This window comes from Microtus oregoni, unplaced genomic scaffold (assembly GCF_018167655.1).
Source record: "Microtus oregoni isolate MIOR12 unplaced genomic scaffold, Mior012 000037F_ref0000500, whole genome shotgun sequence".
Taxonomy (NCBI): Eukaryota; Metazoa; Chordata; class Mammalia; order Rodentia; family Cricetidae; genus Microtus; species Microtus oregoni.
In genome coordinates, this window is record NW_024543096.1 from 6,891,350 (window position 1) to 7,035,528 (window position 144,179).

The 144,179-nt window shown below is 44.7% G+C and overlaps 1 protein-coding gene across 4 annotated transcripts; it reads left to right on the forward strand.

Moving 5' to 3' along the window:
* The first annotated feature begins 1,265 nt into the window (after positions 1-1,265).
* On the forward strand, positions 1,266-118,177 carry Lypd6 (LY6/PLAUR domain containing 6). 4 transcript variants are annotated; one of them, XM_041631372.1, is made up of 5 exons: positions 1,266-1,644; positions 88,503-88,691; positions 96,792-96,890; positions 113,439-113,569; positions 115,340-118,177. In XM_041631372.1, exons 2-5 carry the CDS (start codon positions 88,574-88,576, stop codon positions 115,505-115,507), a joined length of 516 nt encoding a protein of 171 aa, XP_041487306.1. In that variant the 5' UTR covers positions 1,266-1,644; positions 88,503-88,573; the 3' UTR covers positions 115,508-118,177. The 4 variants fall into 4 exon arrangements, with proteins under 4 accessions (XP_041487306.1, XP_041487309.1, XP_041487307.1 ...); XM_041631375.1 differs by lacking the exon at positions 1,266-1,644 and adding an exon at positions 2,235-2,299; XM_041631373.1 differs by lacking the exon at positions 1,266-1,644 and adding an exon at positions 57,532-57,618.
* The last annotated feature ends 26,002 nt before the right edge of the window (positions 118,178-144,179 follow it).

Here is a 144,179-nt window from a genome sequence, read left to right on the forward strand (position 1 = left end):
AAGGGTCCTTTTATTAATTAAAATCCCAGCCTTGATTTTTTTTTCAATCAGGTGAACTAGGCTTATAGAAGTAAACTCCCCAAATCGGAAGTTTTTGCCCTAGCAGGTGTCAACACCCTGACACGCTCTCATTAATAACATATTCTACTCTGCAGGTGTAACCTGTCCATATACTAAGGGCAAAGGGCAGAACCAAAGTAATATTTTATCAATCTGGAACTGATAAAATTCAAATTCCAAATGCTGAGCTGTGGGAAGCCAAAGACAGCAGCATCTCCTTTTGTCAAGAGGTTACATAGGACACTCATTGGCGTGGACTGAATTCTGAGCCTGTGTAAGTTTGTGCAAGCTTGTGCACAAACATAAACAGAAAAAATGCTGAGGGCCTGAAGTTGTTAATCAAAATATCTTGAAAGTGAGAACAGGAGACACTGAGGGAAAAGTACGTTTTTATGTTGAAGGACAGTATGTTATGGGGAAGGACAAGAGGCAGGGGGATTCAGAGGGGGCCTAAAATAATTTCAGAAACAGAGCCCAAGAAGACTCAAGACCCAAGATGGACCAAAGCTGTCAGTGGGGAAGACTGCTTTCCTGAGAGCAGCACTACAGGCCTACAAACAAGCTAGGCAGAGGCGGGAGGCTGGTCCTCAGCTTCCAGCCTAAAGTCCTTGTCCTTCCTTTTGGTCATCCCATCTCCCCATCATCTCTTGGAACGTCTGGGTGAGTATGAGTGGCGATGGGTCCCAGGCAGAGAAATCAAGGAGTATTAAACAAGATTCTTAAGGAAGAGTAAGAGAGTGTCAGAGACAAGGAGAGAATTGGGCATCGGCGTGTGTGTGTGTGTGTGTGTGTGTGTGTGTGTGTGTGTGTGTGTGTGTGGTGTTACTTAGAGAAAGGGTTTGACATGGTAGAATTTTGCTCTGGATTTTCCTCAATCCTCACATCGTAATTCCCTCGTCCAATGCAAATCCTGCCTGCCTGCCTCCCATCTTCCAGCCCAGTCTTGAGTTTTCCATGGCAAAAGTCAAATGACTTTGGGTTTGGGGCTCCAGCTCTTAGGCCTAGAGGAGTTTCACCACAGGGGACGGTTGAGAGTCAGATTTTGCTTGGGCGTTGTCGCTCAGCAGTGCCTGTGAGAACCCGTAGCTGCTGGCCACGGTGAAAAGCACGGTTTGCGGTAGACGGGGTCGCGCGCGCAGGAAGGGACCTGCAACCTGAGCAAACAGATAGCTGTGGATCCTCCGTGGGAACCCGCTGCCTGGACAGGTCCCGAGTTCCCCCTTTTTCCGCCACCTGTGAGCGGCGGTCTTCTGCCCGAGTTTGCAGACTTGGCGGCGGGGCCGGATCCCCCGCTAGTTGAGCGGTGCGCGCCAGGCCAATGAACGAGTCCCGCGGAGGGCTCGGCTCCTCCTGCACGCGCTGATTGGCCTCGCGACCCTCGAGGCCGGGCGCGAGTGGGAGTGGCGCGCGCCCCCCGCCCCCTGGCGCGTCCCTCCAGCCGCGCTCGCGCCCTCCTTCTCCTGCTGCGCTCCCGGCTCTGGCCGCGCGCGGGCGGCGCTCCGCATTGCACACGCGGGGGGCGCCGCAGTGTTCGTGGGATGGGGCAGCGGGCTGCCTCTGGCGGCAGGGACGCGTGCAACCCGGGTGAGTAGAGGGGGGACGAAGCGGGAAGGAAGAAGCACAAAAGGGGGTTCTGGGAGTAGGCGATCTGGCGTGCCACCCGGGCCGGGACTGTCCTGCGGGGTTGGAGTCGCGGCCACTGAGCTCCGTGGCGAGCGGATTGCTGAGCGCAGCCCGCAGGTCAGGAGTGCGCCCCGCGCGCAACGGGGAGGGATGCAAACGTCAGGAGCTGCCAAGTTCAAGGCTGGGGGAGCTTCCCGAGCTGCGGGCGGCCTCGCGAGCGTGCACGCCGTACTCCCGCCGGAGTGAGTTCCCGGGCAGCGGACTGGCCGCGCCCCACGTGTTGCTGCCCGGCTTTGCCCACCCGGGGTGACTGTGGTAGGCGCGGTGTGTTAGGGCACCGCCTTGCTGCTGGGCCCCGAGACCACCCAGTCGGGCGACCCCAAGTGGGAACTGCCTGCAGAGAGAGGGAGAGGGGGCTTCGCATAGACTTGATTTTTGTCCCTTTCTCAGGTTACAGTAATTAAGGCGATTCCTATTTGACTAAGCATTTATTTTCAACAGAAAGCAATTTATTTGTTGGTTTATGATTCATTTTGATCCTTCCACAGACTCCTGTTTCTGTCATTCGTTTCAAAAACTTGATGCCTGGGCAAAGTTCTATCCAGGATGGTCACAGGTATCTTTAGGATGACAACCAACATGATCCCTGGGAACAACAAAGACTTGTTTTAACTTGAGGGTACTGGGGAAGGCGCAGCCATTTGTGTTAGCGATTTGGTGAACAACACTGACCCCCACCATAGCACATAAAAAGAATAGTATGTTTGTCGCTTGCTTTGGTAAAATACCCAAGGTGTGACTTCCAAAATTCAGTTTTGTTTGTGGGAGGAGAGGGACTTCAGATTCTCCAGGGGAAAGCTGATTTCTTGTTAAGTTAACTTATGTTTTTATGGATTCTTCTCTGGACAACCATCATAGACGCCAGGGCAACTTACTTAAAGCCATTATGTTTTCTCCTGAGTGACAGGAGCTCTTAAGTGGCTGTTTAAAAATCTGAATCTGTTCGTTCCTGATTTCTGTAGACAACATGGTTCTGCGTGCTCACGTATACCCCAGTTTGCAAAAGGTATTTGTGCAATCGTCCATGAAACTGTTTAATGTACATTGATGTTAAGCCCCTTTAAATGTAAACCATCTGTCCCTTTTTGGTTTTAGTTTGTACCTCGTCCAAGCGTGGCTGACTGAGGGAGGACTTAAAAGAGGCTTCCTTGTTTAAACAGTGGTTTACAGCGCTCCGGTCTTGAGAACGCATGCACGGTAGCTTTCCAAACTTGTAGGCACACAAAGCTCACTATGAATTGTGTGTTGGTTCCTTGGGTGAAAAATACCAGAAATGTTTTCTGACCCACCCAAAAGGTTAGACATTGTTCATGGGGCTCTAGTTTGAAGCTGTTGATAAGATTTGTATGGTGAGTGTTTTTAGCGTGACATGCATAAATGGGGCTGATTCTAGCTGTGTATGAGAGATAAAAAAAATGATAGCATACATTGTATTATACGGTATATAGCCTATGTGATACATTGTAATATCTGTGAAGAAGTAATCCTATATCACTCCCATTCTCCAGATGGAACAATGGAGGCTTTCAGAGTAATTTTTTTTCCAAGGTGAATGGTAGAGCTCAAATTAGGGTAGTTTTTGAATTCTTCCTTTGCATCATCTCTATGTCCTTTTAAGAGTCCCACCTTCGTGACTTACGTTCTGCTGTTTGCTGATTTTGGATCCTTGTACCTCTTTGGATTTTCCAACCCATGACTTCAGGACATTGTGAACCATTGCTGAACGGTTCTGCTGTCACTTACTGAAGTGTGACTGCTGAAGGCCCGAGGAGATTGCTAACAATGGCTTTTAGGAACCTCTGTTTTCACCATAACTGGTGGCTAAAGATACAAACAGTCAAACCCTAAAGAATGACATGCTGGCTGCAGTCTCAGGAAAATCAGGTGGCCAGCTAGTGCCAGGGGTGTCTGAGAAGCATTCACATTCTCTTCCTGGTGAGCAGAAACGCCTCGCAGGTTCTGCGGACAGTTGACAATGAAATCACAAGCGATTGTTTCGGTTCTGTGATTCATATGTCTCAAATCAGCCTAGAATTACTATGGGAAAAAAAACTGTCCAGCAGCAAAACATGCTGGACAGATGCAGCGGAAGATAGTGAGGGGTGAGGACTCGTTTCTTTTTGCTTGTATAGAGTTGACAGATTTCTGCCTAGCTGGTTATTTATTAAAAACCCCGCATTTGTAGATCTTGTCTTAGAAAACCATGGCTCAGAATATTTACTTGGGTTTTGCCACAATATTTATCGAGATTTCTGAGGTTCATTTTATTTGCATTAATGTAGGTGTTTATTGACTTTACAAGTACTAAGTCTTAGGTAATTGAGAGGGGTTTGGGTTCAAGACTTGGCCTCGTGTTCTGTGAGATTCAGAAACAGATCACACATCGCTGTATTTCAGTTCCCTCGCAGTGCTGAAAAACAAACCTGTTTCATGCAGTTTTTCGATTTGCTCATGAAGTATTTATCGATGTCCTAGTTGTAGCGGCTCTGCTCTGGGGGCCGCTGACAGGTACAGTCTCGCACCTGACTCTGATGTAATGCACGTGAAGTCTCCAGCATGGGTTGTGGTACCTAGGAATGCTCTGTGGCTGGTAGCTGTCGGTACCATCCCCTCCATTCAGGAGCTGTTCACTCAGTGACTACCATACCAAACAGATTGTAGGATGTAGCACAGAGTGGTTTTAGTTCAGCATGGGACAGCGTGTGCCAAAGAGACCGGTCAAATACAGAGTCATTCTGTAAAAGGGAGTTCAGTGCTGACATGGTGGGGAAAACGAGGGAAATGCTTGAAGATCAAATGAAACATAAGAAATTGAAGAATATGTAAATTACCTTTCAGGTACCCAAATGTAGTAAGAAAAATAAAGCTCTCAGACTCAAGCGCTTTAAAACACTGACTACGTAGGGGGAAAGTAAAGAAGAACGTGCCTATGTATGTGTAATGACGGGGACTATTTGAAGGGCTGGCTTATTAAGTTATTATTATAATCACCTTGGAAGGTGATATATTCTATGTGCAATAGACCTGAGATAACCAGAAACGAATCTGAAAGGGGTCATTGGGATAGATGTTCGAGACAGTTTTGAAGCACACACGTCATGCAGTGAGGGACTGATGGACTTTTATAGACCAAACAAGTATGCCGAGGCCAAGGGAGATAAAGCTGAGTGTAAATGACTTGCTTCTGTTTCTGCTGAGTAAGATTCCTGCACTCCGACTCCCCTAAGCAGTTCCCTGGGGGTAATAGATCAAGAAGTGCCCTGTGCTCAGAAGGCTCCAGGCCTGATCAACAGGCTAGATACAGATAAATCACCACCGTCATCCAAGTGCGCGCAAGAAATTTGGTTCATAAGTCAGCTCTTTGGAGCACTAGTGGGGTGTTAGCTGGTGTCCCGCTTGACTTCTCTTAGGAAGCCAGCTTCAGGAAGGGCCCTTGGGCCATCACATCAGATGGGGGACGGTGTCCTTGTGTGTGACAGGGGCTTCAGTATTAAGAGCAAACAGCAAATAACAAGTTGTTTTGGAAAAGGGGGATTAGGATTAGAGATTGAGGAGGAAAATGAGTTTGTCCCTAAAATGTAATAGAAACATAATTTTTTAAATCTTTCTGAGAACCCTGTTAATTGACATGTCCCAGTTTCTTCCCTATTCACAGCCTTTTGTTAGGAATGGGAAATGGGCCAAGAAACAAGCAAGCAGGATCCATAGGCACTGCTGAGTGGACAAATAGGCTCTTCCGAGAAGTGGTCTGGATGTATGTTGTCATGTTTAACACTTGCAGATGTGTACAGATGATAGGTCGTGCTTATGGTAAGGGCACGCTGCTCACGTGACTCTGTGGACCAACTTGAAGGACGGCCCGAGTGGAAAGAAATAGAGTAAGATTAAAGTCAGAATGAAGATTGAAAGTAAGATTGGAAAAGCAGTTCCTAGTGTGTTTATGGGGCATGGCTTTAAAGTCTGTCTCCAGCAGCTGATAGCATAACTGGGTGGCACCTCTCAGCTCTCCTTTATAATAGAAATATTCAAGTCAGTGCGAAGAAAAGAGAAGCCTGTGGAACTGCATTGGCGTGGTGCTGTTTTTAAAAGTATGTAACTGAGTGAGTTTATCTAATTTTCTCATATCTGTTCACCTGTCAATGCAGAGAAAAACTTTCAAAGTATCGGCAATGTCTGCATTGTTTTCAAGTGATTTTTCTTGTCTTTTTTAAAACTTTAGTATTAGTGTGTGTGTGTGTGTGTGTGTGTGTGAGAGAGAGAGAGAGAGAGAGAGAGAGAGAGAGAGAGAGAAATAACATTTGAGTGTACAGGTGTGTTTGTGTGTGTGTGTGTGTGTGTGTGTGTTTGAGAGAGAGATAACATTTGAGTGTACAGGTGTGTGTTTGGCTATGTAGTGTGTGTAAGAGAGAGATAACATTTGAGTATACAGGTGTGTGTGTGTGAGAGAGAGATAACATTTGAGTGTATAGGTGTGTGTGTGTGTGTGTGCACACGCGTGCACACACGCATCCTGTGCAGAGCACAAAGCTCCTTCTACCCCTTGCCTTACTGCTTTGAGATAGAGTCTCTCACGATGCTTGCTCTTTCAGCTGGGCAGGGTTGGCCTACTCACAAGTTCTGGGTTGACGGGCATGCGCTGCTATGCCTGACCTTTCACATGAGTGACAGCAAACCAAACTCAGGCCACATGCTTGAAAAACAGATATTCTTATCCCCTGAGCCATGTTCTCAATCCTTAATCAAACATTTATCTCTACAGTACTTGTGATACTTTGCTCTTAGAAAGAACCTTATTGTGGAAAAGTATCTACTGTATTAACTGTTGATTTTACAGTATCTTTCTATACAGGCAGACTTACTTGAGTTGGGATCATTTTTCCTGCCTCTGAACATCCATGGGTATTAGTTTGACTACCAACCTGCTCTGGGTTCTTTCTTTCTAAAGAGCAGCATGTTGAAATGAGTGTGTTTGTGGGTTTTGTTCAGCAATAGGGCTGCTGTAGATTGTCACAGCTGGCCAAAACCTAACTGGATTCTGCTCACTGTGACTCTCTCTTAGGATACAAAGAACCAAGAATGTAACCTAAATGAAAACAGGGGCCAATCTCCTTCTTACCTCCTAGAGGAACTAATACTTGCCTTGGTACAGGACATAGAGACATCTCCCAGGAATAAATACTGCTGAGTGTTCTGGATTGAATGAAGGGGCTGAAGGCCTTAGGGATCCACAGCAATATGAATAAGGAGTTCAGAGCTATCTATCCTCTGGAGTAACATGACTCACTGGTCTTGATTTAGTTTTGTGTCTGATTATTTTCCTGGCTCTTCTTATATCATGAAAGTGGTCGGTGTTTGTCATTGTATACTCTCTATCGTGATTTTGACTTCTGATATATTTTTTGCCATTTGTAACCCTCTCTTAAGTGTCTACAATTGGAGATTGTTACTTTCTTTGCTCTGAATTTTGTGGGTCCCTGAGTCCTTGGTTTGGATTCACCTCATTGCCACACTGTGGTTCCCTGTATATACCTGCCCAGTTAGCCTTGAGACTTTTGGTAAACTCAAGTTTTTGCAAGGAAGCATCCACACTATTGACTATTAATCATTGATTTTTGATGGCCTGAATATTGGTACCCTTCCCAATTCGTGTGTTAGAATCTATAAACAAATGTGCCTGTGCCAAGAAGCCGGGGCCTTTAGTGCTCAGTGCCCATCTATTGGTGCCTCCACAGAAGAAATCAAAGAGAGCTTCTTACAGTCAGCCATGTAAAGATAAAGAAACAGGGTGCGGTCTGAGAGGCAGCGCATGAACCCTTCCCAGGCAGCTCATCTACTGGTTCCTTCAGCTTGGATTTCCCAGCCTCTAAATCGCTAAGCAATCTGTTCGACTTGTTTGTAAAGTAACTGTCGAAGGCATTTTGTTATGGCAGCGTGAATGGATTAAGACAGATATTAATACTCAATTCCTACAAGGGATTCAGGAGTCCTTGCATATTGTTTCCTAACATCAGCTTCATCAAGAGATTGTGGTCAAAAATAATAGTCCAGATATTATCGGACAGACTCTTCGCAGAAGGAATGAAGATTTTCATCTTGCTCTGGTATAAAATGTGCTGTGTATGATATGCCACTCTTCCTGTCATTTCAGAAAACTGGATGGCAGGGAGTCAGATAAGGGCACACAAATGTTGAGTTGGTGCCCAGGATTGTGAGTGAGGGTTTGGACTAAGTAGTTATTAACTGATAATAGAATGTTAAGAACGCTGGCTAGGAGAGATAATGGCTTCAGGGACGGGATCCTGCTCCCAATTATAGCTCCAACTAATTTGCCTTCAAGACCGCTGTTGGCCAGCCCAGACACTATATAAAGCAGAAAGTTCTAGAATAAGTATTCCTTTTTGAGAATCCTTGAAATGGTCCACACAGTGCAGCTTGGGGGTGAGATTATGACAACCCTGTTGGATTGGCTCAGGGGAAGATCATTCGACTTAGCAGCTTCATCCTCCTAGATACCAAGGTCTCTACAACAGCTCCACAGATAAGTCTTCCAGCCTTCTACTCACAATGGGCATGCCCAGCTTAGAGACTCATGGCTATTGGAGAATGCCTCAGTGTGAGGTACCTTTGACATTTTTACCCTGGGTTGCTATAATAGAAGATCTAGACAGATACCTGAAGTCCAGTTCTAATGTAATATACGTAGTTATTACAAGTATAATGAATTGGGGTTGTTTCTCATGAAAAATAAAAAAGAAATATAGCAAGCACAGCCATTGTTATTTGCAAACCAGGGATTTAGATAGAAAGTATGAGCTTAAATATGATGCGATTCCATGTCTCCTCCCCTGCATTCCCATCTGCTTATTCTTGTTCTCCTTTGATAAGAGGATACAGAGAAAATTTTATGTTAAAAACTTTTTAATGTATTTATGAATAGTTATCACAAAATGAATATTGGGTATAAAATCTTGATATTTTATAGGGCTTTTGTAAACCTTAGACATAAAAATTCTTAAGTCCAGGATTGTACTCTTACCTGTGCTGATTTTTGATTTCCTTTACCCCTCTGTGTTATACTCTCATTTCTGCTCTCTTTAAAACAGTTGCTTCCTCTGGGCAGTGGCTCTTTAATCCCAGCTCATAGGAGGCAGAGACAGTCAGATCTCTGAGAGTTTGAGGCTAGCCTTGTATTGCAGAGTTAGCTCACTTCAGTTTCCCCGACATTTTAATGTTTTAAGAAGCAGAATAAAAAAAACATTACATAATTTTTTTCCTTTTCCATTCCAAGTATATAATATTAGCAATTGTGCATGGTATTTAAGTTTTCTTTCAAGACATCCAGAAATTCCTGTTCCTGTGTGACAATACAGAGATTCAGATAATGTACACTTCTTTTCACCTTGAGTTCTTACCTTTTCTTTCTGTCTCTGAAACTCTCCGTCTACAGCATTGAGCCTGCTTGTGAGCGCTGGTGTTCATTTTCCACGGCAGCTGGGCTGTGTGCGTGTTTGGGGGTCGAGGCTTGCTTGTGCTCCTATTCTGCCTCTACCGGCTGCCTGCCTGCGTTGCCTGCAGCAAATTCTTTTCCTCCAGTTTTCCTGGCTGGCTGACATTTAGTGAGTTGGTCACCCACTGTCTGGACTTCATTGCCTCAAACAGAAAGTCAAGGGGCTCTGCAATTAAACTTTAAAGTCCCACGCGAGCGGGAAACAACATAATACCTTTTGACATTTAAAACTTCCTATTTCTGCTGATCTAATGAAAGAGTTCTGATGGACGGGAAGTGAAGCATGCATTGGGGGTACAGTCCAAATGCAGTTCAGTGTACAGGAGTTCCGGGTTTCCAAGAGCATAGATCTATAATAAATAATTGAAGGGCTTGTAAATCTTCCTGAATTATTTTTTTTTCCCCTTGTAAGAATCTCGCCACTCTTTGACTTGACAATCCATATGGACTGCATTGAATTTCTTAGAATGTTTCTATCTTGGAGAGAAAAAAAGAATTTACTTTCAATTATTCTCAAATACTGCCATTTAAAATACTGACTTGCATAGAAGTAATATTTGGCATTTATGTGGTGACTTTCTGTAGATCAAAGGACCGTATTAGAAATGCATGCTTTTTCTTTTATGTAGAACTTCATAGAAACACTTTCTTTTTATCAAATTCCTTTCATGCAGAATCACAGTCACCCAACTCAGGGAATTCACAGCCACGCTGCAGCAGTTCTGATTTGTTCTGTCACTGCTTGGTCACGCGTGGCCTTCCATCGTTTCCTAGTTGACAAACCCTTTTTCCTTCAAGCTCCAGTCCCGTGCATCTCCCCACAGAAGCCTGGCATCCTGGTGTCCCGATTCCCCCATCAGTATCAGTTTAAACCCTTCTGCATATCCCTGTGTTTGACATTACTGGGATCTCTCTCTTTCTTTTGCCTTCAACCTAATTACCTATATAGTGGCCTGATTCTCTTGGATGCCAGCCTGAGCACCTCGTCTAGCACAGACAGAGCCTCAGTGGAGACACCGCCTGGCATGATAACTTTCACAGAGAATGCCCATAGAGGTCCAGGAGGCATCAGCGAGGATGGAAGGGTAGTTTCTGTGTATGATGGCATCCGCTGCCTAATTTTGGCTTCTGGGTGCCCAGGAGAACAAAAGATCGCCCAAGTTGTGGATGTCCTTCCCAGAACCTTCCAGCCTTTGTGTCCTGGAATAACTTCCAGGTGTACAGATGTCGGGAAACAGACTCAAAGCTGTGGAAAGTTACAGCTGACATCTTCACAGATAAAAATAAAACCAGGCTGCATTGTACTTGATACCAAACCCTCCTAAGCTGTGTAAGGAGTTTCTATTAAAAGTTCAAAGAAGACAATTATGACCCCTTTTCCCGTTCAGACAGTTATTCGCTTGTAAATTTTTTGCTAAATCTTCATTTTACCCGTATCTTTAGTTCGCTTTTGAGGTTTTTTTTTTGTTTTTAATTTATTTATTTATTAAAGATTTCTGTCTCTTCCCCACCACCGCCTCCCATTTCCCTCCCCCTCTCCCAATTAAGTCCCCCCCCCACTCAGCCCGAAAAGCAATCAGGGTTCCCTGTCCTGTGGGAAGTCCAAGGAACCCCCACCTCCATCCAGGTCTAGTAAGTTGAGCATCCAAACTGCCTAGGCTCCCACAGAGTCAGTGTGTGCAGTAGGATCAGAAACCCATTGCCATTGTTCTTGAGTTCTCAGTAGTCCTCATTGTCCGCTATGTTCAGAGAGTCCGGTTTTATCCCAGGCTTTTCCAGACCCAGGCCAGCTGGTCTTGGTGAGTTCCCAGTAGAACATCCCCATTGTCTAAGTGTGTGGGTGCACCCCTCGCGGTCCTGAGTTCCTTGCTCGTGCTCTCTCTCCTTCTGCTCCTGATTTGGACCTTGAGCTTTTGAGTTTCAAATGCAGACCCTGTCGGGTGTTTCATCCTAGATACATAGAGGGCGCTATAGCAAGGTTGTTCTATGTGGGCCAGGTAGCCATTGTTCTTCCTGTGCCCTTGAACATCTCTTCCGAGAACCACCTCTCGTGAAGCTCCTCCCCTGTCCGCTGGAATAATGCAAGTGGCCAAGGTGCTTTTTACAAACAGAGGCCTAGACAAGAGCAGACCTATTTAATACCCATGGCCAGCATTGCTCATGTTCACTGTCACAGATCGGAACCGTGGCCAACTGAAATGTTTAGAGGAACATCTGGGGATGTGTGGCTTCCCAGTTCTGAGGAACGATGCAGGATTCAATCCTCCCCTTGCTGGTGCTGCTATTTTTAAATGCTGGTAGGTGAGACAAATGAAAACATCATGACGTGGAAGACATCTTCTCCCCAAGGCCAGTCAGATCAAATCTTCCAGATGAAGGGCGACCCATCCCATAAGGAATAGCATTTTCCAAGGCTGTCTGCAGTGGTACCTCTTTCTTGGTTGGGGAGCTGTGCTGGGGAGACCTTGGCTAGAGGGGACAGGTACAGCAGGCAAACTGGCTTTCTCTAGCTTCTGGGTGGCTCTGACCTTGAGTGTGGGTTTTGAATCCCTCCTGGAGTGGCAGAGAACTAGATCTGATCGAACACACAATGGGACGGAGATAACATGGAGAAGGCACCGATGGACAAGTGACAGTGACAAGTGTCACCTACTTTCTCGTCAACTTAATGAAGCTTTCTGATCCGATGCTATCAAGGGAAGTCCTAGAAACAAAATCCATTGATCTTGGTATACCATCCCACATTCAAACCACTTTCTAGAAAAACCACTGTCTCAACTCCCAAGTCTGGATTGGCATGCTCAACAGTGGAAAACAGGAATCTAGCAGGAAGTAAAGGTCCATAGATGGTCCAAGCAAGAGAAACGAGACAGACCCAGACCCAGGAGCCACTCCTTTCTGGTGAGAGACCATGGAAAGGAAGGACAATGGATTGTCACTCATTTCTCATTCCTGTCTAAACTCTGATGCGGATTGGTCACTACTGACCAGTTGAAGGATTTTGGCGAAGCCCACTAACGTCTTTGAATTTCAGTTTCCTATTTGTAAAATCGACCTCAGCATTCCCAGAGCAGGATCTGCGGACAGCTCCAGCTTCTGTGCAGAGTGGTAGGAAGTCGAAAACTATGTAATGATGGGTCTAGTCTCTTAGCATGACCAACAGTGTGAAGTAAGTGGAAGGTCATGACCTAACAGTGGTCAAAGACAAGTATACCTGGAAAAGATTAAGTTGAAACGTGTTTTCTGTTTGTTTGTTTTTAAGTTGCAGGACTTTTAGTAACTACAGATATTAAATATCTTCAAGAGGGCACACTGTGACAGAGAATTCCTGGATTACTTTACAGCGCTACTCATATTGTGTGATTGTTCTTGTGGTCAGTGAAGTGTGCAACACAAAATACCAGACCCTCTGATGTCTCAGATCTCTCTGGTTTTAAGGTTCTGTGAATCTACAGCAAGGCAATCCATTTCTTTTCCTGTTTCTTTTGTGGCTAGTCTCTTTGCCTAGAAGAGTGTGTTATCTGTGAGCCTTTTGATTAGAAATTCACTCTGTTAGAAAAATCTGCTTCTACCTTAACAGAATCCCAGGTTGAGAGAGCAAACCTGCAAGCTATGCATTTCCCCTTATTTTTATACCGTAGACTGCATTAAGTCACAGACAATTGAAATACAAACAATAAATTCTTCAAGTACATTCTCTCTCTCTCTCTCTCTCTCTCTCTCTCTCTCTCTCACACACACACACACACACACACACACACACACAAACCCTTCACAAAACATTGAAACATTTATATTAATAGAGAGGATGACACTTTGGAAAAGAAAATGTGTAGAAGACTCAGGTTTTATTCTGACAGCATTTCTGAGCAAAGCTGCACAATTAATCATTCGCTGTACCATGGAGATGGAAAGATGAATGCTAAACATGTCCAGCGTGTGCACCATTCTTCCCTGTGGCGTTATGATTATGGAATGTATTTAGCACCCCCTTCACGCCCTTGGGTTTTGTACTGGCTTCTGTCGGATATGTCGCTTTTAAGCAAAGAATATTTTTAATGTACTCCTTGATAATTTCATAATGCGTGCAATGCATCTAGGTCATAGTCAATACAACCCCCCCTCCTATTACCCACCAGATGCCCACAATCCTATTATCTCCCACCTTCGTGGCTTGCTTTGCCCTAACCCACTGTGTCCAGCATGCACACGACTTTGGGGCCGCCCTCTGGAGCATTTATCTCCATGTGCACCCTGACAACAAATGACCATCCCTCCCTCAGCAGCCGTCACTCACCAATAACAACTCATCTAGTAGTAAAACCTCCCCCAGCCAGTATAAGATGCTGCCTGGCTTGCTTTTGGGCTGGTAGCCATTGTATCTGAGTACATTAGCCACGCCATGTACAGTAGATGGGATTTCACATCTTCGTTTGCCGTCTCGTACATTTCTTCTGCCCTTGCAGCTGCAGGGCTCTCTGAGCTTTGCGTGTATGTGTCGGGTATTGATATAAATGTCTGATTTATGCTTTATCATTCCTAGTCTCTTTTTCTCAGCATCTTGACCAGTAAGGAGTCTTTTCTGCCTAGTACAAAATAAAACAAGGTAAGATGAGATAACGTCTTTGACAAAGATTGAGAGCAAGACTATGGATATAAACAAAAGTATTTAGAAGACAGTTAACATGTTCATTTAGCAAAACTACAGTGGCAGGTTCTCCACTAGAAGGTAAAACCTCTGTAGCTATGGGCTTTGACCAGTGTTACCCTATCAGGCATGAGTTCTATCCTGTGGAGCAGATCTTAAGCCTTATGGGGAAGCAGCTGGTTACTCCCAAAAGTGTCATTGCCACTGTCACAAGGGCATGTCTTACCTGGCAGACCTATTTTAGTATGCCTGATCTGCTGGGTAAACCTAGTTATGACCATCCTTTCTGCAGGAATCTGCATAGCATCTTCCAACACGGTGAAACTAGGTATCAGGATGGTCATTGCTAAGTCAGTTCCAGCTTGGTTTCCTTATCAGACTCTCCTTGATGTGGTAAAGTGCTGAGAGCTCATAGGACGTAGGTGGAGAGTGGAGGTGAGTAAGATGCCAGGGAAGAGCATGGCAGGATCCGCCCTGACCTCTGCCTGTTGAACTGGTACTTCTTGTAAGGATTGTTGGGTGTGGGGGTCATATGTGGTCTTTGAGTCAAGAAGGGAAAGATCCATACTGCCCATTTATCATAATTTGTCACTATACTGTGTGAATTTTCTGGAATTAGAAAATGTAACTCTTTGCAGTAACTTTTAGGTAATCTACAGCAGGTATCTAAAGTTGGGCTATCATTTACTTTTCAATTTATAATTTTAAGAACTAGTTTATTAGATAGTGTTAGGAAAAACATCAAAACCTGATGACAGTTTCCTTTTCCTGGTTAAGTTTACATGTTACACTATTTCAAATATTTGGTTGGTTATCCTCGCCTTAATTTTAAATTTTAAATAGTTGTATGCAGTTCTGTGTTGTTTGAATACAAAGTTACACGTGATGAAATGTTAGCATTCCTTTTAGGTTTCCTGGTCTTGTTTACACAAACTAAGACTATGTCATGTGACCTAGCTATCCCACTTCTAGGCATATAGCCAAGGGAAATGAAATCAATATGCCAGAGATATATACACATATCCATGTATATTGTGGCTCTGTTCACACTCACATAGGAAACCAGCCGAGTGTCGGTCCAAAGAATACAGAAAGAAGTGGAAGACATTGTTTTAAGTGAAACAAACTAGACACATAATAAATATTGAGCTTTTCTATGCATGGTAAGGTATTTGACTTGAAAGTAGAATAGTAAATTATAGAGATTGGGAAAGGGGTGGGAGGGTGGAGAAAGGGAAGTCTGATTTGATCAGTGCACACGGTACAGATGTATGGAAACCTTGCGCTGAAGCCCATTCGTGCGCACAGTTAATATGTATTAATAAAAATAAAACCCCACAAATCAAAACTGAATCAAATGTTTTTAAAGATTCTGAAAATAGAATTAGTTATATCCATCCACTTACGTATGCTTTCAAATTCCAAATTATGTATAAAATTTCATCAATACTTGATCACTTTGTTTTTCCAGGTTATAAAAGATACTTTAGGGCTGGTGAGATGATTGCACTCCTCTGTAAGTCTTGACAGCCTGAGTTTGATCCCCAGGACCCAGAGTAGAAGGAGAGAACTGACTCTCAAGAGCTGTGTGTGTGTCATGGCATCCCTGTGCCAACATTTACACACACACAAACACACACTCACGCACACACACACACGCACTAACCTTTATAACATGGGCTTACGTTTGGGTCCTCTGCACCCTTGACCCGTCTGACTTGTCTTGCAAGAAGTCTCCCGCCCGCGTATCAGTTTTTCCGTTTGTTCCTCCAGCTGTAGAAGCAGCCTTTCCTATCTTTGTAAACACTGGTGATTCCTTATCACTCATTGCTGCACTCAGGCGGGCAGATGCTAGGTAGTTATCTGATGAGACACTCTCCCTGGGTGTTTGCTGAGTAAATGAACAGATTACTTAATGAGCGGCGCTTATTATAATTGTCCCCACTTTCATGCCAGTAATGCGGCTGCTACCTGGCACCCCACACTATTTTACTTAACAATTAAAAGTACATTTTTTATAACTCACGAGCTTGATACTAATTAGTGTTTTATGTTTACTTTCATGTTTTCTAAGATGCACAGATAAAGTTAAGAGAAGTCTAGGTAGAAACTTTGGCGGAGGTTACTCAGCGTTGAACCTTGTGTCCCTGTGATCAGCACTGAGCCGCAGCCGCTCTTGAGTGTCGGAAGAGAACTGAGTCTCCTCACGTAGGGCTGAGATACTCCCCCGGGGTCTGACAGACGTGTCATAAGGCCACTGGGTAGGGTGTGTTTTGGCGTGTTTCAGCGCCTGCCCTCTGGAATTCTCAGCTGTTTTATGGATGACAGATTTCCATAAAGTCTTCTGTAGATTTTCGAATTCCCTTCTATGAAAAGGAATCATGCCTGAACTACAGGCACAATTTTGGGAAGTTTTCCGGTCGGTCTCTGTAAAAGCCATGAAGAACCATAGATAAATCCCAAGAGCAGGAAGAGCAGTTCTTTCTGTCAGAAACATGGTAGGGGTAGTGAAGTTGTATGGCTGCTTCTTAGGAACAGAGAGACGTAGGGGTTGGTAGACACAAAGAAATGGAAGACCTCTGTGGAAAGTGTGCGTGTTAAACTGGTTCTTGCAGATAGCTACAATCTGGAGGGCTACACATGAGGGGAAGGCGATCTGTATTTAATGCCAGAGTTAAGTACACTGCCACCCCTTAGTGGCAAGGTAGGCAGGAAAGCATGCCTAGGTCACAGCGTGTGTTATGGAGTCCCTGCTCAGCCAGCATCCTGATCACAGTAGGTAAGTGGTAGGAAGACTGAAGGCTCTCTTCCTTCTTCAGCATCTCCCCACCCAACTCCCTGGTAACAGCTTCCCTTCTTATCCGTGCAGCTGGCGTGCCCTGCCTTGTAGTCACTGGAGACCGACGCACAGGGAATTTTAAGCACATAGGTTATCAGAACAGCTGTTTCCCAGGTTTTTATAGACTGTTTATCGGGAGGTCATCTTATCTTGCAGAAAGTGGCCTGGAATTTGAATTTAGTTTCTCTCATCATTTCGCATTCTTCAAAGTAACAGGGAAAAAAATTTTAATTTGTTGGCAACTTTCTCTTTTGTTCTTAGGTTTTAGAGACATGACAATTTATACCTTAAAAAAATTCTAGGGGCTTTTGCTTGCCTGGTGATGAACCTAAAGCTCACCAGCATTTTAGCATTTTCTCTGGGACTTTGAAGTCCTATTTCTTTTTAAAGATACATATATTCTGCATTCCTTTTTTTTTATGCAGCATGATAAGTAAAGCTAAAATGAACTTCATAAAACATTACAAAAGACTCCAGCCTCAGAACAAATGGTTAGAGAAATTTGCCTTCTGTCCCGCATCTCTTCAACTCTTTGTTAAAAGAAATTGGGCATGGCACTCAAGTCTTGTTGCGTTGGGCGTTTACAGTCGCTCCTGAGCTGATGATGAAGGAGCCAACTAAGGGTTTCTTCACTCACTTTCCCGCAAGCTTCAAAAACAAAACAGAACCAAAGTAAAACAATGAACTGGACGCCCCAGTGTGGTTGACACTGTTTTGAACGACCAGGGTGTCACTCTGCATCAGGTCGTGCCCTCTGGGAAGGTGCAGTGTAGAACACCAGCAGGACCCGTTGATCCCTGTCTGTGTCTGTTGAGCTCCGTAAGGGGCCGACTGCAGACCCTGAGGATGGATAGATCCCGTGGATTCCCCAGAAAAGCTTTCCTTTCTGTTCTACATAACAAAAATGTTCTGCATATATACCAGCCCGTATGGTAGGTGCTAACTATGTGTGACCACTGAGCACATGAAATATGGCTACTGAAGAGCGGACTTAGAATTGATTCCACTTTAATTGATTTAACGTAGGTCGTCACACACGGCTGGTGTTGGCTGTCCAGCAGTGACGGTGTGGTCTAACTTGACAGCTCAGCTTGGGCTAGTGGGTGGACGCCCGCACTACATCTACCCTGCTGAGTACCCAGAGCAAAGCTATTAGTGAGTGTTTATCACACACGAGGTTCTGCCTGTCTGAACGACACCTGCTCTCATTGGTAGCTACTGAGCCTCAGAGGTGTGGGCTGGACTGTACCAACCAGTGAATATCAGGGGATGGAAGAAGCAGGAGGACAGGCATGAAAGGAGATGAGATGGTTGTTACAGTCGTAAAGGCCCCTTTCTGCCGTGGATGTTAGAAGGCAGCCTACTCTGCTTAGTGTTTTATTACTGATTGAGTAGGAGAATAATCCCAGGGAGTAGATCTTAGAATAATCGGAGATATTATTTAACTAGTTTTTGAAAACAAGACTTCTGTGGAAGACCTAATTCCGTGTTATGAGGAGGTTTTCAGGTTCGTAAACGCCCTCTTTAGATGCTTATTAGTTTTTAAAATAATAAAGTGGATTATTGAAGCCCTTAATGTATGCCTTTGCGGAAATACAGAAGGTATATGCATTGCTGTGAGATAGGGTTATTGAAGAGAGTGAGAGAAAGCACAGGGTATTAAAACAGTTAGGATGGGGTCCCAGCAATCCAAGCAAGAGTCAAGTAGGTGACTAAAGTACACAGGGCCTAACCTCAGAATTCCTGATTCGAACATTGATGTCGTTAGCGTAGTAATACCAACTGGATGGCCAAGGATAGAAGAGGCTGGGCTGTGGTCAGTTTTGATGTTGGAAGAGGCAGTCTTGCTGCTGCTCCTCTGCCCTGTCAGAAGCATTAGAATAGAACTTTCTGGAGAAAGTGTTTGAAGGTTTATTGATCGCTATTTCTGTGGTCTTTCTCCTACTCCAACGCATAAAACTAAATGGAGCCAGTGTGCCAGGAACTATGTATGTTCATGTGCCTCGCTTGCTACAGTATGGGTCAGCCACATCCCATCTGCCTGCTGCCATGTGTAAATAAAGTTTTATTAGAATGTGGTCATGACCATTTGTTTAAAAGGCATCGATGGCAGCTTTTGCCCTGCCATAGTTGAAGTGAGTGGCCGTGACAGACATTGCATTACAAAGCCTAAAATATTTATTGTTTGGCATTTATAGAAAAAAAATCCCATAAAGGGTTGGGACCCATAGTATATGGAATCCTCTCAACTTGGTTTGAAAGGAATCCAGAGATAAAAGAGAACTGTACCTGTGTGGAAATGTCAAAAGAAGGCTTATTGTGAAGACGGGGTCTATTGCCATTGGGTTTTGAAGGTACCACGCGCAGGTTCTAACGGAGGAGGCCATTCTACAAGGGTGCTTGCGCGTCCTGCTTTTCAGAAGGATTAAGCTACTGTGCTTGATTGCAGTCCCCCTTCCAACCCTCATGCATGCATGCATTCATTGCGCCTCCCGCATGTTTCTAACTAGGGCATGCAGTCATCTAAACCATTTCTTTGCCGGCTCTTGGTAAAGTAAGCCCAGATTCTGCCACGAGCTGTCGGCATTTTGGTACTAACTTTGTCGTATGGAAATGCTCATTGAGTGGAATGTTTATAATTGGCTTTTATGGAGTTTATTTTAAGTATAATCATCGTACCTAGGCACAACTTGAAATTTATTCGCGTGTTCAGCCTAATTGTGGGATAGAAGAAATGATTGTTCCCGGATGGAAACCTCGCTGTATTTCAGGAGCCGTCACTTGCAGTCGGAAGGCTAGGGCGTGCGTTACCATTCGTACCTTTTTAATTGATTAGCCTTTAAGGCTTCTAAAAGCCTTTAAAAGTTGTTTTGTCAACATTAGACCAGCTGCTGTGTAATTATGGGCGTTCTTCTTGCAGTTAAATTCTTTTAATAACACGTTCAATCTGCCGGTGCCAAAGTGCTCTGAACCTGTGATATATACTAGAGAGAGCTGTTGCTCTTACTTACAGATGGTTGATGCCATGTTCTGGGCAACTCTGTAGACTTTTCACGGAAATTTTAAAGATGAATTACTTCACAGTGAGAGGCAAATGAATCTGAACATCAGGTTTCTCCTCCCCCTGCAAAACTTGTTCCTATGTGACTTGAATTTTGAACCTGATTCGCCCAATGTAAGTATACTCATTTTAAAATTACCCACCTTTTGACATCGTCTAGAGGGGCCTTGCTTTGACTCCTCTTCAGTGTGTTAATCTAAAGCTCTGGCACTCCACAGATGGTGGTCCCTGTGGTGGGGCTTGGGATTAGCATCATTGCTATGATGAAGAGCCCTGTGGCTCTACCTTCCATGCGGAGGGCTAACACTTTCCTTAGATGAGCTCATTTGAATTTTGTGCTACCTTTTGTTTTCTTTTTAACAAAGTATTCTAATTTTATTTTATTTTCTCTTATTTTATTTTATGTGTATGCATGTTTGGTCCGCATCGCATGTGTGCTGTATGTGTTCTTGGTGCCCGTGGAGGTCAAGAAGGAGGCATCAGATCTCTCAGGAACTGAAGTTACAGATGGTTATGAACCACTATGTGGGTGATGGGAACCGAGCCCAGTTCTGCGAGAGCAACAAGTGCTCCTTCCCTCAAAGCCATTTCTCCAGCGCTTTTGTTCTCATTTAAGTGAGTTCTATTCTAAAATCAGACTTAGAAAAGTCTAATTAAAGGGAAAGGACTCAGTATGAAGGATACAAAAAAGAGCCTGGGTATTTCTGATCCAGATGCCCCTACACGGCCAGTGTTTACTTCATGAATCTTGCCCTAGTGACTGAAGCAGGCAAAACGTGGTCTATAATGATGGTGACGGTAGGGGTTCCTCCTAATAGTTCAGACCATGTCCGTGACTTCTTGGTAGCATTTTAAGAGGCAAACCATTTGACGTTGAGGTCCAGAGTGTCCACGGTGGTGGAAGAGACTAGGTAAGACTAGAGTGGCCTCCTCTGGCACAGTGACATAGCTTGCTGGAAGGAGAGCATCTGTGTTGATGGAAACACGACAAGGTCAGTATGGTCCCCTCCACTACCCATGCTCACCTTTTCCTTCCTCGCGGTGTTAGGGCTTTGGCAATGCCGCTGACCTTTTGCTTTTGGAAGTGCCATTCTACTTCAGGCTTGAAGTTCAAGAATATTAATGGCCTGCAGACCTGGAGACGCTAACCTTGGAAGTATTGCTTATATAGTGATAGGGCAAGCTGAAAATTGATCTTCCTGTGCCCACTCACAATGCACAGGTGTGTTTGCCTTGGCTGCCCCTGAGCCCTGAAAATTGGGGCGTACAGTGGGTTTGAGGAACCACACACTGGAAAGTCCAGAGTACTTAAGTGTTCTGAAGTACCTCCGGAGACATTGTTAGCAAGAACACTAGAATTTACTTAATTAAAACTTCCCTGTAACCTAAATTTTCTCCATATGGAACAAAACTTGCTGCTGGTAAATGGCTTTAAAGATACATTGAATGCTAATCCAGAGTGTTGTAAATAGTCTAGGCCAGTCAGCTAAGATGGGGCCAGGAAAGCCTCTGTGAATATTTAGGTGGTTAGTATTGTGATATATATTTTTGGTAACATTGTCTTTTGCTAAGTTTACATGGGTGTGGCAGGAATTAAATGTCTTCCAGTGTTAATTCCAATTGACTGCATAAGACATAGACTTCTAATTATCATACAGATCTTAATGCAAGCGTTTTATATGTTTTTTTTAAGTCTTACACATATATAGTTGTAGACAATGACAGACTAGCTTTTGGTGGTGGTGTTAGTTTCACTCCTGTTAGTGTGACAAAGCAGTTTGCCTGGAGTAACTTAGTGGAAAAAGAGTTCATTGTAGCTCACAGCGCAGGTCACAGTGTATCAGTGTGAGGAGGTCACAGATGCAGGAGCCCGAGACAGGTGGTTACATTGTAGCCACAGTCAAGATGAGGGAGAGCGTGAGTGAGTGTGTGTGTGCTTGCTTGCTTGCTTGGGTTCAGCTTGACTTCTCCACTCTTTCATAGTTCAGGACTCCCTGCCTAGGGAATGTTGCCACCCAGAGTGGGCGGGTCCTCCCATATCAGTTAACTTAGTACAACCTCCCACAGAAATACAGAGTAGAATTCTTGAAGAGAGAAACAGATAGTGAAAATGCTGTTAAGATGGGGCTATCTCTGGATCTTACCAGCAGGTACCCGTATGTATTCTGCCCGTTTCATCTTTCTTCTTGCTAGTTTCATGCATTTTATTTCAGACCATGCATACAATGTGGGAACGATGTGATCGAACACTCTCTGTGATGCGAAACTTCCGTGGTGTACTCCACTTTGAAAGACTAGCTTGTGACTCTTACCAGCCCCGGATCCAGCCATCTTGGGGCATGGAAGCCAGGGCCACAGTTGGCATCAGGCACCAATACACACCAGTCAGTGTGGCCAGTAGTGGGACCTTGATGACCTGGCATTGGTGGTCCCTTTATTGTGTAATACAGAAGAATCACTATAGGTGGAGGAAGTGTGATACCCATGATTTTCCTTCTCATATATGAACACCCCCAACCCCCTTGCCTCCACACCATGACTACCCGGCCTTTTCTGGTCATCTTTCTTCCTGTTACTTCTGTCCTGGATGCTGTTCTCCCTGCCATGGTTTGGTGTGCTGCGTTCTGTGTACAAGAAGAGGTGCTGGGTTGGTGAGTTAGAGCTGCTCTTCTCGATCTTTTCCTCTGCTCCCCACTGGCCTCATTGTCCTTTTTGTTTTTTTTTTAAATATTTATTTATTATGTATACAATATTCTGTTTGTGTGTATGTCTCCAGGCCAGAAGAGGGCACCAGACCTCATTACAGATGGTTGTGAGCCACCATGTGGTTGCTGGGAATTGAACTCAGGACCTTTGGAAGAGCAGGCGATGCTCTTAACCACTGAGCCATCTCTCCAGCCCCTCATTGTCCTTTTTGTAAAGCGGAGGAAGGTGGCGGCTGAGAAGAAGGCAGGAGAAAAGGTCAAATGGTGATGTTCACCATCTGCTTCTGGTTCAGGAGATGGTGCCCTTTTTTAAAGGCTAAGTATTTTCTTAAGACGAATGGCCCAATCCTGAGCCCCCATTTCATGCCTTCCTTTAGAGAATTTTTTTTCTTTGACATAGGTGTGGCGGGGACTAGTTGCACTTGGGAGTTTTGGTTCCTGATTTCTTTATCCAGGTTCATTTGCATATGCTTGAGCCTGAGAAGGTCTTAAATTTTCAACACTTAAAAAATCTAGGCAGATTCTGTGTAATTCCGCTTAAGTAGGAGACACTCGCTTCTCTCCCTCCATCCAAGGTAAAGGTCTGAGCCTATTTGTGTTCTGCCTCTGATGGCCATTGAGTGGTGGGTGCACTCCCCAAGGATTTGAAGGTGGTGTTCTGAGCTCAGGCCTGGTTACCGCACTTCCCCACTGACTTTGAGCTTCCTGCTACAGAGAGCTTTAGGAGCTTTAACCTCAAGTGCCCATGCCTCCTGCTCATTTGTTTGCTTTGCACTTTTGCAGACAAGGCCCATGGCTCTTTAGGTTCGAGAGAGCGTGGGATGCTTGCTTCTCTGATAGTCTTTCCCAGGTTTCCACTTAATAGACAGACATGTCAGCGATGACCTCACTGGCACGCTAACATGCATACTTTATTCTTGTCATTCGTGGCGAGCATATTGCCTGGGAGCTGCTTCTCTGGGCTTGATGACTGATATGACCATTAAATAGCCCCAAAGGGTAAACTACACCGGCTTCAGCACAGATGGAAAAAAAAGAAATAGCCTGCCATTTTAGTGTTCCGTGTAGAAATCCCAGAGCTGCATGAAACTTAAGGTAGGGATAATTCAGTTCCAACTGCCTTCCCCCCTCCCCCTAGTCTTTGCTTTGACACAATAGTAGAATAAATAAATCAATCAAATTTCAAAATATTTTTATTGTATGTGTGTGTGCCTGTGTTGTGTACCACCTGTGTGCCAAAACTAATCAGTTTTTACTGACATATTGTATCTCTGATTTTTTCTTTATGTAACGTATTATATTTAAAGAAAAATTACCTCCTTGTTGATAGGAAATAGAAAAATTGGCTTTTTTTGGAATTGTAAATGGGTTTCCAGTCTATTCTCCCAGAAGTGAGACCAAATACTACACTTGCTATTTCATTTAGTATAACATTCATTTCTTGAAACAAGCATCAAATATTATTTCTCAGTATGGGGATATAAAAGTGTAATAAATCTACAATAAAAAGTTATGGAAGTCATGCCAGATGCAAACACAAAATTAGGAGCAAGCTAATCAGGTCAGGCACAGTTTTCACAAAGATGATTCTTGGAGTAGGTTGTCTATGTGAAATTAGTGTACCCAGCAATGGCAAAAAGGAAGAACGTGAACGAAGTTGCAGAGTAGAAATCAGGGTGGTGACCTGGGGGAACATAGATATGACTGTGGTTAGGTTGTGGGGTAAAGAGAATGCTTACCTGTTGGTGTAAGGACAGATATTTAGATTGAGAGCCAGAGCAAGCAAGCAAAGAGAGAGCTTTCTATTCCCGTGCCCTTTATTTAAACTTCTGGCAAAGGTGTGTGGCCCAGATTAGAGGTCTTCCTACCTCAAAAGACCTGGGTTGATGGCATGTCTTCCCACCTCGAAGATCTGGATTAGATGTGGGTCTTTCCATTTCCAGTGGTTTAAGCAGATAGAACTCCCTCACAGCTGTGCCCAGTTGTTTGTTTGTTTGGGGTGGAGGGTTAGCTGAATAGCCACCACAGGCAGTTATCCTGTGGAGCTCAGTGCCTTCCCATGCTAATTGGAAGAGTAGCCACAAGGAAAGCAGCCGGAGGAGGGAACTAAAGGAGCCCAGGGTGGAGTCACTGGCTTCCAAGACAGCAAAAGGAGCCAGGAGCCCAGAAGCTAGAAAATGCGGCCAGCAGCCTGTTAGAAACTCCAGAAGGAAGGTGGAGCTGCCAACGCTTGATTTCAGCCCAGGAGGCCCTTTTCGACTTGGAATCTCCAGAACAGCAAGATAATGTTTGTGCAATTTTTCAGCCGCTAAATTGTGGCAATCGGTTGCAGCAGCAGTAGAAAATTCTTATAGCATATAGCATAGGGAAAGAAAACTCTTTTTCTGCCCACCTTAGTCCAGGTGCTGAGGTGCTCACGGCAAAAGACAGACTATCAAGAGAAAACACCAGATTTATGTAATAATTTTTGTATAAACTGACAACTTTCATGAAGAAATGAAGACTCAGAGCAACACCTGAAACGGTTCTTATGCTAAGCTTGGTGAAGAGTGGAAGGTCACAGAGAGACATCATTAGGGAAATGGAGACGATTTAATGGTGTTATTGGAGGAGGCTGAGGAAAGCCTGGTTAGCCACATTGGTCTTTGACCTATGTCCTCACGAGAATGACCTTCTTCTTAAAGCATAGTGAAGGCAGGGCCCATAATGAGGGTCTTCTGACCCCTGGGAATGTCAGAAAAGTCCTTCTGAGGCATTAGCAGTTTGGAGCAGATATGGAAGGAGAAAGGAAAAAGCAAAAGAGTGGTGTTCTCAGAGTATTAAAGATGCCATTCGGGGACAGGATGCTCCGAGCATCCCCAACATGCACATGGCACATAGCTAGGACCAGTTTTATTTGCTTCTCATCTGGAGAAATCAAAGACTTTCTTGCTCCTCAGTCTGTCCCTCGTGGTGATTATAGTTCATATCTTTGAATGCCTCACTGTGATAGGCTCTGTGGCCAGTGCCTTGCCTTGGAATGCGGCTTGGTTCCATCATTATCCCTGCTTGAAATCCCAAGTGAAGAAAGCATTGCGCATCGTAATTTAGTCATCTCTAGCTCACCTTCCCCAAGAAGAGATGCTACTGCTTAGAAGCGAGGGGGTTGGCTTTGGCCTATGGCTACAAACGCGGTTAATTGTGTTCTCAAATCACCTTCATAGAATGTGTGTGCAGTTATCCCAGTATGTTGTGAGGTGTGAAGAAACTGGGAGAGGCAGGTTCAAATGTTGGGATTTTAAGTAACTTGGGGTTGACTTTGTAAGTGCGCAAGTCAGCCGAAGTCTGTCTCTGTGGCTGCCTTTGTCAACACTTCCTTTTTCTGCTTGCCTGTGAGGATGATAGGGGATCAAATGCTTAGTCACATGAGAATACACGTTGAGACATCAGCCTCTGTGTGTATGCTGGGTAGTGTTACTTATTTGGTTACTTATTTGTATTACCACAAATCCTACCATGCTGGACGATAACTATGATGGCTGACTTACTTGGTGAGCATGGACTTGCTAGTACTTGATACATATATTTGACAAGGTTTTTTTTTTTTTTTTTCCTTTCTGGTTATCATTCTTTTGTTTTAAGTCAATGATCGCTAGCAACAAAACTAGCTCAAAGTTTTGTCTCCTGCATAGAGACTTATTCCTCTCTCCTTTAATATTTTTTAATTTTCCCTTTGACCTTGTTGCTGTTTTTAAACCATCTTTTTTCTTCATTTTATATACCAATCCCAGTTTCCACTCCCTCCCCTCTTCCCACTACTCCCACCTTTCCCTCTCACCTCACTGCCCCACCCACTCCACAGAGAGGGGGAGGGCTCCCATGGGGCCTCAACAAGGTCTGACACATTGCTTTGAGGCAGGACCAAGCCCTCCCCACTATATCTAGGCTGAGCAAGTCATTCCTCCTTAGAGAATGGGTTCCAAAAAGCCAGTTCATGCACTAAGGATAAATCCTGATCCCACTGCCAGTGTCCCCACTGACTGTCCAAGCCACACTACTCTCACCCACAATCAGAGGGCCTAGTTTGGTCCTATGCAGGTTCCCCCACTGTCAGTCTGGAGTCAGTGAGTTCCCACTAGCTCGGGTCAACTGTTTTTGGGGGTTTTCCCATCATGATCTTGACCCCTTTGCTCATATTATCGCTCCTCCCTCTCTTCTACTGGACTCTTGAGAGCTCGGCCCAGTGCTTAGCTGTGGATCTCTGCATCTGCTTCCATCAGTTGCTGGATGTAGGTTCTATGGTGACAATTAAGGTCGTCATCAATCTGATTCCAGAGGAACACCAGTTTAGGCACCCTCTACACTGTTGCTTAGGATTTGAGCTGGATTTGGATTTCCTGGATGTTTTGTGTTAAGAATTTGTTGGATTGAACATTTCTTCTGTATACTGCTTGCATCTGTAGTTCCTGTACATCACCCAGGTTTTCCATATCCAGAATTCTCTCGGTGCGTGTTTTCTTTGTTGCCTCCGTTTCAACTTTCAAGTCTTGAACTGTTTGAACTGTTTCATTCACCTGTTTGATTGTTTTTTTTTTCTTGGATTTTTTTTTTTTACTTTCTTTAAGGAAAAAAACTTTATTGATGTCTTTTTCTCCATTTTTTAAAGGGAATTTTTCATTTCTTTTTTTAAGAACCTCTATAATCTTCGTTATTTTTAAAGTCATTTCCTTCTGCTTTATCTGTGTTGGGCTGTTCAAGTCTTCCTGATGTCGGATAACTAATTTCTGGTGGTACCAGATTGCTCTTGGTGTTGTTGAATGTAAGTGTATTCTTACATTGGGTCTTCCCATCTCTTTCTGCAGTCCATGCAGGTAGAGCCAGAGCCCCTGGGGATCCCTCTTCTTCTAATAGGTACAGGTAGGGCCTGTAGTTCAGGAGGTCACTCTTCCTCCAGGTGCACTTGGAACCTGCGGCTCAGGTGGTCACTGGTGCTGTCTCTCCAGTGGGGCTGGTGGTCGCTGCCCCTTCAGGTGCAGTTGGGGTCCGTGGGGCTGGTGGTCACTGGTGCGACAGCTGCCGGTGTTTGGTAGGAGAGGGTGCTGCTGCCTGGTCGCTGGAGGTGCCGTGGGTGGGGGAGGGTCTGGGGCTAGGGCCTAGAGTGCAGGGCTCTCTAGCCTAGTTCTCAGACACTCGTCAGTCCAGGTGCAGTAGAAGCCAGTGTGGCTGGTGGTCACTGATGTGGAGGCAGGGGATTTTTGACAGGAAGTGATGCTGCTGCCTGTTCTCTGGGGTGCATGCCATAGGTGGGGGAAGGGCAGGGGCTGGGACCAAAACAAACACATTCTGTTGCATTCTTGAAAATGTTTCTCTTGCCTCTCACCCCAAGGCAGGCCTTCCGTGATTTCGGCTGCTCTTCAGTGGAGGTCTTAAGAGAACAATTAATCTCTTGAGGATTCTCATCCTTCAGGGTGGAAAAATCTTAGGCCAATGATGAACTGCAAATCCTTGGTGCTCTGAGGAGGAGATAGAGAGCTTACAGGAAGGTGACTGGAGTTCACCTTCTCCCGCTTTTGGCCTCTGCTGCAGTCTGTAAACCTCGAGCTACTTGGGGTGCCTTCCTTGTTAGCTGCCTGCTGCTTGATTCTGAGGTTGGCTGTGATCACTGATATAATGGAAGGAGGAGACCCACCTGCCTGGTTCTGAACCCTGGGGCAAGTTCTCAGGGTTTTTTTGTTTTTTGTTTTTTGTTTTGTTTTGTTTTTGAAAATGAATGAGTTTCGGTTGAGAACCCTCCTGACTTTTTGTAGCATCTAGTTTTGATTTATTGTTTCTTTTGTTTATGGGTCAGATGGTCCACGTAGAGCACAGGTGTGTCGAGTCCACGTGCTGATGTGAACGGCGACATCAGGCGAGATTGGTCGGGCATCCCTCTGTAAACTGGTTTGAGCCTTTCATTGGCTGTTTCCCCTGGGATGGAGTCTTAGGCGTGGACTCGCTCAACGAAAACCATGACCTCAGAAAAAAAATAAATAAACTGGAGGAAATAAAAATTTGTATTCATATTCACAGACGGCTCCCCCTAAAGACGGTACCACTTCATGCTCTGCCCCCAGAATGTGAGGTTGCATAGTTCAAAGCAGGGAGTTGTATGTTTTGTAAACGTTTATGGGGCGTGCCAGGGAGTGTGTACTCTGTAAACATTTATGGGGTTTGCACAATCTTCTGTGTTTCGGTCCCAGCTGACTCTGGGTGTCGGCTTAACTGATATGAGAATGTTACACAGGAGGAAAAATGTCCCCACTGTGTCTGAGCATCCCCCTAAAGCAGAGCCACCTCACTGGACCCTCCCTCTTTTATTCTATGCAGGGCGTGCTATTTCTTATAGCAGTCTCTTTGACGTATACTGACCCGGAGACTGGAGACCCGGCTCTTAACCTCATCTTAAATCAGATTCTCAGTAGCGTCAATTCCAGATTATAGAGCTCTCAGTATTTGCAGGGTGACGTGCCTTCGCTTGGGCAGTGGTGTGGGCAGCCCCCTCCTCCTCTCCTCTCTCTCCTCCTTCTTCCCTACTCTTTCCCATCATCCTCCCCTTTGTGCTTCTTCCTCTTTCTCCTTCCGTTTGAGGCAGATGAATTCTTCATCCTCCTGCCTCTGCCTGGGATTACAGTGCTGGGATTACATCTGCGCCCCACCACCTCCGGTCATCTAGACAATGTCTTCTTGTTGGCAGAGCTCCTCACTAATAATACAACTCATTAAGTATTATTGTGGCCTTGTGGTCACCTTTTCGTTCTTCTTTTACAGTGCTCAAAGAGTGAGGAGCTATTCCCCAAGGCTGCACAGCTACTGGCTGTGCTAAGAGATGACTCGCCAGGCTCTTGACAGTGTTCAGAGTTCCCAGTGCCGTGGCATAGCTGGCCTTTGGGATTCCTGCTTCCCCTCCTGTTTGAACATGAATGGATCAGCCGTTGGACATACGAAACCGAATTATTTTTAGTTGAAGGCTGGTTCCAAGCTCCAGAGTAGCTACTTTCAGAGAAAGCATACTCTACCAGGAACTGTGACTTGAGCTGCACGCTGGGTGACTAACTCATACATACTATCTCATTCTTTTCCTAGATTCCATAGGTTTGCAATGATGGCCACTGTCCCTATGCCTCCTACCCTCTTTGTTGAGCTTGGTGGCCTCTGGTGTACTCACCGTCAAAGCTCTTGGTTGAAGTCTCAGATTTCACTTTGAATTTTTCACGTTTGTGGCAGGTACATCTATTTCCATGTGCAGTGTCAGGGAAATGTGAGCTGGCTTGTTCCGAGGCAGGAAAACACCGCGCAGGTAGATAAGGGCACACCGTGCTGAGCTTGACCGGCTGCCGCTGACTCCGGCAGCCCTGACCCTTGGCGGGAGGAATGTAAATGAGCGGACATGAAGAGCCCCAGGGCAGCTTCTGTTTGCTTTCACAAGGGAGCCAGATCTGAGCTCCATTAGAGGATGCCAGATCTAATAAGCTCAGCCGAAGCAGAGGAACCAGGGGTGTAGGAAGGGTGCAGGGACTGGGAGGACCCTGTGTGCAGAGTAGAGGCTTGCCTCTGGGACAGCCTTCCATTTGTTTCTGTGGGTAGAATTTTAGGATTAACATGCTCATTTCTTTATTGGAGGCAAGCAGGATTTTAAGTCATTTATCAGGACTCACAGGGTGCCTGCGCATAGAAGTCAGAATAAAAGTAAATGAACCATGAATGCTAACATGCAGCCAGCAAATTCAACAAGATTTAAAAGTTAAATAAAGCCGCGGCGCCTGCACACTTTCTCCAGGGCCTCCCTAAAGGCCCAACTTACTTTCTTTCCTTTTTCTTTCTTCTTTTAATGCCATGTCTTGCGTGCATTTTTTTTTTTTTACCCTTAGTTTTAGTACAAGACACCTCTGTTGAAAAAGTAGTTGAGGGTGAAGGTCTTTCAATCAGCTGAAACAGAGATTTTTCTTTTCTTTCTCTTCAGTTGTTAGACTTCCAAGGGGTTTAAAGGGAATGGTATTAGTTGCAAAACAATTCCCTGCAAATGAAATAAGTGCTGCCTTTCTAGAGCTTTCTGTCAGACTCACTGTGGCTGGCCCTTCTGCTTTGGAAGTCCTGTGTGCGAGGCTGCTTTCCGTTGTTGCTAAGGCTTGGTGGTCTTCTCTACAGCTCAGTCAGGGAAAACTCTGCGTCCAAGATCACACACAGTTGCTGCCTTGTTTCCTGTCTCATTGGCCTTGGGCCCGAGAGCTTCAGTTCCTGGCTGCTTAGGAGTCCACCCTCAGAGCACTGCTACATGGGTCCTGGCAACACTGCAGCTGCCTTAGTCAAAGCTCGACACCGTCAGCTGACAAAACACCCCTTCACCTGTACTGTATGCTGCTGGTTGGAACACCAGAACTCCTTTCAGGAGAGCAGATTACATAAGAATGCTAGTGTCTAGATGGGGATTGCCTGAGAATTCCTTGCAAGGGCGATAGGACTCCTTGCCCTCAAACCTTAACACCCTGGGTTCTGTGAGGTCCTGACATCTTAGGTTTTTCTGAGTCAAGATCCTGATGGAGGCTTGGCTCGGTGGTGGCCAGCAGCTTCCCTAGAGTTTGAAGCCCTGCATCAGCGCTGTGTCAGGCAAGTGTGTTCTGTAAAGAGAGACTCCCAGAGAAGAAGCCTCCTTGAGGGGTCTCATGCAACCGACGGCAGAAGACATCCCCGCCTCTCATTTTCAGTGTGGTAGCAGAAGAGAAGGACATTTGGTTTGGGAGATTTCTCAGTTTTCTTTCACTAATTCCCCGTAGATGGTTCAGTATGATATAGCTAAAAAAAAAAGCCTTTTTATTTTTTAATGGCAGGCATTGTGAATATAAATATAGTCACACACCATAGAGTGACATTTCAGTCAATGACAAGCAGCATCTATAGCAGTGGTCCCATAAAATTTTCTTGCCGAGTAGCATCCTAGCTGCCTTAGTTTGTCTAGATGCGCCTGTGGTGCTCTCCCACAAGGCCACCCTGTGATGCATTTCGCAGACCATGTGACTGTGTTAGAAAGATCCCACTTTTTTCCCGAAAGCCTACGTCATGCAGAAGAGACACAGAAGTGGACAATGACCAGATGCTATCGCAGGCCCATAGAAGGGTCTTGCCAAAGGTATATGGGTGCACAGAAGCCTTAAGCCTAACAGTGGGTAGCTGTGGATGACACCTAGGAATGTCACTCCTGGAGAACAGGAAGCTGAGGTGAGTTACTTGGAGTTAGCCTCTGAAGGTGTGTGGGTCGGCTTGTAGGGAGGGGTGGTTGTGGGAGGTGAAACCGGGGCACGTTTGGTACCTCAGGAAAACCGAAAGTTGTTCAGTCTGGACCCATCTCAGGGCTTACTTGGGAGATGATAAAAGATGCCACTGAAAAATTAAGTAGGGATGAAATCAAGAGATGATGATTCTTAGAAGCTTGAGCTGCATCCAGGCAGATCGGGTTGAACTTCAGGAAGAGAGGATTGAGGTGTTAGGAGGCGTATGATGCTGATGAAATGATGCGGAGTCCGATGGAGTGGAGAGGGTGCGTTCAGGGGGCACAGAGGATGCTGTGCCGTGGAGACACAGGTTGTCCTGGCTGCAGTGGGAGGCGGATGGAGAACTGAAACTGGATACAGATCGTGGTTGTCGGGGTGGATGGTTTGACTCTACAAAAATGAAGCCTTACCTTGTCAGAGTTCCTCACTGCGGAATTCAGCGGACATATGGGTGAAGGTGTGCGTATGCGGGGTTGGGGGCTGAGATCGCACAGAGGAGGTCCCCCCCGTTGACTTAGGTATGCCGTGGTGTGCCCGGAGTTGTAGTTAAAACACAGAGACCACCCCGAAAGAAGTCACCTGAAGAGAATAGGAGTTCAAGTCTGAGATTCCGCTAGATAAGAAATGCAGAAGTGTATATGTCTCTGTGGTGGGAGAAAGTGAAATACTGTAAACTGGAGCTGTAGAAAATGCAATGGAAGGAGGTGTAACGGACGGGTGAGATTCCCGAGGAAGGAAGGTCAGCAAGTGGGAAGATGCCATGGCTCTCACTAAGGTGTGTGTGCTGGGGAAGGCACCGAGGTCTCTGATTTTGGTGGCGAGGGAAGGAGTGGCATCTAAGTCCAGATTCTGGGATGAATAAGTATTTACTTTTTATAAAACCCAAGGTTCTTTTCCAAGTCCTTAAATACACCAAACAAATGTTGAGAATCACACATTGTACAACTTTATTAAGATATTAGATATTCCACACGCCATGGACCAGTGTGGGGAGCTTCAGGCAGGCCCCCAAAGGAGGGCTTACCCTGGTGTCTGGAGGATTTCCCATCAGAATGCAGGAATTCTCTAAAATTCCCCTTTGTGTTCCCGTATGTGTGTGTGTGTCTTGGTGATTTTTGACTCTGAGATGGTTGGTGTCCAGCTGCATGGATTTGGTCCTGGAGCTTTTGGAGGTGGGTGGGGACAGTGAGACCCACTGTTTGATGCTCACTCATACGCAGAAAGTGTGGTCCTGTGTCTGTCCATGTGATGAGACAAAACATAGAACATATGTTTTCTTAGACCTAGGTCCCAGTGCTGTGTGCGAAGCCAGACTTAGAGATCATCTTTCCACGTAGCACGAGACTTCTGTCACGTGCTCCCTGCAGACTTTCACTGCCTCCTCTCTCACTGATTCCCTGTAGGCTACATCTGCACTGACTTCAAGACACCTGGGATTCCTTTTGGAGCAGTAGGAAGGGACCATGTAGCTATTATTATTGCTATTTCTTGTTATTTTATTCTTATTCTTATTGTTGCAGAGAGTCAGGGAAACCAGTTTGAGAGGGAGTGTGCAGGGCTGAAGGGAAACCAGAGGACTGAGGGGCGAGTTCTACAGGATATGAGTAAGGAGAACCGTGCTGTAAACACACGGAACTGGGCATTGGCATCCAGAAAGTGCTACCACTGCAAAGTCCCGGCAGCAGCGTTTTCTCAGTTCAGAAGCCAAATGTTATGTTAGCCTCAGAAGAGGCGGCTGAACCAGAGATAGTGCACCTGAGCAAACGCGGCCGGCAACGGAACTGCAAAAACACAAAAGGGCCCCGTGCGCTGGCATGGAAACCACCAGGGAGTGGAGAAACAGAAGCTAGGTTGGGAAACCTGGGGCTGGGATGTGTGGTTTCGCCTGGGGCTGGATTTGGAGGCCTTGCTTGGGAAAATAGCCCTATCTATCCATTCTCCAGATTTGCAGCCAAACCAGCACAGAGAAAGCACAGCCCCCTAACTTGGCAATACAGAGGCGCTTTCCCGCTGGTGGCTCACACTGTATATCTTCTGCACACCGTGCAGTTTCTTTTAAATACTGCGAAAAGAAGCCGAGGCCATGACCCCTCGTCCATGCAACATGCACTTTCCCCTCTGGCCTACTGACCTTCTGGCCAAGTGAGTCCTTCCTTGTCTGGAGAAACCACATTGGTTGGATGTTCTAGGGCAGGGACAATAAAGACATGAGTCAGGTAAACCTGAACCTTTACCTGTAAGATGTTACTAATAATAGTCCCTTTACAGGGTTATTACAGTGACTGAATGAAATAATTGTCTTATTGCAGCATAAAATGTTTTTATTATTAGGTAACACACCTGCATGAGTGATCTAATGCTATATTATTGGGAGCTCACCACACCCTAACGCTGCTGGCCTTGCAGGCAGTATCTCATTGAGACAAGTCACTTATTTTAAGGCCCCCAAAGCTCATGAGCAGAGTGGAGATTTGAACTTGGAACTGACAGCGGAGCCCATGTGTAACCCTTGCTACTGTCCTAGGTTGTGCTTCCTGGCATCAGATAGTAGTAGCGATGCCTAAATTCATTAAATACAGAGAAGACTCAAAGCCTGTGTGATCTTCTATCTTGATTTTGCAAAATGTCCACAATGCATTCCCCAATCACCATCTGTTCCCTTCTCCTCTTTTATACCAGCGGTAGGAGATGACGTTAAATCAAACGTCTATTGTGCATGGTTGTGCAAGATGAGCGTCTTCTGTGCATGGCTGTGCACAGATGAGCGTCCTCACCACAGGACTCCGGCTTGACAGGGTTTTAGGCTGTTGCTGCTGAGAAAATTGACGGCCCCCGACTTAGTACTTAGTATAACAAGAAAAATACAGGATCCGCTCTGTTTTGAAGCAGACCAGTGGTTTTTCTGTGGTTAAATAGGTCCTTTTCCCTTTCTTCTCTTTTTATGAAAATGTGCTGAATAATGTATTTTCTGCGGCCTGTTGGCCGGTTTGGGTGCAGGGGCTGATACAGGAACCTGCCTGCTTTGCTTAATGACTTGAGAAAACCACAGTTGCTGATCAGGTCTTGTGTTGAAGTGGGCACAGGAGATGCTTCTCAGCCCTGAAAAGATGCTGCAGGTGACGAAGTGCTCCCAAGTGTGGCTTTAGTGGGAAGGTGCATGTGGCTCTCATAGAGCAAAAGCAAAGGAAGCTGTGTCAGGCCTTCTGCTCCTCCGGTCCGGGCATCATCTTTGACAGCTGGCTTGGCCATTGCTCCTGTTCTCTTTCCCTCTTTCTCTCACAAACACAGAGTGTCTCCCAGGCCCAGGGCTAGCTCCTGGACATTCTACAGTGGGCACGATTCTCAGCCATGTCCTGTGCTTCTTATGTACTCCCTGAGGCTGGAGATGTCCAGATTTGCCCATCTTGCAAATAATGATCAGAGTTATATCCAGGTCGTGTGAAGAACCAGGAGGCCCACGTGATCACCTTTAACAGCAGCACCCATCCCGCCGTTTCATTTTAATGCCCTTGTTTTTAAGTGGTAAATTTAGCAGCAGTGTTTTGCCTTATTTGAACAGCCCTTAATTTACTATCAAGTATTTGTATGCTTGTTATCCACACGGGATGATGTATATCTTGGCTCTATCTATCTATCGATCTATCGATCTATCGATCTATCGATCTGTCTGTCTTGTGTGTGAGTATGTGTGTATGTGAGTGTGAGAATATAAGTGCATGTGTGTGTGTATCTGTATCTGTCTTGTCTGTCTGTACACAAAGAAAGGTCAGAGGAAAACTTGCAAGAGTTGGTTGATTCTTTCTTTGCACCGTGTGCACCCTGGGTTGAACTCAGGATATCTGGCTTGGTGGCAAACACTCTTACCAGCTGAGCCATCCCACTGGCCCCGTTGTAGTATTTGAATATGCACCTCCCTCTTTATTTCCCTTCCTCCTCTATTACCCCCTTCTACTTTCCACTCCATCTTTATTCTTCCTAGATGTCACATATGAGAAAACAGGCAATACTTGTCTTCCCGAATCTGGTTGATTCCACTTCCATGATATTTCCACTTTCATCCATTTTCCCAGAAATAACATGATGTCATTCTATTTCTGCCTATGTAATCCTGCACTATGTATGTGTATCATAATTTCATTATCCATTCATTGCAGGGCACGGAGGCTGATTCTGTGACTTGTTATTGAGAATAGTACTGTAATATATCCATTCTATGCTGACTGCTTTCTTTCTTTATAATAGAAGAGGAATATAGCTGGATCATGTGCTAGATCGTTATTGTTTGAGAATGCTATACCGAGTTCCATAATGGTGTCACTAATGCGTATTCCCACCAGCGATGGATACAGGTTCCTTTTCCCCCATATCCTTGCCAGCATTTATTCTTGATGACAGCAATCCTGGATAGGAGGGGAGGCGAGTCCCTGGTGGATGAAGATTGTCCTAGTTGGCTTTCTGTTGCTGTGATAAGGCACAGATCAAAACTTGGGGGTGGAAAGGGTTTATTTGGCTCACCAGTTCCAGTGCATCACAGAAGGAAGCCAAGACAGGCTCTCAAGGCAAGAAACGGAAGGCAGGAACTAAAGCAGAGACCCCAGAGGAAGGCTGCTTCCTGGCTTACTCCTCTAGCTTGCACAGGTAGGTGCATCTGACTAAGGATGGTGCCACTCTATCAGGCTGGGCATGCCTCACGGACACAGTCTGATGGAGCCAGTTTTTGAATTGAGGGCTTGTCTTCACAGGTGCCCTTCATTGTACTATGTTAGCAGCTGAAGTTAATAGGACAATGATATAAATGATTTATTCTTTTAGTGAAAGATGTTAGTCTTCTCTAACTTCTTCTGTGCTGGGTTTTTTAAACCTAGAGCTTCAACCATGCTAGGCAGGCATTCCGTCACTGAGCTGCGTCTCCAGTTCAATGTTACCCTTTTCGGATCTCTATAGATCCGGGATACTAGTCTCTGCCCATGGATACCTGGCAAAGATCTCCTTCTGTCCTGTAAGCTCTCTCTTCACTCTGCTGCTTGTTCCCTTTGCCATGCAGAAGCTTTTCAGTTGAGTATAGTCCCAGGGCATCGGACAGTCTGATGAGCAGCAGTGTATTGAGTCTGCAGGACTCAGGCGTGGGAGTGGAGGGAGGTGGGAATGATGCAGAGACCACCCGAGGGTAGAGGTAGGAGCTGCAGCCCTTTGTATGTAAAAGCAGTAAATCACTGTTCCATGTTCAAAATTTGAAGCTTTAGAAAAAGTTCAACAAGGGATACCTAAGTCTGGGATATAATGGACCTTCATTTTGAAAATTATTTGAAAACAAACACATCTTTTATTAACTTGCATTCAACCCAGATCAACAGCTGGACAATTTAGACTCGTGATCACATCCAAACTTACTCCAGAGGGTCTCTGTGTGTGTTTCACAGGATACCATAGGTCTGAAGGAGACCTCATTGAGCTCAGCCCTGTCCTGTGTCCCTGTACCAGTTTTAGGCAGAAGTTTCTGTCCCACTCAGTGTGGCAGCCATTCAGTCCCAAAGAAACACACAGAGGTTTATATTAATTATAAACTGTTTGGCCTGTTAGTTCAGGCTTATTATTAACTAGCTCTTACAACTTAAATTAACCCATTGTTCTTATCTATGTTTAGCCATGTGGCTTGGTATCTTTTCTCAGTGAGGCATTCTCATCTTGCTTCCTCTGTGTCTGGCTGGTGAGTGTGTCTCTGCCTTTCCTCTTCCCAGAATTCTTCTAGTATGGTTTGCCTGGCTACTGGCAAATCAGCATTTTATTAATTACTAATTTATTAGTCCATATGCGTGACAGTCTTTACAGTGTTTAAGAGCATTCTTCCACAGCATACTCAGTTGTACATTAGCCTTTGGCTTCTGCTGCTTATTTCAGAAGACAGAAAAAGGAAAACAGTACCAACTGTACAGTGTTCTTACCTAGCTCAGAGTAGGGTGTCTAAGCAACTAGATCACTATAGATAGTCAGCAGCTCTAATCCCAGGATTTTGCTCGTTTATTCAGCAACCTTTTCTTCGACATACTATGCAAAGTGCTGGATTTTGTTGCTGGGTTTAAGAGGAGTGAACAGGGTCTCACGGCTGGTAAGAAAGTTTGCATCTATATTGAGAGGGGTGGGAGTGAGGGGAGGGACGTAGATGAGGAGCACAATACTCTGAAGAGATGGTAGAGCGTATCAGAAGGTGCTCTGTGGAGAGAGATGCTGTGAAGAAACCTAGAGATAGGGCAGTGTGAGGAGGTGGCAAGGGACTCCCAATATGAAATGAGGTCAAGGGAAGGGTCACCAGAAAAGTGACCGTGGACCAAGACTGGAAGAACCCTGGGCAGAGAACATTCCTGGTAGGGGGGGAAAAACCCAATGCAAATACCTGCAAGCTTTTAGGCTAAGTAGAAACAGCTAGCAGCAAGAGGGGTCCAAAACTGGGGTGAGCAGAGTTCTCGGGGCTAGATTATGTAGTGTGTTGGAAGACTTCCCCATGTGTCTGATCGTTACAGGGAGTGGGAAAGAGCTGCAGAAAGTTCCGTGTGAGGGAAGGACAGTTACAGGTAGATTGCTTTTAAAGGACTGCTCTGCCTGAGATGTTGAGACGCCACCGTGGAGGGGCCAAGGACAGGCTCGGCAGCCAGGTGAGAGGCAAGCGCAGCCTCCCAGAGAAGGATTTCTGGAGGCAGGGAAACTGGAAAGAGATCAGATTCTGGTCGCTTTTGCAAATGTGGATGCGGAGGAGAGGTGAGTCTGACAGAGTGTGGAGTCAGGCATCATCCTTTGGTCTGAGTAATTCGATTTGTTACTTTGCTGCTATGACAACATATCTAACAGAAACATCTTAAGGAAAAGAGGCTTTGTTTTGGCTTTTTGCTTGAGAACGTCATCCATGACGGCAGCGAGTGTGGTTGCAGCTGTGGTGGCTGCAGGGTGAAGCATCTGGTCGCCTTAAGTTCACAGTGGTGCTCATCTTGCCTTCTCTGTTCCATTTTTATTCAGCCCCAGAGCCCATTAAATGGTGCTGCCCACACCCAGAGTGGGTCCTCATACCTCTTACCCCTCTCTGGAAACACTCTCTTTCAGAAGTGTCTCCTAGGAGATTCTGAATTCAGCCAAGTTGAGAAGATGAACCATCACACACTTGAAAGCCAGAGTCGTCACTAACGCATGCAGGAGGCCATGGGAGTAGAGCAGCTGTCTGGGGACAGTCACCAACGACTCTCCTTTGGAAGGCATTTCAAGTTCTCCGTGTGCATTAGGCTCTCCCCTCCAGCCCCAAGAGGAAATGTTTGTCAGTTACAGAAATATGAAACTCAATGCAGAGAGAGATCTGGAAGGAAAGTATGTACTGTATTCGAGAGTCATGAGAATCATATAGCTGTTCTTTAGAGCCATCGTCCTGGAATGAATGAGAAAAACGTTGTGTATTAATCCATTTTCCATTGCCAGAACATAACCCCCAAGGCTAGGTGATTTATGAAGAAAGAGCTTTATTTCACTCACAGTTTGGAAGGCTGCAAGTCCCAATTGCGTGATGGTGTGAGCTCTGCTTACAGCCTTGCTGGTGGGTCTGCTTACAGCCTTGCTGGTGGGTTAATTATATATTGTACCAAGGGAGCGGTCACCTGGTGAGACAGGAACCTGGAGAGTGGACAGGACCAGTTTTGTTCTCTTATAGCAGCCCACTCTGGTGAGAACTAACCCACGGTTCCTTCATATCTTGTGAGGACAGCATCTCTCGTGGCCTACCTCTTTAAAAGCCCACTCACATTGGCACACTAGGGACCAAGCTTCTAACACATGAGCCACAGGAAAACATATCCAAGCCCTTTCCAAACCATAGCAGAACTCACAGAAAAAAAGGAGGCCTCAAAGCCGACTCTTTGAGCACTCAGGGTTCAAGATCTGGATAGGAGATAGAAAATGCAAAAGGAAGTGATAAAAAAAATGACCGTTGGCAAAGAAGAAGATCCAGGACACAGAGGCATCGCAGAAGCCGAGTGGTGGGCACAAAGAAGGCAGTATCAGCTGCGCATAGTTCAAGCAAGCTGTCAGCAGAGGGGAGGCCTTTGAGCTCAGCATCCTGGAGTTGTGAGTGGCCGAGAGCTTTCTGGGTGGAGTGCTGGGCAAATGCTTTGGCGAGGAAGCTAGAGAAGAGTGGAAGGACAGGGATTGGATGAGTATGAAGACTTGGAGAGTTTTGCTGCAGAAGGAAGAACAGAAATGGCCCCAGGGCTTACATGTTAGTCAGGAGGACAGCTCCACTGTCCCTTTGCTTGGTGTGGCTTTGCTGCAGGAACTGGTGTGGTAGAGAGGAGATGGTGATGGAGAAGGAGAAGTGTGGGCAGGAATGGGGTCTGCTGGAGAGGTCCCCGTGTACCTTCCAAATGGGTCATCTTCCAAAGTGGAGGTGGAGTATGGACTAGAGTGGGACTGCAGGGCAGCATGGCGGGGAGAAGGGCGGGCGGTGGGTCCTGTTGTCCAGCACTGCAGGCTCTTTTGTGGTGGCAGTCATTTTACCAACCCGCACATCTTGGGACTTTTCAGTTTTCCAAGTACTCCCTATTTGCTGGTGACTTCCAGGTATGAAAGCACTCCCAGGACCTTTGTTTCCTTCTGTGTTTTATCCCTCTGAGTGGTCATGGAGGGGGAATAAAAGAGATCAGATTTAATTTTCTCTGTTATGATTAAATGTTCAATCCCATCATTTTCGAGTGTAGTCCAAGCTTAATGGTGAGAAAATCCACCCAGAGTTTAAAAAATGAAATCTGTTTAATAGGAAAAACACAGCCCTGTTAATGGAGGGCCTGGTGGCTTTCCAGACCATAAATACATTTTAGCACGAGAAGTTATAATTTCCTTAAGTGCAGAGTCTTATTATAAATAGGGCCGAGGTGTACAGAATCACTCTGCTCGCTTTGCAGCCGTGTCTCACGCTAATTGTGCCACCTGCATCTGTAAGATTGGGGGAAAACGGCTCTCATTTTCCTTTCGGTGTGATTAGAATTTCCATTCTGGGATTGATTATCTCCCTTTTGTATTAAAAGTAGCTTAATCAACTCCAGTTTCTTCTCGAAATGCTAATTTTTCTACTTATCCCCCACCCCCTCTGCTCCTTTCTTGTTTCTGTGCCCTCTCTCTTAGACCCTGGGCTGTGGCTTTAAATTACGCTGTGACATCAGTCACCATCTCCGGGTGGTATTACTGGCAAACCATAAATCATGGGAGTTTCTAAATATGTCAACAGCGGGACTTGGTTAGATTTAGTGTCTGGTGAACTTAACTATGTGAAAATTGTGTTCACAAAGTACTGTCGGCATTAGAATGATTTCGGAATGTCTTTAGACGTAGTGGACATTTGGAGTGAGAGTGTAAGATTCCCCAGTGGCTATGGAAACCCTGCAGACTGCCCTCAAGGCTCCTTTAGGGTAGACTGGTTTTCTTACAGTGTCTCTATTTTATACATGATCTTGTCTGGATGTAAAGTAAGAGGTGCTAACCGGAGTATTTCCCTCTGAAATAGTCTCGGAGAAGAATGGTAACAACTTTCAGTGCCAATGCCTGTTTTACAAAGAAAATATCCCAACAAGGTAGTTTTATGATAAAAATATGTAACTCAAAAACCTACCTTTAACCCTTTCACTTACAAGTACCCTCTACTTCCAAAACGTCCTGTTACCTTAAGGACAGCAAGTGCTTCTTATGATGTGAAAGTATAAAATGTTTTCTACGCCAGCTGACTCACCTTCAATATTGCTTTGTGTGTTAGTAGATCAGTAAATGGACTCAGGCTAAAAGCTATCCGTCACGAGGATTTATTTTGCCGTATGTTCATTTCTTCCTAGTCTGCGTGTACCCACACTGATGGGCATGGGTTACTGGTAAAGTTTGGGTTTTCAGGTGAGGAGACTGCCTTGATGAACCCTCTCTCAATCCTTTCATCAAAGTACCACAAAATTGAACTCGCCATCTGTTCGTCTCAGATCAAAGAGAGCTGGCGATCACGCATGCTCCTGTATGATGCCCAGTCCAGAGATTAAAGGCAGTTCAGTTGAAAGAGACCCCCAAATAACAGAGACTAAAGGGAACATGACGGCCTGAATGAGAATGAAAGAGACTTTTATCTTGCTAAGCCATTAGGGGTCTAAGCCTTCCCTGAGCTGCGTAAGAACAGTAGAGAGGAACCAGTTTGCAAAATCCAAATGAACCGAGGCTAATGGGAGCACAGGTACAACTTTCCAATGTAAAGCATTTGCTTGTAAAAGACCATGGTGATGGTTGCCTAGTAATTGGGTGCATAGACACATGTATGTTACCACATCATATATGTCATCCAACGATACATTAGGGTTTTCCTGAGTGTGTTCTAACCGATATCCCCTTTTCTGCCGTTCCTAAGGAATCTGAATTGTGTTGCTTCTTTGTGAAGCCTTTGTCACCTCACACAGACATTTCATCATCTTTTGTGGTTCAATAATGCACTATTAAAAAAGCCCCATATGAAAATTTCATTTCTTGCTGGGCAGTGGTGGTGCACGCCTTTAATCCCAGCACTTGGGAGGCAGAGGCAGGCAGATCTTTGTGAGTTCGTGGCCAGCCTGGTCTACAAGAGCTAGTTCCAGGAGAGGCTTCAAAACTACAGAGAAACCCTGTCTTGCAAAAGCAAAAAAAAAAAAAAAAAAAAAAAAAAAAGAAAGAAAATTTCATTTCTTCCTACACTAGAAGCTTCTTAAGGGCAAGAGCTATGTCTTATTTCTGGGTACATTCCCAACATAGTTTCCTAGCACACAGTGGAAACCCACAGATACTTGTTGACTGACGGACTGAATGGGTGGATGAATGCGTTTATCCAATCTAAGCACCCATCTTGAGTTTTCTCAATCTTTGACAGTTTTTCAATCCCAAGGTGTTCATATTTTATTTATTAAGGCAATCAACAAAAACACTCAGAGCATAATTTTATGTTAAATAGAAGGTGCATCCTCCTTTGATATTGCCTGAACGGATCATGTGCGCAGGAACGTTTTCCAATGACCTTAGTAAACTCAAGGTTGTTCTAGAAGACACTCCCGGATGTCTGTGTGGTTCATCCCGAGCACTCAGAGGACATTACCAGGGAACATGTCTGCTCCGGTTCTTCTATGCCAGCTTATGGAATCATCACTGTCCACGTTTTTTTTTCCATGTACAGTTCCTTGGTGGTCCTAAGAATGGGCATTGTCAAAAGGGCAACATTTCACTCCATGTGACATTTGCCACTGGGTGATGGCATTGGCGCTTTGGCTGGTATTGCAGAGAAAAGAGCATCCCGTTCATGTGTGTCACCATACACCTGTGACCCACCAGAGGGTCCTCCTCCACAGGCTCTGATCCTGTGTTTGCCTAGCCCTCTACCCCCAAATGGCTTCGTGAGATCCCTTTTGACCGTTTCCGTCTTTCCAACCTTTGTTTCCATTTGATACCGCCTTCTCCATCAAGGAAGGCTTATGAAGTTCTTTGTGGCAGATTGGAGTTGAGGAGGATATATTCAGAAGTGTCCTTTTATGTACCGTGTACATGTCTAGCTTTTCTATCTACAGATCCTCTTTACTGCAGTTAGCTTGCAACAGCTGGAGCTTTCTGTGTGACATACATTCCTTCCATCATGCTATCACAAGTACACGCTAGATCTCTCTCTCTCTCTCTCTCTCTCTCTCTTTCTCTCTCTCTTTCTCAGATGGAGGATAATTGCAGTGTGCTACAGGAAAGGGTAGTTTGGAAAACTCAAAGCCCCGAGTCCTAATATTAGTCCTCCACCAGGTTACTGATGGAGGAAGGTCATTGGCTAATAAAGGCACGGCCCTGGCCCATTTTATTGGTTAGAGGATAGGTGGGAGGAGTAAACAGAACAAAATGCTGGGAGGAAGAGGAAGTGAGCTCAGAGACTTCACAGCTCTCCTCTAGGGAGCAGACGCCTGAGAGAGATGCCATGCCCCGCTCCCGGCATGAAGCTCCGACCCAGGATGGACTAGGCTAGAATCTTCCCGGTAAGACCGGTTCTCACAGATTATTAGAGATGGGTTGATCGGGATGTGAGAATTAGCCTGTAAGTGCTAGAGCTAAAGGGCCAAGCAGTGCTTAAAAGAATACAGTGTCTGTGTAATTATTTTGGGGCATAAGCTAGCCGAGCGGGTGGCTGGGGTGCTGGGGAAGCGGCCCCGCCACCCTTATTACTTCATATGGCGCCCACGTGGACAACTGCTTCCACATAAAGCCTGAGACAGCTTGGGAAGTAATTCTAGAACAAAAGGAAAGCATTGTGCCTGGTTTCTTGGTAGCAGCAATTTCTCAGTTCTACTCTGCTTGCTAGAGGCAAGCAAGCGCCTCATCTAAGAGAGGCTTCCTGACTCAGCTTTAGCTGCAAAGCCTGCAGCTCATTAAGAGGTCCTGCCACGAAACACTTAAACAGTGTTGACGAAAAGCTGAATGCATGCTTTTCGGTTTTCAGCCATAGCAGGAAAAAAGCTGCGCCATTTAAAAATGCCGGCTTTCTGGGCTGTCCTGCCAGGGCAAACTCTGACTGTTTGAGGCAGGAGGGCCGGCTACCGAGAGGACTTGAGTGTTGTCTGTTGTAGCTCACTTGCTGGCAGGGACCTTGAAATGCCATACAGTTGTGGCAGTAAACATGGCTACAGCCTGTATATCCGCCATGAGGCTGGAAAGCTATGGAATGGACTGGATCTAGCTGGCAAAGCCACGCCTTTAGTCCTACTGAGATTGCTTGGTAAATTAAAGATTCATGTGGTCAGAAAAAGAGAGATATACAGTAAAGAGAGATTCAAAGACAAAGAAAATTTTTAAATGGTTTACAGTGTGTTAAAAATATATGCAGACTAAAAGTTGAAGTTCTTAAAGTAAAAAACAAAAAAAAAGGAAGAGAGTTGTTATGTGTGGTAGCACACGCCTTTAATCCCAGTGCCTAGAAGGCAGAGACAAAGAGATCTCTGTGAGTTCAAGGTGTAGTAGTGTACACCTTTAATCCTGAATGCCTGGGAGGCAGAGACAGGTGGATCTCTGAGAGTTCAAAGACAGCCTGGTCTACAGAGTTACTTCAGGTCAAAGATACAGAGAACCTGTCTCAAAAAGCAAAGAGTTAAAAGTAAAAATAAACAAAATAGAGGTTAAAACACAGCTGCACAAAGATGGAAAATACACAGAGAATTTTGATACTGTATGCTATTATGCTCTCTTTGAATTGTTTGAATGCTGAGGAAGGACAAACAACTGCTAAAAGATATTTGTTTATAAATGCTGCTGAACTAATCCAACATAGATACTTTGAAAATGCCTTAAATTTGAAATTTGGATCTAAGGACATGATGCTTTGGAAAGGAGTTTCTTATTTTGTTTTCACAGAGGATGAGACGCTGTTCATTTCTTCTATTCCGATTTGGTATGATGGACCACGCCCTCCTGAAGGGTTGGTGTGAACGCCTTCAAAAAATTGCTTCGCTCAACTGCCAACTGAGATGAAACTAGCACACAGGTTATACCATGAAAGACCTAATTAACGACGCCCCCATTCAGCAGGAAGCAGTTTGGAGAGAAAAAACTGCACCCATGTTCCCAAATATGGTTTCTAAATGTTCTTTTACATTTAAAGGGGGATATGATATAGGTATGAATAATTTGCATTAGTATAGACTTTGCTTTATTAATAGAAATTTAGGGTCAATTTTGTTATATGTATATGTATTTCTGATTTTGATTAAGGTATTGTGATTGTGTAGTTCATTTAAATATGTAATGTATAATTAAGAAATATAGGTTGTTAATGGATAATCATTGTAGTCATGTTAGTTAGATTTTCTAGATATATAGAGATATATTTTAGATAGACATTCTTCATGTCTTTCAAAGATTACAGAATAGGACATTTAATGTTTTAATAACTGAGGACTTTTCATGACAATGAGACACTCTGCTCCTGGCAGCACCAATCTACTTCAAGAGGAAGATGGGCATCGAAGAGGCTCGTTATGGAGTTTTGATAGCCATTTGGGCAAGAAACTGCTCTTGCCTGGACTATTGCATAAACTGGACACAGAGAACCCACAGAGAGAGGACTACTGAACTTGTCTAAGGTGAGATGATCTTTCGGGGTTCCTGATTCATGAAAGAGTCCGCGAGACATTTTGCAGGGCACAACAGATAGTGACTGAACTGACTTTGAATTTTCCTGCTTTATGGAAATGTCTGCTGGATACCATGGGCCTGAAGGCTGAAGATGGATGCCCCAACGATACAGAGGAACTTTGGGTGACTGTCCAGGCAGCGAGATGTCTCTGTCATTTCTAGAGTTTTAAAAGTTGCTTTTTTCTTGTTTGCTTAGGTAGTAGTGTATCTTTCTGGAGTCTTTGATGGAGTTAAGAATAGTTAGTTTTAGTTAAAGTTTTCCTTAGTTATGATAAAGATTATTGTAACTTTTATTTGATAACTGTTTTGTTATATGTAATTTTGCTATGTTAAAGCCTTTTTTTTTTTTGTTTAAACCGAAAAAGGGGAAATGATGGAGGAAGGTCATTGGCTAATAAAGGCACGGCCCTGGCCCATTTTATTGGTTAGAGGATAGGTGGGAGGAGTAAACAGAACAAAATGCTGGGAGGAAGAGGAAGTGAGCTCAGAGACTTCACAGCTCTCCTCTAGGGAGCAGACGCCTGAGAGAGATGCCATGCCCCGCTCCCGGCATGAAGCTCCGACCCAGGATGGACTAGGCTAGAATCTTCCCGGTAAGACCGGTTCTCACAGATTATTAGAGATGGGTTGATCGGGATGTGAGAATTAGCCTGTAAGTGCTAGAGCTAAAGGGCCAAGCAGTGCTTAAAAGAATACAGTGTCTGTGTAATTATTTTGGGGCATAAGCTAGCCGAGCGGGTGGCTGGGGTGCTGGGGAAGCGGCCCCGCCACCCTTATTACTTCAGGTTACCTTTTTGATTTTTGTTACGAATTCAAGCACATAGCTGGCCTTCTGGGCCGAGTGATTGGGAGGGTGGTATTTATTTCCTTAGAGTGAAATGACCCGTGATTTCACTGAAAGCAATTAGACTGGCTTTTTCCGGGTACCGAATTTTCCTTTCCTGTCATCCAGAACAGAACCGCTCTGGCACTGGGAAAATCAGGCACGTGGAGGGAGGAAAAGAAAGAGGGAGAGAAAAAGAGAGAGCTTCCGGGATAGCTTCATGCCAGCTTGATACAAGCTAGAGTCCTTTAAGAAGAGGAAGCCCCAATTGAAAAAATGTCCCCCACAACGAAAAGGGCCTGTGGGCCAGCCTTGGGTGCATTGTCTTGATTGATGATTGATGCAGGAGGGTCTATTTTACCAAGGTGGCGCTACCCCTAAACTTGTGGTCCTGGATGCTATAAGAAAGCACGCTGAGAAAACTAATGAGCAGCCGTCCATGATGTCCCTGCCCTTGATGCTCAAGCTGTAAGACGAAATTCAAACCCTTTCATCCCCAACTTGCTTTTGGCCCATGGTGTTTTCTCACAAGAACCTAATTGAGAGGGAGAGGGAGAGAGAGAACACGAGGGCACAGAGAGAACTGAAGGACAGCAAGCACTCACCCTGCCCCCGGGCCTTTCTTCCTAGAAACTGGCAAGGTTGGGATCACCAGGGTCTGCCCTGCTCTCCATGTATGATAAATGGATCTGTCTTGGGGAACGAGCAGGATTTCCCCTCAAACCTGTAGCCGCCAGTATAAGTGCCTGTGTTTTTTCGAAATGAAAATGCCCTTATAACTTAAGCCATGTACATTAACCTTTGAATAATCTGCCAAAAGACAGCTAGTCGCGGGGGGGGGGGGGCACCGCTGGAAGAAGGAAGCTAACCTAAAGCTGGTTCTAATAACAAGGGAAGAAGAACACTCCGAGAGCAATGGCTTTGCTTCTGGTAGCTCTTAGCTGAGAATCTTCGCGTTTCCATGGCAGCTGCCTGAGTGTTTCCTCTTCACAAGATGACTTCAGCCTCTTCCTCCTCCAGCACACGCTTCACATTTTAACGCTGTTATTGACATGGAAGGTCCTGATTGTCTCCTCCGGAGACTCACATCCTCTTACCTCCAGCTGCTGGGAGCCGAAGGCTGAAAGGAGGCTGATTGCAGCCACAGCTCACAGCAGTGAGGGCAGAAATGGGTCCTTGATTGTCAGACTCAGAAGGGGACCCATTACCTGCTTCCCAGATGGGAAGCTGCAAGAGTCTGGCTTATGGTTGTATCATCAGCTGCTGCAAGTAAGGGAGTGAGTGCGGGGTGATGCTGGCTGTGCGGGGCTAGGGTTTCTTCAGCAGGGCAGCTCAGAGATGGGCGTTTTGGAACAAACTTTGAAGGCTGATGGAATTTCTAAAGAGGAAGAGATCGAATAAGGTGTGCTATGGAGAACACCCACTAGGAGATTCTGGTCAGCCACTGCCACTGTTCCCTTTCCATGTGCCGGCCTGTAGGCAGGCAGTGGATATCTGCAGTGGGGCCTCATGCCCACGGTCTTTTGAGTAGAAACAGTAAATCAGATTAAGAACATGGAAGGAGTGGTTTCATCACGACGTGGAATGTCCCTTCCAAACACCTTTGCATCTTGTGAACAAGTCAGAGGTGCAGCCCCAAGCATCCCGCTTTCCAGCGATGAAGACTCCTGGAACCCTGCCTCATCCCATCGTATCTTTGGGCTTAGTGTTTTTCAGTTGTTAGAGTCTACAGTGGTAGCATATAAACAGCAGGTGGCAAAGGATACAGTACACTCAGGGTGTCACGGTCCCTCCATCAGCACTGAGGTATGTGTTTCTAGAAGAATGGGTCCTTCCTGCGTTGAGGGGCTCAATTTCTTTATGGCCTCTTAGTTGCCTTATGAGCAGCGAAAGAAAAGATTTCACCGGTTTATTCTCGGACTTAGTACGGATGAGTGCATTCATATCACTGCGTTAGTGGTACTGTTGAGATGCACAGATGGACAGGACAGATGCAGGTTGAAGCAGCTCCTGGTCTGGTGGAAGACAGGAGCTGGGCAGTGTTCAGATGCTGTATGTACTCTGAGAGTGGTGTTTAAAGAATGTGGCTACTCCGTAGGAAAGGACTGGGGAAGAGCTCAAGTGGAGGTGGAAGAGAGGGTGTTGATTGACAGTGTGCATGGGATGCTTCCAGCAAGGTTTCAGGTCAGACAATCGTGAGCAAGAGAGAGAAAGTGTAGAAGCCAGAGCTCGGAACAGTGGGCCAAACTGAGCAAGTAGCGTCTGCCCTTTTTCTTTACACAGGGTATCTTCAACTAAGGCTCCTCCAGCACTTGCCTTGACCCATGGGAAGTGAGCTCTAGGTTGCACATAATCCTACATAGAAGTTTCCATTCCTTCTAAAATTTTGAAGGGATTGAAAAAGCATTGAAGGATTTGATTTTAGATATCACTTGCCTGTATTTTCATTTTGGGAATGCACTGTGATTATTAAAAATGAACATAAATTATTGTTTGTAAAGGGTATTTTTTAGCCACATAGCAAGAAAGTTGAAGGGTGTTCTTGTTTCAGATAGAGTGGAATCCAGGGCTTAACTGGGGTCATGGAATTTGTTTTCTTCCTTTTCATGTCTTTCTTTCTCCATATATGTGTATCTTTCTTTCTATCTCAATTTTTGTGGTTATTGTGTTATTCCCTTCTGTCTTTGTCTTAGCAATCTCTTTCTATGAAATGGCTTAATTCTAAGAAGGACATCTTCAGCCATTAAAGAGAGACATTGACTTCTTCAGACCTGTATCTCAGATGGCAGCCATATAGGGGAAAATGACCTTTCTCACCTGTTGTACAAATTCTAATTGTTCTTAACAATCGAAACCCAGAGTCAAATATTAGGGGGTGAAAGCTGAGAGGTCAGAGCAGTGCAGCCAACCTCTAGAGAGACCTATTACCTCTATCGAATGACTCCTCAGACCAAAAGGGCCATCCTGTCCTCTGACTGCCTCCTCTGACGGCAGTGAGCGCTTGTCTCCTCCCGCCTATATTTCTCTCTCGATCCAGCCAGATCACGCCTCTCTCCATCTCCCTAGTGCTGGGATTAAAGGCATGGGATCTCAAGTCCTGGGATCACCTTTGTGTGAACTCTGTTTCTTTTATAGTCTGGATCAATTTCACGTTGCCCAGGGTGGCCTTGAACTAACAGATACCGTCTGCCTCTGTCTCCCGAGTCCTGGGATTAAACATTTGTGCCACCACTCCCTGGCCTCTGGTGGTTTAGCTCTGCACTCTAGTCTTCAGGCAAGTTTTATTTGTTAAAACACAAACAAAATACCGGTACACTTACCTGCTCTGCGGTACAGGAGCAAGCAGAGCTCTCTGCATGAATGGCTTTGCAAACCTGTTTCTGACAGATCTCATAGTTGAGGAGGTAGGCACTCCTTCCAGGGCCAGGCAAAACATCAGTCATTTTACTGGTTTGGGATATTAACCGCCATAATCACTTGGGATAAAACTCACTAGCACGGGGTTCTAGAAGCTGCAGAGACAATTGGAAAAACAAAGATTCTCTCTACTGTGGCCCACTGTGGTACAGAGAATGAGATCAAGGAGAAGCAAGATGGGAGGGAAAAGTTGAAATACTTTTTGCTTTTAACATTCTCAAATATTTAAATTTTATTTAATAGTTAGATATGTCTTGCAACTTTTCCTTCACTCCCCCAGCCCTGCTTTTCTTTTAACATCAGTTTTCAATTATGGGGAATTAAGCCTTGAGGGAATTCCTCCAGGTATCGAAGCTGGTGTAAAATGATGTTCTCCAGAGGCCCCTGGTCTACCAGGGACCAGACACTAAACTGTGCTGAGGAATTCAGAAACATGTAAATTTTATATGAAATTATATTAGCTGTTATGTGAAGCAAAATACTATCTATGCTTGTTTTTAAAAAAATGTTTTTGTCCTGACTCTTTTATTCCTCTTGGGTAGGAATGTACCCTTTTCTACAGTTGGGGGTAGTTGAGGGGAGACTGGGAAACAGTAGAACCCATAATCAAGCAAAGCCACATGCCAAAACCCTTCTGAAAACCTGATTAGTCAGGAGGACCTCTCTGGGAATTAATTAATGCCCACAGAACTTTCGCAGCTCAGTGGGGATGAGGGCTTGGGGAACCGGGTGTGGTGGGTGAAAGGGAGAGTCATGCGATTCTATTGCAGTGCTTGGCTTCTTTTTACAAGATGTAAAAAAACCTGTTCCTTGCATATTCTTGCCTTCACTGAAGTTGGAATGCCTTTTCCCCCTGGCTGGGTTGCTATTTTGTGAGCCAGTCAATAAAACCTGTTTCCAGTAACATTCAAACTAATGATAATGTGACTTATTTTAAAAGAAAGATTAAAATTGTCAACAGCTTGGTGAATGTCACCCTTTCTGATATTGGCATATTATTTCACTTCTTCCCTGGAAGGCTAAGGAAAGTTCCAGAAAGTTCCTTGTACAACAGAATGCTAGTACTGTACTTTCCACTTCGTTAAATTTTACCGTGGGCTTTATCAGATCACAGAGTACAGGATTTAAAGGCCAATCATGCCACGGTCTCCGGAAAGAAGAGTAATGGAGAGGTTTAAAGAAAAAATTACCCTAAACCTTATATTTTAAAGATTTATGAAATTATAGTCCCTTTGTGACTTTCTGTGGAGCACTTTTCTCAATTTCCACTCAAATAACAGTCAGTCTAACCTTTCATAAGCGAGCTCGTTTGCACAGAAATGCTGTTCCATTCTTGCCTGCTAGGGTCAGGGCCAGTCACAGAGGGAGACAGAGTCAAAGGTTGAACACCCCACTTCCTTTAGGCTGATACGCTGATGCTTTTGTTAGTTTATATAAGTCAAGACACCTGAAGAAATTAAAATTTTGACCCAAAATGTTACACTCGTATCCTGCGTGGGACTGTCCTCAGGGAGAATGACCTATGACCCTCATTTAGAGGATGACAACCAAATTAGAGAAATATGAGAATTAGGAACAGAGAGGCCAGAATGGCCTTGTTTATTAATGAACGCCCTGGGGGGACGTGTGTGGGTCTGTTTCTTGGCTTGCAACTGAACCCAGGGACATTTCCATTATGATGTTTGCATTTGAAGACGCAAATGTTCAGGATTAGGGGTTTTGACCTGTCACTCGAATGGCTTAGTGTGTGTGTCTTTATTTCTTTTCTCTAAGGCCTATTGTTCATGACACAGTGGAGCTCCTGAGCCAGGCCTGGAGTGGGCTGAAACGACTTCGTGTTTCTGATGAGCCAGCTGCTTTCTAGGCTGCCCGCAGCAGCTGTCCTGTTTCAGCAGCATGCCCCTCTCCCCTTGGAGCCTTAGTACAAGCCCTTCGTTGCGACTGATGATTATTTTGCATTTTATTCTTTGCCAGCCGATAGTCCATCCAGGTGTTTCACCTGTAGTTTAAGGCCTGAGTAGATTTTTAAGGTGCTTATATTGATCTTAGAAGTTGCTTTAGCAGGCATTAAAACTATTTTAGCTCCAAGTGGCTAATCCCTCACAACACACACACACACACACACACACACACTTTTGGTTGTGCTCTCTTGCCTCTTACCCTTGGTATCTTCATGCTGTATTGCCTACCTTTCTTAGGAAAGTGTATGTGTGTGTTTGGGGGGACCCTGATTTCCCAGGGAACCATATACATGCTGCGTTCTTGGATTCAGGTGCCTGCATGGCTCTCCCTGGCTTGAGAATTTAAATTCTGACTGGCCACGATCTGTCTCCCATTTACCCAGTGTTTTGTCGTCATTCCATGTCATTGCAGAATTGCATATGGCACCTCCTATTCTTGTTTAGCGGCCCACCTTGGAGATAGCTGTCTGGGAAATTCCTGGAACATTATTGCTTAGAATTACAGCAGTGTCCACCCCTCTATCCAGCAGGCCCTGTCCCTATTGATTGTCCCATTCGTCAGGGTGTGTACTTGGCTTTAAATCTTAGAACCTGGAAACAAGGTGTGGATTTTTCTTAATATCGTTGTTTATTGCTATCCAGCACAAAATACACATTTTTAATACACATTGTAGAATAGTGTAGACAGATAAATTGCATGGAAATATTTCTAGATATAGTTTATAGATGGCTAGTAGATTATGGCTTATTTGGCTTATGCAGCCTTTTCTTCAGAGAGATTTGTAAACAATAAACAAGCCGGGTATGGTGGTATATGTCTTTAACCCCCAACACCCAGAAGACAGAGGCAGGGGCGTATCTCTGGAGATTCAGGGCCAGCTTCATCTACATAATGAATTTCCGGGCAGCCAGAGCTGCACAGAATTTTAAAAGAAATAAAAGAAAGAAAAAAAAAGAAAGAGAAATATGGGGCTGGTGTGTATGTAGCTCACTGATAAAATGGTCTTCTAGCATGCGCCAGATCCTGCTTTTGATCCCCAGTGTGGCAGGCAGCCTGTATTGTGTATGATATACGTGTATGATATACTGGCTGATGCGCTAAGAGCAGTGTACCTATCTCATCCGTGTTTACGGCCAAGCTGCATGGTGATGGCTGGTATCCCTACCTTACAGAGGAAGGAACTCAGACACTTCAGAGGCAGCATCACCGTCATGATGGGATGTGAAGTCAAAGTTCTGACTTCAAAGCGAGGCTTGGCAGCTGCGAATTCTCAAAGGAGAGCTTGGGGGGTTATAATTAGTAACCTGCTGTCTGTGGGAGAAGCCCTTCCCAAGCGCTCCCTGGGATGTGCATCTACTTCTTTACTGATTCTTGCTCTGGGCCAGGTGCAAGGCATCTGCAGTTTTAAAAGTGAGACTCGGCCCTTACATCTAGTATCTTAGGCATGGCGGCCACTTGCTCAGTTGCACTGGCTAGTGTAAAAAAAAAAAAAAAAAAAAAAAACCTTTAAAATGTTTTTTGGGATTCCTCTTATTCTATCATTGCTTCTTTTTTTTTTTTCCTGACTATTGAGAAAGCATCTTGCCCCGATGTAGACCATAAACAGTAACGCCAGCTGTCTCCAAGTACAGAAGGAGCCGTATGTAATTTTGCAATGGCATTGACTGGATGGATGGGTGACGGGACCATGGCAGTCAGACCTTAAATTCCCAAGCCAGGGAGACCTAGCAAGCACCTGAGTCCAGCGCCGTAGCATACGTGTGAGTCTTCCTGAGGAAGTAAGGTCCCTCCCACTTTCCAGAAACTGGATAGGCAATGAAATAACGCGTGAAGAATGATATGGACGACCATGGGTGTTGTCATATGTGTAGGTTGTGTTGTTATCATTAATAATTATTATTATCTTCATTATTATTATGACTGTGTTCCTGGAGCTGTGTTCTTTTTGCACTGAGGTGAGATTTCAAAAACGGGGCTAGGACAGTGTAACTCTGTTTGACATGGCCCTTTGCAACTTGCCAAGTGTTTCCCAATACACGTTATTCAATATATTAAAGATATAGTAAACCTGGTTTCAGAGCAATGACTCTCATAGGCCGTTCGAAGAGGTGTGATGAGCTAGACATGACCCTAGGTGCCCACTCGCTGTGGCATGCCGCCCTTTTGTTTGTGCGGAGATAACATTTGCTGGGAGAGCGGAGCCTTCTGAAAGACGTGGATCAGCTAGAAGGAAATGTGTTTTGGTATCCCAGTGTAGAACAGGGAAGCGCCCTCAGTCGGATGGGTGGTTTGGTTGCTTAGTGCCAGGAAATGGAGCTGTGGGGATCCGTGGAAGGCAGATGTCTTAGTAAGCTCAGGCTGCCATGACAAATGCCACGGACTTGGCGGCTCTGAACTCCAGGCATTTATTGTATTACAGTTTTGGAGACTTGAGCAAAAAATGTGCCTGTCAATCTGGTCTCTGAAGCCTTGCCCCTAGCTTAGAGACTATACTCACATGACAGTAGGGAGTCTCTCGTGTTCTGGTCTCTGCCTATCAGGAGGGTCTTATACTCTTGAACCCACCTATGCCTGTTATCTCTGAGTCCCATCTCCAAATGCTGTCACCCTGGACCTGGGGGTTCACCCTGTGAACTGGAGAGAGACAACACAGTTCAATCTCTAGCTCAGATGATGGGACCCAAAGCAGAATGGTTGGGTACCATGTGGGCATACAAATGGAGGTGCAGAAACACCATTAAGATGCTCATAGAAAGCAATCCCTTAGTGCCTGTTCTTAGAATTTGGAGTCAGGAGGGAAGAATTTTTTTGAACACTCGACACAGCTTTTCCCTCAACTCCATGAAATTCAGAGTACTCTTGAAGTCCCCTGAGGAACAGTGAAGCTATGATCACACTGTGGGGCTTACTGACATTTCCAGAAGCAGGGTGCTGCAATACACAGGTGCCGTGTTATTTGATGCTATTTACTTATTGGGGGGCTTTACAAAGGTACTGAATATGTGTTCTTTTGGGGTTCTTTAGGTTCCAGTTTGACACTAGGCTATTTCTGTGTCAGTCACCAGGGTATTGCTTCCCACAGGACCCTAGTACAAACAAAAGGCCTTGCTCTTTGGCCCAGGTGTGGGATGGAAAATGCATGTCTGGTCTTGGGTGTTTTTTTCGCTGTAGCCACTTGGCAGTGGAGTGGAGCTTCACGTACGTCTTTCTTCCCTCACTCCCAAAGTTGAAATGATTCCGTGATAGCTACGAGCCCTTTCTCGCGGTAATTATAATCAGTCATCTGAATACATTTATGCATCCAGAGCTTTTCCGTTTCACACAGAAATAGCTGCCATCAGAGGGGCTTTTGCGGGCTGATTGGGCTGGAAAAGATGCCATTTAAAATGCATTCTGTGTTTCTAGCCTCTCCGGCGGGATGACAGGGGAAGTCAGACTGGTCAAAACTAGTGATGAGCTTGTGAATTCAAAGCTCTTAGCTGTGAAGAGGTAACGGTGTTATTTTTAACACAGCACTACAGAAGCCTACATTTTGAAAAGATAAAGAAGCCTCACAGTTGCTTTTTGAAGATGTCAGAAGATACTAAACAGCCAGTTCATCAAGCCTTAAGGCTAATGGAGTTCATGCATGGGGAGTGGGGGAGGAGGCAGGGCAGCCTCATCGGGCAGGCAAAGGTTCCTGGTGGTCACCTGCTGGATGCAGGGATCAGGCCGCAGAGGCCTGGCTGAGCTCAGGAGCTGCCTGAGCTCAGCTACATGATAGCCCTTGAGCATCAGAGGGTCTTATGCATGGGCCTGAAGAACAAGAGAGCTGAGCAGCTCTGTGCTTTGAGAGAAGAGGAGACTAGCTTTCTCCAGCCAACAGGGATAGGTTTTAAAAGGTGTTTGAACAGAGTTTCTAAGTTTTGGCATCAATTTAACTCCTGGGGCTTGAACATAGAGAATGTATTTTGTAACAGGTCTGGCTGAGTCAGTATTATGGTGACTTGTTCTCTCTTTTGGTGAGCTTTTTAAAAATAATAATATTAGAATTTAAAAATGAAATGATAATAGTTTATATTATTTCGTATGTATGAGTGTTTTACCTGCATGCCTGTAAGTATACCATGCGCATGCCTGATGCCGGCTGAGGCCAAGAGTGTCAGATGTCCTGTAACTGGATGTACAGATGGTCGTGAGTCACTATGTGGGTGCTGGGAATTGAACCCAGGTCTTCTCCACGAGAAAGAAGTGCTCTTGACCACTGAGCCAAATCTCCAAGGCCTCCGGGACAGGCTTTTGATTTGCACCGAATGCAATGGGAAGGTCTGCTCAGAGCAGACGGAGGAGGAAGGAGGGCGATACTACACAAAGCTTGCTTGTGACTTGGAAGGTTTGATGGCCCCAAATACCAAGTGCGGTTGTCAGCTGACAGGGTCTCCTTTCTAGCAGGCTGGCAAGCTTCCTTCAGACCTTTTGTGTGCAGTGTCAGAAGTGGAGGCTTCTGCTTCAGCTAGTATGGCGGCAGGGACATCATCCTCTCTTAGTGCAGGACTGTGGAGGAAGTCAGCCTGTATTCTTTATTCTTCTGGACCAAGGCGATTTCAGAGTCCTTCGTGCTTGTGTGAATTCCCTTCCCTCTGGATGTCAGCTGTACAGTGTGTAGACAGTGTTGTCGACAGGTGGGCTTTAACTTTCTGGCCACCAATCTGTGTCAGGTACTGTGTTATGGGCTTCTTTTCTCTACTTTAAACTTCATGGAAAACAGTATGAAGGATGCTCCCTGCCCACCACACACACTGATTTGACATTCATTCCTAATATATTTTAATTTTATCTCCGATACATCTTTTCCTATATATGGTCTAAAAGACATTTGAAACGCCATACTTCTGCCATGACCAGTGACATGCAAATCCTCCCACTTTATACGCACTGACTGCTGTGTAGTCTGGACATATTTTCCACCAATTAGATCATATTGTATGTTGTTGGCAGTCTTTGCTGAATATGCATTTGGATTTTACTAGTACTATCTTTAATGAACGAGTGTCTGTTCTCCCAAAATAGGGCGTTGACGACAGACCCAAGAAGCGATTCTACCCAGCTGGAGCTCAGTGAGCCTGTGAGTTTATTGGCATCCCTCACAGGGCATGGGTAGCTCACAAGCAGATCGACTCATCACAGAAAAGCCATCCCGGCCTGAAGGCTGCTGAGGGCTGCTTCTCTGGAGCGCCCTGTCCACATTGCAGCCAGCAACACTGGAGAGTCTCAGTTTCCCTGGCAGGAGTAGCTTCCTCGAGAACCTTGGGAGGAGCTTGGGTATTGTAACCTTTGGCGTTTCCTGAGCCCTGTGAGCGTTGTCTCCGTTTTCCTGGGGTGAAGGCTTGGAGTGAGAGGACGCTGCTACGCAACCCCTCATTCACTGACGAACTGTCAGAATGGCCGCTATTTCCATCTTATATGGTAAGGTGTTTTCATGCTTAAAATCTTCAGCTTTCTTCTTGTCTTGCATTGAGTTTTATCTAAAATGGATAGTCGGTTTCGCCAGATGCCCTTCAGACCCTGTTGGTCTAACCCACTGCTTTCAATCCACATGTGTGTCTACCTTGATGATGCGGATGGTCTTCTGGGAACGGCCCACTAGAGTGACTCCCTCCCCAACCTCCCACACCCATTGTCAGCAATGTTCATTTGGGGTCTCCTTACAGCATTTGTAAGTGCTCATGTGTGGTAACACCTCCACTTTCTTTCACTATGCTAACTTCATTCGTTTTCATTTTAAGTCTCAATGGCTCGCCCTAAGGTGGTGGGCTTGTAGGGGTATCTCTGCGATTCTATCATCTTGAGTCATTAATTTTAATGATTTCTATTCTGTACGAGATATATGCAACTTACTATGAAATTATGTATTTCTGCTCTCCTTTTTAATGGTAGAAATTCCCAGCCTCTCCTATAGTAATTGACCTATTCAGCTTCCCACTTTTAAAGTCAGCAATATTAATTTCTGTCTATAGTAATCATACAGAGAGGTTAGGAATGCCCAACCCTGCTGTGCACCCCACATGCACTTCCAACCCTGCTGCTTCCCAGCATCCTCTTTCCTTCCATTCTTGACTATTGTTGCAAAATAGTCTGGTTTCTTTCTTTTTTATTACATTTTTTTGTGTTTATTTTACATGCCAACAATTTCCTCTCCCTCCTCTCTTCCTGTTCCCTCCCCCCACCTCCCGTATTATCCCCCCCCCCCACTCCTCCTGTGTTCAGAAAGGGGCAGGCCTCACATGGGAGTCAACAAAGATTATCATATCATTATCATTTTGTGGCAGGACAAAACTCCTCCCCCTGCATCAAGGGTGGGCCAGGCATCCTTGCATGGGAAATTCTGGGTTTATTTCTTACTTCAGGAATCTCTAACTTTTAACTGACATGTCCTTAGTCATGGTACCATATCCTGTTAATTTAATACTAGGTTTGTAGTAACAGTTCTTACTGCTTTCCTTTCTCTCTCCTTCAATACGTTGATTTGGGAGTGTGGCTGGCATGCGTGGAGAGAAAGGGAAACCGGAATGGTATCCACCTCTGGAGATGAACTGCCACACTAAGTGACATGCATAGACTAGAGTCTGGCATGAAATGGAAGCTATTAATTCAGCCACGCCTGTGGAGCTGTTATACCCCGCCCCCCTCAACATTTTCTCTTGTTCTGCAAGTCAAGTGACACCTTGTACAGATGTCGGGATACAGGCTCAGGGTACAGAAGTTCAGGTGTGAGTTCTTTTCTGTGTCTTGAGTAAGCAGAGTAAATGCCAGTCTGATCTTTTTCCTCTGTAGGTGACTTTTTTATTTTTTATTTTTGTCTGTCTCTTGCATTTTGAGAGTGTGGTGTCATGGCTGGCCTGGTACTCACTGCGTAGACCAAGCTGGCCTTGAACTTGCGCTGATTTTTCTGCCCCTCTCTCCGGAGTGCTGGGATGACAGACATGAACCACCACTCCTGACAGCTGCTGATTTTCATTAGGAAGCACTCAAGATGTTTCACTAAAATCGGGGGAAAAAAAGCTAGTTACGCTGCTTATTAACAGGCTGTTGGAAGTCCTAGAAAATATGAGACAAGAAAATAAAGTAGGTATTTGAAAACAAGTACAGTTTCCTTCTGTTGCTGTTGGTTATCTTCAGCAAATCTGTGAGCATCTAATCCTAGGGAGGAAATTAACAGTGCAGTGCAGACTTTAAAAAAAAAATGAAGAAATTCTCCTCTGATTTCTTCAGTCACAGTCTCCTCTTTAATTCCCATTTTCTGTGCTGTTTGCACACTTACCCCTCGCCTGTGTCACTGTGAGATGACACTCCTTTGGTATGGGTCAGTTTGCTCTAGTGTCGTGAATTTCTGTCTCTCTCCCTGGCTTCATCCTGGAGATTATCCACTAGGATGCGATGGGGTTGGCAGAAGTTGGCTGCATGGGTGCTGTTTCATTCTGTCTCAGAGCCACGTAGACTAGTCAAGGCAGGTTTATCCTCCTGCTGCCTGCTACTCTCCTATACTGCTGAGGAGGCCCGGGAACCATAACCAAGGTCAGGAAGCCTGTATTCTGCCCAGCCCTCCCTGCTGTCCTTGGCTTGTTATTGTGCCCAGCCCTTACTGCTGTCCTTGGCTTGTTATGATTCCGGTGTTCCAGAAGTTGACCCTAGGTAGGAGCTAAAGTAGGGCAGTGCCAACAGAATGACCTGGTGCCTGCAGGAATACTTGGTGACACGTTGCTGTGTGGACAGTGTGTCCTTTGAACATCTTGTATTCCTTATTGCCCCCACATGCCTGGCTTCTGACTTCCTGTTGGGGGGGATGAGAAAGAAATAGAACTTGGAAGTCTGGCATCATTTCCTGGTGACTGATTGGGCTAGGATGACAGATGACTGTTTTTGCAGCACAAGGCGAGGACAGCATCAGAGCTTGGGATTGGTGATGGCGTGTAAGAAGATGATAAAGGGGAGGATCCATGTATGTCCATAGCTCAGTTTTTATTTTCGTAGGCTGAAGAGCAAATGTTAAAGCAGATCTATACAGTTGGGGATTATGCATCTGGATGAACTGGTTTTTGGAGGAAACTGTAAATTAAACGGCACTGGTTATTGTTATTTCATTCCACCTCCTCCTTGTGTTTTGTGACATTTGCAACACGTTGTGCCATTTGGGCTGGCCTCGAGCAAATGTCCTACCCATCTCAGCCACCAAGTTCTGGAACAACAGGTTGATGCCACCATGCCCAAGCATATTAGCTTTTGGTTAACTGTCATCTTTAAACTCTGGTCACACAGTTCGCCAGCATGTTTGCTCCCCGGTTAGGACAGAATTCAACAGAGATGTCAGGACAGCCTCAAGTCCATATTTCGATAAGAGTAAAGGATTTAAATAGCTTGGTTTTCGATATTGTCGTGTGCCCTAAAATTTAAAACTGACTTCAGCACATGCAAATAAGAAAAATAAGTGGCAATATTTACATAGCCCTGTCTGTGTATATGAGATGGTTTTCTGGGTACTGCCGCCTCCTGTCAAACAGTAACTTAGAATTTACTTTTCTCCCAACGCAAACCCTGGATGTGGCCGGTCCTGGGCAGGTGTGGGGGCTCTAATAGTTCCTGCCCATGTCCCTGTACTTCATGCTCCTCATAAAAGCAGCTACACTTTTGGGCTTTTGTCTGAGTTTCCAGCACCAGGAAGAGTGAATGACAATGTTGGGAAAGCAAAAGTTGAATGAGAGATGTCTCCAGGAGCCTGTGAGTGACTGCTACTGACGTGGAACGAGAACTGCCATGGGCACTTCCGAAAGGAATTCTGGGAAGCGGATTTTGGGCCATAAGTTGCCTCTTTGGGCAAAATTTTCAGGGTACCATGAAGAAGTGTGACTAATTTTTCCATATGCAGCCTTCAGTGCCTGGTTCAGGGCCTTTCACCGTTCCCATCTTTTCCCCACTGACGTTGGCTCCTCGGGTGCGTGTCATGAAGTCATATCTTTCGCAGAACGCCTGTGAGCTCCAGAAGTTAAGTGTGTTCATTCCTTTGATCCAGATGGTACTCCGTAGCCACACATCTAGCTACCACCTTCCCCATATCCTGCTTTCCAAAGTGCTCATTACACTCATAAGAGATGTTAGGTTCTGCAAGCTTATTCCTAGCTTCGAGATAGTGCTTGGCATCATACAACGGGGGCTTAGCTGAAATGTGTTGAACTCGGTCTTTGAAAACTCATTAATTTATTGGAATTCAAAGGCCTTAGAAAGATTTTTAGCCTTTTAGAAATTCTTACATTCTTCTGAACCTTTCTGAGGTATATGCATATATCTGCAAACGTATTGGCTGGGCTTGGCTTGTTTTTGAGAGTGCCCACCTCCCAACCCCATCCCATCCCCTCCCCCTGCACCACTTCAGGAGGCAAGGTAGGTCAAGGTCTGTCCTCAGTCTCAGGATTTTTCTGCTCTGGCCTCCTATTTGCTGAGATTGCAGCTTTCACTGTGCCCGGCTATTTCTGACTCTTTGTACTTTTATAAATCAGGCCGGTTGTGAGTGTTGAAGTGTTTGTGGTTTTGTCCGTGGTTTGTATCTGGATGCAACTGCTAAATGCGCCCCTTGTTTCCTGTGGCACTAAGTGCTTTTGACAGCTGTGGACTAAGTAGAATTTAGGGACAAGTGGTCTCAGGTGTGGACTTGAGCACTGTGGTTCAGGTGTCCCTGACTCAGGGATCATTTCAAGACAAGCGATGCAGTTTGTCTTAAAAGCAAGTCTCTCTTCTCTGGGGAAAGGGTCTGTGTTAATTCTTGGACCAGTTGTTCTTCTTCCTTCCACATGTCAGCAGAAAAGAAAAAAGATTGCAGATTCTCCAAAGCCACTTGGTTCTTGTGTGTATTTATGGTGTGTGTGTGTGTGTGTGTGTGTGTGTGTGTGTGCTTGCGAAAGTCAGAGGATAACTTTTTCAGCTGCTCCTTGCTTTCTGCCGTGTGGGCACCAGGGGCATTAAATCAGGGAGTCTGTCTTGGTGACTGCAGTTTTACCCACTGAGCTTTCCCAAGATCACTGGTTTTTGCTTTTACAATTACAATGTGTTTTGAGTGCTGGCAGGAAAGCAGCTTTACGGGTGAAGCGAGGCTATTGTTAACAAACCAGAATTTTACCAATTGCGTGATGAGCATCTATCTAAGCACTATTGGCTCAGAGGGTGTGACATGTCTGTGTTAAGGAGGGTAATATACATGGCCATATTCAGGTCCCTTCTGATTAGCTCATAAGAAGGGCATGCTTGCCTCCCTTAGCAATAGAAATGCGTTTACTGGGTTGTTGTTCAGTAAAAATAACCTGAGATACCAATGTTAAGAGTTTTAGCAGAACCACTTGATAAACCCATCTTAACATTCTTTTGTTTTGTTTTTGGTTTTTCAAGACAGGGTTTTTCTGTAGCTTTGGAGCCTCTCCTGGAACTAGCTCTTGTAGACCAGGCTGGCCTCGAACTCACAGAGATCTTCCTGCCTCTGCCTCCCGAGTGCTGGGATTAAATCCTGCACCACCACTGCCCAGTAGCATTCTTACTGCTGTGATAAAACACCTTGACCTAAAGCAACATGGGGAAGAAAAGGTTTTGTTTTGTTGTTGCTTTTTGCTTTTCATTTTACACCTCTCACCACAGCTCCCTCACTAAGGGAAGTCACAGCAGGCACTCCAGGCAAACACTGAAGCAGAAGCGGGGCAGTGGTAGCTCATGCCTTTAATCCCAGCGCTGAGGCAACTTTAATTCCAGAGCTGAGGGAGACAGAGGCAGGCTGATCTCTGTGAGTTCAAGGTCAGCCTGGTCTACAGAATGAGTTCCAGAACAGCCAGAGATACACAGAGAAACTCTGTCTTGAAAAACAACAACAACAACAAAAAAAAACCAAAAAAAAACCCAAACCAAACCAACCCCCCCCCCCAAAAAAACCCTGAAGCAGAAATCATGAGAAATGCCACATACTGGCTTGCTCCCCATGGCTTACTCAGCCTGCTTTCTTATATAACCCAGGACCACCTCCTCAGGGGTGACACTGTCTACAGGGCCTGACCTGAGTCCTTCAACATCAATCATTCATCAAGAAAATAACCCCACAGGCTTGCCTTCTGGTCCATCTAATAGAGGCATTGTCTCAATTGAGGTTCCTTCCTCCCAGATGACCCTACCTTGTGTCAAGTCGACCAGAAACCAACCAACCAAACAAACAAACAAACAAGAAGCCAGCACAGAACCTTTGCCAGTGGTATAGTGGAATGGGCAGTCTTAGTTCCGAGGGTGTCAGTCAGTGTGATGCCAGTGTGGTTGGTAGCGGCGTCATCATCAAGTCAGCCAGAAACGCGTTACTTCTGCCCCCCAACCCCCAGACCTTTGGGTGGGTCAGGATTTTTGAGAGTGGAAACAGCCAGCTTTTGTGATCAAGCTTTCTCCTTCAAGGTCAAATTTGAGAACTCTAGCGGCTAGGCTCACAGCTGTAAAATCATGATGTTCCCAAGGTGTCTGACAGAATGTCTCTTAGAATCAGCACCTAGTAAAAATGTCTCTTTTGATAAACTGGCATAAAATCTTTTTTGCAGACAAGAAGAATGATAGTCCCATCATGTTGCTACCTCTTCCATTTCTGCCGGAGTCTTGGACCCGTGCTCCTTCCTGGGCCACAGTCAGGTGCCATGCCGGGACCTTTTATTCCTCCTTCCTTTCCAGGCATTTTATTTGCTTGTTTTATTTAACAGCCTTACTATGAATCTTTCATTATAGGCTTTCTCAAATCCATTTTGCTAGTAAGTGGATTGGCAGTGTGGGATGGGACATAATTCGAAATAAATTGACTTGCTCACATAGTGATTGGCACTAGATGTATTTGACCAAGAAATAGACTAGATAGTAGGGAAAGCTGGCCTGGAATTAAACATAGCTTGCAGAAAACATTTCATATAGCTTTGAATACTTTTTCGTGGTAAGAAAATGCAAACAACATAGAATGATAAGAAATATGCTCATAGGCCCTCTGCTCTCTTCCTCCACCCTAATACTGGGCACATTTTCAGTGTCTGATTATTACACTATACTCAAGGAAATGGATGAACAGAATAAACCAGCTTGCATTTTATGTGCGTAGAGAAAACAGAAAATGTGGGTCGGGGGGTCAATAGGAAACAAGAGAATTTTTTCTGTGGTACATAGACTTAGCTCACTGGTTTCTCAGGCCCCATGTTCTTTCTGCTGTTACTCCCAAGCCTTCTACTTGATTCTTTTCCTCACCTTGTTTGTGAAGATTTGCACTTTCCATTTGCTCTTGAAATCAGTTAACGCTTAATCTATTCCCTGGCATTAGCACTTCCCCTGGGGATTTACCAATTGATTGGCCTTTTAATCCAGTTGTTAAAATTCTCCCAATACTCGCTGACATGAAATAGTTTCAATTTGGGTGTTTTAAAGTGCGGGCCGGGGTCATTAGGGATGTGAAGTTCACTTATCTACTCTGTGGAGCCCAGATATTGCCTGGGAATCGATTTGCTCAGTAACAGTAGCCTCTGGGGGACTGGAACAGTTGCCAAATCCCCCCTTTCCCTGAGCTCGGTCCACACACAACACTCTGAGAACACACTGTATGACCTTTGCAGGTCACCACACATGTGGATAAATTAAGGGGGAGGGGACCTCACGCTGGTCCAGTGCATCTCTATGATGGATAGCTGGGTCTCCAGCAATCTCAGAATCTGTGACCAGTTCCCTAGAAATTGATGGTGGTGGTGGTGGTGATGTCCTTGGTCCCAGCTATTGATGTTCACCCTGTGAGTCTTGTAGACTTTTCTGCATTCTCATTTAAGAAGCATCACCACCTCCATCTCAGTGGACTGGGGCTCTCAGCTGAGTGGCACTAACTGCTGGCCTATCATATCCTTTGTCTGGGCTCTGGAGTCTTGTGGCCATGCCTTTCTTGGGCTTGGTTCACTGTGCTGACGGCTGCCAGTTGCAGTGGGTTTGTTGTGTATTCCCACATCATCTTGGAGTGCAACGGAGACTCTTCTTGCTACTTTGGGTCAGTCATTCCTGCACTGTGGTATTCTTTTGGTCCCTGGGCATAAAGAGCTGCTACTGTAGCAGCTACGGCTTGTTCCCTGGAATGCTTGTCATGCGCAGTGCCACAGATATACCTCCTGGGACTTCCCAGAGCAGAGTCTGGTGGATGGGCAGTGAAACATCCCTTATGGGCCAATGGGAGTATCCATAAGAGAAGCCATACTGGCTCCTTTGCTCTGGTTTGGGGCCCATAGGTTCTTCCTACTCAGGGCACTGCATTGAGTCTAGAGGCCTCACTCACACCTTCTGAGGGACAGTGCCCGATCCTGTCTGAGGAGCTGATAGCTTTGGAGCCAAGCTGTTTAGAAGACTGGTCCAGCATTCTGTATTACCAGCCACCACTGGGCAGGGCAGTGTGGGATCCAGAAAGGATCAAACGGACTTGGTCCCAGGCCTATGTCTTTTGTCAATGCAGGGGGTCTTGGGCAGATGCTGTGGTATGCAGGATCTCATGCCTCGTGAGCAAGCAGTTTTCAAACCGTAGGTATCATTGGCTGTGCTGCCCCTGGGTTTGAGTCCCCTGGCATGTTTTTGAGCTTTTAAAATAGTGTTGGCATCTTACGATCAAGCATTCTCTTTCACAGGACTCAGGAGCAGAGGTGTGCCAGGAGATGACTCTCCAATAGGGCACACTGCTTTACCACAGATGGCGTAGCTGCTCCGGAATCCAAGTGGCCGTTTTGGTAATTCCCCTGGGGCCTGCTGTCAGCTCTGCATTCCCAAGTAATCATGGAAAAGAATTTAAGTGATTTCCTGTAAGCACTCAGCCCCGAAAGGTGGTTTCCAGCTGCAAAGCTGCATTAGTAGGTCTCTGTTTTAGAGGACTGTGATATTGAAAGATAGGAAAGACGAGAAACCAGAGGCTGAGGGGAGTCGAGACGCTATCGCGCTGTCTAAGCAAAGGGAAAGGAGGAGAGCAAAGTGCTGGCTACAGGAGCGGTGAAGAAAAGGCTGTTTTTTTGGTTTTTTTTTTTTTTTGGTTTTTCGAGACAGGATTTCTCTGTGGTTTTGGAGCCTGTCCTGGAACTAGCTCTTGTAGACCAGTCTGGTCTCTAACTCACAGAGATCCGCCTGCCTCTGCCTCCCGAGTGCTGGGATTAAAGGCGTGCGCCACCACTGCCCGGCAGAAAAGGCTGTTTTGAGAAGCATCTAGAAAGCAGCATTTGTAAAACCGCGTGTCTTGGGGGAATGCCTGTCTAGCACAGTCCTGGGATTTTTTGAGTTCTACCAGGTACTCTGAAAGAAATCCGTCGGCTGAATTTTTTTGCTCTTGCATTGTAAAGTGTTCTCAGCGATCATGCCTCTAAGAGACACTTGAGCTCTGCTGGGCCAGAAATGGTAATGAGCTGTATTTAATCAGCTGACTCTTGAGCAGAACCCTAATATTAATTTTATTGAGCCAGTTTTTTTTTTTTCTTTCAAAAATTCAGAGCTGGGCTAAGCCAGATACAGATGGGAGCGCAGTATCAAATACCTCGTTCATCTGCTGTGTTTCCTCCATAGCCCTAGAACTTAGAACTGGGCCCAAGACTTAGTAGGCAGAATAAATAATGATGAAGGGAATGCGTTCTCTTAACTGATAATGGACCTGGAAGGGTTTTTTTTTTCCGCCATGGGCACTGAGCTGCTACTGGGAGGTGTTGGATCTGTATTGTATTAAATAGTCCACAGTCTTAGGGAAAGCAGAAACCAACTCTGTGAAGTATAGGCCACTCAGGTGTTATCTAATTTTACCTGATCTTTGGGCTTCATCAGAGCTTATAGTAAGAAAGGATGAAGTAGTATTCCTTCCCTTCTCTTGATTGCAAGCAGGGACACCAGACCTTCTGGATCATACTTAACAATCACTGTGCGGTACAGTTCCAAGGGAAGGGCTAAAACTCTTAGCAATCCAACCATATGAACCAGTGTCTGGTATTTACTTTCACCATCTGAAGAGTTTAAAAAGCTCATGGGAAATAGACCATGTGTTAAAAAGACAAGGATGCTTCTGAGCATTCTGTCAGACCATGAACATTTGGAACTGTCTGAAGTAGGTAGCAGTTAGGGATTGACATGGGATTTAGCTCTATAATACAACATGCAGTTTGATTTATGAAGATAGGAATTTGCACCCATGCTAGCAATGTTGGCCTGAGATCAACTTCCCACGTATAATGAAACACTTGCTTCCCTCTGCGTCTTGCAACCTTGTTGTGTCCTTCATCCCTGTCCACCATCATCCTACTGATTCCAATGATCTAAGAAAGACATGGAAGCTCATCGATGGTCCGGGGAAAACGGACTAGCAGGTTGAGAGTTCAGAGCACCGTGGTTCACTTTGCCTTGTCTCCTTCATCCTCCTGGTTCCCGGGCTTCAGATACCTTCTCTGTACCAACTAGAGATGAATGGCCACTTCCCTCTTGGTGTAGATTCAGTGCCTCCTCCCAAACTCATGTTGGGTTGTCATTGCCATTGTACTGTATTGGGAAGTGAGACCTTTACAGGGGAGCAGATCATGAGAGCTATGCTTGTGTTCCGGCTAAACTAGTGTCATCTGGGAGGAAAGTACCTCAGCGGAGGAAATGCCTCCATACAAACGACTGAGCTGTAGGCAAGCCGATAGGGCATTTTCTTAATCTTAATGATGGATGGAAGAGGACCTACCCATTGTGGGTTGATGGGGCTGCGTTCTATAAGAAAGCAAGCAGAACAAGCATGAGAGCAAGCTAGTAAGCAACACTCCTCCATGGCCTCCGCATCCACTCCTGCCTCCAGATTCCCACCCTGTTTGAAACCCTGCTCTAACTTCCTGCCGTGATGAGCAGTGATATGCAAATGTAAGTAAAATAAACCCTTTCCTCCCCAAATTGCTTTTGGTCACGGTTTCATCAGAGCATAGAAACACTAAGACGACCCGGGTGAGTGGGCTGATGCTGTCCCACGAATGTGGCTTGACCTTTCTTTGCACGTGCTCGCTTGCTTTTCACTATCTTCCATTTCGTAGTGGAATCTCCAAGTCCATCTTAAATGCTATAGCTGTTGTAATTTCGAAAAAGCAGTGCAGTGTGTGAGAGAAAGATGCCATGCGATAGAACACAGGTGGAGTTTTGTTTTTTAATTGGGGGAAAGTGATAAAGGGAGGGAGGAGAGACTGACCTCTGGGGACAGGAGAATCAGAAGAGAAGAGAGACAGAGAAGGGGAAAGAGGGAGAGGGGAAGGTAGTGAATGTGCACAGGAGGTTTACTTAGTGGCTACATCTGAGGACATATCCTGTCAGGATCTCAAGGGCAGGCCAGTACAGGTGCCTGAATACTAACAGTAGCCATGCTCTTGAACATTCCAGCTTCCAGAAGGGTGATCAAAACAGATGTCCCTTGCAAATTCCCTAGTCTTTGGAGTTGTGTTATGTCAACAAGAAGACATGGGCTTACACCCCTGGAGTGACACGGTCTTATACATCCAAGAAAAACTGAGCAGGGCACCCGCTATCCTCCATTCTAACCGATGGAAGACCAAAGTATGCTGTAAATGCCATATGAAGCCTGGATGCCTGATTCCAGCCTTTGACTCTGCCGCGCTGTACCTGGGTCACAGGTGGACTAGGTCCGCCCTCCCTTAGTTTCCTCATCTGTTTAACTTAGGGTTAAAAAATAATAAGCTACCCAATAAGATAACTGACAGAATTGAATGTATTCAGATTTTAGCCATGGACTGAGGAAGAAAGGCAAGCACAAAATCTCGGTGGCAGCCTTCAAATACTGACCCCTAGGTCTCCTTACTTCCCTTTGACTCCAGAAGAAAACTGATCAAACTTTGAGGAACACCCCTAGAAACAGCTGTGCAGTATTTCTGATTTAATTAACGTGTGAATACTTAGATCAGTAATAACCATTCTACTTCACCTTTATCCAAAGTCACAGTTTTAAGTGACTTCCTTTATTTATTATTAACTCCAAGCTCTATTACCGAATACTGTGACCACTAGCCACATGTGGTGTTTATTTTTCGTGAGTGACTTTTTAACTTAAACTACGAATTAAGTATAATTAAATTAAGCTTCACTGAACAACTCAGTTACTCAACAGTCATGTTGCTAGTAGCTCCCGTGGTGGCCTCGCCCATCACTGAAGACAGCCCTGGTAGACAGCCCTCATTCTGCTGTGGTGGTGGACACAGGATCACAGAGTTTGTTACCCACGCCAGTGCCTGTGCACACTCAGGGCAGCTGGGTGCTTGAGAGCTCTGTGCACACTCGGGACAGCTGGGTACATGAGAGCTTTGTGCACACTTAGGACAGCTGGGTGCTTGAGGGCTCTGTGCACACTTGGGACAGCTGGGTGCTTGAGGGCTCTGTGCACACTCGGGACAGCTGGGTACATGAGAGCTTTGTGCACACTTAGGACAGCTGGGTGCTTGAGGGCTCTATGCACACTTGGGACAGCTGGGTGCTTGAGGGCTCTGTGCACACTCAGGCCAGCTGGGTACGTAGAAGCTGTAGATGTAAACAGTAGGACTTGGAGTGAGGCATACGGAGCCTAAGTCCTTCCAGGACCTCTGACCGACTTCCTTTGCCTCTATTCTAATTCCCTGTACCTCACTCTCAGGCCGGATTTTCCCCCTTCACCCACAGGAGAAAGACCTTGCAGGATCCTACATAGCCACCCAGATTGACTGGTATGGATATTAGAAGTAGGTTGCCTCAACTATACAGATGCATTTAAGATGAATGCATCGTGACCCTTCCTCTGTTTCGGGGACCACACTGCTGTATGTTCCTTTGCACCCACCCCAGGCTCGCTTTTCCTTCTGTGAATACCGTCAGAGAAAGTTAGGTAAGATGGAAACCTTGGTACCTTTCACGTCACTACCAAGACTTTGCCCTCAGTTACCGTTAGTTACCGTTGCTCACAGTGGCAGCATAAAGGACTCTCTCAGTCTTTTATTCTTTTATTGGATGGCTCAGCAGTTCTTTAATTGAGTGCAACTGGGAACTGGGTGTTGTTTGCCAGGCCCATGAAAGAACAGAAGGCCTTTGGGGCAGTTTCCCCTTGCTAACAACTTGAGAAACACCCTAAAGTTTTCTAAACTTTACTGCCACAGAACTGCCTGGACTTTAAGGTCAGAGGTGCTTACTGATTGCTGAATCTCTCACCACCAGGGACGCACTGCCTGGTAACCAGTGCTGAGAGTGTTGCTGAAAGCTTGGGAATCACTTGAGAGCTCTCTCTTCTTCATTCTCCCCCTCCCCCACCTGCTCTCCCCTCCCCTTTATTCTCCCCTTGCCAGCGTTTTACACACTTACCTGACTGTGACTCCCCACCAGGTCCAGCCCCCGTTTTTCCAGGAAGTACTACCCAAGTCTCTCCTCTGCCAAACTCCAGAACAGAAGCTGTCAGGAACTGCCAAAATCATGTTCAGTGGTCTCTTCCCTCCAGCAGGTGCTGTGGAGATCTTCAGGCCCTTCTGTTGTCCACTGACTACCAGAAACATTACCTCATTCCCACCCTTCCTCCGTCGCCCCATTCCGGAGATACTATATTTCCTTAAGGGCAGAGCTTCCTGAAGCAGTGTCTCTTACCCTTGAACCAGCTCTCTGCCGTGTGTGTGTGTGTGTGTGTAGTGTGTGGTGTGTGTGTGTGTGGTGTGTGTGTGTGTTTTGGTGTCCTGCCTTCTTCATTTGTACACAGGGTCATAATAAGCCTAGACTGTGAGGGTGGTGGGGGTGAAAGACCTCCATTGCCAGAGTATTCTACAGGTCATGAGCTGAGGGAAGGGAAATAAAAGACCAGTGCTGGAAGAGAGACATTCATCTTAGCCCACTGGTAACTACTGCCCAATGAACGCGTCATTGGTAGTTTCCTTTGTATTGAATTAACTCATTTTATTTTAATGTATTTTTTTCTTACTTGCCAATTTTCATTTAGCTTTAAAGCTAGCTATGGGCTTTATACATGAAGGAGCGGGTAGGGTTTTCTGAATAGGCGTAAGCAATCTTAATTAGCAATAGTTTGTTACCACTGATGGTAGGACGGCTTGTGTCTCCGAGGCCTCTCCTCCCTTAAGGAAAAGACATTCTCAAATTTGCCAGGTTCTGACTAGACCTTCCTGAATCCGCCTATTTCACTCGCTCTGTGTTTTTATCCTCAACAAAGGACACTGATTTTAGTGTGGAGAGAACTAGAACAGCTGGTAGAAACTGTTCCTGTCCGTCTTGGCATCTTTCCATTGAACTCGGGGCTACTGAATACCTCTGTTAAACCCGTCACAGGTCGCTGGCTTTCAGAGTGGAAAGCCAACAGTTCCCAGCAGGGCGTTGATGCCCCGTGGGCAGCCAGGTGCCTTCCACAACAGCCCCAGGCAGCTTTGAGAATTCCATTATCCAGCGAGCTTGTGTCAGCATTGACCCAAGTCTGTTCAGTTCCTCACCCCTGTTAATCCTGTGAGACCTGGAGGAGCTTTGGGTTGTGATTTCTCCCTCCTGTAGAGGATGAGACCGAGGCTCAGGGTGGGGTAGGGAATTTACTCAGGCCTACAGAGTTGTGGCAAGGTCTAGCCTGGGCTGCGTAGCTTCAGGGCACCTTAGACCCGCACTGCTCTGATCTGCCTGCCACACACTGTAAATATCCTCACTATAATCCTAAAGTAGAGAAGAGGCCTCTGGCCACCACAAGTTACATCTGCACAGCTTGGCTTCTGGCTATAAGGGGTCGCTTTTGTGTCCTTCAGGACCTCCCGTCCAGGGCAGAGGGAGAAAGAGGCGGTCTAGTCCCTGACCTCTAAGCCAGCTAGCATGATGCAATGGAGTGTTTCCCTGTGCTTTCTTAAGCTGGCTAACAGACAAGCCATCTCAAGCTAGGCCCTTCTTTTGTCTGTTGGCTGAGGAGTCCCCGTGCTGTTCCTTCAAGTGGTTCTGGGTGATTTCCCAAAAATCAGCGCTAGAGCAAGCGCCAGAGGAAGGTTTTTGTGTGGCCGATGGTTCTCTGTGCCCCAGTTCCACTTCCCTGGCTTTGTCAGCTTGCCATCTTCCCCTCTTTGAAGACTCTGGTTTGCGAAGGGAGGATAGCACGGAGCTCTGTTCATTAACCTACCTTTTCTGCTAGGAAAGCAAGTTCGTTGGCACAAATACGAACTATGTCGTTTGCCTTCCTTTGGCCAGGGTCCACTGGTCCAGATGTTTAGGATAGAGCCCTCCTTAGGACAAAACCACAAACTTGCAGTCTTGGAGTGAGGGGCAGTGCTTCAGCAGATGCTTGTGTACTTAGGGTCACAGAAGGCTAAGCTGCACTGGATCTGAGATCTTTGCCTACCCTGGCCATGGCACTTCTCAAAGTTGTCCCTGTATTTATTTATTTATTTATTTATTCATTATGTATTCATTCATTTTTAAGTCGTATGTGTTCATGATATATAATGTGGACTTTTAGAATGTGTCTATATTGTGAAATAATTATATCCAGCTGCTGTCTATATCTATTAATGTCACACGCCTGTTGGTGTGTGTTGAGAATGTTTAAGCTCTCTTTCATAAGCCGTTTGTTAAGTATCAACGTTCTATTATCAACTGTAGTCATCCTGCTGGACGATAGCTTCCTCCTGTCTAACTGGGACTCTGCACTCTGACCAGCCGCTGCGGGTTCACTCTCGTCTACCAGAAGCCTCAGGCAGTTGTCCTTCTGCTCTCTGCATCTGTGAATTCACAGCTTGTAGATCACGCTTATCCTGAGATCACGCAGTATTCTGTCTTGCTGAGGCAGGCTTCCTTTTCCTGACATGAAGTCTGTTGTGTTCGCTCATGTTATAATGAAATTTTAGTGTCTTTTCTCTTCTCTCTCATTTCCCGTGTCCTACTACTACTGATTTACTTAGTAATTGGAAGGATAACAGGAATTTATCCAGGTCTTTATAAATTGTAATGGATCCTGGGTTGTTTGCCTATTGCTGAGGTATATCAGCAGAGATAACCACCTGACCCAGCAGGCAGAGGAGATACAATGTTTTTTTCATAGGCAGCTGGAAGAGCACATGGCCTGAGTGGCTATGCCAGGCTCCTCGCTTCTTCTTCCATCTGTCAGCATCACTGATGCAGCTCAGCATGGAAGTCAGGGAGCTGGGTTAACATGAGGCCTTTCCTAAAGAGAGCTCATCTCCTGGGGTGCAGTGCTGATCCTGTAATCCCAGAGATGCACCCCAGGTCGCACAGGGATATCGGAGACCGCAGAGATGGTTGATGCCTTGTCCATCTTGAGCTAAGAACTACCTCTGCTTGGACATAGCGTTTGTCATCAGGTGTGATAGCAGAACTCAGTTTTCTTTTTCTTCCCAGTTTCATTGATAGGAGATTCATTTTTCTTGTGGCTCTCTGGGCCTTGTGGTAGGATATTTTTCTTTGCTTCCTGGAAACTTTGCTCTAGTTGCCGCAGTTAGAGGCTTGTATCGCAGCAGTAAGACAGTAAGGGAAGCTGCCTTTCTTTATCTGATTCCTTTTTTTTTTTTCAGATTTAGGTTCAAATTTTAGCTCACCACTGGTTAAGACTATGACCCTAGACACGCGGCTTTTCTTTTCTTCATGTTTAAAATGGGATATTATCTACTCTGACACGAACATGGATTAAATTAGTATGGATCGCTTCCTTTAATTACTGGTATTAGCAACTCGCACTATGATTATTAAGGTGATTATTGCCTTTCCCGTCTGATTATGATCTCCTTAAAGGCATCAATGTCTATGCAGCATTTGACTTCTCTTTACCTCCCCAGAACCAAGTAGGTAGGATATATCTGAAAGCAGGTGTGTTGAATGACCTGACCCCATCCAGACGGTAATCACAATATAGCAACTGTTGTCTGTAAGATTAGAATGAATTGTGTGCATTCTGATTCATAATATATACATATGAATGCCATGCTACAGGCTTCTGAGGAAAAATGAATTGGAGGTTCTTGGGGAGTGGGGCAGGACAGACAAAGTTACCTGGGAAGGGAAACATCTTCTAGGACAGTGTGGTGCTGAAATGATAGCTCAATAAATAAAATGCCTACCTTGCAAACATGAGGATCTGAGTTCAACACACAGAACCTGTGTACAAAAAAGTAAAGCATCTGGGTACGGTGCATATGCTTCTTACAATCTCAGGACTGGAGAGGTTGAGGCAGACCGATTCCTGGAGCTTGGTAAACAAGGAAGGATTGCAACCTCGATGATAGGGACATGGAGTTCATTGATATTGTTTATTTGTCTTCATGCTCAGGGTGATGAAATCCTTCCTTCCTTTATGTAACTGTGTTAAGTAGCTAAATGTACTTAAAAAATAGTGTTGCAGGTTAGGAAACCCAACTAACTGCTTTTCCAAAACAAAGAAACTAACATTGAGCTGTCATCATGGTCTGTACCTGAAGGGATCAGAGACCTGGGGTGGGGAGCGAGTAGGTACTAGCACAATCTGCTTCTTAAATATGTCCTTTGTCAAATGAGAAACATGATTAAGATTTAGAAGTTGGCTGCTGAGGAATCAAGTTATTTGAAAATAGTGATTTAGCCACGGAGTTATGATGTAAGCCATTTTAAAAAATGAAACCAATACCTGTGGTGGTTTGTCGTTCCTGTGACACATACCTGTGAAAATCACCTGACAGGATCCTGGCTTCCTTTGTCTTGGGGTCTCAGCTATCTCATGGTCACTGGGGCCATTGTGTCTGGGCTGGCTGTGAGGCAGAGCATCTTCAGGGAAGTCTGTGGTGAAGGAGACCTGCTCACTTCATAGTGACTAGGAAGCACAGAGAGGCAGGCAGGCATGGGAATGCAGACTCTCTTCACAGCATGTCCCCAGTGGTCTATTTCCTTCAGTGGAACCCCACCTACACAAAATCCATGAATGAGGTCAGAGCTTTCAGAGCTTTCAGGATCCAGTCACTTCCCTAGACCCATCTGCTGTCAACCAAGCCTGTCAGCATGCACCTTTGCGGACATTTCGTTTCTAAACTATAATATTGGCTGTACCTTCCTTTTCTTTTTCCCATGAGAAGATAGGAGAGGCTGGTTCTCTTCCTATAAGAAATTCCGGAAGGTCTCCCCATACCTACCAAACATGCAACTTCAGTCCATTCTCAAGGTTGAACTATATCCGAGACAAATGGAAGCACACTTTTAACAAGAGCTTGGTCAGGATTCCTGGCACTGTGGGCAAAACCCACCATGCTCCATGCAAGGTGGCAGCGAAGACACATCATTGGCTGCTTTTCAATCCTGACTAAGAACCAAGGTTACAGGACCATAATGGGTAGAGATGAGATTTATTCTTTACGTTTCTTACTTCGCTGCAACAGCTGGAAGGACAGAAGGTTTAGCTTTTGAAGAAAGGAAGACCGTTTATGTGAAGAGAAAGCCATGCTCTGTCAGGCATTTGAGGATTGGAATGACACCTGGGTCACATGCTCAAGGTGCCTGGAGCTTGCAAGGATGAACACACTTTACTGTAGTTAGCCCAAAAGAAAGCTTCGTTCTCATTGGTAGATGGGTTTTAGTTAACACAAAAGACAGAAGGAAGGTTTCCGCAGAAAGAGTATAAAGATAGTGACATTGCTTGCATCTATCACCTTGAGCTTTGGACAGTCAGCACTGGTGAGTGGCAGTTCATGAGGTGCTGGGAGGGGTGACAGGGAAGAAATAGCACACCTCAGCCCTCAAACAAGAAAGAAAAAGGTGGTCTCAAATACTGTGCAAATACCCCTTAACAATAAAAGCTAGTTCAAATCGTGTAACTAACTCCATGGAGTCAGAGAAGGCAGGTTCTTCTTTGGAACCCATGGCTAATAGTGCCCTTCATGTTGGTGAAGCTTCAAAACACTCAAACTTAGTGGAAGAAGATGAATGGGTCACTGCAGATGCCTTTGGGGAGTCCCTTGAGAGAGTGCCCGGTGGCTGCTCTGTCATCAGGGGAGAGAAGATATGTCTCATTCTAATGCTTGGTTCGAAGGACTGGAGAGATGACTCAGCAAGTAAGATCATGAGTTATCCTTTGAGAGGACTGGGGTTCAATTCCCAGGGACCACATGGTGGCTTGCCATCAGCCGTGATTCCAGTTCAAGGGGGTCTGCTGCCCTCTTCTGAACTTCGTGGGTGTAAGAAGCACAAGCGTTGCACAATGCACGTACAACACACATTTACCTAAAACTAGGTAAAATTTAGAATGTTGGGTTTGTAGCTGGGTTATTTTGAACATAAGAGTGTATCTTGTCCTGACTTAACTCACTGATAACTTCGTATTGATTACTGAGTGCCATCTTTTATGTCATGCAAAGGTCTCTAGGACAAAACTCCCATAAAAATGAAAGGAAACCATGACATTTTAAAACATATAGGAAAGACCAAGAAAAGACACCCAAACAAGAAATTTCCCAACCTTCGCCTGTTTCCATGTAGCTTAAAAAAAAAGATAGCAGGCTAACGTTTTTTCAGTGCCCCATTCTAGTGTGGGGACCTCTTTGAGTCCTTCCTACCTTATTGTTTATACTTGAAAAAGCCTTAATGTCAGTTCTCAAAAGTTTTCAAGTTGGTAGAAACAGCAAACAAGTGAAACAGCTCCCAGAACAAACTCAGCATCCTTAGATGAGACTACATTGCCAGACATTCTCCCTAGGCATCCTCTATCTTTCAGGAGCCGAAGATTTTTGATGCAATTGTCCATTAAATGAGTTTGGGACAAAGCAGAAGGCTGTTTCTTGTTTGTTTGTTTGTTTTGTTTGTTTTTTTCCCTATAACTTTAGCCTTGCCAATGACTCCAGAGAAAGGAAGTGCACATTTTTTAAAAGCATCGATTTTCATGCAAATGAATCTTCAGTTTAGATCAGGAATGTGAACATTTTTCTCCCCATAAGTTGGAAATGCAACGTTAGTGCCTCTAAAATCCAAAAGAAGTCATCTCTAGCTAGTTCTCCATAACGGGCATTTTCAAAGCCCTCTGTGCTCCAGCCTTTGACCGATAAGCTTAAAGCTGTACTACATTAAAGAAACATTAGTTCTATAGGAAAATTTAAGTTGATAGATGGATCCTTTAGGAAGACCCTTGATTTATAGCTCTTGGTTGCAAGGGATAGGAAATACGTCTCAATCTCAAACTAACCTAGACGTCCAGGACATCTCTTGGCTGGAAGGGTACTAGACTGTAAGGGAAGAGCTAAGAATTGGCCCAAACTCAAACTCTGAACGTGGTTGGAGTTCTCCCCATTTTCCCCTCTTGTCTCCAAGCTAGTAAGCTTCATTGTCCTGTGCCAAGTGGAGAGGAATGTCGCATTCACGTGGTTCTAGGCTTTATTGCATCTCCTACTCCAGAGAGGGATGTGGTCTGTTCTAAAGGAAAACTGTCCAAGAACACTAATTTGCCTGGTTGGCTCACACGTCCAGTGCTGAACCCAGCAGCAGTTGCCAACAGCGTGGGCCACGTGTACTGAACAGTGCTCCCTAGTGACTGCATGCAATTGAGGTTAGCATAAACCCATTCCAGGAAGAAGGGGGTTTTCCCTGGGAGAGCTGGCTGTGGATGCCCCCCAGATGTCATCATTGCTCTACCTATTTTTTATGTGGAAAGGGGCACATGGAAAAACAGTAGTTCTGCTTTCTTGGCATTGCAGAAATATTCATTCCAGATTAAAGCATTATTCAAATGCTGTTTTATACATCGGAGTGGACATGTGTAGGAATTTGCTGTCCCAGATTCCAGGCATTTTTTTTCAGATCACCGTACCTTGGTTCCCTTTGGGAAACCAATTCCTCCCTATGCTGATATGGATAGATTCCACACTATTCTCTTGTTCCAGGGATAAAGGTACTCTCCGACTGGAGTGCCAAGTTACCTGATGCAGTTAGGGATGCCGGGATGTACCTACCTCCCTGCTTTGTTAAGGCTTTGGGACAGTTGGACTAGGGGCTCCCTGAGAACGCTGTTGCAGCAGCCGGCCACACTTGGGAAGAACCAGAGTCAGCAAAAAGACAAAAGGGGGCTCAAAGCAGGGGAGAGGAATTGAAATTGCTGAAAGCAGGGTTAGCAGACTGTTTTTCTCTGGGCCCCAACAGTTAACGACACAGAACAGTTCTTCGTGTTACTGTCCTTCCTCAGCTGTGGCTATTGCTGGCTGGATTTGGATAGCCGAACTTCATAACAATGTGAAAGAGATTTTTAATCCAAATTCCTAGCTGGACATGAGTCACAGTTGTTACTGCTCATGGTCAGTGGGTCATGATTTGGAAAGGGATGGCCTATTCTAAGAAGCTCTGTTTAGGTGTCATGGCGCTAGAACTGGGCCAGGGGGAAGAGTGGTGCTGGGGCTTTGGAACAGGCTGGGAGGTCTCTTTCTGTTCGTCTCAGCAGCCCTGACTGGCTACTATGCTTCCTCTGTGTCATCCCAGCCTCGTCACTAAGACTGACTACAGAGGTCACAGGGTTCTAGCATGGAAATCCCAGCACACTGCATTTAAGTGGCATTGCCTTCTATGACCCGTCTCGCAAATGAAGTCGCTTTCCACACCCTCTGGCCCACTGATTAAGGTTGACTCAGACTCATGATAGATGCAGGATCTTTCTCACAATAGAGACATGTCAAAAAAAAAATCTTAAGCACATTTTTAAAAGTCACCGTTTAATCTGAGCAATTCCCAAACACAAGGAAGTTGTTACCTTTGGCCTGAATATTATATTTAAGTAATTCAGGTCTGTGAGTACATGCTTTTAGTTTATACATGCAGTGGAATTAACGCTTCTGGGTCTTTACATCATCACCAAACCTTACATATTAAAAAAAAAAAACCCTGTACACATTAACAATTAAATCAAGACCTTTCATGACTTCTCAGGCCCCAGAACTCCATTTTGTATTTGTATTAGGCGTCTGCTTTAATTGAATAGCTTCCAAATGCTTTCAATTTGCTTTGGTTCTGTACTGCACAGGTGCCTTTGTTCTGACTTGGCACTGAGCTCTTGTCCTGTAGCATTTGGGTTTTTAGTCAGGGTATCTTATAGAGGTACCTGATTTTCTTTGCTGGCTGGTTTAAAGAGTGGGAGGATCTTATCTGTGGACTCTATATAAAAAGGAGATTATGGAGTATAGGTTTGGGAAGTTTGACCTGGGTTAGGGCTCTATCCCTTTACATCTGTGACTAGTGTACGGATTCTCCTTTTTTCGTCTGGTACCGTTCATACCGACTGCAGCTCTTTTAAATTGTCTTCTGAGTAGAGAATGCCTGGTAGTTCTCAAAGCGCTTATTTTCCCCTATTCCAGAGTGTAGCAAATAATCTATTGGAATAAAATCAGCAGTTGAGTAACTCATGCGAAGGTAATTTAGAGCACAAATTAAATCTGTCAGAGAGGTATTAGATTTTCAAAAGCTCATAAATAACAAATGAAAGGTCACAGAGCTGTGAAAATGAGTGCATACTTCTCAGGAGGCGCTGCGTTCGGGGAGGGGTGGGGCTCGCAGCGTGTATTCAAATGGTAACATCAGAAAATGGAGACACTTTTTTTTTTTTTAAAGTCTAGAACACTCCAAAGACACAGTGGACTCAGAAGTGACCAGAGTCCTAGAAAAGACCCTTCGTATTAATATCTGAGCATTTGTGCCCTTAGGGATCAAAGCACCACCTGGTCCTGAGAATCTGCAGCCCTCTTCAGTGGAGCCCACGTTTCAGGCATCGTTAAACTAATGGCTAGTGCTTGAAAATGTCTTTCATTTCCTCATTCCTAGAAAGTAGGAGTAATCTTTATGATTGACGGAGGGATGATGTCAGCATTGGGGCTATTAATACCTGCTCCAGCCCATCCTGTTTTCCTCATTGAAAAGCAAAGTGGAAAATAGAGCTTTGACCACTCCAAAGTAGACAGATTCTTTTGCTATGCATTGTATGGAGGTCTTTCTCATGCCGAACTGAACTTGACTTTTACAAGGGAACAAAGTCTGTATTTGTGAAAAAGCAACATATAGATCTCATCATAATTCCATAATTTTTGTGTATTAGAAGATTCTATCAAGAAAGTGAAAAGAGGCTAAGTGTGGCAGCTTCTGCCTTTAGCACTTGAGCAGACTCAGCTGGATCTTTGCGAGAGGCCAGCCTGATTTACTGAGGGAGTTCCAGGCCAGCCAAGGCTACATAAAAAACCCTGCTTGCTTGTTTCATTAAAGAAAGTAGGAAAAGTATAGAGAATATGGGACAATAATTGATAACCATATGTTGCACGTAAAATGTCTAGAATCCAGATATGAGATCTCTCTCACAGCTTGACAATAGAGAATCAACAGTGTGGTTAAAAATTGGGTAAGTAATTTGAGTAGACATTAACTCCAAAGAAGATGCGCAAATGAAAGGAAACACGTGAAAACATGGTCAACCTCATTGCTTTACTTGAAAATGCAAATGAATGCAAGGACATTACCGTAGATAATAAAATGCAGCCGGACACGCTTCACCTGTACGAGGCAGACTATGGTGTGTTTGTTTTAAGAAAGACAACAGGGCTGACAAGGGTATGAAGAGAGTGGTAATGGGACGTGTGAGATGGCTCAACTCCAGTGAGACACTGGCAGTTCGCCTCAGAGTTCAACCCTTGGTACCTATGAGACCAAGTCCTGGGCAAACAATAAGAATGCAAATGTATGTTTGATCTCCAGAATTGGACATGAATGTTAATAACAACATGATTTGTACTATCCAAATAGCCGTCAGCTGATGAATAAACATATGTACTATATTCATACAGGGAGACATTCAGCCATAAATAAGAATATTGTCGATACTACAATGGAGATAGACCATAAACACATGGCAACCTGAGGGAATAGAACACAGAAGGCCACATTACTATACCATCCCACTCACGTGAAATCCACAGAGATGCGAATTAAATCGGTGGTTGTCAGAATCTGAGGGGGGGTTGGAAATGACTGAGTATAGGACTTTTAAATGGAATGAAAGAAATGTTCTGAACTATCTAATGATGCTTTTGCAATGTCAAGAATTATAGCAAATAATTAATGATTTACAAGGTAGTAAACTTTACAATATCTTGATTCATATCAGTAAAATCCTTAAAGAATAATTGTACATAAAAGTGAAAATTTCCTTGTCAGGCTTTTAAGAACAGTTTCAAGTTGTAGCAATGATACATGATCATTAATTTTTTTTGAGCATACAAAGTAATATTCAGCTCCTAGAATATTTCACAACTTTGGTGTCTCTCTCTGTAGCCTTTTTCTAATCATTCCTAAGCCTAGGAGAGGCCTCATTTTCCTAAGAAGAGTCAGGGTCACGAACTGTTGGGAGAATGAAGGCTCAGCTACTTAAGAATTTAGGATTTTTTCCATTGAATTTCTAAAAATTCATGGCTAAGAAAGGATTGGGAGCTTTTCGTGAACAAACGGGGTCAAAGGAATGCAGCTTGATCTTTTCTGTGTAAAATGATGGATCTTGGGATATTCTGGGCAGGTGTATCCCAAGGACCACGTACCAAAGACTTGATTGACAGCCTGTGGCATGACTGGAGGTAATAGAGACTGTGGATTGGGGTCTAGTGGGAGGAAGTTAAGTCACTGTGTCTTTATGAAGACATGTGGCCGTCTACCCCCTCTCCTGGCTGCATCGGAGTAAGCTGCTTTCGTGGACTGAGACCTCTGAAATCACAAATAAGCCTTCTCCTTGTAGACTACATCCCTCGTGTGTGTTGTTCCAGGAATGGACATGTGATAAACAGATCTCTGTGTTCTTTAACTTCATCTATGATAATCCGCCATGAGCAGTATGGGTTCATACCCAGTATAGGCATGGAGGAAAGATAGCAACGGGTGTGCTCATTGCCTTCATTGATACCTTATATATATGCAAAGTCTAGTTAAAACAATGTGCAAACAGCTTGATTTGCAACATAGACCATTATAGGGAGAGCTTGTAAGGGCAGCACCCAGATGTTTGCTTCACTGGCAAGGGCTGGCAGGAAATCACCAGGGCTGCTTGAGCCCCAACCGCACCTCCTCTTCCCTACTGGCTTTGTGCCAGCCTTGGCAATGATGAGCAGATGAGGCAGAGGAAGAAACATATGGATCCATATTTATTTGTCTTAGGCATTTTGAGGGATTGCAATGTTGTTGTTTTTTTCTGGCTTAGGGAATGTGAACTGAATGTTGAACAATGTAAATCTCACTGTGTTTACTTTTCATTTACAAAACACATGGACTGGTTCTGAATAAAACACATAACGGGAGAAACCCTAGTAAATAGCACACCGCATTTTACTGTGTAACTCTTGTAGGCTTCATAAACATTGGAAGTGGGAAGTAAGCCCCTTTCGCAAGTGAGGAAACGGAGGCATGCATTGCATGGTTGTATAACTAGGCTCAAGACCTGTATTCCAACCGAGGTGACCAACTCACTTCCCCTGTGTTACTTAGACATTTTCAGCACAGCCTTGGACCTGGAGACTCGATCTGGGAGGGTGTGGTGGTGAAGCTGCACTGGAGTTACATTTAGATGCCGTGGTTGCAGAATGCTTGCTTCAGTGGCAGCAAAAAGATATTTAGGGCAATAGCTGGAAGGAAAATCATAGGAAAAACATGCTGCTCGTAGTGTTTGACACATGGGAAGCACTGGCATTGATCTTGAGTTGAACACTGAAGAATTCAGATTGTAAACGAGTCTATTTCCTGTGAAATCACAACAGATCCGTCAGATAGCCCTTCTTGCAGTCCCTTCTATGAGCAAAACCAGTGTGGGATGTTTTCATCTGGGTATTTTAGGTTTATGGGCTGAAAGACAAGACTTCAGATCCCACATAACGCAGTTGTGTAATCTTGAGCAAGTTGTTGTCCTTTGAACTTAGTTTTCTCATCTACAAGACAAGAAAAGCAATGCACAGTGTGTGTATGTATCTCTGTGTGTCTGTGTCTATGTCTGTGTGTGTGTCTATGTCTGTGTTTGTATGTGTGTGACTGTGTCTGTGTCTATGTCTGTGTGTGTGTCTATGTGTTTGTATGTGTGTGATTGTGTCTATGTCTGTGTGTGTGTCTATGTCTGTGTTTGTATGTGTGTGACTGTGTCTGTGTCTATGTCTGTGTGTCTATGTGTTTGTATGTGTGTGATTGTGTCTGTGTCTATGTCTGTGTGTGTGTCTATGTCTGTGTTTGTATGTGTGTGACTGTGTCTGTGTCTATGTCTGTGTGTGTGTCTATGTCTATGTTTGTGTGTGTGTGTGTGTGTGTGTGACTCTGTGTGTCTGTGTGTCTCTATGTGTCTGTGTTGTACTAAACACACAAAGGGTTGGGCAGATAGCTCAGTAAAGATCTTGGCTTACCTGCATGAATGGATCTGGGTTCAATCTGTAATCCCAGCACTGGGGAGGCAGAGATAGCTGAGTCACTGGGGCTCACCTGTCAGACACCTCAGCCTGGTTAGCAAGTTTAAGGCTAGTGAGAGACTCTGTCTGAAAATAAACAGGGTGAACCGCTCTTGATCAGTGACACCCAAGGTTATCCTCTGGCCTCCCTGTGTGCCTGCACTCACATGTACACACTTGAACACACACATTCATGCATGTACAGACAAAAAAATCCTACAAATATGTCACTAAACATGGACCAAATAGCAGATGGTATTAGTCATGGACGATTTGTGCTATGCTCAGAGAAGTCCCCGAGCTTGTTAAATAGGACAAGAGAGAGCTGTGACCCTTCTGATGTGTTTCTAGGGCTTGGTGAAGAACAGGACTCAGCAATTGTGTGAGTGCTGGAGCCAAGCAAATGTTTTCTGCCTGCAGGTGACATTGGTGCTCAAGGAGACTTGTGTAGACAAAACAGATGAGCAAGGACATAGAACTAGCTGTCCATACCTTTTTCCACATAATGTTGAGATGTCCTATTCCAGCGATCATTTGACTTTTTAATTTTTTTGTGTCACAGTCTGTACCATCAGTAGAAGCCATTGATTAAACCATATTAAGTTGTTACTATGTGGCCATGTTTTTCATTCTAAAAATGACAGTCTTGTATAGTTCACCGTGATACTTCTCTGATAATCATTCAAAATCAAGAAAGCAAATTTTAATAATTTTGTGACAAGCACAAATGTAGCTTTGTGCTTATTTTCTGCATATTCCTATGGGGTATATTGTGATGGAAAATGATTTTTAAAGTAGTTATCTTGTATTCCCTTAGCTGCTGTAATTGCTACAGATTTAGTGGCTTAAGAACAACAGATTTTTTTAAGCCCTTTTATTCAGAAGGTCAACAGTCCAGCACAAGCCACTAGGCTGAAGATAAGATGTCAGGGTGACTGCTTCTTCTTGGGCCTTTGGGAGAAGATACAGGATTGTTGTGTCCTTTGCAGCCTCTAGAATTTGGAGCATTTTTTAGCCTGTGGCCTCTGCTCACAGCACAGCAAGTCCTTGGACTTACATCCCCTTCCTGCCTCTCCCTCTCTCTGGCAGGAACTCTGGAGATGATATGGGCCCCACCTTGATAAAACAGTTGGCTTTCCTCAACTCGGGAGTCTTAAATTAATCACATTTAAGTTCCCTCATGGATTTCTGGGGATTGTGTCACGGACATCTGAGGAGAGGGGACACTGTTCAGCTGCCCCACAAGTTACCATTACCTGTTTGTCGTCCTGTGCTTTCAGAGCTCGCTCTTCAATGCAGGAGGTTAGAGGAGTTTCAAGGGGATGCTCTCAGGGTTGTCTAGGATGTTCAGTGGGTGGCAGGAACCATGGAGAGGAATGTAGGGCAAGCTCATCTTCAGTTCTATTCCTGAGCTACTTCTCACTGATAGTTTTGAAATTCATATGTAAAACATGGTCTCTAGCCTGGGCTGTTCGTCCCATCGCAGGGAGGTACTGTGGCGTTCTTCACTTGAACAGCTGCAGGCACCAGTTAGGTGATAAGGAAGTGACTCCATGTAGGGAGGAGAGACGTGGAAGACAAACCAGAAAGCAGAAGCCGTGTTGTGTACGATGTGGGGGGAGAACAAGATAGGAATTAAAGTGATCACATGTGGTATTATAAACCTTTACATTCTTAACCCACATCCTTTTAACTTCATATCTTACATTGAGTTTTCTGTTCTATTTATTTTGTTATGAAGATAGGCTTCTTGATAGTTTTTTGAACATTACCTCAACATACTCCCCATACCTATCAGATTATATTTGGGGTTATATGGTAGAAGTGGCCATAGCTTCTGTGACTTAGTTACATTTTGTAAGCAGAGTCTATGTTTGTTTCTCGGCTGCCCAGACCTGAATAGTAACACAGAAGCTATATTAATTACAACTTGGTTTGGCCTATTAGCTCAGGATTCTTATTAATCTACTCATATTTTTAATTCATTTCTATTAATCTGTGTATGGCAAGAGGCTGCGGCTTACTGGTAAGGGTCCGGCATCTGTTTGCTTTGGCGGCACCTGCTTTGCTCTGCTAAGCCATTGGCTGAAACAGCTTTAACTCATCAACCAATAAAAGTAACACATATACAGAAGGACATCCCACATCTAAGTTTTATTCTGTGGTGTGGCCTGGGTTTTAGTTTTCTTTTTAGCAGACATGATTTTGTTGTTGTTATCATGAATCTCTTACATCAGGGGACAGGAGACCATTCCTGAGATATTAGAGTGCCCGAGGCAAATGTCTCATCTCATCACAGCGGAGGCCAACACTCCTCTATAACCAGGTGAACCAGAGGAAGTAATGACACCACAGAAAGTCCCTAACAGGAAGATCTCATGTACCCCACGATGCAGGAAGGCATTTGCATCTCTTTGTGGCTCCATATATCACCATTCCTAATTTTAAATAGTAGCTCTGTGGTATATCATGGGACTGGAAATGTAATATGAAAGAAACTCCCTACTACGGGCTGAAGTGTAATTTCCCCCAAAGTTTAACTTAAAGTTTTATCACCAAGTACCTCTGAATGCAGTTCCGTTCAGAGACAAGAGCCTTTAAGGAAGGTACTAGGATTAAGGTGAAGTCATAAATGTGGAGCCCTAATTCAAAAGGACTGGTGTCCCCATAAGAACAGGAGCAAGAAACGGAAGAAGGCCACGAGGGGACAAAGGGAGGGTGGTCATCTCTAGCCAAGGAGAAAGACCACAACGCACCACAGCTACAGACACCTTGACCCAGAACTTCCAGCCTCTGCACCTGAGAAAAAGTCAAGCTGGCTTCCTATCCTGTGAAAGCCCCAGCAAACTTCAAGGCCTGGCCTGACTTGTTATCTATCCTGTTTCCTTTCTGGACCTCTGCATTCTTCTGTGAGTTCCAAACATAACATTCCTGCCATTTTCAACTCTGATTCTCAAGGAAATGGGCTGTGGTGTAGAAGTCTCCAGTATTCCCTGTGCCCTGTCTCCCCTGCCTCACCCAATTCTCTAAGAAGGGGACATTGTCAACTCCACTAGGGTGAAGCTGAATTGCTACCTCAAGGCAGGAAAGGCCACCACTGACATTTGTTTCGTTTCTGCTTACATTGTTCAACTGAGTGCCCCGACAGCGTTCACCAGTCATATTTATTAGATAGCCTCGCTGCCTGTCCTCATCCCGAATGCGTGTCTGCGTCAGGAAACAAAGTGTGAGCAGCCAGTGAGCCAGAACTTGGCAAGGTTGCATTGTCCCTCCTTGGAACTTTGCTTCCCAAACAGCTTGCCAAGTTAAAACAAAATGACCATAGCTGGGTGTGGTGGCACATGCCTTTAATTCCAGCATTAGGGAGGCAGAGGCAGGCAGATCTCTGAGTTTCAGACCAGCCTGATCTACAGATCTAATTCCAGGACAGCCAGGGCTACACAGAGAAACCCTGCCTCCGAAAACAAACAAAAAATGAGCATAGAAACATGTGTAAATAATTTTAGCGTATTGAGTTCAGTTAGTGTTCCCAAATTCCATTCGCTCTAGTACAGTGCTACGCGCTGTTAGTGTTCTGTTTGTCGTTTTGGAAATCTGCTTATATCCTATGAAGAGTTGGGATTTTGGTGTACTTTTTGTACATTCAGCTTGAATTAATATCACTTTATAATTATATCCTGATATCTAAATAGGCCACATTGCCTTTTCAAACCGTTGAATTTCTGATTCACAATATTTTGGTCATTATTTAAGGTTTTTTTTTTTTCCACAAGCGAACTTAAAAATTTAAACTGTTTAAAAATCTTGAATTCTTACGTTAAATCTGTAAACAGTGTCTAAATTGCAAGTTTTTAATTAGCTTGAAATAAGTAAATACTTAACTTTGACTCCCTTTCATGAGCAAGAGAGACTATGGAATCTGGAAGAGCAGACTGTGAGACCAGACTTTCTCGAGCGCTAAGGAGACAGTGAGAGAGCCATTTGTAGAAGAAGCATCCCCTCAGCTCAGTCTGCGTGAGCCGAACAGCCTGCACGGGGCTCTACTGTTCTCCCTTCCGAGTGCACGAGAGTCAGGGTAAAGGGCAGTAGATGGCTTCTTAATGCGAAGAAGCAACTCAATCCCATAATCATCCCTTCTTAGGCAGAACACAGCATCTGCTGCTGGTGTTTGAAATGCAGAGTTGAAAGCTACACCGAGAGTAAAAACGAGTCCCAGCCTTTAGCGTTCAACCTGTTCACTCCAAATGGGGTAATGGGAGTGGCAACCTCATAGGGCTATTGGAATAAACCAGTATTTTTATTTTATTTTATTTATCTTTTGCCAACACCTTCAGCGGTATTCACCAATAAATGTTGGTTCCGTTCAGGAGATTTTGTGCTGTTAAGATGGTTTTGGGGTTTGGAAAATGCCACCTTGTCTATATTTCTTTTCCAAAGCTAGTCTACCTCCTACAGTTTGGAATGGTGGGCTAGGACTCAGGGAGGATGATACCTGGTCCCTCGCCCACACCATAATTGAGGAGAAGCTTCTGAGCTTTGCACCTGACTTCTGACTTATTTATTGTTGCTCTCTGGCACATGGCCCCTGGGCTCTTGGCAAAAATAGCCGGATTTCATTAAAATTCAATCTCTCCTGATACCATCTCTGCTGGATATTAGGAGGGATTGCTACCAGGAAGAACAGCCTGATTAAGAATAGATTCAGGCTGGAATGTTCTAAGTACTCTAAAATTACCATCTATAAGGTTCGCCCCCTTGGCACCTGTTTCCCTGGGCCCAGCGTGCCGTCCCTCTTCAGCTCAACTCACCTACCCGAGATCAGCCAGGCTGCCTGCTCTGTCTCCTGCTGGATACCAAGATGAGTCTGTGTTCCCGTTTCAGGTGCAGGCCCTCTCTCATCGCCTCGAGTGCCCACTTTGAGGCCCTCTGTATGAGTGACACGTCAGTCTGCCATGGAGCCTAGCCCTGCTCTGGCCTGGCTCCTGCTGCTGAGCCTGCTGGCCGACTGTCTGAAAGCTGCTCAATCCCGAGACTTCACAGTGAAAGACATAATCTACCTCCACCCTTCAAGTAAGACTCTGTTTTCTATTTGTTCTCTTGTCTGGAAAAAAATAAATAAATAAAAGCCTCATTTCTGGCTAGAAAGGAATTGAAGCATGCCCAGTGGAAAACAACCTTAATGCAGGAGAGACATGGGGTGATTTATTTAGGGGTATAGATGATAATGAAAGCTGCCTTGTGTTTTACCCCCTCCTTTCCACAGGGTGTTTGTTTGGTATCTTGGGCTAGATGATGAAGCTTGTTTTCTCTGTCCACTACACATCCCTCGGACTCCATATACCCTTCCCTTTGGCTCTGTCGGTTCTCAGGCAGATATCAAAGGGAACTGGCCCATCCCAGGCGGTGCGTTGTTTGTAAAGAGATTAGATATAGCTTGATATAGCTGGCCTTTCTCTGGCATCTTGCCTCAGTTAAAACATCACTGCCTCCCACAGCTTCCTATTCCCTGGACTTATGGATTTCCTATGGTTAAGAATTCTTCGGGGAGTCCAGAGCACTGCACTAGATTCCTGCCTCCAGCTTCCGGTTTGCATTTATCAGGGTTCTTGTTTATGATTCTTACTTCCAGCAGGAATTTTGGGTCCTTCTGCCACAGATACCCTGAGACTACACTTTGGCAAACAGCAGTGTGACTTCCTCTTTTCGTCCTCATGTTCTCTTTTGGTTTTGGTTTTGGTCTGACTTCTCTTCAGTATTGCCCTTGTGTTGGTGAGAGCTGAATATATTTGTGTGTGTCCTGGACTTTAGCTTTCGGACCAAAGTACATTATTCTTTTTAAATGTCTGCTGTGTGGCAAGCTTTGGGATGGGGGTGAAAGGCACATAGGTGATTAAAATACGGCCCTTTCTGTTGAAGATCATACAGTGTGCAAAGGGAAGGCAGCTATTCGGACTTCCTCAGCCCACAATCCTGGCATAGTTAATTCCTGTAGTGTGGGAGATGTCACGTGGGATGCCCAGGGGCCTGGAGTACACCTGACCTTGGCTCTCAGCAACTAGGTCAGCTGTCCCCTGGCCTCCTGACTTTGTGACTATTGTATAACATAATGCATAGGGAACTTAGCACTGAGCATGAGCTGTGGTAAGTTCTCAGGCAATGCAAGGGGCGTTGTTAGTTTATTTATAATCTGGTAAAATTATACATACATCATAATATCGTTTTATAGACCAGAAATAATATCTGTGTAGCAGAGACCTGTACCCAGTAGACAGTGGAGTAGCTTTTCTGCTGCTGTCATGATTTAGTCAACCAGCTGAAAAATTTACACCTGTACACTGGTAGAGTCTGCTTCCTGCACCTGTGCCCTCACTGGCAGAGTGCCTCCTGCACCTGTGCCCTCACTGGCAGAGTGTCTACTGCACCTGTGCCCTCACTGGCAGTGTGTCTACTGCACCTGTGCCCTCACTGGTAGAGTCTGCCTCCTGCACCTGTGCCCTCACTGGCAGAGTGTCTACTGCACCTGTGCCCTCACTGGCAGAGTGTCTACTGCACCTGTGCCCTCACTGGCAGAGTCTGCTTCCTGCACCTGTGCCCTCACTGGCAGAGTGTCTACTGCACCTGTGCCCTCACTGGCAGAGTGTCTACTGCACCTGTGCCCTCACTGGCAGAGTATCTACTGCACCTGTGCCCTCACTGGTAGAGTCTGCTTCCTGCACCTGTGCCCTCACTGGTAGAGTCTGCTTCCTGCACCTGTGCCCTCACTGGCAGAGTGTCTACTGCACCTGTGCCCTCACTGGCAGAGTATCTACTGCACCTGTGCCCTCACTGGTAGAGTCTGCTTCCTGCACCTGTGCCCTCACTGGCAGAGTGTCTACTGCACCTGTGCCCTCACTGGCAGAGTGTCTACTGCACCTGTGCCCTCACTGGAGTGTGCTTCCTGCACCTGTGCCCTCACCTGCAGAGTGTCTACTGCACCTGTGCCCTCACTGGCAGAGTGTCTACTGCACCTGTGCCCTCACTGGCAGTGTGCTTCCTGCACCTGTGCCCTCACCTGCAGAGTGTCTACTGCACCTGTGCCCTCACTGGCAGAGTGTCTACTGCACCTGTGCCCTCACTGGAGTGTGCTTCCTGCACCTGTGCCCTCACCTGCAGAGTGTCTACTGCACCTGTGCCCTCACTGGCAGAGTGTCCACTGCACCTGTGCCCTCACTGGCAGAGTGTCTACTGCACCTGTGCCCTCACTGGCAGTGTGTCTACTGCACCTGTGCCCTCACTGGTAGAGTCTGCCTCCTGCACCTGTGCCCTCACTGGCATAGTGTCCACTGCACCTGTGCCCTCACTGGCAGAGTCTACCTCCTGGATCTGTGCCTTCACTGGCAGAATCTGCCTACTGTTTACTTGTGTGGGAAATTTATCTGACTGCTTAATTCGTGGGAGTTTCGACTTTGTTTTGATAATTTACGTGAGCAGAAGACACTCTGATACTTGCCCTGCTCTCCAGATTGCATTCTGTTCTTTGCCCCAAACAGCCAGGCTTGGTAAGACCCAGGTTTCTGTCCCTCAGGAGTGAGTACCAGAATGTTGGCTTCTTTGATGTTCTCTGTCAGCGTTAGTGAGAGACTCAAACACAAGCTCATCTTTCCTTGGTCTCTTCTAAAGCTATGTAGAGGATGGGAGTTGAAAACTGAAGGGAATGAGTTTATGTAAACCAGGACAAAGTGCACTACTTTTCCCTCCCTGGGATGGCTATTGAGTGAGGGTGAGGGTGGCCCCTGGTTAGTGTTGTCTCTGAAGGATGAACTTTGACATTCTACTGGGGAAATCACATCCGCTCTTTAGGAGAGCCAGGTAGGATGGCACACAACAGTAATCCCAGCACTCAGAAGCTGACATAGGAGAGGCTGAGGACTGCTTGAGCTGCCCGGTGAGTCCCAGGTCAGTATGGGCCACACAGCAACACCTCGTCCCAAATACAATAAAGTACGGTAATAGGTAAGTTTCAGTCATGTGACCTATGCTAACTGAATAGGAAGCGTGGGCTTTTCTGATTTGATTCTGAAACGTGAAAATGGTTGGAGTTGTTTCTGCCTAGATTGTGAGCAACAGAAAGAGATAACTCACCAGCTGCGGGTCCTCTCACGGGTCACAGACTGTGAGGATTCTTGTCGGAATGCAGAACTTGAGGTTGTTCTGCCCAAGTCAGATCAGAGTTAACTTCACCTTTCTCCCGACTCCATCAGAAGTGTCTTGAGCGTGTTTGTGTGCACTTTGGATTTTTAAACAGTCACGCTTCTCTGCCCTTGCACCTCGCTCATGCTCGGATGGAGTGATCCAGCAGAAACAAGAAAGTTTCTGTTGAGCACTGGCCATAAAAAATACATGAGGGGGACATGGGGTTAGTCTGATTTTGAATTATTTACACAAATGCCTCACTTTGTAGGTGGAGGTACAAGCAGCTTTCTCTGGGTCAGTGAGTGAGCCAGATCCTATTAATGTTATGTAGCAAAACACAGATTCTGTCCACGGAAGAACACGGTGCGGCAGGAAGCTTGAGAACATACAGGTTTTCTATGCCAAGCAAACTCATTGTGCTTTGGTCCAGACAGCCGTCACTGATGGTAGCTGGACTGGGAAAGTTCGGCCTCTCCTTGCTAATCTCCTTTGCTCTCTACTTTCCAAATCTTTGAAGTTTCCATGTATGATAAGAAATAAACTTAATGGATTTCAAACTTGTTCTCTAGAACATTCTGTTTGATAATTTGTATGTGCCTTTCTTCTTCTTTTTTTAATATGAGAAGCGCTGGTTTTTCTTTCCATGCTCAGGTTAAATCACCAAAATCTAATTATAATCCCCCAAATGAGAGTTAATATTAAGAGAAATGGAGTTATTTATTCGGTCAAATATCACACAAGAGAATTTAATAAGATGTGCTCTGTCTTGGCCTCTGTTTCTTTCTGTAGCAGAGGAACTGCTCCTGGAAAACAATCCAATTTTCCTCTGCATGCATGTCCTGAACCCTTCTTCGTCTTGTGCATCAAAGAGCTCTGTCCTTGCAGGAACTTGCTTATGCCCCACCTGGGGAACCAGGGATGTGTATGCACAGTCCTATACTCTGTTAAGTCATATAGAGGAAGAGGACTTCTAGACAGGTGTCAGAAAGTATGTCCTATTAGAAACATGTTCAGGTCAGAATTCTACCAGCAAGATTTTAGTGGTGCAGGACAGATAATATTAGATGTTTAGAGTTTCTTATTTCTACCCATTTTCTAAAACCAGTGGAAACTAATCTGACGAGAGCAGGCACGTTGCACATGCGCACCCCTTGCGAAGCCATCTGCTTTCTGCACATTTCCAGTGGCTGACTGAAGGTCTTTGTCCAGGCAAAAGCTCCAAGCAGGGGTGCGCGGGGAGACTAAATCTTTCCTGATGCTTTACAAACGAGTTATGGAAACTTGAACTAGGGCTGACCATGCGAGTTAATGGACAGATTCTCTTACAGGAAGTAACTGGGCACTCCGGTGTTTCTTTTTTTCTTTACAATCGCCCGCTCTTGAGGGACCAAGGCCTTATGCCCTGAAATGCAGTGCACTAAGCTTATTAACTCTGTGATCAAGAGCCAAATTAGATTCATTCACAGCCGGGGCCACCAGGATCTGAAGTCCGCTCGCTCTGTAAGGCTTTGAAGTAGGAAAGAAGAAAATAGCACATCTTAGGGACCTCTTTCCCTGTCCGTTAAAAGAGGGATAAACTCTTTATCAGATGTAGTATCAGTTAGCAAGTTATTGGAGATAGTTGTTCATCTGCTGACCTTATTCAGGTTAAGTATTGCCGGAGGGAATAATTTCCCCATTTGTTTGGTACTGTACTGTAGTTAATTAAAGTCGAATATGCTTGCAAAGATTTGTCAGGAATCAGTGCCATTCATTGGCTCCCTCAGCAAACTATCAACAGAAATTTCTGTAAACAAATATTAAGCTACAGTGTTTGAGAATGCAAACAGCCGTGGATTTATAGGTTTTAAAATAAGACCAACCAGGGGCTGGAGAGATGGCTCAGTGGTTCAGAACAACACTGGCGGTTATCCCAAAGGACCCAGGTTCAGTTCCCAGCACCCACACAACACATCAGGACCATCTGTCATTCCAGTTCCAGGGGATCTGACACCCTTTGCTGGCCTCCTTAGATGCGAGGCTTTCAAGGGGTCCACACAGCCATCCATGCAGACAAAACACCCATGCACATAACATTTTGAAAATAAGATAAATAATAATAAACCGACCAAATGGAGAGCATTTGGTCAATCACCCGTAGCAACTTTATTTGGGTAAAAATGGTTTGAAACAAAGCTCCATTTTGCTGCATAGTACTGTAGTAGCTCTTGCTTCTCTTCAGAGTCCAGTGTCCTCGGGTTAATTGCACAGTGAGGGTTTAGTTACGTAAGAAGTGGCAGTATTTAATTCAATATGTCATCAGTGTTGTAAAAGATCAGTTTGAGAAGTCAATGAGCTAATCCAGGTTTGGGAACACAACAACTTATGAGTGTGTGGTTCTCAGTAACTTTATTCATGGAGCAGTTGGTTAGTCGTTATTCCAAGTTTCCAGTTTGTCTCTTTGATGGAAGAGTTTCCAGGCAGAACTAATTCAACAAGCCAGCCAAGCATTTGTTTTGGCTGCAGTGACAGACTGGTACAATTGGCTGTTCCAGTGAATGAGTCACGTGGGTTGAAGTGGTGTGGCTAGCTTGCAGTCACAAACCTTGGTGACTAAGAAGAACACTGCTTGAAAAATGCTGGTTTTCTCAAATCTTTTATATTCATTTTTTTGTCCAAAATTTTACAAGCTATTTTAAATTTTTACCCCTTAAAGTGATTTATATGTTAAATATTCTCAACTTAAGAGTGGGACTGTTTTTAATGTAGCAAACCAGCATGATCTCCAAGAACGGTGGCATGATTATTTTTCTCATAATGATATTTGTAAAATACAAACCTATTAAAAAACCCATATAACACAGAGTGACTTTGGGCTTTGAAACTTTGTTGGTTTCTTTTTTCCTTTTAATTCCAACACAGAATTGTTCAGTTAAAATATGAAAGGGGGGAGGGGTTACTAATTATATGTGTATGCTTCGAGAAATTATTTCCTTCTGCTTTTGTGATGTGCCAGAGAACATTTTCCCCAAGGTACAGTTCCCTTCTGGGCTGCCTCAAGGCTGTCTCTAGTCTTTTTATTATTTTACGAGGTGACCCATACCCTTATTTTTAACCTATTTGTAAATGAGTTTAGCTTGCAGGAGGATCACAGGACTCTCATGGGCCAATGGAAAGGTCTGGTTACTCATCCTCTGTAGCCAGTCCGCAGTCCAGGTACCATCTTCACAGTCCATTTTCTGAAATGTTTCAGTCATGCATGCGAATGGGCAGCTATTTTGGGCAAGGTGAAAAATCAAAGTTTTATCCGGACCATAATTCTGGCCTTAAGCTGCTGCCTCTCCTTCGTTTATTTTTGATAACGTACTTAATTGGTTCCATGTGGGCCATGAAATTTACCCTGAGATGATTATTTCTACCAGTGGGCTCCTTGGGCACAGCCATCTGCGAGAGCGAGCTGTTGGCTCCAGCAGATGCACTGTTTAAATGCCTGCAGCTTTCAGCGAGGCCAGGTACCGTTTAAAATGTTTAGGATCTGTTTAGAGAAGGCAGAGATCTAAATCACAAGGCGAGCAGAGGATTCCGGGTAAGAGGCCATTGAAAGCACAAGAACCCAAGGACCGGGAACCAGAAGACCGCCCTGGCGAGGGGGGGAGGGGCTGACATGGCTTGTTGACCTCTGACAATGCCTGGTGTCCTGAGCACCTCCAGAGCCTGGTTCTCAGGTGACTCTCCAGCCTGAGCCTAGGTAGGGCAGTTTTGGTAGGGCAGCCTAGGTAGGTAGCCCTGAGTAGGGCAGAGAACAAGTTGCCCTTGGAGGAAGGCAGGAAGCACAGCACCGGCTCAGAGAGAGGATGGGAAAGGTCAGAGAGCTCTGCTGGGGTTGTGTGAGCCACACCTCCTCTCCAAAGGGTACCTGCCCATGGCCACCTGTCACACCAGTAGCCGCTCATCTGCGCGCCGTCCATTCCCAATTCTGTCACGTCAGAGGAGGTTGATAAATGGTCCCAAGTGGTCTGTGGGCGGACAAGGTGGACCCGCCACGTGTGTCTGATCCCCAGGAAAAGCCACTTTGTTGGCAGGAAAGAACCAGTTCCTGCAAGTTGTCCTCTGTCTCCATATGAATACGGTGGTACCTGGGCATGCACACACACACACACACAAACACACACACTACATACATACATCCACACACATACACGAATGCATACATGAATGCATAGATATAAAAAATAATAAAATAGTAATATAAATATAACCATACAGTATGTAGGTTTTTTTGACAGGGTTTTTTTTTTCTCACTGACAGTAATCCCAAGGGAATTTATTAAACTTGTTGAAAATACTAACAATCCGTTCCTTTTGGTTGGTGCCTGCCATTCCATAGTATAGATGTGCCACCGTTTGTTTAACCCATTCTCTTATTGATAGACATTTGAGATCCATACAGGTTGGGTCACTGTAGGCTGAATGTCCTATCTCTGCAGTGCATGGGACTAGAGATATTTCAGGTGTTAAAAGGTTTTTGGATTTTGGAGTATCTGTCTGGATGTAGTGCAATATCTTGGGATGAGCCCAGAGTCCCAAGGCCACATTTATTAGTTTCATATACACCTTGTAAATAGCCCGGAAGCCATTTGCACAGTCACTATAGGGAATTCTTTATAATCCTTTCAACGCTGTAACTGGTCACATGAGGTCAGGTGTGCAGTTTGGAGAGCTGCTCCAACAGTTCAGATTTGGGAGCATTTTAGATTTCCTATTTCCAGATCAGGAGTAGGCAGCCTGTTTAAATGAAACCGACTGGGTGCAGAGTGTTGTGTGCCAATACAAGTGTTCACGTCTCAGGAGTAAATTTCCTGCTGTAAAATGCTGAGTCATCAGATACTTCGTTTTAATTTTTTTTTCTCCACCTCCAAGAGATCTCGAGAACCCTTTTAAAAATTAATATATTTAACTTTACAGGATTCTTTGCTCTGTTTGACTGAATATTTTTTTTTAATCTCTTGGTTTTTGCAGCCACTCCATATCCTGGTGGATTTAAATGCTTCACCTGTGAGAAGGCAGCAGACAATTATGAATGCAACCGCTGGGCTCCTGATATCTACTGTCCTCGAGGTAAAGTCTCAGTAGACAGATTGGGTCCCCAGAGCACTTGAGAGCGAGTGGCCCTGAAGACCAGGTACATGCTTGGAATTGCAACTGCTCCTCTTGTCTGAGGTTATCGGCAGATCTTTAGGGCAGATGCATAATTCATCCTCCAAGACTCTCAGATACACAGGGACCCATACGATCATTCCCTTTCTCGTGAAGCGTAGTTGGAGCTCTACAGGAGGTAGCTGAGACGTCTCCACCCTGGGGCCAGCCAAGTGTGGAACAGTAGAGAATGGGCAGCTTGTTTGCCACTCTTTGAAGCCTTCATCCTTAGTCGCTTCTTTCATGTAAAGGATGAATCGATGCTCATGTAAAGATTTCATTTACTGCCTGTCTTGCCACGGTCTTACAGTTTGAGACTGAAAGCTGACATTCTAAATGCCATCACCGCATAAATAAAAAACCTTGAGCCTTTTCAACTGCTAAGTTCTCTTTCAAGGACGAGATGGACCGCTTGAAATTTTGACCAAAGTGCTCATTGGGAAAAGAAGACACATCCTATTTATATCTCTCTTCCTAGCGAGTGAAAACGAAGTTTCTATCCGGCTGTGAGGTCATGGCTAATTGACTGTTTTATTTTGTAGGAAAGTCGACTGGTTGAGTGGGGGTGGGGTGTGTGGACTATGGGCTATTCCATTGGCAGTTGTCATGGCAGTGAATGCTTTCCACTGTAGATTTAATTCAGATATGTTAGAATGACGAATACAATAAATGCATTCATTATTTTTCAACATAAGGCAAGACTTCTCATGTCCGGTGCAAAGAATGCCCCTTTGCTGGTCATGGTAGGCTGGCATTGCGAGAGCTAGGGCAGTTCTAACAGATAGAGACAAGCAGTTCACACTCTTTAACCTTGATCTTTCTCCTGGGACTTTCTTGAAGGAGAACCTGCTGAAAATGTGTGCTCAGCCTGTGGCTCTCAACCTACAGCACGACCACTGCCCATGCTGTGGCTTATCACAGCACAGGGGGATGCTACCATAGCCTACTCTGTGACTCATCTGCCTGGCAGATTCATCAGGCCTGAAATGCGCCCAAGAACTTGCCTTTCCAAAGTGTCCCCATGTGAGCAGACGCAGCCATATCCAGACCCACAGTGAAAGAACCCCGGAGTGGGGAAGACTCGGGATAACACGACCCCCCAGGAACTCACAAGAGACCATCCTTGCTGCAATCACACAAGGTTTATTGACAGGACAGGAACCAGTGCACTGGGGCTGAAACTCATTTCCCACGCAGGGGTAGAGTTCCACCTCAAGTAGCTGGGAGAAGGGGTATTTAAGGAAAGAAACCATAACCCAATAACCCAAAGGTGGTAGGGAGGGCGTCATTGGAAAATTCCGAAAATACTAGTGATAATCACAAGGGGGGTAACTCCCTGTTTCTGACGATTATTCTCAAGATTATAATCTAACTTTATGGTCAGCTAGTTCCTGGAACAGAGTCACTGAACTGGCTAACCTAGATTTTCGGTTCTTCCTCTTCTTGCTAGATTTTTTTGGCTCTACTCTTTCTGCTAAAGGGGTCTGAATTTATCCGGGTCTTTCAACAGCTCTACACAAATTGAACCAGGCTGAGTTTCGGGCCCTGCATCAGTATCTCTCTCTATGCCTGGTGATTCTGCGCAACAGTCAAGGGTTGAGAACTGCTGGAGGCTCCTTTAATTCCTAGGAGGGAAACGTCTCATTTCTAGGCTCTTGTTGAATTTTAGGTAGTGATGTCAGAGGGCCTTAAAAAATTATGGAGACAAGGAAAAGATGATGCCGGTGAAGCCTATCTTAATCATAAGGTTAATTTTGCCACCTTGGTAACCCACACCCTGTCCCTTTCCTTCTACGGGGAAATTTGTTCAAAATGAGTTCGTGTTTTCATGTTCTGGCTTTAGCTCTGCAGGATGGACATTTGGATCAGTTGTTAAAGGGCCAACTGAACCCCTGCTTCTCAAAAGTGGCTGTACATGGCAACCGGGCCAGTAAATGCTTAGAAGCACCGGTGCCTGGGGTGCCCCCCACATGACGCCTTTTTACTGGTGTGGGTGGATCCCAAGGACAATGATTTTGAAAAGCTCCCTGAGTGGCTTCAATTTGCATCAGAACTTGACAATTGTCATCAGTGAGTCTGGACAAATCCAGAAAGATGTGCTTTAGGGCTGGCTCCTACTAGAACAGATCTGGCCAACTGGCTTCTAACCTTGTTGTCATTTGCTAGAACATGATATCTGAATCTCAGGAAGTTGAAAAAAAAATCAAAAGAACCAGAAACTTATTTCCCACTGCTCTGAAGGCCATGCAGTCCAACAGCAAGGCTCTGGAAAGTTCAGAGTCCGGAGAGTTTGATGCTCTGCTTCCAATGTGGCGCCTTCTTTTGCCACCTCCCAGGGAGAGCAGTGTTATGTGTTCACTATGTACGGCCAGATAGAAAGGAGCAAAGCCACCTTGTACAGGCCTGTAAGGTGTCCCCACCCCACCCATGAGGTCGGCTTTACCTTTCTGACTTCACCTCTCCAAGGTTCCACCTCTTAATGCCGATGAATCGGTTACAGGGGAGGAACTTTGGAGGACATGTTCAGCCAGGAGCAGCAGCACGTGGCTGCTTAGGACGGACTCAGCAGAGCTTACAGGGCACAGGAAGGCATGTAAACTAGTATCTGTAGACTTTAGCAGACAAATCCCTCCCTGTCGCAGAAGACGAAACACAGGTGACCAGAAGCACCACACTGGAGTGAGTCCCCAGGAGGAGAGAAAGCCCTGTCTTGATGCTTTCTTTCAGACCAGAATCTTCCTCTTCAAACTCCAGACAACTGGAAGAGCTGAGAGGTCTTTACAGAAGCTATCCCTTCCCCATTTTCCCGAAGCTCCCCTTTTATCTTGCTGTTCTGTAACTGCTTGGGGACAAATACAGTTGCGCTCTGAATCCATGACATAAAGGAGTCAGGCCAGGCCCCTGGGACAATTACGCAGTGAAAGATAGGAATCTAGTTTCTTCTTTCTAGGAGCAGACAGTTTACCCTGGGAGATAAGATCTGACCGGATCAGGTGTTAGGCACAGCAGGTGAAAGTTAAGTGCCCAGTGAGTCTGGCCTTAAATGCTGTGGGAGCTGAGGGCAGAGAAGAGCAGCTGGGACTGAGGGGACAGTCGCTCCTCACACTGGGAAGTTGTACAATTCTCTAGCTAGGGAAAGGACTTAGAATATTTTAGGAGACTTACGGAAGTCACGCAGGGCAGTGGTGTGGACACTGGGCCATCCATATGTGCCCGACAGATGGGGAGGACCTGGCCTAAGAGTAGGCATGTGTGTATATCAAAGACTAATTAATAGACACCAGCAACTGCAGCAGCGCCCTTTTGAGTATTTTTGAGCCGCAGGGAGAGGCGGGAACTCAACGCCCAAGCCTGAGAAGAGGTGCAAGTACAAGATTCTTGTGTTTCTAAGTCTAGGTTATGTGAATTTCTATCAGTAAAACTAATAACCATGTTATGGAAATGTGGTTCCCTCCATCTTCCTGCATTTGTGCTGTTACCATTAGCCTAAAGTGACCAGAGGTGACCAGCAAGCTTAGTGAGGGCTGCTGAGAGGTTGCTAGGAAAGACACAATGCTTCCTGTGGCATCTCGGGGCCGTTGCGTGCTTATTTTGTGACATGCTTAGCTAGGTTTTAGTCATCCCAAGGTTGAAGGTGAAAAACCTGATTCTGGCAGAGCATTTGATCTTGTCTGTGTAGAATAAGGCCACACAGCCAGTTGCTTGGGGAGTGACTAAATCTGAAGCTTTCAGAAACTGGACTCTGGAACCATGGGTCTAGCTTGTCACAATATCCATCTGAGACGCATGGAGTTGACACACTTGACCGTGCCTCTGTACTGGTCCAGCGTGTCTCGAAGAAGCCTGGCAGTGACTAGACTCTTCCCAGGAACAATGACAGCTTAGCTAGATGCATGCCCACCTGCCGCAGGTTCACTGGAACTTCCTTTCTGAGTGAGAGAAAGTAAGAGTTTCCTCCCCTCTCACTTGGAGATTCATGGTAATTTCTGCTCCAGAGATAGCCTCTGAGATGCCCTCCATTCCCGACTCCCACTACTGCATCTTCTGCTACCCCTGTAATTTCATCTCACTCCTTTCATACCTGGCCACTCTTTCTTGATTTTTGTAAACAAAAAGGATATTGAGACCTATTATATGAGAGACCAATTGAAGGAACAGTGGATAGAAAATAGGCTGTGAGATTTGTGTGGTTCGATCACAGTCTTTACCCATGCCATCTCTTTGTTGGGAGAGGAACTATATCAATGTTTATTAAGAGCTAAATGGCAATTCAGAGAACCTAGCCTGGGCATGTTTGGGCCCTTCATGAGGAAGTGTCGCTGCCTCCTCCAAGACAAAATCTGATAGAATAGCAGAAGAAAATGCTATGATGGGGAATGTGTCCTCTGCTCCCAGCTTCTCAGCTGACCGCTGTTTTCTTGTGAAATTGAATCAATGAAGATGTCCTTCAGTGGCTCTTTCTGCATGCTAGTCTAGTGGGGACATTGGTACGGTGGGCAACAGAAATGAGATCCCAGCTTAAATGAAGAGAAGGCCATATTTCTAGGGAAGACTTCTTATTTCCGTCACTTCTTTGACAGGCCAATCTTTGGGGCATCCTTTTTTTCTGATTTACTTAAAATAAGAGTGAGATTTTCTTCTTTATTTTAGGCAACTTTATATTTAGAATATCGTCCTCCAAGGCGTGTACCTTAATTTAGATCAAGATATCTCTAGATCGCATGTTAACTCGAGGCTTTGAAACTTCCCAGGGTAGGAAAACCAGGATCTTACTCAGTGTGTGCTCTAGGGATCTTTCCCTTTCTGGAGACTTCATTTCTGCATCTACATAGGTATCTCATCTAGCACCTCAGGCTGCTAAGGAATGAGATGATTTTTAGATACTCCCTCTTCTCATATTACTGTCATGATAAATTAATGTCTTAAATGGCCAATTTTAAAGATATCTTGAATGTTAAAATACAGACATAGGAAAAATCGTAAGTGAACACCTCATTATCTTTACCAAATTGAGGTTTTGAATGTCTACCACTTATGTGAAGCCGTGAAACCCTACAGATCCCTGCATCATTACATCCCACCTCCAAAAGGGCCACTAAATTCTGTGTAAATGCAACTCTATGGGACCTAATCCTTGCTTTCACACAGTAGTAAGTACAGAGTTAGGAGTCTGTGAGCTGCAAAGTTAGTCTTTCTCACAAATGTTTAAATCATTATGGGAAAACATGAAAAATTGATCTATTCTGCTATGGTGGGCATTTGGACTGTGCCCAGTTTTGAAGTGCATTAATATTCTTCTCTGTCATTTGGTACCTGCACATATGAATTCCTGACAGATCTATTCGGGAAGTATGGTTGACGGGCATGGGCAGGGAAACATTGGCTTTACCAAATACTGCCTAATGATTGTTTATTTTTTTTTTTAAAGTTCCTGAACTCTCACCATCTGCATACACAAACATTGGCTACACAATGCTGGCCAAACTTACTATTGACAGAAACAACAGAAGCTAGAACTCCATAGTATTGTTAAATATTAAGTATGAATAACTGCCAACTTTGACTTCCAGTCTGAGCCTGTCAGCCTCACTTTTTCTCCCCTGTTGCTCCACTAGCTCTGAACTGGGTTTGTGCATCTAACCCCCGGACTAAAACTCTGCCCTGTTGGCAGCGGGTTTTGCTTGGTTTCCCAGCCTCTGCCTTTGTGGGTTTCTGGATTAACAGATGCCCAAGGAAAGAGCACCGAGTCAGGCCCAACCAAATGAGCGTTCCTCTTCTTTGCTTCCTTACTCTTCAGATCCTCTGATCTTTCATCAGACTTTTGTAGTTTTAGCTGCATTTTATCATTTTAAGTTTATTCTTTGTGTTGATACCAGAGTAACCACCTAAGCAAGTAAAATTCTTCAAATTTTTCTTTCATTATACACACACATACACATACATATATACATAGATATATATGTGTGTGTAAACATTATATATAATATGTGATATAATTAGATAGTAGATATATATAATTCAGTATTAGCTATTTCATCCAGATATTTTTTTTTATTGAGAAAAGGAGAAAACAAAAAACAAGTTTCCACCTCCTCCCAGCCTCCCATTTCCCTCCCCCTCCTCCCACCCTTCTTCCCCTCCTCCCACCCTTCTCCCCCTCCCCCCACTCCTTTCCCCCTCCCTCTCCAGTCCAAAGAGCAGTCAGGGTTCCCTGCCCTGTGGTAAGTCCTAGGACCTCCCCCCTCCGTCCATATCTAGGAAGGTGAACATCCAAACTGGCTAGGCTCCCACAAAGCCAGCACATTACGTAGGATCAAAACCCCGTGCCATTGTCCTTGGCGTCTCATCAGCCCTCATTGTTCGCCATGTTCAGAGAGTCCGGTTTTATCCCATGCTTTTTCAGTCACAGTCCAGCTGCCCTTGGTGAGCTCCCAATAGATCAGCTCCACTGTTTCAGTGGGTGGGTGCACCCCTCGTGGTCCCGACTTCTTTGCTCATGTTCTCCCTCCTTCTGCTCCTCATTGGGACCTTGGGAGCTCAGTCCAGTGCTCCAGTGTTCATCCAGATATTTTAACCCAAAAGTTCTGATATCTTAAGTAAGATTAGTAGTAGTAGTAGTAGTAGTAGTAGTAGTAGTAGTAGTAGCATCATCATTATTATCATCATCGTCATCATCATCAGTAGCAGCAGCAGCAACAACATTATATTAAGAGTATCAAACCTACTCCAATTCACAATGGTTTTGTCCAGATATTTTCTGTTTGGTGGCTTCAGGTGGAGCTATGGTTACGAGCGTGACATGTACTCCATTGAATTGGGTGTTTGAACAGTTGGTTCCCAGCTAGCGGTGCTGTTTTGGTAAGTTCTGGAGTATTTAGGAAGTGAGGTAGCTGCTGGTGCTGGGCTAATGGATTAGAGTGGACCCTGGTTCTGGTCTGGCCTCTTGCATCCTGATTCGCTGAGATGTGAGCAGTCTTAGCCACGTACTCCCACTGCCATGAACTCTTCCTGACCTTCCCTGCATGATAGAACAAGCTCTCTCAAACCATGAGCCAAAATAAATTCTTCCCAGATTCTTACACTGAGTATACTGTCACAGTATGAGAAAAGTGTCAGATGGGCGGCATCTGCTTCATGCTTTTGCCATCTTCCCTTTATTTTAGTCACTGTCTGCTTCAATGTTAGTTCTCGCTACTGTTTATGAACCTTCCAGGACACCGTGTGCGCCCTTGCCCAGTAACAGCACAGTGATTGCTGAGCTTCAGTGATTGAAGGGAGAGCGTCCTCATGGTATGTGTCAGCCATCATTAGGAAGTGTAGACCATAGCTTGGTTATGTACACCCGTAGCCCAGTACTTGAGAGGCAGAAGAAGGAAACAGGGGCTTCAAGGGCAGCCTGGGCTACATAGATCTGTCTCAAATAAAATATACCAATAAAAAAGTGTGGTTGATGTTTTTGAGAAAGCAGGGAAGGGATAGTCTGATGGTTTGCCCGAGAGGTACAGGAGAAAGGCAACTAGTATCTGCTTGGACTGATGAGTGCCTGTTTACTGTTAAGTTCTGTCTGGGGGAAGAAAACCCATAGTTTCAGGTAATCCCTCCAGATCCTTTGATAGGAGCAGGACAGCCAAGAAGATAACCTGATGCTTGGAAGCCAGCGGCTGTATGGTTTCTGTAAGGGCGAGCAGACCATCCCTTTATAGGTCACGTTTCTTTCACTGGGAGAGTCCTTCTGTTACTGATTTTGAATTACAGTGGGCTACGTACATGGGAGAGCAAAACAGTGTAAGCTTCCTCACAAACGGAACGTGCTCTGGAAGCAGAGCCTTCACTGAGAAGTGACCCTTTCCAGAATCTCAGAAGCCTCTCTTGTGCTTGTCTCCATCCTTTCCCACAACCAAGGCGTCATTGTTGCTGGAGGAGGCATGCCTCACCACCTCCAAATAGAGATTCTTACCCCTAGCCCTATGGATGTGACTGCTTGGAGATAGAGTCTTAAAGCAGTGATTAAGATTACAGAAGGTAGTCAGGTAAATGCTGATCCCGTATGACTGGTGTCCTTGTGAGAGGAAACTGGAATTCACACAGGCACTGGGGAAAGATGATGTAAAGATGTACGGGTGGGGTGGGTAGAAGCCCTCTATGAGCCAAGGAGCACAGCCTCAGAAAAAAGCTCGACTACAAACTTTTAGCATCCAAAACTTAAGAAAAACTTTGGTGGAAGTCCATTTCTTTGGTAGCTTTTATAGTAGTCTTAAAAAACTAATATGGCACCATCCTGATTTCGAATAATATAGATCAGTTGCATAAGCTTCTTATTTTTCTGATTTCTTTTTCTCAGTGTTATGTGAAGTATACTTATCTTATTAAAAATACATCCCAGTCATTCTTACTGTTCTATGAATAGACACTAGATGCTGTAATTTATTTATTCTGACACCAGTGGGCCTTTTTGTAGTCTCCAGTTGTTATTTGTACAAATAGTTCTCTATGACTATGCTAGAACTTTCATTTCCTTTTAGCATTATGTGTGTGTGTGTGTGTGTGTGTGTGTGTGTGTGTGACTTATGTTGACAGAGTTTGCATGGATACACTCTTAGTAGATCTTAGCAAATACTTTCCCCAAGTGGCTACACTGTACAGAATTACAGTTCTCATAGAAATGCTGAATAAACTAGATGAGATCATTCAAAGTACAGGCATGGTAGAGATTTTTCAAATATCACAGATTTAAATTTAAGTGTTTTAATTTGATTAAGCTTTAAGAAGAAGAGCTTGGCTGTACATGGCCTTCCCATATCTATATCTGTCTTCATAGTATATTAAGCATGTGGTGAGTTGTGCAAGGATATGACACATGTTGTAGGAATGTAGACACCAATGAGAATGAACCCTATTCTTTATAATCCAGAACAGTAGATAGATCTCAGCCAGGATCCTGCCCACCACAGGATTGGTTATGGAGTTCTTCGTAGCCATCTGGCCTGAAAAGGTCATATGGATGGCTAAGCATCTTATCGTGCACGAAGCAAAGCATTCTCCTATGTATAATTACGTAGCCTGTGATACCAGGAATGCTGATGCTTTCATTCTGGAGAGATGACATTAAGGCCCTTTTCTGCTTCCCTTATGAAGTACAAATAAAATCCTGACCATTATCCAGGAACCAAAAAGAAAAAGAGAACTCTGAAAGGTGGAGAAAGAGAAAATTGCAAAGTAGCACTGGCCTTCAGGGTAGTGCTGCAATGACTTCTAGGTTTTCTTCCTAGATTTGGAGCTGAAGAATAAACCCAAAGTATCACTGGCACAGGCACAATAAACCCTAGCAAAGTCGTCCTTTTGCCAGTCAACAGCCGGGGAAGGAGGCAGCCTAGAAAGACAGGAAAGTTCTGCATAAGAGCCATTACTCTCAGCAAACACCACAGACAAAACTGTAACTACACCTTTTTAGCAGAAGGGAACAGAGAGTCCACCCTTCAGTTCGTGGCAGGCTATACTGTAATGTGAGATGCCTTTCTGTATATGTGTTGCTTTTATTGTTTGATGAATAAAGCTGTTTTGTCCAATGGCTCAGCAGAGTAAAGACAGGCAGGAAAGCCAGAGATATAGAGAGAGAATAGGCAAAGTCAAAGAGATGCCATATAGCTGCCAAGGGAGAAAGATGTCAGAACATTACTGATAGGCTACAGCCTCATGGTGATTCATAGATTAATAGAAATGTGTTGATTTAAGATGTAAGAGCTAACTAGGAATGCACCTGAGCTGTTGGCTAAACAGTATTGTAATTAATATAGTTTTATGTCATTATTTGGGTATGGGTGGCCAGGAAACAAAAGTGAAAGCGCAGTCTCTGATTACACAATGGTATCCAATATGGGGCTTGAACCCATGGCCCTGATATTAAGAATCTCATTAATACATACCAACTAGAACTCATGCAATTGTACTGAGTTCTTTCATAGGATGGTTGCTGAGATGGACAAGTAATGGACTCTTCATTCTTTCTGGGCAATTATAAAGTATCCCCCTATTGCCAGCAGAAACCATGGTGGTAGACTTCAGGCTTCTGAGTCCACCAGCAAGGAGCTGCCTCCACCCCATCTGGGACACTGTAAAAACCAGCTGGGTGGAGAGTCAGAACTTTGCCTCCCACCACCCACTGGCAATAAGCCCCACCCACTGGCAATAAGCCCCACCCCCTACTCTGCACAGCATTTATAAAGCCTGTGTGGGGAGCATTGATCGGCCCACCAATCTCAAGCCAGATTTCATGATGCTACAGCATCACATAGAAATGTCCAGATTTCAGTTGAAAAGTCATCCCACATCCCAGGAAGGGCTCAAATTGAACGGAGAGCATAAGGGGCATCTGACACAACTAACTTTAAACCCAGGAAAGCTTTACCATGGCTCACAGTTTTGGAGGTTTGAATGTTACTTGGTTAGTTAGTTGTTAGTTGGTCCTGTTGATTTCAGGCCTTCAGCTAAGCTGCACATTGTCCTGGGAGCCGTGGTAGAACAAGCAGCTCATTTTACAATGGTGGTGGTATGCGGGAATGGTTGGAGAGATAGACATGCCTTAACGACCTAACTCTCACACAATCCATTCACTTAAACCTTCTATGACCTCCTAGTAACACAAGAGGCTGGTGAAAAAGTAGTTAACATGTGGACTTTTGAGGGACACTACAGATCCCAACTATTACAAATGATCACCAAGCTGAGGTAGAGATGAAGAATTACCTGATGAGGAATTTAAGTCAATGGCAATAAAAAAAATGCTTCAGTCATTATAATTACCCTAAAAATACCAAAGAAATTGGGAAAATATGAGTGGAACCAAATGAAAATTTCTGATTGTTTAAAAAAACATGGCCGTGCTTGAAATAAAAATGTCCAGCGGGTACCCCAACAGAGTCACAGCAACAAATGAGAAAGCCAGTGATTTGAAAGCAGAACCATAGAACGTACTCAACCTGGAGACTGGAAGGGGAAGTGAGAACTGGATTTCAGGGATCCACAGAGCTTAACAGATGTGCTGGGAAGGAAAGAGTGATTCGCAATCTGTGGGTCACCACCCCTTTGGACCATCAGAAAACACAGAAATTTGCATTATGATTCATAAGAGTAGCAAAAATTACAGTTATGAAGTAACAACGAAAAAATAATTTTATGCCTGAGGGTCACCACAACACGAGGTCGCAGTGTTAGGAAGGTTGAGAAGCAGTGGCCCAGGCATCTGCAATCTTGTCAGTTTTCTGCTGTCTCCAGCTCCTGTTCTTGCTTTCCTGTCTAAGAGACATCCACACACCCAGCAGTTCACACCGTTTGATGTGAACATGGGAACAATTCCATACTGAATGACATCAGATTTGTAAGGGAGACCTAATTTTACTAGATTTTTGCCAAGTGTTAATGAGATTGTTTTCAGGAATGACCGAGGTATCAGGTATGGAGGCGGATGTACGGAAGTTCATCTGTATATTCATAACAATCCAGCCGATGTCTCCAGGTTCTTTAAGTAAGCATACATATTCATTACCTCAAAGGGAATTCAAATTTTACACACTTGTCAGTTTCCTAGACTGTTACTCAGGCCCAGACCAGGAAGCGATAAAGTCTTGCAGTAGGAAATGTATTATGCAGGCATTTCAGAGAATTTAGAGGCTCATATTTGGGGGGAAATCTGAGCTGCTTCCAGCATTTCTGGTTCACATTTTTTGGGAAGATAAAGGTGTCACATTCTAGGTGGTGCCTTCCAGAGATTGTCACATGGGAAGAGAATCAGGGGGGAGGCATATTGTTGTTTGTTCTACACACATGCGAGGCGTGATGGGACACTGGCCGTGCCCAGGACATAGAAGGAGAAGACCAAAGGTGTGGAATGAGAAGGTTGGTGAGGTCACGTGAGTGAGAAGAGGTTCAAGGACAAAGCAGGAGAGAGCATCTACAGTTGGGTTAAAACAAACATCAGAAGAGAAAAGACCATAGACAAAGACGACCTGGAAGTCCTGTCTGAAGTCTAGGTGGGAAATCCCAGAGAGGCGATTCACAGTTGAATAGGGACTGCAAAGAGGTCCTGCACCTTAGGGTGCTCAGAGCAGTCTCTGCCTGGCCAGCAATGCAGATGTGAGCTGCTGAGTGCACAGTAAAAAACTGAGCAGCGGTGTGCAGGCAGGGGCCACCAGCCCTTTGACTTCTAATAGAATCTGTAAGGCTGTTGTTACAATTCTTTGCTTCCCCTTCATTTTCACGCACCCGAGGAATTGTTTCCTGGTATTGCTGTAAAAATTAGACATCTTTGTGTTAAACCCAAACTAGCAGAACCACAGAACAGGGCAGCTCGGAGAAAGTGTTTCCCTCCGACACAGACGTATGTAGTGGCTTAATTCAAATAACCCCTGGTATAGTCTGTTGAAGCAGTTTCTTCTACTGGAAACTATATTGGTTAGTGAAAATGCTTTTAGCTATGAACTGGTTTTAAATTTCAAAAGGTGACTGAGGAGCGAGAGGGAGAGACCGAGACATGAACAGAGAGAGTTGTGAAAATTACACTTTGTGTTTTTCAGTTATGGATTGAGCAGTCTTTTCCATTTCTGACTTTACCATGAGTTGAAGAGTTTGGCTTCCCAACCTCTGGGAATTCTAGGCAGTTGCAGACTATGAGATTTTAGAGGCTGAACTAACCTGGTAGAAATTCAAATCCATCTTTTATCTTTTAGATAAAAGCCTTTGAAATCCTTTTAGTGTGAAGTTATCAGCAGGCTTGATTCTCATATAACCTCATTACCAACCCCAGGGTTCTTCAGAATGCGGAGCTAGCCACGCTCTGTGGCTAGGACTCAGTTTTGATGGCTGCTCCCGCTCAGTGATAAGCCGCCTGTGGTTCACCTGGTTCTGCTCGGGAAATTCCATCTGCGAGCCCCAACACACACTTTTGGAGATCCCAGATTACAGCGCCTAGTGAAGGCGCTCATAAAACGTGCACCAGTGAAACCACTTCAACTTTATTTGAGCACTCCAACCCCATATTTAACTGCAGAACCTTTTTTTTTGCATTAATATTTCATGACTCACCTAGGGCTTTGCAAGCTAAGAAGTGGAGTGGATGCCTTTAAGAAACTGCTGCTTCAGAGTGAAGGTCTCTACCATGGGAGGCAATGGCGGTGTTCTCAACCTGTCTTTGTCTCGTGGATTGTGCTTGATGGTGTTCCAGGAAAAATTCTTATCCGGCATTTTCAATGAACTCCATTCTCCTCTCAACACAGATAGACAAAAATTGGTTTGTTAGGTGTTAGGGTTTTGCATATTTTCCTGAAAAAAAAATATTTGAATCAGTGCGGGGAACTGGAACCACGTGGCATTTGAAGGAATAAACCTCCTATTGATGAATTAATGAGGAGAAAGATGAAGAAAAAGCAGTTGGATCCAGTTTACCAATTGCTATCTTAAGGCTCATTTCGACCAAGCTCATTCATTACTTGAGGAACAAACCTAGTTTCCCACACTGAAGCTTGTAGTGATTTACTTCCTCCATCTGGGTGTGATGTTAACTGTACACATTTACATTTTTAGCTGCACAGCCTCTGGCAGCTGCTCAAGTTGCCGGCGTGAGGCAGAGCCAGGAGATAAGAACATTCCTGCTTTTATTGCTTTCTCCAACATTTGAAGTCGGGGTGGGAGTGGAAAAGGTATACATACCCATCATAGCCATAAATGTCCATCATCTGATGGCCAAGACTAAAGCCGTCCTCTTCGGAAGATGGGGTAAATCTCTCAGGCTTCTGGTCTTGATTTGTTAAAGCCTGCAGATGAGCAAACCTGCCCCCTCTTCATCCAATAGCCAATCACCTCCACCTTTAATTAGAGGCCAGGGCTTGGGGGAATTTGCCAGGTGTAATACTTTCAACTGTTCACCCCCAGATGACCTCACTTACCCTAATCCCCAAGAACTCCACAGGACCCTGAGCTATCTGGAGACTGCCTGGTCTGACTGACTCCAGGAAACAGAATTCCAGGCAGGGTGCATTGTGGGGACAGCACCCCCAGTCAGGGAAAAGACATCCACAGCAATGTCACCCAGGGCAAGGAGTTGCCATTGGTCAGATTCAGAGGTGATCCTGTGAGTTGAGCTTGCCTAGGGAGACATTTAAACCCTCGACTTTCCATGATTTCCGAGATGTGTCAGTGTGGTCTAGATATGAGCTCATTCCCGGGACCTAATATTAGGCCTTCTTCGTTGAACACTAGCTCTTTGATAAAAAGCTGCCAAAATCATGACAGAATCTGATGGGGGAAATTTTTATTGCCTAATAAATAATTCCACAGACCATAATTCCATATTAGCAACTAAATACCCCAAATGTATAAAGCATGTGGAGTGAGAGCCAAGATACAGATGAAAAACGGTGAAGTGACACTTCCTGAGAATTATTCATCTCTTGTAATATGAAGGGGGGACTGGAGCACGCTCCTGCAGCCAGGCTCGTGGAGCTGCGTGCTGCCGGCAGGCCATAAATAATGACATGGAGCAGTGATGCTTTTTCTTTAGTTCTCTGTGAAACCCTGGAAGAAACCTCAAACTTTCTTCCCGGGATGAAGAAGGGCTGTAGACGGCCACAGTGGCCCTCATCTGCCGTAGGGGCGTGGAGATCAGAGGATGGGAAATAGAAGTTCCCAGATTCGGAGACCTGTAGGGTTGGTCCATTCCTGAACATTCTCCATCTTGCTGTTCTGGTGGCCAGGTTCGTTCTTTTGTGGAAAGTCATTTTTGCCAACAAAATGAATCCGTTTCTAATTCTTCTGATGTTAGATGGGAACACTTCACTGCCGGGCTCCAGCCTCAGTTCAGGTTCAGGTCCTGAGATGGGCACGTGGGGGCAGGCACAAGGAAAAATTGTGACTGCCAGGTGGATTGCACTCAAGTGGCCCGAGTAGCTCGGGCCATCTTTATTTATACTTAAATAGAGTTTTTCTTACCACGATTACATGAACAGTTTTATTATGGGCTCCTATTTTTGACTTTTAAGAAATATATCATATTTTAAGTAATACATCATAATCATTATGAAAGGCCCCATTGTTCCCCTTTATGTTTTCCCAAATAGACTTTCCTACCCCCTACAAAGTCATATTCTAGAGTTCAGCATTTTTGCAGGCTTAACTAGATATCGAGCCGAACACATCCTGATCTCACAGCACTTACGTCAGCTGGCAGCTACTTGCGGTTAAAAAGGAATAGATACGGGTACATTGCTTTAAGGACAACAGTATTCAAACCCAGACAGTTTTTTTTTCATGTCGGCAACAGTTCTCTTTTCTACAAGAGGGTCCCCATGTCTCAATCTCTCTGTAAAAGGTAGCCTTTGATAAGGCACGCATATGTACCCAACTGTCTCTATTGAGTCAGAAAAGTCCCCAGGATTAGGAGCTATAGTTAGTAATTCCGAGATAAGAGATTCGAGAAGCATTAACCCCTGCTGAATCTTAGGGGAAAATACTTAAGAGAGAACAGAATTTCCAGGGGGAAATTACAGCTGTCGAAGGTGTGACCGACAAAAGAGAAGTAAAAACTGCCCAAAGAATCAACAATACAACGATCGAGAAAAGAACCTGCAAGCTGCACGAATTTTGCAAATTCCTATGCTGTCCCGTGAACTACTGGTTCTTGCCAAGTCAGAGTCCCTTCCCTGGGTGCCTTGCCCAGAGGAAACCCATTGGACAGGTAGTCATATGCTAATCAGAGGCTAGGCTGCACGACTCCCAACACTTTACACACACACACACACACACACACACACACACACACTGCTATAATCTTCCATCTTCCGAAAGCCTCTTGTTACCACCCTCCCCCAACTTTTCTCTTAGATCACTCCCTTTGAAAACCACTACAGCTCTAACCGCCTGTGAGCCGCCATCCTCTGAACCTCTCATCCCTAAAAATACAAAATAAGAGCAATGGTAAAATGTGTGCAAAGGCAGTTATGCTATCGTGTCTTGCTTTGGGGGGACTGTGATGGACAGAGAGACCAGCGTTCTGCAGAAGGCCATCCTTCTGCCAGGGGGTCAGGGGGAAGTGGATCTTAGCATGGAGGCTGTGTCCATCCTGTGTACTGTCATGTCTTACTAAAAATCACCTTGGGAGGAGAGCATGGCAGACACTCAGAGTCATCATCTAAGGAAGCAGAAGACAGTTCTTTTGATAATTTCCTGAAAGGGAAGTTTCGTCTCATTATTGGGGTCCACGCTTAGGAAAATTCTTCATTGGCATTTGAGTCATTTGATGGGTAATGGGAGAGCTACTTCCTTTGAGATCTGCTTCCCTCCGCCATCCTCTGGTGCCTATATTTAGAGCATTTCATGAAAAGTGAATTTGAGGGGCGTCCAGGAAGACAGCCTGCTGTGTTCTTTTCGGTCAGACAGGACTCGCGTTTCCCATCTCAATGAAGGATTGTTTTCTCCTGACAGACACCAGATACTGCTACACTCAGCACACCATGGAAGTCACAGGAAACAGCATCTCTGTCACCAAGCGCTGTGTCCCACTGGAGGAGTGCTTATCCACGGGCTGTCGAGACTCAGAGAATGAAGGCTACAAGGTCTGGGGAAGCATTAATTACCGCTCCTTTACTGGATTCTCCAGGGCTCATGAACAGATCTCCCCCACCCATCCGTACATAGGTTGTGAAAATGTACTTGTTTTCCTGTTTGCTTTAGGAGAATACCAGCCTGTAGCCGGGCAAAGGACAAGCAGATGGGGCGTGTAGGACCATGTAAAGAGGAATGGTGAGAGTAGCTTAGGCCTTTCCTTCCCTTAGAAGAGTCCTGAAAGGAGAGGTCAGGGACCACTCAAACACATCTTGGTAGCGCATGGCAGATACTCCATCTTCTGCCTGAGGCAGCAGGAGGCAGTATAGTTTGATAACTTTCTCTAGAGCGAGGGTGCATGGCATTCTTGGGGTCCCAGTTTAGGGCAGCGCTCCATTGGCTCCTGAATCATTCCACAGATGATAAGAAAGCCACTCCCATGGATTTATTCCCTTTAAACACTAGCTGGTGCCTGTGGGAAGTGAGTGTTGGGCTGTCTAGGACGGAGACTATAAAGAGGCCAGCTTTGCTTGCTTATCCGTGGAATCCTGCATGTTCTTGCAGTGTGCCAGCGCTGACTCTGTGGGCTTCATCTCACACACTTGGGCCTTGACTTGACATCTGCCCACCTGTCAGGCCACCTCCCTGGGGTTCAGGGAAACTCCCTTTCTCTGTACCCTGGAACAGCCTTGCCATCCGGGGCAGCTTTTATTCATTAGAAGCGGAAACAATTTTTAAGCTACTTCTCAGATTCACTCAGAATTAAAACACCACCTGCCTCCTTGTTACTAATTTGAAGAAAGGTCAAGTCAAGGTCATTACCTGACCCCTCCAGCAAGCTGTGCGTGGCTCTCAGGCATTATTGTGATCTTTTTTCTCCCAAGAGGTGCACTGGGAACCCGAAGATGTGTCAGTTGCTTGTGTTACATACTAGTAAGAGAAAGACGGGCTGAAATTTAAACTTGCCCCCAACCTGTGTTCTCTCTTCTCAGCTATTTTGGGGACTCATGTTGGTTGTGGCCAAAGGTTTACCTCTCTCCTGACTAGTAGTAGCTTTAGGATAATAACCACCTTATGAATCTGACTCATCTGGGATCTTGTTAAAATTCAGATTTTAGTCCTTCAGTTCTGGGTATTCTGCACGTCTGACAAGCCCCCAGTTGGTGGTGTTGAGGCTGCTGGTCAACACAGTGGGGAGCCCTGGCCCCAAATAACTTTTGCCAGTGAATCCTTGGGTTGGCTTCTTGGATAGGCATCATGGGTAAAGCGATATAAAGCAAGAGTAATTGAATAAATAAAACCCTTCAGCTTGTCCTCCACTCAAGAGAATGGAGTTGACTATACCCATAGAATTAATGAGGGTAAACATTCAGGTTCACAGGACCCTAGTCATTGCCATTTTATCCTCACTGTGACAATCTCAAAGAGGAAGTTTTGCCCTCTTAACAGTTACTTTCTACTGCCAGGAAGAGCCTCTCTGAGGAAGGAAGGCAATTTTCATAATTCCCATTTTCAAGGACCGTGAAGCCTAACAGTTAGGGAAGGTGAGATGCCTGAAACAGAATGTAGGTTCCCTGAAATGTAGGCTGTAATTTTTCATGTGGAGTACTTGCTTCTAGATGGGATGCTGTTCTTGCCCTTCCTGAATGTCAGGCACTGTTCCTTTTGTAGAACAGACTTCTCATTTGCCAGGAGGCAGACTGTTCCTTCTGATGCCCCGCCTCCTTCTGAGGCAGGCTGGCTTCAGCTCACCCTTTCTTTCTTTGCATTCTTTCTTTCAGATCTGCACCTCTTGCTGTGAAGGAAATATCTGTAATTTGCCGCTCCCTCGCAATGAGACTGATGCCACGTTTGCCACAACGTCACCTATAAATCAGACAAACGGGCACCCACGCTGTGTGTCAGTGATCGTGTCCTGCTTGTGGGTGTGGCTCGGACTCACCTTATAGCAGCCCTCTCCACCAAACATAGCTCTGTGGGTGTCCCTGTGGCCCGCAGTCATGCATGAGTCATCGGCCTGGCAGTAGCGACAGAATGCGACCACAGCGCCCCGGACATGATCACTGCCAGGCATTCACATTGCCATAAAGAACAAGCGTTGCTTCAATGCTGTCATTTCCAGCCTAACCAAGACCCCATCTAAGTCAGCCTGTCCCCATACAGACCCTGATTTCTATACCACAAATCTGCGGTTTTGCTCCAAGAAAGAGTTCTGCATTTATGGATGTCTGGGTTCTTGATCCCGAAGCCATGCGTGAGCTGCGGGAGAAAGAGCAATGAATGCAGGTGGTGTAAAATTTCAGGAAAAGGAAAGAACCCCCTAGCTTAATTCAAATCACAGCTTCGCCTGTGGCTTTAGAATTTTAAAACTTTAAATCCAAAAATAAACGGAATAATTTCTTTGAGATTCTGATGGAGTCCCTAAAAGAGCAGCAAGGACTTTGCTCAGTTTCATTCCCCCAGCCTTCTTATCTTAACGTAGGGAAACACGCTCCTGCTGCTCTTCGTAAGGGACAAAAAAAGGCAATTAAAGTTTGTTGTATTTGTAGAGGTGACGAGAGAAAGATTTCATGATGAAATGAGCGCCCACAAGAGGAAGTTTATCCCTTCTTGTAACTGGAGGAGAGCTTGGCTCTGCCCTGAGAACTAATTCTGCCTCCCGAGTTCCTGGATCCCAGCTGGGCCAGGAGCATCTACAAATTCGCGAAGTGCGGTGGGGTTGTCTTCTCCACGTGTTGCATTTTACTCGGATATAGCTAATCTAGTCAGAGAGAGCGTGTCAGAGTAAAAGAAAGCTTTGTGAAGGTGAGTCCTAGTTCATTGCGAAGGCCCAGAAACGGCTCAGCAGAATTCTCTCACTGTCCATAGTATTGGCTACCAAAGAGCCCTCTCCTTCCCAAACCAAGTGACTTTAGGGAGAAAGTGCCGAATTAAATTATTGGTAGGTCAATAAGGTAAGAACACTGCTGTGCTGGGAGGAGAGGAAGATGGATCATAAGCGGCGTAGTATTTGCTTCTCTCAGGTGCTGCCTTTGGAGTAGAAAAGGTTTTCATCATCCTTCATGTTTTTTTTTTTTTAAACCTAGAAACTGCATTGTTTTCTTTTGCCATGTAAATTCTTTAAATGACATTTATTTTTGTATGGTATAAACTAGAAACTAAACTATATTTCAAAAAATGCTTTTTTTTTCCTGAACAAAATACGAATTTAGAACGCTTGTTTTCAACAATGGTAGAGCTTATCATTCATTTATGGAGAGTTATCAATGAGCCATGCACCGATGCTAAAAAAAAAAATGTTCATTTTCTGTGAGCATGAGTTGTATGTTCGCCTCAAGGGTTTTACTCGTGGTTTCCTCAGAAGCGTTGTTCTGGAAGTATTTGCGTGGAGACTATCATTGGTCCAAGTATCTCTGCAGGGCTGTGGGTTATGTTAGCATGGAACTTGGCGGAGCAAAGCCCTGATGAGGAGGACCGTGCTGTTAAGATACATGTGCCCTGCACAGGGAACTTTAGCTCATAAAATGAGACCCCCCCTCAGGGACCAAATATGAACTAACTCTGATACAGGTGATTGGAGTTGTATCACACAGCCTTAATTCAGAGTGTGGCAGGCTTATCAGTTTCTTGCTTCTAACTGGGGATGGGAGAGTCAGGAGAGAAAGGCACTTTGCTAAGCACTTTACGTAGTTAGGCCATATAAGCCCCCAGCAACTCTGAAAGGTACAGCACATATCTCTGCTTTACAGATGAAGGTCCTGAGACTCAGAGATGTTTGAGAAATGAAGCCTTTTCCTCCAGATGTAGTGTCTGCATGATATGACAGGTTTGAACAGAAAAGGATGTGGAATTTCTCTGCTAGGAAAACTTACAGGTCTGACTTCGTGGGAATTGGCCCATCTTATCATGTAGAACATATCCTGCTATCCAGGATGACATTTGCATGTGTCCCCAGTCGAAACTTTTTCTTTGGGGAGTAAAGTTATAGCTTCTTGATTTATCCCTCTGGTCAAAAGAGGAGACAGTTGACCTTGCATCTAAAGATGCTTTAAGACAATGGGAATTTGATGTTGTATATAACTATAAGTACCATTTTTTTTATGTGTGTGTGCATGGTCACACTCCACCAATATTTTCCAAATGCTGCATGCAGTCTGAACGGGAGACAAGGAACTGAGCACATTAGAGCCTGCCTGGCTGGTTTACAGGGATAAGGTTCTCAAAGGTCCAGATTGCCCACCGCCTGGGAATTAATTGCAGCCACTGTACACATGCGTGGCACACATCCCCAATGCCTTTCAAAGTGGCTTTTGTTTAATGCTCTCGAAAGAATGTGATTTGTTCACCAGCCCTCACCTCAGAAAGCCAAGGAGGAGCCATTCATGTAGACGGTCTAAGACAAGTTAGCCATCTGACTTTTCTGTCACTTTAAACTGTCCATTCAACCTCACCATTGGTGATGGCTTGACATGCCAAGAGCCATGATGTGTATATTAACCTATATGCCACATATTTATTTTTAGACTCCCTTCAACATCCATGCCAATATGGGATTAATGCCTAAATGTAAATATTGTACACTTTGTAAATCAATGAATAAAGATTTTAAGTGTGTTTCATCAGGCTTCTTCCTGCTAGTGTGTATGTCAATCAATGGTTAATATACTGGCTTATATACAAGCCGTGGGCTTAGCACCACAGTGGGCCTCTTTCGTGGGCTCACTTTCTAGAGATGTTATAGTCAAGAAGCACATACTTAAAAGCAACTTTTTTGTGCCGAGTGATTCATACAGAGGTAACTGCTCAGAAAATCAGAACTTTTCAGATTGGTCTATAGTTCTCCTTGAACATTTCTTTGTTAAAACCCATGGACACCGTGTGTGTGTGTGTGTGTGTGTGTGTGTGTGTGTGTGTTCATATGTGCCGTGTGTATGGAGGTGAGAGAAGAACTTTAGGGAGTTGGTACTTTCCTGCCATCAGCAGTCGGAGAACACATTTCAGGAGGTCTCGCCTTCTTTCACCCACTGCGCCATCTTGTCAGCTCCCCAATGTGCTCCAGCCTTTGTTCTCACTTGTTCCTCTTGTTAGCGGATTATTAAAACCGTGACTACTTCCTTCAGCGAGCAAACTCCAATCTTCCTTTGTGCAGATTGCCATTGCTGTAATTAGTTGAGTGTAAATATTTTTCTTGTAGTGAGATTTCAAATTTAAAATATTTCAAATTTAAAATTCAGAGGCCGAGAAATGGCTTCTCTAGAGTCCGCCTTTTCGTTCTAAGGGCAATACTGACTTTCGTGTATGATCTTATCTTCGAAGCACTGTAAAATGCTCTGTGCCTGGCTTCCATTGATCAACATGAACACATTTAGTGCTTGATGGCTACAGCTTTGCCGCGTCCAAGGAAGGTCACACTCGTGGTTTGTCTTAAGAGACTGTGATTCCTTTTTGTCCCACATGTCCCCAGGGTGACATGCGTGATGTCTCCCCCTTTCTCTGGCAGTTTTACTAGGAAGTTATTGTTCAGGTTTCTGAGTTGAAGGTGAAAGGAGCATTAGGAAACATCTGCCGTACCCCCTTTGTTTTCTATGCGTGAGAAAAGAACCCCAGAGAGCCCAGATTACTTGTTACTGCAGACGCTGCATGACTGCGTTAAGGATCTAATTCTGCCAGGTGTCCCTTCTGCGATGCTTGGAGTAATGAAGCATTGGCAACAGGAAGCAGTTTAGAGGTGCCCTTTTTCTTTACTCTGGCCGTAGGGTGGGAGGTACTTTGGGTATCATCAAGGCAGGGACTAGAAGCAGAAACGGGAAAACTTCCAATAAGAAAGCAAGGAAGCCTGATGAAAGAATGTTCATCCTGATTTGAGAAGAGAAATACTCAGAGAGATAATCACCTCCAGACTCATGAACTAAAAAAGAACAATTTGGAAAAAAATATACAGTATCATTTAGTTGGATATAGTTTGGGGTTACTGTATATCTGAAATCACAAACTGACCTTCCTAAATCTTGTGTCCTAGAGCTCAAGCCTCCACTGACATCCCCACTTGAAGAGATACCAAGGATTGTGTTGCCAAATCAGGGAAAGTTCAGCCATAAAGAAAGTTTGTTGATAGACACTGCACTGAGAGTCTTGTGAAGAAAGTGGGGAGTATATATAAGCCAGAATGGTCAGGATGGGGGAACCCACAGAGACAGCTGACCTGAGCTTGCAGGAGCTTGTGGAAACTGGACCACCAGTTAGGGAGCGTGCATGGGACCGATCTAGGCCCTCTGCACGTGTGTGACAGTTATGTAGCTTGGTCTCTTAGGAAGGCTTCTACAGTGGGAGCAAGACATCTGCCTGGAGCTTAGCTGGCTTTTGGTAACCTGTTCCCCATGTTGAATTATTCTCAGCGTAAGCGGAAGAACTTGGTCGTGTCCCAACCTGATGTGCCATCCTTTGTGCAGGTCCATGGGAGGTCTGCCCCTTTCTGAAAGGAGACGGAGGAGGTACAGATGGGGAGGGGGTAGATGGAAAAGGGGAGAGGGTGGGAAAAGAAAGAAGGGAAACTGGTTGATATGTAAAACAAATGAAAAATGTTATTTCAATAACATTAAAAAGAAAAAGTAAAAAATGAATGAAAGAAAGAAAGAAAGGAAAAAGAAAGAGTCTATTGAGTGTGGCCATAAGGAAAAAGCACCCCCAGAGTCAGCCAGGGGGAAAATGGAAAAGCTAAAAATAAATCATAACCTCAATAAATCCATTCATCATTGAGGAGAATTCAGAATCCATGTAATGTCCGGTTCCTACTCTATACGGAGGTGCCTGACTGTTGGGACAGAGTCTGCACCACAGCCCAAGCATCTGTCCTCTTGGCCATGTTTTCCTCGCAGCTGACTACGCTTGGCACCCACCCAGCCTCTCCCAGTCGTGGGGCAGGACTGAACAATTTGGAGCCTACATCACATGATGTGAGCAGAGGAGCTGCTCCAAGTGAGAACTCCCACTTGAGCGATTCTTTGTGCTGGGGTTCTTTGGTGAGAGGTGCTGAGCGGACCATCGTGGAGGTGAGCACATTTTGGGCTTCCTCCTGACTCAGCCTGGCTTGATTCAGCTTGGCTCTCTGGTGCGTGTCAGCGTCAGGCTTAGCCCTGGCTTTGAAGTTTTTTTCAATACTTGAAGAGTTGGGCCCATCCCTGACTTTAATATGTTGGACTAATGATACTGTGAATGTCTTGCTGCTGACCTAAGTACCAGGTGTCCTGTGTAGAAACACACCCTCCTTGATGTGGGAGTGGCCAAGACCACCACAAAATTAGAAATCAGACCTCCTGCAAACTCTTTTAAAAATTAGGTAATTAAACATACAACAACAGCAACAACAACCCTGTAAGTCTTATTTGTAATGAATTATTTGGTCTACCAGTGTGAGGTGTTGAGCCTATGTTCTAGTTGAATTTGCAAACTACAGCCAGAACTGAGACACCAGCTTCATTTCAGAGGTTTAAGAAGACTATTCTGGCAAAAATGATAACAAATCCAAAAGAAAGAGCTCAGCTAACAACAAGAGCTAACTTGTAGAATAGGTGTTGGGACATCATAGATCTACTTCAGGACAGCGGTGAGGTCAATCTTGGGGCAAGATGATAATTAACAGTAGATGAATATAACTTGAAAATGAAACTGTCCAAATTCTACACTTTGGACAATTCTTCGCTGAGGCTGTTCTATGGTTATGATCAGTCAGCCCAGGGGATTATTTAGCCCTTCATGCCTAATGGCTAACAGCTGCCATTAGTATCCATTAGGGCCCATCATCGTCTGATGGTTAAAACTCTATAGAGCGAGTCACCTCTGACTCAGAGGCACCATTATAAATGTACTTTGTAGCATCATTTGTGACTCAAGAAGGTGGGATGCTGAGGGCACTCACCTCAACAACACTGATGCACTAAGACACTTAATAGGAATCTGTTTCTACCAGTCGCCAGGTCTCCTGTTTAGTGGCCGTATTGCAGGGTAAAAAGGGCCAGTGAAAGAAAAACCTGGCCCTGAGACCAGAACCAAAGATACACCTTGCTCCTAACCAATTCAGGAATTGAAATTCAACCAATCCCTGAGCATGGAAACCAACCAATCCTCGAGCAGGAAATCCAGCCAATCTCTGAGTTTGCCCCAAGCTCAGGAATTGAAATCTGCTCACTCCTCACCCTGAAAATCTCTACCTTGCAAAGGTCTGCCCCCTAAGAAATTCTATATAAGCCCTGTACCTGTTCAGTTTGGGGTTGTCCTTTTTGACCCTGGCAGAAGCAGCTACTCTCCTGGATTCTTCCCTCCCAATAAGTCTCTTGAGTGAGGTCTGTGGTAACAACTTTCCTTCACCAGAGCAGGTCAGAGTAGAGCAGAGATGTAACAACTTTCACAGGAGCCGAGCAGAGCAGCAATAGAACAGAAGTAGAACACTTTAGCTTGCCCTTGCTGGAGAAAAGTGTTACACTCTGGGGAAGCTGAGCAGAGCTGTGATGTTTCTCCTGCCCTTGGAGTAAAGAATCGTGATTGTATAAACAACCTTAGTGAAGACCAGTCCAGAAAAATTAGTCACTGACTGCTCCTTTAGGGCCCAAGTTTCAGGTCACCTCCATGTCCACTGAAAACAGTGCTTGGAACACAGTAGGTACGTGGAAAGCATCTATCAGTCAGTTCACAAGACACTGAAGAAAAGATTGTGCTTTCTCTGAGTATCATAACAAGAATAACAAAACAAGAGTTAAAACCAAGACTGCCCTTCTGCTAGCTCTGGTCTACTTAGACACATTTTCACATATGAAATTTGTACCCTCCAAGAAAATTCTAGTGCCAAATGCTGTAAGGCTATCATCATCTCTCGCTGGGTGCAGCGTAAATTGTTAAAGCTTTTGTGGGTAGCAATTTGCCTGGGTGTATTAAGGGCTCTGTGAATGGACATAGCCCGACCTAATAAGCCTCGTTCTGCCAACTGCCTGAAATATAAAAACGCTGCTCTGATCAAACATGTACCTTGCAGCACCATTCGTAACTCAGAAAACCAATCGGGACAGGCTGAATGGGGGTGGTTAAGTCAATCAATAGACATCCACTTGGTGCGGCATTGTAAGATGTGGTTGCCCTGAAGAAGTTTTCGATGTCAAATGAACGCAGCGGTGCTATTCTGCTCTGTTCAATGTGTCATACTTTTCAAGAAACAGACACAGTAAAAACAAACAAACAAACAAAAAATAAAAACACTTAGCAATAAGGAAAATAAACCAAAGTACTCTCAATTGCTTTCCATGATAATAACTTCCTGTTTTCCTTTTTAAAAAGTATTTTTATGTAATGCAGTTGTATTACTTTCATCCTAAAAAGCCTGGGGATAATAAACAGTGAAGCCTATCCGTGTTGGGCTAATGGTTGTGGTAACATGCAATTGAACTTCGTCTTTAGTGCAGCTGGCAACCCAAGGTTGGTCTCTGACTCCTGCTTGCACCATGTGCTGTCTTGGCAGCTCATGTTAGGGCCTTGGGAGCCTTACAAGCGACCAATGCTGGATCCACCCCCAGACAGTTGCATTATACTGATCTTGGATACAAAGCTCTGAAGAGCAAAGCTTCAGAACCCACTGTAAGGGGCTTTCTTTTGGGCCACCAATTAGCTTCCAATCATGGCATGGAGACTTAGTGGTGGTAATGAATGCTTAGCTTTGACCTATCCCATTAGCTCATATAACTTACTTTAGTGTGTTTCTCTTCATCTTTGTTTTGCTCTGTGGCTTTCTACCTTTCTTTCTGTATGTCCTGTTCTCTGGCGGGCTTGCTAGTGGCTACCTGTCTGGCTGGCCCCTGGAGTCTTCCTCTCCTTTTCCCTTATTCTCTCCCTCTCTCTCTCTTCTCCTACTTATCCTCTCTGCCCACTAGCCCTGCCTATCTCTCTACTTCCGAGCTATTTATTACTGTCCAATTCAGCTTTTTAGTAGACCAATCAGAGGTGCCTTAGGCAGACAAAGCAACACATCTTTGCATCACTAAACAAATGCAGCATAGACAAATATAATGCAGCTTTACATAGGTAAAGCAATATTCTGCAGCATAAAAAAAAATGTAACACATCTTGCCTACTTAGACAGATCTTCCACAGCAACCCATCGTTGAATCTCACAGCAAAGTCTGCAAAGACTCATTGATCTTTAAATAATGCCACAAGTAATCATTCTCTTTCTCCCTAATAGTATAATTAGGTGAATTTTAAAATAAATTTTTTTTTGTAAAGGTGGCAAAGCACCATACCTCTTTATTCCTTGATATTAGCTGTTCACAGCCTTCCTAATTCTGCAACCTTTTAATACAGTTCCTCGTGTTGTGGTGACCCCAACCATAAAGTTATTTTTGTTGCTACTTCGTAGCTGTAATATGAATTGTAATGTAAGCAGTTTGGGAGATAAAGGCTTGTCAAAGAGGTCACAACCCACAGGTTGAGAACCATTCCTTGATATGGCATCTATATAAACTGTATGCCCAAAAGTCTATTTCATAAGCTTCATTCCCATGTAGTGGTGCTGAAATGGATATAAACTTTAAAGGGGGCGTGGAAGAGAATAGTAAGTCACTAAGTGATAGAATCTGTGTTTTTAAAATTTCTTGGAGGTCATTGCCAGGTGGCTTAAAGTACGCACACAAACACACACACACACACACACATCACACACACACACACACACATCACACACACACACACACACACACACACACACACACATATATATAATTAACTGTTATATTACTCATCTCCACCTTCTCCTGTATTGACCTCCCTTCCACTCTCTAAGCAGCCCCCCATCCATCCCCCAGTCAGATCACTTGTATTCTACTAGTCCCATCTACTGCTCTTCCTGTTCTGGCAACAGTCACCTTTTACTTTCGTGGTCTCAGGGAACATTGTGGAAGAGGGGGCAGAAAGACTGTAAGAACCGGAGGATCGGAGAGTCTGCGGTGAGGTTGTGTGTTCCTGCTTCTGGTGTTCTGGCAGGCTCTCTCCCTCACACCCCTGCTTCCAGGAGGGTCTGCCAAGTTGTCTCCCTCACACCCCAGCTCTATATTTTTGAATTTCGCCACACATCAGCCACATTTTTCTGTCAGCAAGTAGGGCTGTAGAAGATGACTCTCAGTGGTTGGTCAGTATGGTTTTATGCTTGTGCTACAATTTGCTTCACCATTTCCTCCCATTTTTAAGTGTTTATTGTTTCATCCTTCGCTAGCCAACTGCTCACCACTAAGGTAAATCTGAGCCCCCTTGGAAAGATTGTATATACAGACAATGCATGCACGCTGAAGTACGAAGGAATTAAATAGAAAAGGATAAAATCTTTTCACTCCTATCTCTCATCATCCTGCAGCAACCAACATTGTTAATAATATATTAAATGTGCTTTATATATTCTTAATGCACACAAAATCAAATGAATATATTCATATAGTCATGGGACTGAGTTCATGTATAGATGCAGAGACGTTCTGGGATGTGCCTTTAAAAAATTATGGCTTGCACTCCCACACCTAAGGCTCAGAGAACATGGTGGAAGAGGAGGCAGAAAGATTTTAATAGCCATCCAGGAGTTTTCTGTGAGATATGATGTCTTATAGTAGCATCAGGAGGTATTACATTCATAATGTCTCACCAGCATGACTGTACAAGTCTGACCTGAGCAAGGATGACACCCATGGTCATGTCAAAGGGGAGCAGGGAAATCCCACAAAGCCTCAGCTCCGCACGAGGAACTCTAGGCAACTGAGGAAAGCTAGGGGCAAGAGAAATGGCCTTACCCAGGGAAGAGCACACAGACTGTTTGTCAAGTGTCAGATGGTCAGCTCTGAAAACATACATGCAAGCAACATTATACACACTTAACACATTATATTTAGGAACACACACATTTATGGGTGGAGCAACAATGAAGAGAGGTCAGAAATAAAGAAGCCATGAATTTGGATGAGTGTGGGGAGCAGTATAAGGGAAATTTTAAATGGCGAGAAGAGAAGGGGGAAATGTTGTAATTTGCTTATAAAATCTAAAAGACTACATAATTAAATAAATTAAAACATCATGTTTGAGGCCTTTTATTGTCCAATACTAGGAGGTGACTCAATTCTCTAATGGGTCTGTTTGCATAATTGTAAGATACACTGCTAACTTCTTCAACCGATCCCTCGCCTGACTCAAATGCAGCAGACGCTCACAGTGGCATCTAAATCGGTCTATCAGAATCTGTCCTACACGCCTGTTGTACTGTCTGGTTTATGTGTCAACTTGGCACACGCCAGAGTTATCAGAGAGGAAAGAGCCTCAACTGAGGAAATGCCTATGAGATCCAACTGTAAGGTGTTTTCTCAATTAGTGATCGATGGAGGAGGGCCCAGTTCGTGGTGGGTGGGGCCATCCCTGCACTGCCGATCCTGGGTTCTATAGGAAGGTGGACTGAGTAAGCCATGGGAAGAAAGCCAGGAACCAGCATCCTCCCTGGCCTCTGAATCAGCTCCTGTCTCCAGGATCCTGCCCTACTTGAGTTCCTGCCCTGACTTTCTTCAGTGATCAACAGCAATGCTGAAGTGTAAGCCAAATAAACCCTTTCCTCACCAACTTGCCTTTTGGTCACAATGTTTTGTCACAGCATGTAGGACCCATGGGTTTACCCCTGCTTCTGGGTTTCATTTTGAGGACAGTTTCTGGACAGTCAGCATTTCCTGTTTGTTCCTGTGCTCCCTCTGCCCCGCCTGGTGATTAGCTGGGCATTGTTGACTCCACCTTGGGCGTGGTAATTGCCCACCTGCAGGGGGGTGGGCATTTCATTGTGCAGCAGCTAGGTATTTAAGGTTTTTCCTAAGTTTGAATAAACAGCATTCAGTTGATCTCCTTTCGAATGACCCAAGTCTCTTGTTTGTTCTTTCGATCTCCAGGCCCTTGCCCGGTTTGTGTTTGGAACTGAGAGTAAGGCAGGCGCAGGTGTTACAACAGCAATAGAACCCCAACTAAGACACCTGTGTACCCTTCAGAGCTGATACTTTAATCACTTAGAGAAGAGCAATGATTCCATACGTATTCTTTTTTTTTTTTTACAAATTTTTACAAGTTTTGTGCTTTGTTGTCAAGTGTCCCTCTGAAACAGCTGTTAACTTAGGCTTTTAACAATTTCTCTACACATGGTCTTTCATCAATGATCGATCCTCCAAGAAGCCCATTTTCTCACTTGGAAATATCAACAAGACCATTTCCATCAATGGGGTGGAGGAAGTGGGTATGTGAACAGCAGAGGCTCTTCCTTTGCGCTCCTTGGACTTTCCCTGGAGGGAAGCAGCTCCCAGATAAGTCGCGCTGTTTCTCGGGGAGATTTGGTGCTGGCTCTCTGGTTGTTCCTGCGGGACTCAATTTGTTCTAAAGGCCAGCCATGCCCACTGTGCATCAGATCATGAATCAATTGGTATACGACAACGCTGAAGATCACGTTTCAGCCCTGCTAATGGTCTGTGTCCGTTCTCCTATGACTGATGTTCTGGTCTCCCCTCTATTACACCAACTGAAAACCTTACCACTTATGTTGTCTAGGACCCTGGGAGTGGAGTGGAGATCAATACTCCTGCTGTGTATAGAGCCAATGAGGGATACTTGCTATTATCATCCTCGAGTGGAAATAAAAGCGCCCTCCTCACTAACCTTCCCATTCTGTGAGCACAAGTCTCCCTATTCTAAAGTTCTGAAAAATTAACAAAATAAGAGTATCACTTTAGGTCAACTAATATCAGGGGTAAATGTAGTAGATTAACTAATAAATAAGAGAAAATGCCCAATTTCAAAGCCCAAGTATCAGTAATAAATACAAAACCAAATTGGCAAGCCATCTCAAGACATTCAAATGACCAGCTGGTATGTGTTGAAGGAGGAACTTGCATACCATTGGGAAGCCACAGTGACCTTCAAGGTAGTTAAAGCAAGCATTCTCTGTTTTCTACATGAGGTCACGGGTGCACAGAAGGGTTTTGCAATGTATCCCAGGTCACACAGTATATTGGCGGAATTCTTATGCTCAACAGTTATAGCAAATAAGAATGACATGTTCAATCCTCACTAGCACACGCCTATTTGATAGTGAAGAGGAATTCTTAGATGCACAGACTGTTTCTGTTGTGCAAAATAAGATGGCGAACTAAATTCACGGAGTTAAATAGATGAGGGTCCATTCTGAACACTCTGGTCATCGTCCAGTTTGCTGCCTCTTTCCTCTGAACAGCACCGGTGCTGGGAACAGGTTGCATAAAACTCTTGGTTTTTGATTTGAAAAATTATCTCTTTGTAACGATGGACCACTTATCTTGTTCGTGGTTAATAAGATGAGCAGGCGCAGGCTCAAGGAACATTAGGCGGAAGTCCTTGTAACTCCACCAAACAGCTGCTATTTTCACTAATGGTAAAATCAATAGAAAAATGGCTTTCATTTAAGCAATTCTAGTCCTTTTGTCACAAATAGTTGAGGGTTCTTTCTACTCAAATGGAAATTGCAAAAAGGCAAAGAGGCGCTTCCTTAATGGCATAGCCCTGAGCCTTGGCTGTGAGAGGCTTCTGGGTGACCCTTTCAGAGCCAGAGCCTTGACAACAGAGTGCGGCTCAGGCTTCCAAAGTCCGAGGCTTCCTGTGGTGTCTCGAGTTCTGGTGATCCAGTGCTGACCACCTGGTATTACAGTGCCACCCTTTGGGTGCCAGGGCCGTGGTTCATAGCCACTGTAGGTGATTGGGCAGCTTCCTGGAACACTCAGCAGCCAGGGTGCAGGGATCCTCCAGGCGCTCCATCCTCACCGCTTCATCTTGCAATCTCAGCTCTCTCTAGTCTCACCCCAGTGCCTCTCTCTGCAACTTCTCTGCTGCCCTGGAACTGCTTTAAGTGTCTGAGGTATAGTTTTTATTACCAGTTTATCCCATTCAACCCATGCTACAAAGTCACAAGCAGGGGAAAAGCCACTTGGAGGAAGCTTTATGGGGCCTGTGATGCAGCGAGAACAGAGTACACAGGAGAGATGTCCTTCCTCATGCTGGGAGAGGGTGGCAGGGGACTACTTAGACAGGCAGCCACGGGTGCGCACTATCACAGGCTGGGAGGGGGTGCCTTCTCCTCTTGGTGGAGACATGCTGTGACGTGGTGAGGAGCAACAGGAGTGGGGTCTCTGTGAGTGATTGATGGAGGGTCATTTAAGGGTGTCTGAAGGCCTGTGTAGAGTCTCTGCAAACACAAGGCAGACACTGGAGCAGCAGCTGTGGTAGCTGGATAACTGAAAGGACATCTTTGGGTAGCTGCCCCTGAAGGCTTCTCCAGCTATCAGTGGCTGAGTGGGAGCCACTGAGGTTTCAAAACAATCATGGTTGTCCCACAATAGTTGGGACGACCACCAAGAGACCAATGGCTTGATGAACGTGTACCCTGAAACTGTGGGTGTTGGGGCTCCTTCAGTGCGATTTAGAAGCAGAAATGGTGCCTGTCTGGAACGGAGAGTCCCAGAGACAGTGGCAGGACTTCCATACCTAGCCTTCATGCCCACTTTGTCTGGGGCTGTTGGCTGGTTTTGCTTTGGGGCATCTACAATGGGTGTGGAGTGGTGGGGTGGGAGGTGAAGTGGAGGTGATGGGGTGTTTGATTGTTTCTGATAACTTTGTGTAAGAACTGAAAACAGGCAAGAGTACATACAGCAATGACATGTCATAAAGTTAATGTGCTCAAAATTACCAAACAATGATCAATCAATCCCTAGCCAAAGACCCCTGGGCAGCAGTGGGCCCTTTACTTGGCCCTGTTTTCAGGCAGTGATATGGAATAGAGTTAACAATTTATTCTACTTAAGGGGCAACTAGACCTATTTGTGGCTACTGTGAAGGGAGATGATTCTCTGATTTCTTTCTCAGCCCATTTATCATCTGTGTAAAGGAGGGCTACTGATTTTTTTTTTTAGTTAATCTTGTATCCTGCTACATTACTGAAAATGTTTATGAGTTATAGAAGTTCTTTGGTAGAATTTTTGGGGGTTGTTCATATAAACTATCATATCATCAGCAAATAGTAAAACTTTGACTTCTTTTCCAATTTCTATCCCTTTAATCTCCTTTTGTTGTCTTATTGTTCTAGCTAGGACCTCAAGAACTATATTGAATAGATATGGAGTAGACAACCTTGTCTTGTTCATGACTTCAGCGGGATCACTGTGAGTTTCTCTCCATTTAGTTTGATGTTGGCTGTTGGCTAGCTGTATATTGCCTTTATTATGTTTAGGTATGTTCCTTGTATCCCTGCTTTCTCCAAGACTTTTATCATGATGGATGTTGTATTTTGTTGAAAGCTTTTTTGGCATCTAATGAGATGATCCTGTGGTTTTTATTTTTCAGTTTGTTTATATGGTGGATTACATTGACAGATTTTCATATGTTGAACCATCTCTGCATCTCTGGGATGAAATCCACTTGATCATGGTGGACAATGGCTCTGATGTGTTCTTAGATTCGATTTGCCAGTATTTTATTTAGTATTTTTGCATCAATGTTCAGAAGTGAGATTGGTTTGTAATTCTCTTTCTTAGTAATGTCTTTCTGTGGTTTGGGCATCAGAGTAATTGTAACCTCATAAAAAGAGTTTGGCAATGTTCCTTCTGTTTCTATTGTGTGGAACAATTTGAGGAGTATTGGTATTAGTAACTCTAACCAAACAAGTGGAAGACTTGTATGACAAGAACTTTAAATCTTTGAAGAAAGAAATTGAAGAAGACACCAAAAAGTAGAAAGATCTCCCATGCTCTTGAGTAGGCAGAATTAACATAGTAAAAATGAAATCTTACCAAAAGCAATCTACAGATTCAATGCAATGCCCATCAAAATCCCAGAAAAATTCTTTGCAGACCTTGAAAGAACGGTACTCAACTTCATATAGAAAAGCAAAAAAAAACAAAAAAAAACAAAAAAAAAAAAAAAAAACAAAACCCAGGGTAGCCAAAACAATCCTGTACAATAATAAAACTCCTGAAGGTATCACAATCCCTGACTTCAAACTCACTACAGAACTGAAAACAGCCTGGTATTGGCATAAAAACAGACAAGAGTACCAATGGAACCAAATCAAAGACCCAAATATTAACCCACACATCTTTGAACACATGATTTTTTACAAAGAATCAATGAAAGTGTTATTTAAAAAATAAACTCCATATGGCTAAGGTAAAACTTAATGGGGGTGTAGCTTTCTCCCTGGGAAACACCTTATTCCTTCCTTCCATTATCACAACAAAAGATTTAATATAGTTTCTGTGTTTTCAAAAACCGTAATCAGTTTCCTTATACACAGAAAGATGTTAAATGGGACAATTGGGGGCATAGACTGTAAAAGAAAATCCAACTTGGAATGATTTCTAAGATAGGTTGCCCTATTTATGTGTTTGGATAAAACCACAGAAAAGAAAGTAAAGCCTATAACTGCTCTTTCAAAATTAAGCAATTTTCCTTTTTTTTTTTTTTTTTGGTTGTGAACATCAGCTTCAGACAATAATGCTTCCCATTCCAATGGAAAGCTTTCAGAACATGATTTGTTCTGATTGTTGCCTCCTGGTGTCTTCAGCCATTCTGTGCTCTTTTTCCCTCTGCTACAGTAGACCCCTACAGCAGTACGTTGGCCCAGAGTCTACAGAATTCAGCGAACATGTGGGGCATAGATACTGAGAAGGAGGAGCCCTGTCAGGTGGAGTTATAAGGATGGATTCTCATGGCCCCTCCCTGAGGACCCAGCAATCCCACAGGATAAACATACAAGCAGACATGAAGCCACACCAGAACGCTCACTGCTGCAAGGTTGAGCCCCACACACGCTCTTCAAGCCAAAGAAGGGGGCATAATCTGCTTTCCCAAAATAGCAAAGCCTGTGACATGTAAACCAAGAAACGAAGGATGGAATGGCATCTGTAAGGGCTAAAGAGCAGAAGACTCATTCGGGCTCAGCTGGCAGACCCCAGTTCTAGTGTCCTGACCATGATTATATTCCACTCAATGAAATCTAAACATTCATCTCATTTCGACATTTGCTTTTCAAAGCAATATTTGTAAGCTGTTACCATTTAATTTCTATCTCACAAAAATCACTAGGTATCTCAAAGTTGAACAAGATTACTACCCATGCATCTATTACCTGCAATGAACAAATATGAGCAATGAGGTATATTTTAGTCAGCCTTTTAACAATAAACTACTATGTGATTATTCAAAGTTCCTGGTAAATTTTTCCTGGTCACATTTTCCATCATTCTTCTCTCTTCTAAGTGAATTGTTGACATGGATTGTGGTGTTAGGGCCTTGTTCTTATATTGTACCAAGTGTCTGTTAGTAAACAACATTACAATATATGCACATTATATGTGAGTAAGTTACTGTACATTATACTTCACTAACAGAATGTTTCTCAATGTTATGCTTTCCGTGCCATAGTTTTACTAATATGATCCATCATAGCAATCTGCAAAATTAATTAGGCTGCTCCATCGCTCTCGACAATATGCCTTGGTATGGAATCTTTGTTATTGCTATGGAGTGAGCATCTTTACACGAGGTCATTTGTCTACATACTTATGTCTACACACTCAACTAGGCCATTACCTGGAAATGGAATCGCTGCTCACTGAGCACGGTTAAGGTTTGCGAAGGATTGCTATCTCATACTACGTCATTAGCGTCTATTTATTTTCTTCTTGTCAGTGATGACCCAAGGGCCCGTGTCAATCATTTTAATATGCCATTTCTCATGGGTAGGAAGAGTTACGTGACACATTCTTTAACTATTGGCAGTGTTCTTCCCCATTGCATACTGTTCTCTCCCTGATTCTCTTGATGCTGTTAAAGTCATTTCTCCTATCTTCAGGTCCCTTCCCTTCACTCTCTTAGTACATGGCTTCACTTTTCATTTCATTGAAAAAAATATAGATAATCAAAAGAAAATGACCAAGTAAGCCCCTATATATTTACCAATGCTTAGGACTCCACTTGCCTTTATGCTGGTCACAGATGACAGCGTTAGGGTTAGGGCTCCTACATGTAAAACAAAACTCCTCACTTTTCATACCTGGAAGCCCTCCATTCCTCCACTTTCAGCTCTTAACAGGAGACAGTCCAGTGTTTCCGGTAAGAGACCAGTTTGTGAGTGTTGTAGGCTTTGGGGGTCTTGGCATATCTAGTTCCCTTAAGAACACTCTCTGTCTCTCTGTCTCTGGCTCTGGCTCTCTCTCGCACACACACACACCATAGACTGGATGAATAAATTATAGCTCTGGACACACATCACAAGCAACATAGCTTTTCCCTTTCTAAACTGTTTGGGTTCCTGGTCTTTCCATCTCAATAACTGGAACCACTATTCCTCTGGGTGCTCCGGTCCAGAGCCAAGAGGCCATCTGTGATGCTAACCTTTCTCTCACAACCCATAGTCAGTTCCCCTACAAGTCTCATTTCTAGAGCCTTCAAATCCTCTGCTGGGTGTCATCCCTAACATCCACATGATGACACTGGATCCCCAGCAGCTCAGTCTAAGCTGGGTTCACAACAGCCCTTTCTTCTGATTTATGGAACCCCATGGATCCTTAATTAAACCATCCAGTCCTAATCATGCCATTCCTTCTCCAGAAACTTCCATATTAGAGTTAGAGTGAAATCTAACCTGACCCTTGGCAATGTCTCATCTCTTCTCTCCCCTGACCCTAGCTATTCTGCTCCACTCTTGGAGACTCTGAGTAAGTCTCTGCCTTCAAATTTTTCATATTGCTGGTCTCTTCGGCATTCTCCCTGAACTTCACGTTGACCTCATTTCTTTGCCTAACCTTTCTCTCACAACGCATAGTCAGTTCCCCTACAAGTCTCATTTCTAGAGCCTTCAAATCCTCTGCTGGGTGTCATCCCTAACATCCACATGATGATACTGGATCCCCAGCAGCTCAGTCTAAGCTGGGTTCACAACAGCCCTTTCTTCTGATTTATGGAACCCCATGGATCCTTAATTAAACCATCCAGTCCTCGTCATGCCATTCCTTCTCCAGAAACTTCCATATTAGAGTTAGAGTGAAACCTTTCCATGCCTATCTTCACTTCCTCATTCAGATTTAATTTTATTGAACATATTGAATATTAAATAGCATTACATTGGAATCCTCCGTCCTCAAGATAAGTTCCTGGGAGGCATGTCTGGCACATAGTAGGCCATCAATAAGCACTGGCTAAATGGATACTTCTATCAGTGAAGGAAGAGGAGCCAGCCCCTTGTCCCTCCCTCCTCATACCTCATGCTACCCTCCTGAGGCTTTGCTGGACTGTGGAAAGGCACTTTGACATTCGACGTTTCTGGAATCCATGCAGCAGGGCCTCTTCTGATGTGGACTGTTGTTAGGACTTCTCCTGCTGATAGTCACTGCCTCCACTGGTCACCGTTTCTCTGATTGGCTCAAGCCTCATCGGCTGGGCTGTAACAGCCGCGTGAGTGGTGGAGGGCTGCCACACCTGTTGGCCTTTCTAGAGATGAAGGATTGGAGGCCACAACGCGTGCCCCTTCAGTCATTCCTGACGTCCTTGGAGTTCCAAAAAATTCTTCCTAGTTTTGGGCGGTAGGCTGGCTGTTGGACCCAGTTCTCACCAGTGTTAAACCCTCGTATTTTCAGGGTTTGAATGGTAGTAGAAAACTCAGGTCTTACAACTACATTCTACGGCCAACCACAGCTTCATTTCTCCCTCTGTGTTTGAATGTGTGATCTCAACCATGGAAGACACTCACGTGGCGGGATGGAGTATGGCAGAAGGCACCCGTGGGGAGTTGGGCTGTGCCTTCACTCTGCGTCCCTCTTCACCCTCACAACTGTGACCATAGCAGCTCTGTTCTGTACATGTTTGTGACAAGCAGAGGCATGGCCTCTTTTCCAGGGCTCAACTCCTCATCTGGAGGCCTCAGCTAAGGAACAGGCTGCTCGGTGAAGGGGAACAGCAAATTCTCCCGCTGTAATGGGTGTGGAGTGTCAACACGGGAACTGTCAGTAAGCGTCCCTGTTCTCTGTGCGGACAGCTTGATCTTGCTCCCTGACATTCACGCTGTAGAAACATGACCTGGAACTGATGTGTTCTGACAGAAACAAGCTGGGAGACTTCAAACTCGTTCTCTCTCTCTCTCTCTCTTCCTTTTCGCTCTTCCCTGATGCTGCAGGACTTTTGAGTGGGGACAAAAGCTTGCAGCTGTCAGAAGATAACCAAAGCCCCCCCTCATAAAAGCCATTTTCTGTGGCCCATGGAACCCCCATGGAGGCTGTTGCTGAGGTGTGTGGAGATGTTGTTGCTGTCTGTTTGTGAATTTTTTGTATGCAGAATAAACAAAATCATCTTTTTAGAGCACATGTAAATGAAATAACTGAGATAATAAGATAATAAAGTAATATGGGAAAAATGATTCAGTAATTAGTTTTTTCAGTCGTTTATACAACTGTTTTTGATCATTAAATAAATATTCTATTAAGATTGTCTGGAATGCATATATTGATGAGGTTGGACTCTGTGTAGCTTTAAGTTTTCTTTTGGGGAGAGGAGAAAAAGAATTTTTTTAAAAAAAATTCTACCCAAATGATCAAAGTATTATATTAATCAAATAATTCAGCAAATGGATAAAGACTATTTACAGACCTGGGGGTACAGTCCTGTAGAGGGGAGAAGTATTCCCTTAAGATTGGTCTTGACTATATGAGAGCAATAATTTCAGAGGAAGAAATCCTTGAGGGTAACGGAGCTGTGTCATCGGCCCTGAGAAGGCTTGTGCTTTAATGTCACTGTGATGTTGAAGGCCCTGATAAAGGGATGAGGTTATGGATAAACAGATACATTTATAGTGAAGTAAATAGGGCGTTTAGAAAACATACCCTGACTTTTTTCTCTTCTGTCATCAGGATTTTCCCTTCCTGGCTGATCTCTTACTATACAGCTAAATACAGCTAAATGACAAATATCATTGCCCTAAGGGAGAAGGAGAGGATTGTCCCTTGGCTGAAATACAAGTAACAGAGGAGAAGACAGTGACATAATGGGAGTTCTTGTAAGGAAGGCATGGGAAGTACATAGACAATAGAGGGCCAAGAAGAGAGGAAATTCCAAAGGAAATAATTGGCTGTGTGAATCCTCTTGAGGTCTAACCTATGAGCCTGTCGTATTGGGATGTTCCCAATGGATCTGTATAAACACACTCTGATGGCTAGCACTGACTTTCCTGAGGGGTAACCTGTGGTATCTGAAATCCTCTCAAATTAGCCTGACATTTGCCTTGACGTCACACCCAGCAAGGAGGGGAAACAGACAGAAACCAAAGCTGAACTTGAACCAAATTCCAAGAACTGTCTGCTGGAGCCCTTCTCCAACACCAGCCCACTCTCAGGGGTGTGGGCCACTTCTATCCCTGCAGGATGGAAGTCCTGGAAGGAACAGAGGTACAGGCTAAACTTGAGGTTTGAGTGAAGCCTCTGTGACAGAAGAGACCAGGGCATTGTAGAACAGTCAGGAGGTGACCAGAGCAAATCATAAGCTGCAGAGAGTTGAAGGGTCACAGGCTAACATGTGAACCAGACAGCTGTCCACAGCTTCTCTTGTGACTGGATGCCACGCAAAGAGAGGAGGAACATGACACCAGAAAGAAATCACCTGGGGTGGTTGAGCTCTTACTCCAAAGAGAGCATTGGCCAATAGCTTCTTTTAAGTAGAAAGAAATGACGCTAAAGGTATTTGCAATTTTCCTGTGGAAATGGACGCGCCAGAGAAAGGAGATTAGCTAAAATTAAAAAAAAAAAAAAACGCCATTTTCCAGACATTGGAAATAGTGTAAATTTTGTCATTAAGATGAATGAGTTCAAATCAAATGCCTTCTGTTCCTTTACTAAATGTTATGAGGAGTGAGTCCCTGATGACAGACAGCTTAAGGCAGAGGGGTGAACATCAGAGAAGCAAGGAGAATAATTCTTCTGTTAGGGGCTTAAAACACACATTAGTATCTTAAACTCTCAGAGAAGTCCTGTATTGTTTCAAGTTTACGAACAGGCTGGGTCTGATTCTGACTGGATGGATACCCAGGGTTGTACAATTGAAAGTCCTTCTTTTAGAAAAGAAATAAAAACAATATGAATGCCAAATCCAGAACAGATCACAGGAAGGACCTGTGGCAATCGGGACGCTTGAGTCTTTAGTTTTACCAGCTCAGTCTTACACTCCCATCTGTCTGCACAGCAAATGACTGGATTTGCTCATGGAAAGACTTTTTCTTCCCTGCACCTCCCCTTTGACTGACATCGAGCTGGGATGTACTGCTGCAGGCTGCAGTGACTTCTAACTTGTCTCCGCCCTTTATCGCTCGATTCATCATGTCCCCTTCTTTCCACGGCAGCTCACTGCTTCCCTTGAATGCCAGCCACATCCCCATACTATGCCACTCACTACATCCGGCTTGTCTGATGCCACAATAAATAAGATATGCTCATATCTTAACCTTAGTTGTACAGTAAAGTCTCTTTATGTTCTCATATAGTACTTGCGTACATTATTTCAAAGAGTTCACAAGGCGAATGTTATTTTTTTCTGTGCAATGTATTCCAATAGTTTCTAGCCGGTACATTTAATATATAAGAGTAATTCTAATCAACCATAAAAAATTATTTTTTAAATGTTTTCTTTATCATTATGTATACAGTATTCTGCCTGCAAGCATGCCTTCAGACCAGAAGAGGGCACCAGATCTCATTACAGATGGTTGTGAGCCACCATGTGGTTGCTGGGAATTGAACTCAGGACCTTTAGAAGAGGAGGCAATGCTCTTAACCACTGAGCCATCTCTCCAGCCCCCAAAAATTATTCTTTCAGCAAGCACAGATCAAGAAACACTCTCTGGCCAGTATGGCCCCCTCACGTGTTTTAAAGGCTGGCAGTCTTTGCTGGGAGCCTCCATCAGTCTATCTGCCTCTGCCATCATTCTACCAATTCTTTTCATCTCTCCATTCTCAGCTAAAACTCCGCCTTTAATGTAAAACCATGGATTTGATCCTCTTCCTTCTCTCGTGTTTTAAATTCATATCACTACGAGAAATATTTTATTCTGCTCTTGATTATAACTTATTATTTAAAATTCAATTTACCGCACTTCATTGCAAAGTCCTCGAGTGTAGAGCCGATTCTGATTTTTGACAGCGTCGTTTCTAGGAAGCTTTCACCTAGTTGGTGGCAAATTTATAAGAAAGGAGGAAATAACAGTGACCCATAAGGTTCTCCTTAGGACTCAATGAGGTCGTCCATTAAATAAGAATGTAATAAGTAATGCCTATTATGTTTTGTTTTGAAAGTCCCCACAAAAGGTACCTGGAGCACAAGGCAAGCCCTTCAGAAATAGCAACCGTGTTATTTTATCATAGTTCAGTGCTCGGCTCAAAGGAAACACTCAGTAACTGATTATGATTATGATTAGTTATCGCTGCTTAACAAAAGGGTGTTGAATCAAAGCTGGATGAATGGAGCTGGCAGAGATGTGGATTATGTGCAATAGCCTTCGGGCCTAGGGAGAGTTCCATTCATCATTCTGCTATTAGTTTCCTATTTAATCTGCTGTTTTCTTTTTCTATGAGAGTGGCTGTGACTCTCTGATTAAAAATCACCAGATCAGGAAAATGAATTTAGTGTCTTTGGTAGTCCTAACGGCCACATCAGATTAACTGCCAGACTGACTCAACTATGCACAAATTAGATATTAAGATAGATGAAAAGAATCCAATTGGACAAAAAAATGATTTCGAGACTGCATAGATCAAATTAATTTTCTTCCTTTGTGCAATTCAGTTCAATTCAGCCCTTCACATATATGGAGCAAGCACTGGAGGGGATAGCGAGAAAAATGTCCCTGTTGCTAAGGAGTTTATAATCAACTGTGAAGATCTCAGGGTGATGAAGAAAATATGCTCTCTGTACAAAAACCTAATATAAGTCAGTGCAAATCTATTTCAAGAGATTTTGATGAATTCGGAGATTCTGTAGAAGAATGGATTGTCTCCCTAGTGAGGGAATGACGGGATGGAGTAGGGCGAAGATGCTGCTGGTTGGCCAGTGTGATTCTAGGTCTCAAATGAAGACAGCGATGTGTTATCCCCGAAGAGCAGTGAGAAGTTTATAGAGTCCACGAAACTCTAGGATTCATTACTAGCAGGATGGTGTAGACATTTTCTAAAAGGAGTCATCTGTCATCGGTAAACTCGAGGAAGCATGCGGCACAAATTCATGCAGACACTAAATCCCCAGTACAAGTGTCAGGAGCTGTAGCTCGCAGGAGTGACTGAGCTCCATCCTCGAGAACAGGATCAAGTCTTCATCAAAGGGCTTGGTGTCTAGAGTTCGCTCCCCTTTCCCTTCTGCCAACCTAAGACACACTGTTCCTCTCGTCGAGAGGACCCGGCATTCAAAATGTCATCTTGGACACAGACTTCATCCCTGATCAGATGCTGCCACCTTAATCTTGAATGTCATTGTCTCTAGAATTATGGGAAATAAAATTCTTATATATATTACCCTGTGGTAATTGTTTCAGGACCACAAGATGGACTAAGAAAAAATCATATCAAAGTAATCTTTTCTAGAAGATCTGTGATTATTAAATTGGTACAAATGAGAAATGAAATATATATATATAAAGCAGCCATATTTCAGGAGAGCCTTGGGAAAAAAAACAGAAGAAAAATGAGGGACATTAAAATTGATGAATTGAATTTTTGTATCCAAAGGATACTGATTAATAGATAAATGTTACCCTGAAGGACACTGGTTAGTATCTTTTCATGGGCATCTAACTTTAACACTACTTGATTAACCTCTGTAAAGATATAGAAGATATATGCTCACTCATTAATTGTCATATAAACTGGAGTGGGAAAAAAATGGTAACAAACAAATACTGACAAAATCATCCAATGTTTTTCCCGATGTTGATATTATAGTTCAAATATACCAAGTTTAATCATTCTAACCTTGGTCAAAATGCGGGCTGGAGAGATGGTTCTGGGGTAAGAATACTGGTCGCTCTTGCAGAGGACCCAGATTTGGGTCTCAGCACCCACATGATGGCTCCCATTGATCCTAACTGCAATTCTAGGGGATCCAATGCCATCTTCTGACTTCCATGGGGAGTCAGTCTCTGCACACAGGCATGCTTGCAGGCACAAGCAGACATACATTCAGGTGAAATGCTAATAAACAGAACATAAAATAAATCAATCTAAAATAATGTAAAATTAGAAACAACAGAAGGCCAACTGTATGTGGAAGAGATGGTGGAGATGTGACCAAGTAGCAGTAAAACAAACTTCTAGGATTAACTAGTTGATGGTGTGAGTAAAACGTATTACAGAACCAATGAACCTATCACCACGACCACCACCTCCACCTCTGCCCCGGCGTGATGAGCTCTTGGCGGTGTTTGTACGAAGACTGTCTCTGGAGAGGCAGGAGTGGCTCTGCCAATCACAGCACATCGAGAGCACAGTGCACATGCACTGCGTGTGCCTGTGCGTGACGTGCGAAGCCCAGAGTACATTTGTGTGTGTGAAGCCACTACCAAAGTATTCCATTCAGAACGTGTACGGGCCCCGAAGGTCACGGATCTGGATTACCGAGGTCCGAGCAGAAATATGTGAAAATGTGTCAAGTGACCCAAGAGCTGTCTTATGAGGGAAGTAATTTGATTTCTTTCATGCGGCTTCGAAAGGCAGAACTCTACCAGCAATCCTAATGAAAAGAATGTGGAATTCAGCATCTTAAGGACTTGTCTCAAAGCGAGAGCTGTTTGTCCGTGCAAAGCACACCTGCTGCAAAGTTTCCTACCAACCGGGGCAGACGTGAGCGGGTAAGCTTAGGTTTATTGTTTCTTTTCCTTTTCTTCTTAATCGCTTCCCTTGACTTCGTAATTTGGCTTCACCTTTATCTGAGCAATGGCAGGAGAAATCGAAAGGCTGAAAGAGACAGAAAATTGTAGATAGGTATGTGTGCAGACGCCATGAGTGCGTGTCTGGGTGGCTTGAGAATCAAACCCAGGATCCCAATGCCTGTTAGGCAAACACTCCACTCACAAAATTACACCCCAGCTCCTGAGTTTGTTATTTCTAGTTCTTCTGGGCTAAGAAAGGAGGCTGGTGTGAGGGTGCTTGGGTTAGGTGGTGGACTCCAAGGAAGGAAAGTCCTCCAGCTAAGGAGGGAAGGAAACGGGGCAATAAGGTGGAGACAACTCTAAGCAATTTGCATTTGCCCGCCCCCTGCCTCATGGGCTTGGTGACCAGTATGGGATGGGGGGGGGGGGGAGCAGAAGAAAAGATTCTGCTGACTATGTTGGCTGCTGTTGGAGAGGGTAAAGACAAAGGCTGATTCTAGAGAAAGACATTGGAAAGGAAGTGTGATAAGCCAGGAGGTTGAAAAAATCTGGTCGGCTCAAGCATGGCTCTGGCAAGACTTGCCCTTTTCTTTGCTTCTCTGTGCCTTGCTAAAAAACCATCGGATTGTGTTCCTGAAGCTAACCCCTTATTTGGCCAATCTCTCCTTCTGAGCTGACTATCAAGGTAGTACCTTTCTCCCCTCCTCTCACTCTGTTTCCGTCATAGTATACAGGGGGCCTTCTGTCCACTCTCTACCAGCTGCGGTTTACTCTGAGCTCCTGGACTAAATAATAGCAGACCAGAAGACTGTTCTCACAACCCTTCTCCCTTCTCTGGCATGATTTCTAATATCTTTTTACGGGGAAGCTAAATCTTGAGGCAACCAATGTTTGGCTTTCTGGCAACTGATTAGAACAGTCTGTGACACGGGAACACAAAGGGGGAGCCAGGACATGCCCTGTCCCAGGAGCAGACAGGCGAAGCACAAATTTTCAGAGATGTGTTGTTGCGTATCTAAAAAAGAACCTTGGAACGCTTTGAGACTGGAGCTTTGGGGTTCTGTGGCTATAGATGGAATCCACTGTCATTCCAGATAACTGGACTTGATCGCCAAGACTTGCTCAACTAAGCACATGCCTTTGTTGGTCACTGATGACTGTGATGGGTAGTATCATCTTGACAGGCTCTAGAGTCCTCTAGGAGATAACCCTCTCAGCCAACCTGTGAGGAATTATCCTGATCAGGCTGAAGAGGGAAGAGCCACTCTAAACATAAACACACACGGACTTGGGTTCCAACAGGAAGAAAGCTATGCGGGTACAAGAATTCACTGCTCTCTGCTTCCTGACCGCCAATGCAGTGTAACAAGCTGGTCTCCTGCTCCTGCCGCCATGCCTTCCCCTTCATGATGGACTGTGTCTTCCTGGAACTGTAAGCCCAGTTGAGCCCTTCTTTCCTAGCCTTGCTTTTCACAGGGTATTACACATACTGCCACAATGTCAAATTAACTACGACAGGGCCCAAAGCATTTCAGTGTCTGGCCATCTCCGAAGACTCCTTCCTGTTCCTGTTCTCGTTCCAATGGACATTGCAATCTGAGTGCTGGACATCAAACAGCTTTCGGTTTCTGAAGTGTGGATCTTGAAACGATAACTCACAAGTAAGTAGGATTTGTTTGTCTTTCCTATTCATGAGTCTGTCCTGAAGCTGGCTGCATTTAGTGGCAAGTATCTATAAGAGCATCTCTCTTCTAAGTGTTTCTAAGCAATTTCACATATAAGTGATCTTCAGAAAGTCCTTGCGTAGGGTGACTTTGTAAAATAGCTTAAGGCGCACTAACAACCATCTGTAGATGGCATTTAAAAGGAAGTTAAATTTGCCTCTCACGTTTCATTTGGACTTCAATGCTTCTTAGCCATAGGGTAGAATTTGCCTTCTCCGTTAAATAGCCTTATTTTGCTTGTCGTGGAATCTGGAATAGGGCCCTGTGAACAACGGTGTGAGGCAGTTGCCTTAGATTTCACATTTTTCTTTATGACACTATTTGTCCAGATGGCTACCACCCTTCCTACTGCCCCGAATAAGTTCTAAAGACAGCGAGGAAGATTTTTCTGAATACCTTAGACACTCAGCTTTGTCTTCAGAAGCAGCTTAAGAACCAGCAAGATGGCTCAGTGGGTAAAGGCCTTATGACCCGAGTCCAATACCCAGCCAGAGCCTATATGGAGAAAGGAGAGAATAGACTCCCTCAGTCCACTGCTGACCTATATACAGACACTCACACACAGAGAGACACACACAGTGGCATGCACATGCAGACACACACAGACATATACACACACAGTGGCATGCACACACATACACACACACACATATAAATAAATAAAGGTAGAAACTCAGCATTTTTTAAAAGTAGTTCATGAATACTCCATTCTACCGACTGGATGGGAGTTAATCACGACTCACATGGCCTTGGGGGGCGGGATGTCTTAATGTTACCTTGTAAAATGATGAGACTAAAAAAGTCACTCTCTGTCTTTCCTCCCCTGGGTACTCTTCAATGAGAGAGTGTTGTTTTATTTCCTGTGCTGAGGCCACGAATATGACAGGAGCATCTCTAAGTGCCCCATCATAGCTCACCTCACCATTCCGACTGACTGGGCCTCTGGTCATGCAGTAGATCTGGGCGATGTTCATCTATGTGGAAGGCATCCTACTAGGCCGGCTTCTATTCAGGGGCGCTTTCTTGATTAATCAAGAAACTACTTTCCATAATAGAATATATTAAAGCTAGGCTTCTCGTTAGCATTAAATGCATGAGAAAGCTCATCTATTTTCAGAGAGCTTTGACTTAGAAGAAATCGAGTAAATCCTGTCTTAAAGAAAGTGGCTTTGCTGGCAGTTACTTCAAATCATCTTGCTGCCACGAGGAAGCCCTAAGCCGCACATGTAGAAGGGTCTTAGTGAGATGGATTGCAAAGGGGCAGGAAATCTGATTAGGCGGGCGACCCATCCTAATCAGAAACTAACAGCGCCAGCTGAACACAGCCTTGCCGCTCCCAGCTGACTGCACTGGAAACCCTTCCCTGGGAGCCTTTTCTTCCCCGCTTAAGCTCCATGCATTCCTCCCACCCCCTAGCTCTCTTAGTATCCTGGTCTTCAGTTTCTAACAAGCTAGGTCTGTGATAATTGCGATTTTGTTACAAGATGTAAATGCAATCCCGGCTGTGTGGCAGGGCTCAAAAAAAAAAAAAGGGGGGGGGCATCTGTGTAAATACAATTGTATTCGTAATCTCATCCCCACTCCAACCCCCAGCCTTTGATAGGATTAACTGAAGTCTAGCGCCCAGGTAAATTGGCACTGACTGAAACCCATCTGTGTTTCTGAGGGTGGGGAGGGCGGTGTTAATCAGCCTATTGTGATCAGGTTCTCAAGCATGAGGGACGCGTTTGTTGGCAGACATGGTTGGGTGGGCATTCTTTTTGCGGAACCAGGTAGCAGCAACCACGTGAGGGCTTCGTCTCTTTCATCATGGCATCATGTTCTGAAATGGACCACTTGCAATGTAATCTAGCAAGGCTGTAGGGCAGGCTAACCCATGAATAGATTGTATCCAGGAATGGGGAAGTGTTTAGTTCTCAGGTGGATGCGGGA

Coding starts and splice junctions, on each gene's coding strand:
- Lypd6 (XM_041631372.1), top strand. CDS start 88,574: ATGGAGCCTAGCCCTGCTCTGGCCTGGCTCCTGCTGCTGAGCCTGCTG. Junction 88,692..96,791: donor AATCTACCTCCACCCTTCAA/GTAAGACTCTGT, acceptor TGGTTTTTGCAG/CCACTCCATATCCTGGTGGA. Junction 96,891..113,438: donor TGATATCTACTGTCCTCGAG/GTAAAGTCTCAG, acceptor TTCTCCTGACAG/ACACCAGATACTGCTACACT.